Source organism: Pseudonaja textilis, chromosome 7 (assembly GCF_049901715.1).
Source record: "Pseudonaja textilis isolate UNSWEBS1 chromosome 7, rPseTex1.2, whole genome shotgun sequence".
Classification (NCBI taxonomy): domain Eukaryota; kingdom Metazoa; phylum Chordata; class Lepidosauria; order Squamata; family Elapidae; genus Pseudonaja; species Pseudonaja textilis.
This window is the reverse complement of record NC_141996.1, coordinates 53,249,222-53,393,400: the sequence shown is the minus strand read 5'-3', so window position 1 is coordinate 53,393,400 and position 144,179 is coordinate 53,249,222. Positions and strand designations below refer to the sequence as shown.

Sequence of the window (144,179 nt, the reverse complement as noted above, 5' to 3'; positions counted from 1 at the left end):
AGTTTACCCAAAAAGAAAAGATGAAAACATGCACATTCCCAACAAATGGAATATTCTGAGGAGGAAGTAACTATAATGAGCTGACGTCAAAATCATTTCTCCAAAGCAGCTGAAGCGTCAAGGATAGTCTACACCTTCAGTATCTTGTGGGTATTTCCGGCTAAATACAGTACTTTTAGCGGGGGGATTCAGGCTTACAGATGATTCTTAATTAGTAACTTTTTAAATTATCCATTGTTTTCTTACAACAAGAGGCAGGGAATATAATTCCACAAATAAATGTTTTCTCAAAAAATATGTCAAAATTACCTTAAAATGTTTATTCAAATTGAGAAGTGCCAACTTTTTCATTTGCTGATCTCAACCTCAAGGAACTTTGGCAAAATGGAAAAAAGTGATTCAAAAACTTAAAACGTAGTGTGGAGTACTTGTTATGCCCCCCCCCCACTCCAGTTTCCAGGACAGAGGAAACTCTCCATTCAAGAACAAATGATAGCAGCTCAAAATTCAGATGTCTGAGGGAAGGAGGAATTGAAATGAGATCCCTGGGGGGGGGGGAGGGGGGGTTCAGGCAGGATGGTGTTGATAACAAACACAGTCTCCACTGCTTGATGTTTACATACCTATCAAAGAAAAAGAAGAGGAAAGGGTGAAAAAACACCAGCTGTCCCCTAAAGGTTGAAGGTAATGTCTAGCTGACATTTTCATAATGATATTTTCATAATGTACATTGAATATTAAAGGATCCATTTTACCTGTATTGCCCCAAATTGAAATAACATTGTATTTCTTATCTTCAGGTGCCCTGTAGTGTTTATACCAAAAGTTGTAGATCTAGTAGACATTAGAAATAGCAGATATGAATAATTCCTGAATCAAGATGTGGCTATCACTGAATAAAGAAACAACAATAATTTCCAATTAACATTTGGCTACAAAGCAACAAGATGGTTCTACAAGATCATATTAACACATTTGGTACTGAAATTTATTGGAACGATTTGAACTAATCTCTAAGGCATTTGTTAAAGATATATTAATTAAAGTGCTTACAATTGGAATAATTGGAATAAGAATACACTGAAATATTTTGAGTTCTTCTAAATGTCCTCATTCTGTGCTTTTTAATAAATATCTTTGGATTGTTTCTCCATTAGCTTTGTCCCCTGTCAAAGCTTATTAACTGGACATCCTTCTGTCTTGCTGATATTTCCATCCTCATCTGTCAGGCAACATCCCAAAATAATTAATAAAGGGAATATCTGAAATAAGGTAAGATAGAGGTTCCCCCCAGTGCTATGCAAGTTCTGGGCAAAAGGACACTTATTCTAGGTGGACAAAATCCTTGTGATGGATTTTCAACTATTTAGTTTAACCTTAACCCTTGGAGTTCTCTGTAGTTTCCTGTATATTTTCTTGCCATGTTTGAACATGATTAGTTTTTTTTCCAGAATCATCCAAAATTGTTTTTCATGCCTGTGCTGCTTAGTGAAGGAATTGCCAGACCCTATTGCAGTAGTTAGTAAGGACTACCTGCAAATAGTTCAGATAGCCCCAGAGAAGAATACACAATGTCCATCCTCACACAACAGTTTGTTCTTTGCCAAAAAAAAAATTGGACTAGAATATTACACAATAGAGAAGATAGTGCATATGTTCCCCAGTTCAGATTTTAAGAATTCCTTCAAGATGATAAATATCATATAAAATACAAAGTCATATTTTGTCCTTTTTATATATATTGAAGCTTTGTCAATACTCAAGAACATGAAATAATTTGGAGCTGGCCATTATATTATATTCATTTTATAATGCAATATAAGCCATTTTTCATCTTCCTTTAAGTAGGTTACATTGCTTGCCATAAAAATGTGACCTGTCACTTATCACTGGGAAGTACTTGCTAAACCAGTAGTGAGCAAAAAAATATTATGGGTAAAACATGCAACACACTCATAATCACCTGACAAAGCGGAAGTATTGCTCAAAATTTTCATCTGTTAACCTTTCAAGCTCAGTCAACAAGTTCAACTTCTCATTTTCTCATCAGAATGAACAAAATAATCTTTTTAATGTTTAAAACTATTTTTCTTTTGTGGCACTCCTGAAGGAACCAGTAAAGTAATGCTTTCTTGTTTATAGGTGGCTGAGAAATAAAGTAACTTTAAAGCACCTTGCAGAGTGAAAATAATTCTTGCTTCTATAAACGTGGGCAGCAAAGATGTAATGCTTTGTTTTGTAATAACAGTGCATTTCAAAAGGTGAATCAGCACATATTCTTTTCACCTTTTTGTTCTCAAGTTCACCTTTTTCCCAAATAATTTGGGGATAAAAGGCTTTAGAGGGAAGAAAAAAGGTAAAAGGAAGTAGATGGTGCTTAATCCTTCCTTCTCCTTAGTATGTGTGCCTTCTGACCAGTGGTGGGATTCAAAAATTTTTACTACCAGTTCTGAGGGCATGGCTTGGTGGGCATGGCAGAGGAAGGATACTGTAAAATCTCCAGTCAGAAGTGGTATTTGCCAGTTCTCTGAACTACTCAAAATTTCTGCTACCGGTTCTCCAGAACTGGTCAGAACTGCTGAATACCACCTCTGCTTCTGACTACAAGTAGTTCTCAAGTTACAACCATTTGTTCAGCAACCATTCAAAATTATGGCCGTGCCAAATGAAGTGACTTAAGATCTTTAGCTAAAGGTACAGCTGCTGTAGTGCCTGTGTGATCACAATATGATCACAATTCAAGGCTTGCCAATCCACCTCTCTTACAACCGACCACAGGGGTGCTGCGCTGCCCTCACTGCCTATCTTTCCCTCCATCCTGCCCCATTGCTGCTACTTCCCACCCAGCTGGGTCCCCAAGGCCTTGGGCCTGCTTCCCACTCTGTTGAGTCTCCTACCCTTAGGCATCCTCCCTGCCCTATCAAGCCTTGCTCCACTTTTACGCTCTCTCAGAAAAGGTGCAATTCTCTAAATCACAGAGTTTGGAAAATCACCCTCTTCTGAGAGATCTTGCAAATGGTGCCCACCTCCTGAATGCTTTCAGGTGGCCTCCGCAGCAAGGCCTGGTTTCATTTGGGCGCTCTTTTGAAAAGGTGATCTTCAGAAGGGATAAATGGAGCAAGGTGCGATGGGGCAGAAAGAAGTGAAGCCACATGTGAGTTCGTGAGATGCTGCAGTGTGGGCCTGGGCCTATACCAGGCCCCACAGGTCTCCCCCACTCATGGACTCCCATGCTCTGCTTAATGACCCATGCAGTTTCTTAAAACTGCAATGGGGAAAGCTCGGATTGTAACTGTTAAGCAAGATAATCACATGGGTGATTTGCCTAAGAATTGCAACAATTTATGACCATAATTCCAGGCTGAATTGTGGTTGTAAATTGAGGACCACTTGTATTCTTAACTCACTTAGATGTTGTGGCTCCGGGCTTGGATTCAGCTCCTGTGACTGATATGAGTTCAAGTGAGGAGGTCATGGCAGAAAAATATGAGCCGGCCTGGCTTAGTGATTGGACTGATAACCAGGATGAGGAGATGGACGTGACAAAGGACGACAGACCTGATGTATTAGAATTGTCAGGACCTTTGACCTCCTCTGGTTCCTTATCTGATCAACAGCCGGGAATGGCTGACAGGGAAGTTTTGAGAGAGTCTTCTAGTGGAGATGAGAACTTGGAAAATTTGTGGTTATATGTAAAAAATAGAAGACGGTTGAGAAGGCAAAATCAGCTGGAGTGAATGAGGAGAGCGAGTCAGTAAATTAGCACGTTGCCTCAATGAGTATAAAAGGACACAGCTGGGCTGGTACATTTTGCCAGGAACAAAATGACTATTTGAGTGAGGACGTTACAGCAAGAAGCTCTGAGACTGGAGATTTATTGCCAGGACTGGTTTGCCGGACAGAGTAAAGATTTATGCTGTGGTTTCTGCCAGCCGTTATCTTGTAAGACTTCTTTCCGTTTGATTTAATTGTGAAACGGCTGCTTTCTGTTTTGTTCGTTTGAATTTTGAAGGGGAGTCATAACACTTAGACATACCCACAACAACAACCCTATGGTGGGATTCAAATTTTTTTACTAATGTGGGCGTGGCTTGGCAGGCGTGGTGGGCATGGTGTGGCTTAGTGGGCATGGCTTGGTGGGCTTGGCAGGGAAAGGATACTGCAAAATCCCCTTGCCTCCCCACCCCACTAACCTGCTTTCCAGCTCTGTTCTCCTATGCAGGGCAACAAAAGAAGACCCAGCCGATCAGCTGGGACTTGGGAGGCAGAGAATAGGTGAGGGTGGGGACAGTCAGAGGTGGTATTTGACAGTTCTCTGAACTACTCAAAATTTCTGCTACCGGTTCTCCAGAACTGGTCAGAGCCTGCTGAATACCACCTCTGCCTATGAGGTGGGTTGGGCTTAGAGAGAGTGACTGGCCCACAGTCATCCAGCTGCTTTTCATGATTAAGGCAGGACTTGAACTCAAAGTTTCCTAGTTTCTAGCCTGGTACCTTAACCATTAGACCAAAGTGGCTAATTTTACTACATGTTTTATTGGCTTTGACTGTAAATGGGTGCTGATTGCTATTTTTATGAAAAGTTATATCTAGCAATATAGAGCCACTGAAATTGGCACTATAGAAATCATTATGTAAATAAATATATGTTTTTGTATTGTAATGTTGGAGAACATTGTAATGTTGGAGAACACTTTGACTGCAAACACAACTGTGATAAAGTAAAGCCAGATTGCTGTCTGGAAGGATTTTCAATGAAGCTAAATATATTGGACACAAAATGGAAATGCGTGAGTGTTTGAAAAAGTAGAACAGAAGATGAGAATGCTAAGTAATATCACCAATGACATAAGCAAGAGTTACAAGAATTCAAAGAAGCAGTTATTGACAGAAATACTGGCAAAGAGATGCAAACTGGGTCATAAAAGGCCAGATGTGACTGATTAGCAATAACTGTAAATAAATGAATGAAAGATGAAGAAATATATATTGAGTCTGACAACTATGTGGGCTTGAGTATGTTGAGATTTGGAAGCAGCAATACCAAAATAGTTCATGGTTATTTTCTGTCAGAATGTTTTGGTTTTCAATTCACATTTATACCTTGCTGCAATCATACACAGACTCTCTGCAACTCCTAACAATAAACAATAACAACGAAATATTTGAACTAAAAACCAACAGCCCCAAAGAGACAGATTTATACTCCAAAATGCATTTAGCCCCAAACACTCTCTCAAAAAGCACTCACAGATAGTGCTAGGTTAGAGATGCTGAAACAAGTAGCTCTAGCAACTTGGCTGGTGCCAAATATCCTTCTAGTTGTGCATCTCTCACTGGATGCTAAACACATACCAGTATTTGACTCAGTACAAATTCTCTAGGTCTTTTTCAACCTCCTGTCTGAGTCCAGTGGTGAAACAACCACCATTTCTGCTGTTGGTCTCTTTCTCTGATTTGCTAGTTGGGGCAGATACTTGGTGTACTATGTTAAAGGAATAGCAAGGTTGGATAAGAGAATGGGATTGAGAAAGATTGGAAGTTTCAGCTCTCAATTAATAGGGAATTGCAAGAGATGGTGCCATCTTTGTATTACATTGTGGCAACCTGAATCAAGGCACTAAAACTCATGAAAGGTCAAGAGTCTCTACCTCTTACACAAACAAACAAGAGTGTGTACAAACACACAGACACACACACACACACACACACACACACACACACACAAACCCCCTTGTGAGAGGAAAAATAAAGCCATTATGCAAGATTAATTTTTCCAGTGAAAAAATGCTGACAACAACCTATTGAATGAGCTGTGATGGCGCAGTGGTTAGAATGCGGTACTGCAGGCTACTTCTGCTGCCTGCAATTTGGCAGTTCAAGATTGACTCAGCTTTCCCTCCTTCCAAGGTGAGGACCCAAATTGCTGGGGGCAATATGCTGACTCTGTAAAACACTTAGAAAGGGATGTAAAGCACTGTAAAGCTTAATATAAGTGCTATTCCTTATAAAAATGGTAATCCTAAATGCTTTTATAGATTTTTAACAATTTATTTAAAAAGACTGTACACAGCACAAAAAGAAAACATAGTCCAGGATCTAATTTCTTTTTCATTTCAAATCATGCTGTAAAAAAATGTTAGTGTTTTGCTGATGCCCTTACTTATTAAGAACATCAAACTGCCCTTTATTAGATGAATATAAAGGCCAGTTAATTTACCTTAAAATGTCCTAATTAATTCTCAAATGCTTAAAACAGCTCAAGTAGCAAAAGAAAAAAAAAGGTATGCTAAAACTATGTTACAAATTATGGAGGGTTTTGTTTTGAAGAGTTTATGCTGATACTTATTCCTTTCTTAGCCACTAGCTCCTTAACATCTTGAACAAGCAGAGAGAAGTGTTTACACAACAGTTCCCTGCTAGCATAAGAATTTTAGGAACAGCAGTAACAACAATACATTCAAAGTACAGCAAATTGGAGAGATCTACTTCAGCCTCCTCTTAAATTTTTGCATTTTGAAGGATATGGTTGGTGAATTATAGATGCCATTTTTTCTTTTTCTCGGCAAAGGACGGAACAGCACATTTTGTATGGAAAATCATTATTATGAGGAAGCTGGAACACCAGACCACTTCAGGAGAGCCTTTCATCAAGTCCTTCCTTGTCGTACAGTTGTGTTGAAACTATATATATCAGGAGTGAGAGAGGCAATAACTCAAAGGAGGGCATGGTTTGGTAATGGCTCATAGAATTTGTGGTAGCTTGTCTTAGCTTATGGAGATCCATTGCAAATCTATGATTCAAGTTCTCTGTATGAAGAAACTAGGATATGAAACATTCTTCCACCCTTCATTTCCTCAGTTGCACCTCTCAAATCCACTGTTAAATTATTATTTAGTGTATGTGTCCACTTTCATTTGATTTATATCAGCCTAGGGGAATGCTAACATTTCAGCTTTGCCTACATTATATAAAAAAGACATGTAGGAACATACTATCAGATAGAACAATGGGAAAATATGTGTTTAAAAAGTTAAAATTTACATTGTGCTATGATCTCAAAGAAACAAATATATAATAATGTATAATTGATACATAATGCCAGAGAAATTATCTAGAAAAATAACTGAATTTTGATCACATGGCCATGGGGATGCTGCGAAGGTTGTATGTGAAAAAGGGTGATAAGTCACATTTTAGTGCCTTTGTAACTTTGAACGGTCATTAATGAACTAAATGAAGTCAAGGACTATCTATATTTCAATATATCATTACTGCAGGGAAATTATTATATGCAGAGAGGAAAGATTCAGCGCTATCCACCATGGAGACATGGTTGGTAAAGTTGACAAATCTGGATAAATCGACATATTTGATTAGAAAAAAGACATTATCTACATTTATTGGTGACTATTAGTCCTCTTGTGGACTTTTTTTTCATAAAAATGAAAAACGAATTGTGATTTACAATTTTGATGATTAGGCAGGCTAGATTAAAGAAAGAATAAGAGTAAGATGTGACTTTAGGGAGATAGGTTAAAATATGTTTGTACTTATAACTGCTATAAAAAATATCAAAGCCACTTCTTGCTTCCCCCCCTCTTTGTCTTTCTTTTCTTCTTTTATATTATTTTGTTATCTTTTATATACAAAAAGTAACATGCTATTTTTGATAACGTCCATACTGCCCATTTTCCCAAATGGTAAAAAGCTAGCGATACTGGTTTTGGTTTTCTTAGGCAGCAGAGATTAGAGAACACATAGACCAACTTAATATAAAAATTAAAAATGTGTTTCACTGAATGTTACTTGGGTTGTTAATAATATTAAAATTAATGAGTTGCCTCACATATTATAGTAAATTTAAATAGGGAAGATATAGTAATTTTCCCACCTTGTAATGTCCTTTTGAGAAATGAATGAATGCCAATACAATCAGGACCCCACTAAAGTGGGAGCAGAATTTATCAACATCCCAAATAATGCATTACCTGGAGAAATGAAGCAGGGGGTAAGACAGCCACAGAAGCTATAAAAGGGCAATTGAAATGTTAATTAGAATGGACAATGAAGATATTAAAGTGAAAGCTTCTGCCTTTTAGGATCAGTAAAGAAACAAGCCCTCAGGTAATACGCTGCAGACTAGCACTTGATTCAGCAGCCATAAAAACCTTGGAAAAGATATTTAAATGCCCTGACATATCTGTATCTACAAAGATCACAATCATGCAAACTATGATAGTCTCTATGAAAGTTGAAATTTAAAGAAGCAGGAAAAGCATTGACACTTTTGACTTTTGATATTGGAGTGGAATATCTGAGAATATCATGGACAGCCAAGAAAACAAACAAGTGGATCACTGAACCCAAAGTTCTTACTCAGGGCACAAATGACCCAACTGAAATTTGGATACATTATGCAGAGACCCAGCAGTCTGGAAAAGTCTCTAATGCTGGAAAAGACAGAAGGAAACAGAGGAAGAGGATGACCAGCAGCAAGATGAAAGGGTCTCAGAGTGGCAATAAATGCACCATTAGGAATACATCGTCATGAAGAAAATCTATCTATGCGGTCATCAAGAATCAAAAACAATTTGATGGCACATAATCAATCAATCAATCGAAATGTAAATATGTGTTAGGAGAAGAAGTTGTACCTTGCATTGCTATGTTTCATCTATATATTGATTTTTATGCAAGATTTTGACAGAAGGTACCAAATAGGAGATCTCTCAGTGTTATGTTGATGTAGCTTAGCATTATCAATGCGGATTGGCACAGGAAAAAAATAAAACACAATGTAAATGAGAAATGCCATTTAAAAAAAATAATCTTTTGGCAATAATTTTAAAATTTCAGCTGTCATAGCTGGCCTAGTTAGACCTACTGTCCATGCCATGCCACTATGGTGTAGTTGTCAGAAACTCACGTCTTTCTATCTCCCTTATGCCTGCACCCTACTACCTACACACCAGAAAACATAATTGCAGAAATGAATTTTCTCTTATGTTAACAGCTCCACTCTATGATTCAGGTCAGGAGTCTCCAACCTTGGTAACTTTAAGACTTGTAGACTTCAACTCCCAGAGTTCCTTAGCAAAGCTGGCTGAGGAACTCTGGGAGTTGAAGTCCACAAGTCTTAAAGTTGCCAAGGTTGGAGACTTCTGATTGAGATGATCCTCATTGCTAGAAGGTCCTTTTTCTTAACTGTTGTTTAAGTTAATTTCCATAATAATGAGAACAAGATTGGCAGAGCAACTTAGACTGACATATACATACCTCAGGGATTGATTGCCATAAGTAAAAAAGATATTCAAGAAAATATATATGGAATAAGCATAATTGAAATTAAAGAGACCAGAAAGATCTGAAGAAAGGCGTAAGTATGAAAGTATCAATAAAGATCAATAGTATTTTGGAATGTTCTTTGAAAATGTAACTGATACTCTCTGTAATTTCCATCTTTGCTTTTTTTGCGCTGGTCTCACTATTTGCAATCTTACTCCAAGTCATCTGATTGACCTAATCACCTAATAATGCTGATAGTTGCTTCTGATGTCATGATACATCTAGTAAGTGATGAAAGTGCTCTTACTTGATATTTTGTTAGTTTTATGTCAGAGATGCATTCCCTACCACTTGTCAATTTTGTTCGCTAATCTCTGCTGGATATAAACCACCCCATAATTGTTATGAATTACTGAGGATCCCAAACCCTCATTGGCACAATCTTCTCGGCAGAGTATTTTACTGAGCTGAACTATAATGATCTTCATTAAAATGTAAGAAGAGAAGAGAATAGTTTCTAGAATAGAATAGAATAGTTTATTCATTGATTGGTCTTGCAATCTTATCAATAAGATAAAAATAATAAAATAAAACAATAAAATAAAATAACATAGTCTGGTTCCAGAATAAAAGAAAGGGAAGGTAAAATACAGTAATATAATACATATGTGATACAATACATGTGTGATTCAAATAAGTGGATTTCCCTTGTAGGGTAGCCCAACTTGTTCGATGTATCAGGTTCTTAGCTCAACTATTTGAATTCAGGATCTGGCACTTCTGCCTACAATATGTACATTAGAGCCCAGGAGTAAATAAACTAATCTGTAATTCAGTTCCCAGTGGACTATTTTTTTTGCAGTCAGGAATTTAAGTGTCTAAGCCTATAGCTGATAGTTGAACAAAACATGAGCAATATCTCCACTGACTGGGCAACTGTATATAAACGTCCTCTTGATATGGCACGTAGTAGAAGTGCCCATATTTGGCTATGGAATCCAACAACTCAAATATTGCACTAGAATAGGCCCTTCTTGAGAATTATGTGAAAATTGTTGACAGGTATTTTTCAAATTGGAAAATTTAAGAGTAGAAATTGATCTTAGCACTAAGCAAATGAAAAGCAAACTAAGAAATATTTTCAGGTCTATGCCTTGATGCCTTTGAATTGATCATGAAAGTTGTAGAATTGTTGGGATCAGATATATTAAAAATGTTTAACTATTTCTGCTCTGCCTTAGAGGAAGGGTGTGTTAGCATACTGGCTACTGCACTCCTATTATTTAAAAAAAACGTTCCAAAAACACATTTGCTAAACATAGGTAGTTTGTGCTGGCTGCTTTTTTTTTCTTTTAAATCATGTCCAATTCTAAGCGACTGTCTGGACAAGTTCTTGAGTTTTCTTGGCAAGGTTTTTTAAAACAGGTTTGTCATTACCTCCTTCCTAGAGCTGAGCAAGTAACTGGTACAAAGTCACCCAGCTAGCTTTCTGTCTAGGGCAGGACTAGAACCCATGATCTCCCAGTTTCTACCATGATGCCTTAACCACTACCCCAAACTGGCTTTCCCTGGCTGTTTATATAAAGTTAAATAGAAAAACGATTATAGCAATATATTTTCAAGGCCAACATTACGTTTACAAAACCATGTACAGGCTTTTGAATTTGCAAAAGGTCTTCATTGAACAAAAACATGCACATAAACATATGTAATTTTTAGTGTGTTTAGAGAAGTATGATTCCTAATAAATGTGTTTAGATTTGCAACTCTAAAGAACAGTCCCATAAAAGTTATTGAGAAATAAATCCTGTAAAACACGCATATATTTTCCTGTAAAATACATAGATAATTTACAGTAATTATTAAATGTCTGGTTCCCCAGAATGTGAGAACAGTTTTTCTTGTAAATATCATGGAGTTCCACGGGGCTTATTTCCTACACAAATATGATGTGATGTGTTTTGTATCTGGTGTGACTCATTTCCATGCTAGTTGTCAACTCTACTAAAGAAAAATGTAGAAAAATGGGAGGTGTATCACATTCTTAAATAATAAAGCTTTAAGTTATGCTAACCATCAACCTAATTATTCAGAAGCACTCACACAAGGTATACAAAGCATTTCTATGGACATCTACTGGGATATAATGCTTATTAAATATGTTCTTTTCTTTCACTTATTTATATATTGCCACTCATCACCATGTCAGTGGGTAGCACATAATAATTTTTATTGAACTAATAAAAATAAGCATAAGCTGGACAAAATATATAGTAGGCTAAGGCATCAGATGTGAGAGCCTTCCTTAGACATCTTTTTTTTTAAAAAGATTTATTGCAGTTTAGTGCTTTGGGCAAATAGAAATATTAGTTAAGATTGTAGAAATCACCTCAGTGGATAAACAGTGTTGAAGAATGGCAATTTAGAAAGGTCTTGTTTCCAGTGATCTGTGAGATAACATTCTCATCTAGAAGGGATATGTAGAGAATTAACTTTATTTAACCTGATCAGAAAATCAGATGAACAAAGGAGTGGAGTAAAAATATTTCCTTTTTGCTGTTCAAATTATCTCTGTGTAGGCTCAAACATCAGCTTTTAGTTGAGACAGGTCTTCCTCCACAATGCTCTAGCCATCTCCCCTGCTGCTTCAACTTCCTGAGCTTCTCAATAGACCACTGAATCAATAATGAATCTGCAAGAAGGGAAAAGCCACTCTAGCGCAATTCAGTCAAGAGCTCTAGTTGCTCCTTTATTCCAATGGGTGGCTAGAGTGTCAACTGAGAAGAACACCAGATCCTTGGGAAATTCCTCACGCATCCTCTGAAAACCCATTGGATCTCCTAAGTACTTGGAACAGACTGATCTAATAAATCCTGACCAAATGGAAGGGAAGAGCCATACTGCAAAATCCCATAACGATCAGAGATTGATCACGGAAGAAGATTGATCAGTCCATGAAAAGGGTCAAACAAATTCCTCTTACTTTCAGACCATATCATGAGGAAAAATGGTCTATGTGACCTCTCATTATATTGAGTCAGACGATTAGGTTGAGTAGACCTTGGATGTTGCTGCTGTGCATTCTGGAAAGTGATACATAGGCACAATCTTAGCTGCTCCCTTGGGTTTAACCATACAAACAAGGACTCACATCTGCTAACCTGCAGAAAAGCATTTCTTGATGCCATAGAATCTTATTCAGGACAATCCAACCTCCAGGATTGCAGCTAATGCCAACATTGAAATTGATTAGTGGCTCATTACAATAGTAACTCCCTATTCTTTTCCACACTGCTTTTGGTAACAAAAAAGTACCATAGCTTGAGAAACTGACACCAAATTACCAAAGATGTTTATGGTTGAATGGAGATTTCAAAGTGAGTTTCTCTAAATGCTCATCCAATACTCAATTACTTTACTATATTAGCTCCAAGCAATCAAAAACCTAGTTTGTGTGAAATTACAAGCCCCAAGAGCATCTTCTCTGCTGAAGATAATGTTGGAATGGATGAATCTTTTCCCATAGTACAGAACAGTCCTAATTGGACTGCCTCTATCCTTGTGTCAGCCTTTGAAGTATGCCAGACTGGAAACAAGACCCCACAAAGACTGTTGGAATTCTATTTTATTGTTGTGGGTTACCGCATAATCTGGAAAACTTGCAGACTTTTCTACAGTTCTCCCATGTATCATGCAAAATCAAGGCAGGGTTATTTCATTCTCTTTCTTTTGCTTACTTATTTTCTTGAGGTAAAATTTTGTTACAGTTTTGTCAGTTGGTGATAAATCTCTGCCTCCCTTGCATTCTGTGGTTTTTTTTAACTGTAAAAATTGTGTTTTTAACTGTGTGGGTTTAGATCGTAAAAGTCACTACCTCAAATATAGTTTGTCCCTTTGTAGATAAATTGGCAGTGATTATTGAATTAGGGAGAGTGAGACATATAAGAAATTAGCTCACTCCTTTTTTCCATGAAAGTAAATACAGTCCTTAAACCAGTCAAGCATTTGATCTCTTCTTGTGAATTCTAAGAGTAGAATAAAAATGGAAAACAATAAGGTGAGCAATTTTTAAAACCTTCTCAGGTTCTCTTCTTTACCACTCCCAAAATTTTGTGACTGAGCCAGTCGGATTTGGTGGCAGATCTCCCAACCATTGAATCTAGTATTCCCTTCCCTTCTCCTTCCCCCCTCCCAATAAAGCATTTTAGAAGAAACGAAGCACCAACAATTAATATTTTATGAGATACAAACCTTCATGGCAAATCCCTTTTTCCCCATTATTGATTGCTGCTCTGTGCTGCCATTTTGTCCTGGGGCATTGAGCTGTTGGCCTCTTTTCCAAAGGGCCTTCTCATGTAAACCCTGACCATGCCCTGGGCACACAATTTGTTTGTTTGTTTGTTTGTTTATCAAATTTATCTGCTGCTCATCTCATGGTTCAGGCAACTCTGAGCAGTTCAGGCAATAGTGGTTCCTAACAGAGGATTAATTGCTGGACTTTTTCATATACAGACTGACAGAGCCACAAAATGGTGGAATGGATAAAAACAGCATTACCCCTTTCCCAAGTCCTGAAATACTGAGATAAAATTGATAAGAATTCTATCAGTCTCCTTTTCTTGCCCAGATTACAGCAGGAGTGGGCAAAACTCTCCATAGCTTTCTGCAAGATTGTAAAATCTTTATTTAAAACAGGTGGCGATGTTTGGAAATGATTGTTAAATATTAAATATATGATCTCAACATGCTCTCTAGAAGGAACATAATTGCTGCTTCTTTACTAGCATGAATAGTAACTATTAAATAAATAGTAACTAATAAATAGCAACTGTTTACTATTCATAAATAGTAACTATGAGATGAATAGTAACTAGTAACAAGTAACCATTTATTATTCATAAATAGTAACTATGAACTAAATAGTATATAGTAATTAGTAACTGTTTATTATTCATGCTAGTAAAGGAAGCAGAAGTTATGTTCCTTCTGGGGGGCATGTTTTGAGATCATATATTTCATACTTTAAAATGTTTTCCCTACATACCCTCCTGTTTTAAGTAGATTTATCAATCTTGCAGAAAGCTATGGACATTTTTGTCCATTCCTGCTGATAAGAATGGCAAGAAGGAGCAACTGATAGAATTCTTGGTAATTGGGCCCTTGTAATATGGTCTGGACAGAATATTTAGTTGGCATAATAACAATGCTATAGAAGTGGTTGAATTCTAGGCAGCAATTTTTATTGGCTTTATTTCCCTGTTGGATTCAGCCTGAGAAACAAGTAAATTAAGGCTGCTGAATGGATGAACCTTTCATTTACATACTTTCCCTCACAAGCTGCAACAGCCTATTAAATATTAGTAAAAAGCAAACATGACAAACATATGACATCTTTGACGGCCTGTTACTAGTTCCAATAAAGTCAATTAGCATAAAATGTGATCAATCTTGAAAGGAAATCAGTGGGTTTACTTCACAGTAAATATATCTTGCAAGAACTTCCATGAACACTTATTCTCTGAAATATTTTATTTGATCAGAAGTCAGTTTACTTTATTGTTTTAAATGACCCATGAAACTGAATTTTCCACTATTATTTCACATTTTGATTCAAATCTAGTAAACTATATCAGTGACATCAATGCCGAATCTTGATTAAATTTCCTATACAGTAGAGTTAAATGATCATTTGAATCTTATAGACTGCTTTTGTATAACTGAAGTTTTTATTATACTGGCAGCGTTAGTAATGCCAACAAAATGCACACAATGAATTCATTTTAACAAAAATAGTAAGCTGAACTATTCTTGGTTTCAACTGAAAATAATTACAAATAAGTTTTAGAAAAGAACAGATAGATCTGTAATTCAGTAAGGTTTTTTAAAATCCCATGACTTCAAAAATTACAATCATGCTGTTTTGTAAGAAAGTTTAATAATTTTATTTATTTTCTAAAGTGTGTATACTTTGTTCTTATGAAGGTGTTTATTGTGCCACAGAACACAGAGTAAATGTTTGCTTTTCCTTATAAACTATTGCATTCAAATATAATTACAATCCACTTCATAAGCAGCTTCACAATTCACACATTGCACAAAAACAATGCTTTGCAAATGCATGGTGTCTAATGTTACACAATGTCCTGAATCACAAATAAACAAAACACATCATAGCTAAGCATGCTACATAAACATAAGCATTATGACTTAGTGTATCCATAGAAAACTGAGCTCTTTGCCTCAAAATCACAACTTATAGGTCTCAGGACCTTCTTTAATTACAAGCATTAAATATTTCTTGATGCAAGAACAGACAAAAATTACAGGGTAAGGCTTAGAAAAGACTAAGCATAGTTTAATTCTCATCCACAAGTCAAACTTCCCTTCCCAAACATCCAGAAGCCATCAAATCCTATCTTAGCTGAAGTGTGTCACAAATTATTCACTTTGTGTCATTATCCCACACATAGCAATCTCCACTATTAAGCGTTAGGAGCATTCTGACTAAGAAACAATTGTTTACTTTTGGAAAAGCACAATATATGAATCCATGGATAAGAGAATTAAACATGGCATGCTATGTTCAACCCCACTCAGTAGGAAATCATCTGCACAGGAAAGCCAAGACTACTTCTATTTAAATTAACAGAATCTTGCAAGTCTTCCCTTTTGTAATCCAGTGAATTACAGAAGTGTCTGCCTGATCCACTTCTATATATTATCTCACTCTTCTAGACCTAAAAATGCTTGGTCCTTTTGCCTAGATAACAGTTCCTACATATTTCCATGAAGGCCATCTGGTTTACCTTCCACACCATGAATTATGAATGATGATGAACCAAAGACAACCATAGTTTCCTAGCTGCCATTTCTGGATGAGGTTTCCTAATTTGTTTTTCTGTTGGTTTTGTTAGAAAAGAAACAACCATGGCCCAACTTTGCATGGGAGAGATAAGACCAAATCTTTGACACTTGCTTTTGTCCCTGTTTTGCCAGCTACAAAAAAAAAAAAATGGAAGTGAAAATAGAGCTGGAAGCAGTCGAGATGCCATGACTGGAAACAATCCATTTTATTATACTTCTGTCCCAACAACTATACCTGAATGGTGGACCTGGAAGTCATACAGCCTGTTCCCAGGTCTGGAAGATACATAGTGCCTTAATTAAGTAAAGTCTTAGGTTGAGTTCATAGTCACACTGTGCTACCTTAAACATAATTAATCTATAGCCATATGAACCAGATCAGGAAACTATTTATAGTTGTACCTGTAATTCTAGAGCAATAGTTGATAAATAAAAACGCTTTATAATGGGGAAAAGTGGCATATAAATACTATTTATAAATAAAATGTACATATATGAATGTAATACAGCCCTATCATTACATTTTCATTGACTTAATACTTGAATAAATATTTTGGGCAAGTCCAAACAGGGAGAACATGTATCATTAAAGATGCGAAGAAAAAAAATAACCAGAGGGAGAGATTAGAAATACATTATATATATTAGCATATCTAATTATTTTTCTCTAGGATTATTGCACTATCTTTTAAACTTTCTCTATAAATGAATGAACAAGAAAACAAAGATCTCTATCTTCTTGAATAAAAAGTTTAATTCTGCAATTCTGAATAGATAGAATATTTCCTTGAAATTACACTATAATCAAATATAGGTTACACTAACCTGGGTATAGTATGGTTTATTTTGCCTTAATTAATATGAAAACAGGCTAATATGGTTTGCTTGGTAAACTATAGTTTGAAAAGCAAGGGTTAATTACAGTATATGTGTTCACTGGAATGTAATTTTTAATAAGCGTAATTAGAATTTTATTGTTGTCCCTGTCTTGTAATTTGACCAAGGAATTACTCATTTTAGGGGCCTCTCCCCTTTTACTCTATTTTTTTAATAAGTTGTAATACCAGAATTTGGAATTATTCAATAAAACAGATTGATAAGGGTTTTGGGACAGATAAAATTCATTACACAAAAGATGATGCAGGAAATCTGCCACTATAACTAGGAAATTTAACATTAATCAAACACAATGAATATAAAATAAACAAAGCAATAATAAAAATGAAAACTTATGAATTAAACATCAGTATGTGTTCAATGTAATGAGATTATACAAATATACATTTTGATATTATTGGAAGAAAAATCTGGTCCAGTTCCAAGCCAAGAGAAAGGCACTGGAAAGAAAATGGAGGCTGACTGGTTGCAAAGAAAGGTTAATTTATGAGCAGAACCAACAAACAGCGTATAGTTCTGGGAAAGCTGACAAACTGGTTTGATGAATACATGGATTTTTATAGGGTTCTGAGATGCTGCCAGGTGATTATGCAATGTAGTGAGCCTTGTGATTTTATTGGTGGTGGGTTAATTCTATTATGTCCTGTCCTTCTTAATCCCATCAGCTGGAACTGAAGGTGTTTTATTTGTGAATAGATTGGCACAGTCTTTCTTTCTTTCTTTTTTAATAATTTTTTATTGAACAAAAAGAAACCATTTAAAAACAGTGAACATGATGTAATCATCCCGACACACTTAATTATCTTACATAGCTATTTCGGATGATAAATAATACATATTTACATAGTATATACATCAATATCAGCAATTCTTTATACTTCTAGTCTGTTTTCTTAACATCCTTATCTCATTTGAATTTAGATTTTAAGTCCTTCCTTTTTCCCAACCAGTGGTAAAACTTTTCCCATACTTTATAATATTCAGATTCATCTTTATTTTTTAATTCCAATGTTAATTTATCCATTTCTGCACATGTCCATATCTTTTTAATTATCTCTGCTTCATCTGGAATTTCCTTAAGTTTCCAATTTTGAGCATAGACTAGTCTTGCAGGTGTAATCATGTGTATTATTAGGTACATCATATCTTTATTATACCTCTCTATATTAATTCCCAATAAAAAAGTTCCGGTTTACATTCAAGTTTGATTTCACCCATTTCCTCTAGCCATCTCTGAATTTTATGCCAGAAATCCTGGGCTTTCCTACAAGTCCACCATACACGATAGTACGATCCATTGTCCTTTTCATTGTGGCCCAGTCTTTCTTAATGGGCACAAAATATCTATCCGTAAAGACTTCAGGCATCTGCTGGAGGCTGTTGAGATTGCTTTCTGTCTTTGTTAAGATTTTTCTCCATTTCTCTTTTGGGGAAATATAATATCCTGCCTCTTTTAATATCCCACAAAATATTTCACTCTTGGGGGGAGGGGCTTCCTACAATATAGTGGTTAAGGCCCCAGGCTAGAAACTGGGAGACCATGACATCTATTCCCACCTTTGGCACAAAGATAGCTGGTGACCTTGGGCTAGTCACTCTCTTGACAAGAAAACTTCAGACATTGTCCAGGCAGTTACCAAGAATTAACAATGAGTCAAACACACAAAACTTAAAAAATGCCCAAAACCTTCAAAGACCTATGCAAGGATTTTAATCACCTTCCATTATGATTTCAGGGTAAATGCCAGACAAATCTCTGAAAAGTGGGAGGCCTCCATGTAAAAATAGCCATTTGAGGCATTTTAAGCATATAGTTCAGGGAATGAATATAAATGTTAACATGAAATGCCAGAATAAATCATTTGGGGGCATGGATCAGGAATGAAATAATTCTGTATAACTGATCATGTTGGGGCCACATCAAATAACCAGCCAGAACACTGAACAATTTTTGGTTTAATATCCCTTCTCCAAAAAGGAAATTATTGATAAGAAGACATATAGATCCAGGAGTGCTCTTGTCTATGGGCATTTTTGAAGAATGTGGAAATCATTATAAAAGGAAATAATGGTGGTTTGGCAGGACATAAAGTAGAATCTATTTGTCTTTTGTGATACCAAATTCTGTTCCTTATTTAAAAATTGCAAAGCAGATAGCAGGATGACTAAATTGATGCTGATAGAAAAAAAATCTAGAAGCCTAGCTTTATTACTTATTGCAACATTCCAGAGAGTGTGTGATATTTTAAACTTTAACATATGTGATAACAATTTTCTTTGTTCTTTCATGACACTGAGCATATCACATCAGTCTATGTGTATGTGGGGGAAACTTCACCTGCTAGATTTCTTCATGAAACTACAGAACATTTTTTCCACTTGATTTCAAAGAGAATAAAGGCTGTAGTTTTATGCTTCAATGATCAAAATGAGTTTAACAAATGAAGCAGAAAATATCTCAGGCAGCAAAAATAGAGCACTACCAAATTAAGTAACTACTAGCTCTCCATCTGCATATCTATTTCAGGTTCTGGAAGACAGTGCATTCTGTTTTTTTAATAGTATAGATTGCCCGTTTCTGAATTAATATATATATATATATATAGGATTAGATGGAAGTTGTATTATGATACAATCACTTTATTTCATGTTTTGCAGATTTCCTTGGCTGTGATCCTTTCAACTCGCAATGAGATTGTCCTTATCCCATTTCAATCTGGCATTCTAGGCCATTTAACTTAAACATATTCAAATTTCTTATAGAAAGATATGCAGAGTTAGTTAAGTGCTTGTTTATTACTTTGAAGTTACAATGTCATGAGAGTATTCTGAATGACACCAATGTATGTCTCCTCTTGGACATTTTTGCTTGGATATTTTTAAGGTGACCTCATCACTTAATTCCTGTTTAGAAACAAGAGTATGAAGCCATTAACATCATCTTCCACTCCCAGACACGTGAGGACATTAGGTATATGTTCTAGGTTGGGTAAACTAGTTTAAACAATGTCACTTTAAAATACTTAATGTGAATAATACTTTACCAATCCTGTTAATTATTAATTGCTGAACAAAGTGAAAAGAAAACTCCTGAGTAACATCAAAAAGGATTTAGCTGGGGCATTTAAATGTTTAATTAAATACAGAATAGAACAGAATTCTTTATTGGCCAAGTGTGATTGGATACACAAGGAAATTGTCTTTGGTCCATATGTTCTCAAGTGTACATAAAGAAAAAATAAAATACATTCATCAAGAATCATAAGATATAACACTTAGTGATAGTTACTAATATCTTAAGTGATCTATCACTTAGTGATAGGTTACTAATAAGCAATCAAATCATACTCGGGAACAATAAAACAATATAAATTGTAAAGATACAAGCAACTCGGTTATAGTCATAAGTTAGAAGAGATAGGTAATAGGAAGGATGAGAAGAATAATAGTAATACAGTCTTACTAAATAGTTTAACAGTGTTATGGGAATTAATTGTTTAGCAGAGTGATGGCATTCGGGGGAAAAAACTGTCCTTGTGTCTAGCTGTTCTAGTGTGCAATGCCCTACAGTGTCGTTTTGAGGGTAGAAGTTGAAACAATTTATGTCCAGGATGTGAGGGGTCTGTAGATATTTTCACAGCCCTCCTTTTGACTCGTACAGTATACATGTCCTCAGTGGAAGGCAGGTTGATAGCAATTATTTTTTATGCAGTTATAATTATCCGTTGAAGTCTGTGTCTGTCCTGTTGGGTTGCAGAGCCAAACCAGACAGTTATAAAGGTGCAGATGACAGACTCAATAATTCCTCTGCAGAACTGAATCAGTAGCTCTTTGGGCAATTTGACCTTTCTGAGTTGGTGCAGAAAGAACATTCTTTGTTGTGCTTTATTGATGACGTTTTTGATGTTAGGTGTCCATTTTAGGCCTTGAGATATGATAGAACCTAGAAACTTGAAGGTCTCAACTGTTGATACCGTGTTGTCTAGTATTGTAAGAGGTGGTAGTATGGAGGGTTTTTTCTGAAGTCTACCACCATTTCTACAGTTTTGAGTGTATTTAGTTCAAGATTGTTCTGTTTGTACCACAAGACTAATCGTTCAACCTCCCATCTGTATGCAGATTCATTGTTGTCTCAAATGAGACTAATCACTGTTGCAAACTTCAGTATTTTAACAGAGAGATCCTTTGAGATGCAGTCACTGGTATATAGAGAGAAGAAAAATGGAGAGAGTACATAGCCCTGGGGGCTCCTGTGCTAATTGTACAGGTATCTGATGTGATTTTGCCTAGCTTTACCTGCTGCTTCCTGCCTGTTACGAAGCTTATAATCCATTTCCAAGTGTGGTCAGGTACAAATATCAATAATCCTTTTTACCAATTATGCCAGTTATTGTATTGTGCAATCCAACCCTATTACAGGTAGTACTTGATTTACAACTCTTCATTTAGTGACCATTCAAAGTTAAACGGCACTGAAAAAAGTGACTTATGAGCATTTTTCAAGGTACAACCTTTGTAGCATCCCCATGATTTTGTAATCAAAATTCAAATGCTTGGCAACTGGTTCATACTTATGACCGTTGCTGTGTCCCAAGGTCATGTGATCACTTTTTGCAACCTTCTGACAAGCAAAGTCAATGGGGAAGCCAGATTCACTTAACAACTGTGTTACTAACTTATCAACTGCAGTGATTCACTCAACAACTGTGGCAAGAAAAGTCATAAAATGGGGCAAAACTCACTTAATAAATGTCTCACATGACAACAGAAATTTGGGGCTCAATTATGGTTGTAGGTCGAGGTCTACCTGCACATGGTTCTTTAGAAGTAAATTCCACAGATTTTCTAAGTGTATTTATTAGTAAGAGTGCATAGGATGCATGGTTTCCTCTGAGGTTCGCCAGATCTGCAGAACATATCACACTACTTGGAGATAACTAATATCTCATCCAACATGTTGCTAAACTACAGTATAATTCTCAGCTTCCCCACCATTGCTAAATGGGCTGAGTTTACTCATAACTGTGGTTCAGCAATACCTGACTTCCAGTTTGTTCCTCGTCGGTGTCAGTACAGAATCCGCGATTGTGTGCGGTTTCACCCAAACTCATTTGCTGGAGAGTCCCTATCGAGACCAGAGCCACCCTGGTGGAGTGGTGAAGAAGGGGGGAAATTGCGTGGTGGGTCGAGGGGAGCCACAACTCCCCTCCCTGACAGGAGAATTCCTCCAAAAGACAAGCTGTAATGGTGGTCTTAAAATAGCCACCACAAAGACGAAGAACATTCCGGGAAACTAAGTTTTGTGCTGGAGAGAGAAGTAGAGAGCAGAGTGTCAAAGGACATCGCTTTTGAGGTACCCCGGTATCAAATTAAAGGGCTATTTTTGAGGAAAGTGTGTGGAAGCGGCGACCAGAGAAAGTGAGAAAGAAAATGGGTTTTTTTAATTTGGATTTGATTATTCTATTGGACTAATCTGGAGGAGAAATTTAAAGGAAAATACATTAACATAGCAATACCTGAAAGTTCATACATTTACTAGTTCTGACATAAATAAATATCCATACAAGGATAAAGTGTTTGCCTAGTAATTTTCCCACACTGACTCCAGGGAGGAAATTTTTATGTAAGCAATAGCATTTTTTAATTCAATTGATTGCTGTTTAGGAACATTTATTTATTGAATGTTTTACATAAAATGATAGGCATGATCTGGGGCATCAAAATGGGATTACAGTATAACTAGCATATACAATCGTATGTATATTTGCGTGGGATTTCCTAAGGAGCTTCCAAAGTCATATTAATATTCTTAAAATATCTGGGCTAGATTGAACCTGGGATCATTGTAAAACAAAGAGGAAAGTAATTTTGGAATCATATAGAAATAATTGCTGGACATACACTTAATGGTAACACAGAATTTTTGGCTAAGTGCCTTTCCTAGATACAAATAGGGCACTCATGCATATATTGTAGTAGTTCTTTTTTCTAACATAAATAGGTAACCAAATTAGGTATTGTTAGATGCATGTTACATCCAAACTCAGAACTTTAGCTGTTGTGCCTAATAAGCCCAGATGTCAAGCCAAGCACCAAGACATCTGTTGTTTTGTGATTATTAATTTATTTGGAAGCAATGAACCAGGTTTCTAGTTCAGAACATAACATGCAGTTATAGTTTCCCACTTCATTAACCTAGTCATGAAAGATCAGGCATAAATGGGCTTCATGAATAAAAAAAAGCAGCTTATTTACATTAGCTCAGGAAGAGGAAAGTATCTTGCTTAAAAACACACCTGACTATGAATATTACCTGTTTATTCAAAGATACTTCCTCAGAATTACTCTTTTCATATTTCATTATACTCAAAGTGCCCTTTGAACTTAGCTAAGGTCCTGGTGATTATATGAATACATTTACATGGGTTTTTTTTTTAATCTTCAGCTTTCTACTTCAGCGATTGCCTAGTAGATTGTCATCTAAATATTAAATAGATATAACTTTTTTTAGCTTTTCAAGACAATCCAGAGTTGGGTATTGCCATGTGCTATTACTATCTTTAAGAAAGAGCTGAAAGTACTTTACAAATTCTTATGCCTCAGCAGGTTATTCAACCGAATAAAATGCTTTTTTTTAAAAAAAGAAATGCTTTTCATTCATTATCTTCTATCTTTCATTCAAGAGCTCAAGAGGTCCATTCTGCCCTCCAGTTCCTCTCTCTGACCAACAATAACCTGTTTTTCAGTTGAGAGATAGTAATTCACCCCAAAACAACAAGTGAGATTACATGGCTGATTTTGATCTCCCAGTCTAACATCTTGCCTGCTACAGGCATCCTTGGCTATAACTGCGTTCTGCTTTGCAGAAACTGCATCAAGCAGGGAATTGATGATCTTGAACCATCACAATTTTTACAAATTAATTTGCTTTAGCATTGATTGGAATTAGAGAGCAATAATGTCTCAGAGATTGAACTTGCCTAGAAATCAACATCATACCCTTCTGTCTCAAAGATATGATTGCAGGTTATAAAAACCTGATTGCCCGAAGGAAAATTCCCTTTCTGACATGCATCTTTTTTCATTCAAACCACACACAATATACTAACTCTGATTAATGAAACCATTCATCAGTTAATTCAATTTCCTGGGTTTGTATGAATTATAAAGCAATAATGGGAGCTGAGTTCATGCACCATGTTAAATTAATGCACGATCACTTTATAGTTTAGGGCAGTGGTCACCAACCAGTGGGCCGGGGACTACTGGTGGTCCGCAAGAACATTTTGGTGGTCCGCAGATAAAATTTTCTCCAAAGCATTCCCCCCAAAGCAATCAATCCAGGCTGTGCGGGAACACAAGGCTGTGCCGCCTACATGGCCTGCCCCCACCCTTCGGCCAAGCGCAAACCTTACCTTGAGTAGAGCCATACGAGCTGGAACTGGAAGATAAGACCAACGGTGGGGGAGGGAAATCCGCCCCGGGGTGGCTTGCTGACATTGGTGGGAAAGTTGGTCCCATATTCCAGAGCTGCAGTAGTCACAGGACTGGCCCTCATCCCAGAGCAGCTGCTCCTCCACCCGGGTACACCAGCCTGCCATGGACTGGAGGAGCTGCTCCAGGATGACCAAAGGGCCAGTCCTATGACTACTACAGCTCTGGAATATGGGACTGACTTTCCCACCAACATCAGCAAACCACCATCAGTCAAAATTCATATTAGTGGTCCGCGGGATTTAAAATGGAGTTTGGTGGTCCCTGAGGTCCAAAAGCTTGGCAACCCCTGGTTTAGGGTATTGTGGGGAAGACAGCTTCTTTACAAAGAAAGATCCTGTGTATGTGCTGCACCTCAATGTTTGGCAAACACAATTAGGATTTCTATCTAAGGGAAGAAAATCTTGATTTTGATCAACTGTGCAACAGGCAGAGTTAACAGCTGAAGGTTCCCCAGCATTTTTGACTTTTTCAGCTTCTGAAAAATTTTTCTCTGCCACTCATAAAGTTAGAAAAACTCAATGTCAGTTAGAGCTTGTGGACTTCCACAAAGCACCTTAAAAATTAGCTTTGTGGTTTGAGTTAGGACCACCATAGAGCCCAACATTTATGTTGCTAGGGGAAACGGTTAAATGAGTTTGCCCCATTTTACAATTGCCACCGTTGTTAAGTGAATCATTGCATTTGTTAAGTGATTCTGGATTCCCCCTTGACTTTGCTTGTCAGAAGGTCGCAAAAGGTGTTCACATGACCTCAGGACACTGCAACTGTCATAAATATGAACCAGTTGCCAAGCGTCTGAATTTTGATCATGTGACCATACGGACGAAAGAATGAAAAACGGCCATAAGTCACTTTTTCCAGTGCCGTTGTAACCTTGAACGATCAGTAAACGAATTGTAAGTCAAGGGCCACCGGCATTTCTGCACTAGTCGGCTGATTAACAAAGGCGATAAAATGATTTAAGAAGCTGCTGTTCCTGCTTCAGATTCCATAGTCCATAGCAGAAACTACGCTTACTGGAAAGCAAGTCGCGAAGTAGCTAGTTCCGGCACGATGTTTGGTATGTTTACTCAGAAGTAAGCCCTGCCTGCCTACCTATCTTTAACGGAGTTTACTTCCAGGTAAGGCGTGCGTTGGATTGCAGTTTGAAGCTCCGCCCCCGAGTCCTCTGAATCTGCCCAGCGAGCGCTGCGTTCCCGGCACTTCTCCCCTTTTTTCTAAAGGTGAATAGTAGCAGGTTGGGCCTGCCTGGCAGTATGAAGCGTTAAAGGGGAAGGCCTTTTGCACAGCCGCAACACAAGCGCTCCCAAAGCCGTCGCGGAACAACCTGGCGCTCTCTGGTTCCACTCGCCGGCGACTTGCGCGGCGTTTCCTCGCACCTCCGGAAAGGGCGCTATTCGGGGCGGGTGGCGCCCGGGTAGAGCATTCGCTCCCCCCTGGAAGGAAGGAGGGCGTGCGCATCTGCCGGCGCCCGGCTGAAAGTGAGCGACAGGGAAGGTTGGAGACGCGCATCTAAGGCTCCGCGCCGCGCATCCCTTGTTCTTAGGTAAACCTTGGGCTCGCTTTGGGAAAAAGAGGGCCTGCTTGGCTGGAGAGAGAGAGAGGGGTGATGGCGGGCTTGGGTCTGAGCGCTTTTCTCTTCCTTCCCGCGGGGCTTTCATCCCCCTTTCCGGCTTTCCCTTTCCTAGGTGGGGATGCCAAGGCGGTCCAGTCGCTGGCCTCGCTTTTTGTTGTCTTCGGGACACGCACATTTTCAGCCCGCAAACTACTCTTTTTATAAAGGAAAGCCACTGCTTTGTCTAATCGTTCGCTTCTTTCCAAGACTGCAGTTGCCTTGCCAAGAGAAATGAAGTGGCTGGGATGAAGATAAGCACGGGTCGTTTTCTGATTTACTTCATTTAAGGTGGAGGATGCTAGTGTCGGGTTTTTGTTTTTTTTAACCTTGTAATTAAAATTATCCGAGCCCTTCTCTCTCTTCTCTCTATCCCAAGGCACCTGCTGTTTTTCTTTGAATGATTTGGAACCAGCCTTGTATATAATACACAATACTTGTTTGGCAAGAGCTGAAAGTGTGCGGTGGTATTCCCCACTATAGGATAGAGGAAGTGAGCTGGACTAATCTGTTCAAATGTGAACTTCCTTAGTAGTTTCCATTATTCAGTATCTTCACCTGTGGGACGATGATCTCTGTCTTCTTTTGGGGCATTTAGAGCAGTGTACTGGTGATCCCTTAAACAGTACACTAGCCACAGAGATTTACTTTCCACAGCATACCAGGCTAAAAATGTGCTTACATCTTTTTTGGCTCTGCCTATTTCCTGCAAACTTAGCTAGTGACTAGCTAAAGATGAATCCAGGTTCTTTGGGAGCATAGAGCCTTGGTTCCCCTTAATCCTAGCCAGTGAACTGGACTCTGCTGGCGCTAGCATATTTGTTTTCTAACCATAATTCCTTCAAAAAGTTGTGTAAGTTTGATTCTACAAATTATTTGTATTTAAATTAATTTTATGACCCAGCCAGCGGTGGGACACGGATTGAAACTACTGATTTTAAACAATGATCTTTGAGCCACAAAAAAGGTAGGTTTTCAATACAAATACTGATTGAATTTATATGCATATGAACAGAGTCTGAAGACAGGAATATTCATAATATAAATTGTAATTTTTCATTCTTATATGTGGACCAATTTTAAAATTACTTAAAATATCCGAATCTTGGATGCGGTGGGGAAAAAAATCCTCCCTGATTTGTGGAAGTGGGAATTATTCTCAGGGCTGAATTGTATATTGAAACCAAGTTTTGGAGGTTTTTCAGGCTGTATTTTAGTATTTGGTCCAACTTCATTAATCAGCTTGCTCAAAGAAAGTGTCTTTATTCTGGTCAATAGAAAAATCAAAAGGGAAGTCTCTGCTAAGGTCATCCACCTTCCTCTTACTACTGGTAGTACTTTTCAAAAATGCTTGGAAATAAGAGCCCAGTGAGTTTGTGAAAATGTAGTTTTGCATAGATATATGTAATGTTTGAAGAATATACCATTGCTTGTTGATATGTGCTTGAAATTCCCCTGAATGTGGACAACTGCTTCTTGGTTGTTAGAACTAGAGAGTGATTTATATCTTTCTGGTTCTCTTTCTACTTTATTGCTCTTTTGTTGTGAATGTGGTACTTCCTTAGCAGTATCATACTTCAGAAGCCAGCTACATTTGATAAAGACCTGCCATTTAAGCTTGCCTGGGTGAAAAGGTTAGGGAACCTTCATTAATTTTAGAAAATAAAAATCCCAACTTGCCATTTCTAAGTAAGTTGGGATTTCCATTTGCGTTTCTGTGCTTGTTCCAGAATCTTCTAAATATACTGCTGAGCAACAGACTGTGACTGCACTATTGTGTCCATACAGTACTTATCAAATATAATAAATAGTACTTTCCCCACTTCCCACCATTCCCATAAGGGCCATGTATTTTACTTGGTTTACTTTAAAGTGACATTGGTATGTGAAGTCTTTCCCAATGCCTGTTATGTAATGCTAGTTTAAGGGGAACAACTATCAAATGTATGCTGATTGAAAGATCTTGTATCTGAGATAAGCAACCACTTTTATCTTATCTCCCTTTGGAGATAATTGTTAAGACTGAACTGGCTTCAGGCTTTGTCTGCTGTGAAAAAAGATTCCAATCTGCTGGAGTTAACTCTATAGATAAATGGAAAGAAGCTATTTGCATTTTCCTATCCTGTCCGCAATGTACCCTTCTTAAAACTGGTTCTGAATGATCAGAAATCAGAAGGAGCCTGACAGTATGGCTGCCAACAAACATTTTTTTCTTGAAAGGTCTAAACTTCATCAACAGCTATAATTGTGAGCAGTTGTTTACAGAAGCTTGGGCTTTTAAAAATGTGTTGGTCAGAAGATGGATTACCAGATCATTTTTGACTATGGTGAAGTAGCTCTTTTCTTAAGACATCTTAAAGATCAGATGATCTGTCTTTCCTTTTTCAAGGAAAGAGGCAAAGGGAATATGAGTGCAGGTCATTATGAAGGCAGTTGATATACTGACGAAGGAGGAAAAAGTCCCATATAAATTTGCCATGTTATCTGAGTATGCTTTATCAGTCTCTAGGTGCGTACAGAATGTGTACGAGTACAAAAATCACTGTGTATAAGTTCAAAGAGAACCTAACTGTGGTATTTTACATTGTTTTACATTGTTTTTTAAAAGCTAAAAAATATAAAAACAAAAACATTGCCCTGTAAACATTTATATTTGCGATAAATATGTCTGCCAATATTATTTATACGGATAAAGCGAAAAGCGAATTTCAGAGTGGACATGTTTCAGTGTAGGTATACATAAAATTAAATTTCAAGTGTCAGTCTTAACTGACACCTGAGGCATGATCTAATGTGCACTTTACACGGGAGTAGCCTATTGCTAAGTAAACATAGTTAAATTATATACAGTAGTATATACTCATTAGGAATGTGCAAGAAGATAGAAGAGGCTAATCCATCTGCTCCAAGAATGGTGGTTTGTGTTTCCAGAAGAATATCTTGTCCTGAAAATGTTCAAATGTTACCCACTGCTCTTGCCTCCCCGAGTTATTCAAATTGGCCCATTCTAGGAAACATTGGAACATGAAAGCATCTTGTTTCTATGTCCCTAGAATCTACTTGGTACTAGGGGGGGAAACTGTGCTATAAGAAAAGGCTGTAAAAACTGGAATATGTTGGATTCTGATGTTAGGCTGAGTGAGATGAGTGTGTAGAGCAGCAATTCCCGGGCAGCAACACCAGAGCTTATATAATGTATACTGTTCATGCAGTTAAACTACTGTGGTTGGCTATAGCAAGACAAGTCCACTGCCAGCGCTGAAGCCAGATTCAGCTGCTTGTCCAATTGACTAGCACATGTTCGTTGCTTATGCGGAAAAATATATTGTGTTTGGTCTAGTCAGAAGTTACTAACTGCCAGGAAAAGGAAGTAAAGAAAAGTGTAGGTTGCATAGTATTGTTTTCCTCAATCCAAATGTCTGAATAAAGTAAAAGGGGAGTATTAACAGGCCTTATGTGCATGCTGGCAGGTGAATGACTCAAAACCAAGTCAGAATGCAATTCACTGCTTTTTTTTTTTTAGAACGTAACTCATCCCTTTTGTTTAGGATGTTTCCATATTTATGATCATCTTTGGACATTCCTTCGTTAGAAATATATCTACTGACTTTCCTCCCCACCCCCCCACCCCCCAAAAAAGGCACTGGCCAATGGTCTGATTATAAATTGTTTACATATAATATCAAATACATATAGATAGCACTTTTTCCAAACATACAACTTTTCTGTTTCTCTGGGGTAGTGTTCAAAAGTATCCTATAATGTAATACTAAAATAGGCAACTTTTCTTCCTAACTTTGCAACTAGAATTACAGCTCAAAAAATAAATAATAGTTTAAAAACTATTTAGCATGGTAGTTTTATAGGCAATTTAATTCTTTTGTGTAACCTTAACATAAAATATAAGAAACTTCTAATTAAGTGGATGTATTAGCAAACAAAGGCTCTTGACTTCTGTGTATCTCTAGACTTGCACATGTGTGTGTGGGGCTAGGAATGGACAGGGACATACCTTTTCAAGTACCTTTAAGGTATGCAAAGAGCAAATGCATTTTTAATGATGCTGACAGTGGGCTACAAAACAGCTTGGCATAAGGGAAGTTCTGAACTCTGACAAAGAACAATGCTCAAAGCATCTGCAACTATTTACATTTTCTTGTTTGATCCTGATGAAAGGGTTCAAACTTCTCCCCCAGTATTACAAAGATGAACTGTATATGACTTCCCAGATTATTGGCTCAAGATATGCATCCCAACAAGCCAGGACTGACTTAAGCAAACACTAAATCCAAAAGTTACTCAACTCATTTGATACTATGCTAATAGTAACTTTAGTAAAAATTGCAGTTACATTTTAAAAAAACAAAAACAAATATAAAGTGAAAAGTAAAAGAATAAAAAGAAAAGAAACAAAATGCAGAATAAAAAATATAAGGAAAAAGAAAATAAATATATAAAGAAATAATTTCTCCCTTCCTCACAAATACTATTGTAGTAGTTTAACACTTTCTCTTAAAATACAATGAAATACAGTAAGTAATCTCTTCTTCCCATATCCCATTATGTATAAACAAATTTGTGAAGCCTTGTTTCAGTCCTGATCACCAAAAGTCCAAAAGGATTACCAGATTACCCTGTCAAGTAAACCAACTTTGTACACTTTCTTTTTTACTTTAAACAATCTTGATCTTTTGTGCTTTCAAATAATGTCCTATAAATTGGGATTTTCTTTTTCATTTTTTGTCTTCTCACAAAAATCTTCAAAGATTAAACAAATCTGATTGAAGTATACTTGCACTGGAAGACAGCAGTTTGCTCTGTCGTATGGCACAATTTTTAATCCTAAACATGATTTTTTTTTTAAGCAGTAAAAGAGAAAAGATGCAGGAGTTTCACCTCTTGAAACAAAGTGAAACACAATGAAAGCCGTTCTGGGCTAGTGAAATATTGCTTTCCCCTTTTCATTTACCCTGAGCCTAAACTTGGAAGAGGCATCGTACCTCTTGGTTCAAATCATATATTTGGATATTGAATATGGAAAGCTATTTTAAAATGTGAAAACGATTTCTATATGGTTTTTTTTTAGGAGGAATGTATGCATTTCACTATGGTACAGGAGCCTGTGTAGTCCAATTTAAATTGGTCCCCATGGCCAAATGAAATATGTGGTTAATATTAAAGAAATTTAGGGATAACTTTGAGAAATAGATAGATGAACCATTGAGAGAAGCAAAAGCACAGTTCAGTCAGGAGCAAATGAGCAGAGAGAAATTCGGATAGGTTTTCAAGATACTGTTATTGCATCCTACAACAATAGATGAGGATTCCTGTAATCCTTGTGTTTGCTTCTTGTCTTGATCTACTGGAAGGGCTGAAAACAGTTTGACCCATTTGAATAATTTATGATATAACACTGTCAGATAAATAAGAGGTAGTGTTGAGATGTCAGAAATTCTTCAAAAATAGCGTTCAATGCTATAGTCTAAGGCTTAGGATAGCATTACTGTAATTAGTGTTATAAAAGGGATTTCTCATTATGTGTTATGGCCTCCTCTGCCCAAATAGAATCCGTTACAGCATGATATCTGTTGTTAGCATTCAGCTCAAAATATGTGTTTGCTCATAATCATCATTTAATCAAATCTAAGAAAAATTGCAGAGCAGCTTTTCTCTGTAGGAAACCTCTATGTTTTGTGTGTATCAAAATAATACGTTGCATCTCTGGCCTTGAAGTGTGTGTGTTAAGACAATGCCAAAATGTACAGACATCAGCAATGATCTTAAAGAAGCAATTGTCATTGGTCATCTGTAGAGGTGGTAAACAGTATTAAGGATCTGTGGGTGCAGATAACTAACAATCTGAACCGGTCTCTCCATGCGTCATCCTTACTGAAGCGTGCAAACCAGCCTCTGCATTTCCTGCATCAGATGAGGAGAGTACAACTTTCTCCTTCTGTCCTGGCCACCTTTTACAGAGGCACAATTGAGAGCGTTTTAAGAAACTGCATCACTGTTTGGTTTGGTGGCTACAGTGCCCCAGAGAGAAAGTCCATACAGAGAGTGGTAAGGACAGCCGAGAAGATTATAGGAAGGTCGCTTCCTGTCATTCAGGATACTGCTTATATGTGCTTAGAGTTCAAAACATTGTTAGAGACTTCGCACACCCACTTCAAGGTCTGTTTCTGTTGCTACCCTCTGGGAGAAGGTTTCAAAATATTTCTAGCAGGACTACTAGATTCGGTAACAGCTTTGTTCCCTATGCCATCCATCTGGCAAACTCGCAAGATTCATTTTTCTCGCCATGTACATGTATACATCCGAACTAGACTGTGTTGTTTCTCTGTGTCATATAATATATGTGGATATATGCATAATTTTGTATTTACTTGTTTATTTTGTCATGTTTATGTGGTGTATATTGGAGATGGAGGGTATTTGAGAGCTGTATGCAACAAAATTTCATTTTAATGTATGCCGATTAGTGTATATTCAGCGTTACAATAAAGTTAGTCTAAGTCAGTGGTGGCTAACCTTTTTCCCATGCCGATAATTGCACACATGCTCACTTACGCTCACTCATGTGCCAACACCTAGAAGGCAATGCCTGCTGCCCCCCCACACCTCCTACGCATGCACGTGCGACCCCCTCACATGCCACACATCTGCGCATGTGTGCACGATTCCCTGTTGTGCGCTACATGTCTGCGCTTGTGCACGCGATCCCTCACGCACCATGCATCTGCATGTGCGTGCAATTCCCCCCTCACATGCCATGCATCTATGTGCATGTGTGCATGTCTCCCTCACATGCTATGTGTCTGTGCATGTGTGCATGATCGCCTCTGCGCATGCGCACCAGATACCTGACAATCAGCTGTCAGGTGGCAGTGGGGCTCTTCTGGGCGACCTCTCGCATGCCGGGGGAAATGGCTCTGTGTGCCACTTCCGGCACGCGTGGCATAGGTTTGCCAACATCGGTTTAAGTCATCAGTCTGAAAAGGGCTGTTAAGTCCAGGTCTCCAACTCCTGGGCTGGGGCCTGTTCTGGACTGGGTCCTTTGGAATGCACACCTGCCACTTGTGCAAATGGCCTGCTGCTTGTGTGGAACCATCCCCGCTTTCCCCGTCACCACCACCAGTTGTAAGGTCCTGCCTCATCAGTCTTCCCAAGAAAGCAGAATTCTTGAAATGATTATCATTCCAAAAGGAACTTTTATTGAAAGACAGTGATAGCAAAAGAAATATAGGCAGGATCTGAAATTTCCCAATCAAAGCATTAAGTTAAACTGCTAGAAGCAAAGCCCCTCCCGATGTCCAGTCCAACATCAAGCCAATCCCGAGATGCAAAGATTTTTTTGAGAATCTTGGATAGAGAAGGTGATAACTGTCAGCTCCCCAAGCGCTTTGGTTTCGCTTTCTCCAGTAGAGATAAAGTAGATGGCTCAAAGTTCATTCCTTTCCCCCTCCCTAAGATGACCCAAGGCACATTCCTTCCACCCTCCCTATTTCCCATAAGGTACATCAAAGCAAAGCAAAGCAAAGCAAAGCAAATGAAACCCTGCACAAAGAATCCCGCCCCCAAGTCTCCCCCTTCTCACCAGAATGGCAGCATCCCAATAGAGATCTATGGGACCTGACATGCTGCCCCTTTAGAAAAAGGAGAAATCCACCTGGAAGTCAGAGAAAATAACAAAGGGGAGAGATAACAACAAATCGGGTTAATTATGTTTTTCAAGATATAACCAGTGGAATTTCTGCAGAAGTTTGGGGCCCTTATATGTTTCTTATGTATCCACTCACTTTGTGACGATGGGAGATGTTTCCAAGTTACTAGTTATTGAGTGGCCCCATGGTATTTTCTAGAATCTAATATGTGTTTTAACTCAAAGGGTTCTTCACTGTCTACCATGGTTGGTTGTGATGAGAGGGAGGCTGTGGGTCTCAATGTGGAGGTGACCTCTGGTTTTAATAGACTGCAATGGAAAATAGGGTGGACTTGTTTCAGTGATTTTGGCAATCGCAGTTCCATTTTCACTCCATTTATGATCCGTGTGATGGGGAAAGGTCCCACAAATCTTGGTCCCAGCTTCTTTGAAGGCTGTAGGGACTGTAAGAAGCTGGTGGAAAGGTAGAGTTTGTCTCCTAATTTAATAGGTTTTGGTTCCACCTTTTTTTTGTCTGCTTGCACTTTGTAAGCTGCTCTGGCTTCATCTAATGCCTTATGTACCACAGGCCAGGTAGTTTTCAATTGATTGATCCACGCTTTTAAGGAGGGGATTGTTGGTTCACTTGTGGGTAGTTCTAGCATTGCATTAAATTCCTGCCCTGTAGCCACCCGAAAAGGTGTGGAATCTGTACTGGTGTGAACTGCGTTATTATATGCAACCTCAGCAAATGGCAAGAGGTTGGTCCAGTTGTCTTGTTGATAATTTATGAAACTTCAGAGATATTGCTCCAGAACTGTTGTGATGATCTGGGGCATGGCACAGAGATAACACAGGCAGCTGGCAGTTCAAATCACCCCTTTATTGCTCCAAATTTCCCCTGTTTCTGGCAAGTCCCAGAGTAAAATGATCACACACACACACACACACACATACACACGCACACACACACACACACACACCTCAAACAGCCTCTGGCTGCAAATAGTTCAGGCCAATGCTGTGAATGTTGGCACTCAACATTCCAGGAATTCAGCATTTGTTCCCAACAAATGTCCCTCCCTACAGCTTCTCCTTAAGTCTGAGTCCCCAGGTGTGCCTTGTGAAGAGGGACAGGGTGCTCTCCTCCCAAGTAGCCAGTTCAGTCTGCACTGTTCTTGCCTTCTCTCCACTTTCCGTGCTTGAGGATCAGGAGAGGATGGTCCTTGCTCATCGTCTGAGTTCTGTATCTCTTGTTCATTGTGTAGCATCTTGGTAATTCTTCTCCCCTTCCTCCCTACCTACAAACCATCTCCTGGCATGACTGGGTCTGCTCTTCCCCATTTTCCTCCAAAGCCAATGAATCTGCCCCCTCGATCTCCATTGGCTCCAGTTCTGGCTCATCCTCCTCTGCAGGTTTAGGCTCCAATGGGGGCAGGACAACCAAATAGCAATAGTATTTAGACTTATATACTGCTTCACAGAGCTTTACAGTCCTCTCTAAGCCGTTTACAGAGTCAGCATATTGCTCACAACAATCTGGGCCCTCATTTTACTGACTAGGAAGAATGGACAGCTGAGTCAACCTTGAGCTGGTGAGACTCGAACTGCCAAATTACTGGCATCCAGTGATCAGTAGAAGTAGCCTGCATTCTAACCACAGCACCACCATGGCTCTTAACTTGTTCTGTGGCCCCATTTGTCTACGGATGGTGACTAGAACTAAGTCCCTGTTCAGTTCCAAAAAGGTCCAGAAAGGCCTTCCAGAATTTAGATGTAAATTTGACTCCTTGATCTGATATAATACATTGTGAGGCACCATGTTAGCAATATATATGCACCAAAAATAGCTTTGTGAGGGCTTTTGCCGTGGGAATCTTCTAACATGGTATGAAATGGACCTGCTTTGAGAACAGGTCCGTAACGACTCAAATTACAGAGTTCCCAGACCTCTCAGGCAGTTCTACAATGAAATCCATGGAGATCTCTCTCCATGGTACTGAAGGGTCTGCAACCAGCTGTAAAAGGCCAGGTGTTTTTCCTTGCCGTCTCTTGACAAGTGGGGCAGCTGGCTACGTACTCTCTACGTCCTTCTTTAAGCAGGGCCACCAAAATTGCCTTTTTAACAAGTGCAATGTTTTCAAGTCACCTGTTAGTTTGGAGTCATGGCAAGCTTGCATGATTTTTAGTCTTTCACATTTATAGTTTATTCCCTACCCAGGGGAGCTCATCTCTTATTGTGCAGGTACTCTTATGGGCAAGATACCACTCATCCTTCTCTAGGACTTGCTTAAATGTCAGAGTGGTGGTATTGTCCAGTGGGTTGAGGTCCCTCTTTCCTTGTGACCTTGGGGTGGTTGCTAATTGTGAAGCTGACAGCCTGGGCTTTACTATTTCTGCTTTAACACTATTATACTGTGGGAGCCTGGATAGGGTGTCTGCTAGGAAATTGCTCCTGCCTGGCAAGTATTGCAGGGTGAAATTGAACCACTGGAAGTATTGTGCCTAACACACTTACTTAGGGGACATATTTCTGGAGGTTTTCAGGGCCTCTAAATTCTTTTTTTAAAAAAATTTATTTATACATTTTTCTTCTTTAAAATATGTAAGTGATTAATAAACAGTGTGTTGTCTGGATCAATTTGTTCATACAAAATATTTATCAACTAGTAGTAAAAGTAATAATTATAATAACATCCATAATTAAAATACCACAATTTACTTCTTAATAATAAAAAATAACTTCATTTATATATATATATTTAAGTAACCTTTTATGCTTTAATTTCTATCCCTTTTATTGATAAAACATATCCCATGTTAAAAAATATTGTGTTTTTTCCTTCTCTTTTAGTATTGTCAATCTATCCATCTCCACACAGTCTAGTATTTTTCTAATTATATGTTCATCTGTAGGTATACCCTCATTTTTCCAATATTGTGCAAACAATTCTCACTGAGGGCTTCTAAATTCTTGTGATCATTCCACATTTGGAAAGGTATTTTATTTCCCTCCCAAAAATTCCTCCAGGTTAAAAGGGACCATCTGACTGCAAAAAGCCTCCTTTTCCCATACCGCCCACCTCTGTTCTGTTTCTGTTAGCTTCTGTTAGGTGTAGGCACATGGCCATAATTTCCCCTTCTCATTTTCTTGAAGCAGGACTGCCCCCACTGCCACATCACTGGCATCGGCCTGGATCACAAAGTGTTTCTCTGGGTCTGGGTGTTTAAGCACTGGCACAACTGAGAACAACCTTTTCAGCTTGGAATTCCATGGTCCACTTTAAGAATTGGCCAGGTTTGGGCTTATCCACCCCTTGGTCTTTAGCAAGTTGGTGATCAGGAGGGGGATCTGAGCGAAGGAGGGGATGACCTGCTGGTAAAAGTTAGTAAACCTTAGAAAGCTCTGTAGCTGTTTCCAGCTTCGAGGGGCCTCCCACTCCAAAACTGCTCTCATTTTTCGAGAGTCCATTTCTGTCCCTCGGTGGGAGATTCAGTAACCCAGGTAATCAATTCTGTCTTGATGGAATTCACACATTTGGCATAGAGCTTGGAAGCCCTGAGTTTTTTTAGGACCTCCTGTACAAACTTTACATGCTCAGCCTTTGTTTTGGTATAGATTAATATGTCACAAGATACACCAGAACACCTTTGTTCAGGTCTTCATGCTGGATAAACACTGCAGGGGCCACTTGGGGTCCAAAGGGCAACACATTGAATTGGAAACACCCCAATGGGCAATTGAAAGCAGTTTTTCCACTTATCCCCCTCCCTGATTCAAATCCAATTTACAAAAAATCCTCCCCTTTGAGAGGTGAGCTAGCATGTCTTTCATCAGGGAAGGGGGTACAGATTCTCCACCCACAAAGCATTCAAATTTCTATAATCAACACATAAGCACAGTGAGCTGTACTTCTCTCGGAACATGACCAGAGTGGCAACTTTAGGTCTAGCAGGTTGGATGAATCCATGCTTTTAAGTTCTTATCTATGAATGCATGCAGTTAATCATGGAGTAGAGTTTTGGTTTTGACAGTTTGGCATCCAGGAGGATCTCAGTGGCACAGTCTGTGGCCTGGTGAGGGGGAAGTTTATCTGAGCCCAATATCAGCATTCCAGAAAACCTCAACTGAACACATCTGCTAGGTCCCAATACTCCTGGGGGATGCCCTGCATCAACTCACATGGGAAGCAGCAGCCATTTCCTTTGGATGCCTCCTGCCCCCCATTCCTCTCCTTTTGGGATTTCCCCCTTGTAGAAAGTCCCCTTAGTCCAGTCCACCCCAGGTTCCACTTTCTTAGCCAAGTTAGTCCCAGAACCAGGGGCCATTCCATAACAGGGGTCACTATAAAAGCAATAGTCTTGGAGTGGTCTTCTGTAGTAAGTTGCAAAAGTTTAGTAGCAAATGTGGCCGGGGTTGCTCCTGCCATGGACCCATCAAGCTGGCAGGAAGATACAGGGTTTTAAAGCTGCCTGAGGCAGATTCCCAGTTCTCCCACTAGTGTTGGGCTGACCAGGCAGTGGGTGCATCCTGAGACCAATAGGCTGTTAGTTTTACTTGCTTCCCCAAGACTGAGGTCAGCAGTTCTATGGGGATGGTGAGGGGGGTGGGTTTGATTGTCCCACTTACCAGAGGTTAATCATAGTTGCTGTCCAACTGGTGCGGACCATCAGCTGGTGGGGTCAGAGTTCCCAGCTCCAGTTGAGGCATGGCTGGGAACTCTACAACCTTGTAACTCTTGAGAGTGGTTCTCTGGAATGTTGTGGTGGTTTTGTTGACCTCCCCCCAGATGACTTCTCCCCCTTTTGGGTTGGGGTCTTCGATGGCATTCCATAGACCAGTGACCTTCCTTTTCATACTTGAAGCAGGCGGTTGAATACGAGGTGTGTGTTGAATAGGGCTTGGATGTTTCCCTCTTTCTTTCTGGCAGAGAATTTCTCCAGGTGCGGCTTGTGTGGTACTGGTTTCGGGCTTGATCAATCTCGGCTTCCTCAGCTAGAATATACCAGTAGTGCAGGCAAGCCAGGGCTTCTTGGGTGACACAGACATTGTAAAGGTCATCATTGAGCCCATCCTTAAATCAGCTCACCAGTATCTCTTCCGGCCAATCCACACGGCATGTCAGTTCTCAGAATTCCATGTTATCCACCTACCAGCTGGTAGCCATGCTTCACATTTCTTATGCAGTCTCTGGCTTTGCTAGTGGCAAGGGGGTCTTCAAACATCTGACTCAAGGCCGTCATAAAGGAGTTGAATTTTCAGAGCTTGGGGGAATCTGCATTATGGAGGGTCACCATCCATTGTGCTGCAGCTCCTTCCAGGGCTAGGTCACAACTCTGACTTGTGCCCCTTCAGTAGGGAGATCCCTCCCATACTCCTGCATGTATGTGAACACACGCATTAGAAAAAATCCCAACTATTGGGGGTCTCTGCCAAACTTGATGCCTGGGGGGGTGCTTTTTGGTCCAGATGGGGAAGCCCCCTTCTGCCAGTCCACAAGCTATGCCCCTGAGTGGGACCCCTCTCCGTTGGGTTCGCTGGGGTGACAGCCGGGTCTCCCATGGTCCCTGCAGCATTCGCAGATGTCCCCGCCATTGGGGACACCCCTCTTTCTTCTGCAGACACCTCTCACGCTGCGTTCTCAACCACTGCACAAGCAGTGTCACTTTGAACTCAAGGGCTTCTCTCATGAGGCTCATGGCTTGCTTCATGAGGTGGTCAGATTGAGCTGGGGCTTCCTCCATCTTATAGTCATCATAGAGGGTTTCCAGCTCGTGCTTCGATCCATGATGCCGACTGTCCTGGGTAAAGGTGATTTTCTTGGCTCTGAATTCCCAGTCCTACTTCTTCCCCATGCTGATGGACCACTGCAGTTTTGCTTGAGGTGATTTCCTCCTCAGACTATGCACTGAGGCTCTCCTTGTGCTGGGTTTTGGTGGAGCCCTCCCCCCAGCATTCAGCTTCCTAATGGTTGCTGCCCTGGGCTGACATTGTAGGCACTGTCATCATGGTAGGGCTGGAGCCTCTCTGGGTTGACCAATTTGGAGATCCTGCCTAATGTAAGGTCCTGCTTTGCTAGTCTTCTCAAGAAAGCAGAACTCTTGAAATGATTATCATTTCAAAAACAATTTTTATTGAAAGACAGTGATAACAAAGGAAATGTAGGTAGGATCTGAAGTTTCCTGCTCAAAGTGTTAGGTTAAACCGCTACAAGCAATGCCCCTCCCAACGTCTAGTTCAACATCAAGCCAATCCCAAGATGTGAAGATGTTTTGAGAATCTTGGATAGAGAAGGTGATAACTGTCAACTCCCCAAGCACTTTGGTTTCTCTTTCTCCAGTAAAGATAAAGTAGATGGCTCAAAGCACATTCCGTTCCCCCTCCCTAAGATGACCTTCGGCACATTCATATCCCCCACTGTTATGTCTCCTCTTGGAAATTCAAACGAACAAACACAAAGCAGCCGTTTCACAATCAAATCAAACTGAAGGAAATAACAAGATAACAGCTGGCAGAAACTGTTAGGACTCCCCTTCAAAATTCAAACAAACAGAGAGCTCTTTGCAGTAACGTCCTCATTCAAAATAGTCATTTTGTTCCTGGCGAAAGGCACCAGCTCAGCTGTGTCCTTTTATACCCATTAAGGCAACGTGCTAATTAACTGGCTTGTCCTTCAGATTAACGTTTCCTGGTTCTGACGTCAATCCACGATCTAACAGTCATCAGATTCAAAACTCCCAACAGGACCGATCCTTCCAATCACAACACTATTCCCCCACCGCAGGGCCCTTCCCCCGAGTCTGATGATTAACTTGACGATGTTTCGTTGACAACCCCACTCTGTCTCCCACAGCCAATGGAGGCATCGCTCGTTCCAATTGTCTCAGGTGGTCTACACATTGGAGACTTGGAAAAGAAATACCGTTCTGCGACCAAGCCACCAACGGATTGTGCAAACGCAACCAGGACATTCCGAGCACCAAAGGGAGATGAAGGTTCGAGGTGATATAAAAACTTATCACCTCCTCATGATCCCCAATGATCATACGCACTGGCTGGGTGGCGAAACGAATGGGCCCAGACTTGAGCTCACACCCATCCATGGTTTCCACCTTAATGGGTGGATGTACAGCAACCAATGGGATCCCATAGTGCGTAGCAAAAGCTCGGTCCATAAAGCTGGTTGTAGCCCCTGAGTCCACCAATGCAACAGCGGGAATTCCCTCCTTCTGTGACTGTAGAAAAATTCGAGTGTCCAAAAGTAAATGCCGAGGAGGGTCAGGATTTACTTCAGCAATTTGAGGTGGGGATGTGAAATGTGTCCGACCTAGGGTTTCCTTGAGATCAGGTCTACCCTGTTTTCCTGACGAGCCAAGAGTGGTTTCGGGTACAGATCTGCGGGTCCCTCTCTGTTTGCAGGAATTAACAAAATGTCCCCGACCCCCGCAATAAAGGCACAAGCCTTCCTGAAACCTTCTCGAACGTTCTCGCGCCGTTAAACGAGGGCGGAGTGCTCCCAACTCCATCGGCTCCTCTGTCTTAACTGTAGCTTGTGAACAAAAAAGAGAAGGTGGTTCCACAACGGGCCGTCTGCTTCCGCGCTGTTGTAAACGGGCTTCAATCCGTAAGCACTGAACTATCAGTGCATCCAAAGTTAAAGCCCTCTCTGCATGGACCAGCTCATCTTTGATGGCATCAGACAAGCCTTTCTGGAATGCAGCCATATGAGCCGGTTCGTTCCAGTTGGAGTCCATACACAGCAAACGAAATTCTGCAACGTATTCCTGCAGGGAACGTTTCCCCAGATTTATGTCCCATAACCGTCTGTCCACAGTTTGTATCTTAATTGGGTTCTCAAACATCACTCTCATTTGTTGAAGAAAACCCTGGAAATCATTCAACAATGGGCTATCTTGAACCAACAAGGGAGTAGCCCAATTAGCAGCCTGCCCGGTTAATAAACTGATCATAAATCCTACTTTAGACCGGTCAGTTGGGAAGTCTTCAGGCCTCAGAGAGATAAACAATTGGCATTGACCCATAAATGCCGGGAACCTGTCCATTTGCCCAGAAAATTTCTCCGGCATGGATACTAGGCTTTTCCTCACAGGAGGGGCAGGGGGAACAGCAGCAGGGCTTGGCAAGCTGGAAACATAATTCAGCAATTGTGTTACCTGATTCTGAAGCGTCACATTGCTTTGCAGTAGCTGATTAATTTGTTGTTGTTGCTGCTCTACCAAACGCTGCAGTTGATTTGAATCCATCTTACTTTAAAGATGGTTTGTTTGGGCCAGGAACAATAATGTTATGTCTCCTCTTGGAAATTCAAACGAACAAACACAAAGCAGCCATTTCACAATCAAATCAAACTGAAGGAAATAACAAGATAACAGCTGGCAGAAACTGTTAGGACTCCCCTTCAAAATTCAAACAAACAGAGAGCTCTTTGCAGTAACGTCCTCATTCAAAATAGTCATTTTGTTCCTGGCGAAAGGCACCAGCTCAGCTGTGTCCTTTTATACCCATTAAGGCAACGTGCTAATTAACTGGCTTGTCCTTCAGATTAACGTTTCCTGGTTCTGACGTCAATCCACAATCTAACAGTCATCAGATTCAAAACTCCCAACAGGACCGATCCTTCCAATCACAACACCCCACCCTGCACAAAGAATCCCCCCAAGCCTCTCCCCTTTCACCAGAATGGCAGCATCCCAATAGAGATCTGTGGGACCTGACACCAGTTCAGAAAGCCGGAAAAGTTGGGAACCACCAGCTTATTTCCAAACAAAAGTCCTTCATTCTACATTGAGGAAGATTGTTCACAAGTGGAGAACAGTTGCCAATCTTCCCAGGAAGGGACATCCCAGCAAGTTTTCCCCAAGGTTAGATTGTATAATGCTTAGAGAAATGACAAAAAATCTAAGAGTTACGTCTCAGACTCTTTAGGTCTCAGTTAGCATGTTAAATGTTAAAGTTCATGACAGCACAATTGGAAAAAGAGTGAAAAAGTATGGATGTTTGGAAGGCTTGCCAAGAGAAAGCCTTCTTCTCTCTAAAAAGAACATGGCAGCATGGCTTAGGTTTGCAAAATTGCATCTGAACAAATCACAGGACTTCTGGAACACTGCCCTTTGGACAGATGAGATCAAAGTGGAGATGTTAGGCCATAATGCACAGTGCCACGTTGGCAAAAACAAAACACAGCATATCAGCACAAACACTTTGCAAGTCATTAAGCTGACCATGAATTCCTCTACACACCAATGTACTATACAGTAGGGATCCCCAACCTTTCAGACCTCAGGGACCACTAAATTCATAATTTTAAATCCTGTGGACCACTAATATGAATCCAGTGCGCCAGTTGCTGAAGCGCCTGTACTCCCAGTGACGGGATGGGGTCCTTCTGGCACTTAGTTTGGCCTCCTGTTTCTGCAGCCTTAAACACTTAAGGAACCATTTGGACCAGTTTCCCACAGAAAACAAAACACTGGGATCTCTCATCTTTCTTTCTCTCTCTCTCCCTCCCTCCCTCATCTTTTTCTCTTTCTCTCATCTCTCTCTCATCTCTCTGTATCTCTCTCATCTCTCTCTCTCATCTCTATATCTTTCTCTCTCATCTCTGTATCTTTTATCTCTCTCTCTTTCATCTTTCTCTCTCATCTCTCTATCTCTCATCTCTCTCATCTCTATATCTCTTTCTCATCTCTTTCTCTCATCTCTGTATCTCTTTCTCTCATCTCTTTCTCTCACCTCTCTCTGTATCTCTCTCATCTGTCAGTATATTTCTCTTGTCTCTTTCTCTCATCTTTCTCTCTCTCTCTCATCTCTCTGTATTTCTCTCTCTGATATCTCTCTCTCTCTCTCTCTCATACACACACACACACACATATCTCTCTCAGCTGGGCCAGCCATTGTTTTGGGGCAAAGTGGAAGTCACATGTCTCCCAGTCGCACAGCACCAACAAGGGCCAGAAGAAACGCCCACGAGACCCAGCAAGAGATGAATCCTCATTCCTGCCTGCAGTATGGAGCAAACCTCCCTTCTCAGGCCAGGCGAGAAGGGAGTAGGAGGGGAGGGCGAGGGGCAGGATCAGCCAGTGGTGGATTCAGCCAACAGGAAGCCACAGCAAGGCGAAGATATATCTATGTGGGTTTCCAACACTCGTTGCTTTGGCCCTCCTGTGCCACAACCCCACCCCTTGCCACAACAACAGCACCATTACCTCGTTCCAGCCAGCAAGGGCTGCGCTGCTCCTTGCACCTCCTGCAAAGTTGCAAGTTGCACGTTCCTCCCTCTACGGCAGAGATTTCCAGCCCCACCACAAGCTACCTGGCCGGTCCCATAATCCAGAGCTCTAGGACTTCCCATTGGTCATCCCGGAGCAGGTCCTCCACGGATCACTGGTTGGGGACCTCTGCTCTAAAGTCAAATGTGAGGCCATCTTTCCACATAAGGTTTGGTTGATTTGGGTCATGCAACATGACAATCATCCCAATCACCCCAGCAAATCTACAGCAAAATGGCTGAAATAGAAAAGAATGTGTTGCAATGGCTCAAAAGTCCAGACCTCAACCCAATTGAAATCTTGTGGCACGACCTCAGAGAGGAGCTGTGCATTAACAAATGCCCAGAAAGTTCAATGAACTGAAGCAATGTTCATTGCTTGTTCAATGAAGCAAGAAATTCCTCCACAATGATATGAGAGACTGATAATGTCATGCAGAAAACAATTACTTCAAATTATTGCTTCTAAAGGTGGTTCTACAAGCTATTGAATCATAGCGTGTACTTACTTTTTCACCTGGGTTTTCCATGTTGTGATGACATGGTGTAATATCTCATGTGTTGTTCATCTGAGGTTATATGTATCTACTTTGAAGAACTGCTAAGGATCAGATGATTTTTACTATGTCCCAATATGTAAAACCATAGAACTCAAAGAGGGTGTACTTTTTCACATGATTGTATGCGCCGAAGACCTGGTTCTGCCAACGGGCCTGTGGAACGCAGAGCCTGTTAAATGGCTCATATGATGTGTTGCAGGGGTGGGGTTATTTTATTTTATTATTAATTTATTACATGATTCTCTCTTTTATTAGTTTTATTGGTTTTTTATATGATGTTTTTATATTGTTGTAAGATGCCTTGAGTTGCCATGTGTGAATAGGCAGCAATATAAATCTAAATAAATAAATACAGGGTGGACTACATATTGTCAGTTCTGAGTCATGCGGCTGATAGCACATGATTGAAAGCCCACCTGCTTTTCCATAGACATGGGTGAAGGAGGTTGGGGAAGACTTTTTTCCTCCACAGTCTTTCAAGGGATATAACCTCTTTTCAGACTTGATCTTTCCTTTGCCAGCTTCTTGTAAAATGTCACATTTAGCTACGTTCTGTTGAATGTTTGGAGCATTACCATGCTGGTAAATGGCAGAGTCCCTTTCCAATATTCCTTTGAGTCAGAAATAATTTTTTAAAAGGTAGGGGGAGAAGTGCCTTAGGGCAAAAGATACGTTGAAGAACACTAGAAAAAAAGCAGTATGTTATGTATTGAAATTACAGACCAGATCAATAAATCTTTACCTGGAATTATCCTAATTGCAATAGTAGCTCTTGGAATCTCTATGGTCAGTGAGTTTCATCACATGACTCTAAAATAATTACCTGAGTAACACTACAGTTGTATTAGGATGTTATTTTGATTTTCCTTCAAATGTGTGCTGCTTGTGTCGATCATTTCACTGTGTTGGTTTTGATTTCTACTTCCTTGTATGCTCTTAACATTCCAGTTATATAGTTAAAGCTGTAAATTACTGACCTGAATACATGTGCCTGACTCAAAAGAAAAGTATCTGAAAAGATCTGGTTTTCAGCATGCACATTATTTGTGAATTAGCAGGACATGGTCTATAGAGATATCACAAGACTCTTGGAAACTCCTATTATACCACTTTGAATTCTGATTCAGAGAAACTTGAGAGAAATGTGTACAATATTGTGTAGAAAATTCATTTACTATATAAGAAAGGAAGACTTCTAGACTTACAAAACATCTTGCTTCTTTTTTATTTACTTTCAGAAAAAGGTAATGTAGTATATATTATATAATCCATTAATGAAGGAATTGTTATTGAGTTCAGTGAGCAAATTAGTCTTGAGCAAATGGAGGTAGGAGCACAAGCTTGTCAGATGAATTTTATTGCAGTTCTTGGATACATTTGAAATTAATCTTATGCATACTTATCTTGAATAAGTTCCATTGAACACTGTAACATTTCTGAATAAACATTCAATATGTCTGTATTTGTCTGAATCAAACTTCTGGATTATTAGATGCGCTATGAGGTTGCAAGTACCATTGAAGGGACTGAGTTGCTCTGTAGTTATTCTTTAATTTTCAACATATTGTAGCAAGCAAAGCTGAATTATATAATTCTTACAAAACCATATATTCTGCCATAGGAGTGTAAAATAAATAAGCCACATTTCCCTGAATACTAATGTTTTCAGTGCTGCACCAGCTCTACATAAGACCATAAGCAGTGTCCTGCTAGATCAGATTTCTACCCATCTAATCTGCAATCTCTTTTATTTGGCCAACCAACTACACAAGGAAGCCCTCTAATCTCCCAAAAGATAGCCTTTTGTTCTCCTTGACTTCCATGAATTGATAAAAAAAAATTTTTTTAAGCCAGACAACCTGATACATCTTGTAGTAAATTCCAAGGTTGAATTATGTGTTATTGAACAGTTTACAATTAGTCCAAGATATATTTGTTCATCAATCACTGTTAAGTTTGATCCCACTACAACTGGCTCATGTCAAGTGGCATCTTCTATTTTTATGTTCACTCTCCTAATGTGCAAAGATCCCGTCTTCAGAATCCCTTACTGTTTTTACCATTCTGATCAATTTAAGTGTCATCAGTATTGACTATTCTACTAGTCATACAAAATTCCAGATCATTCATAAATACATTAAAAACACTGGAATTAGGACACAACCCGGGGGTTACATCCCACCATTACGAGGAATGTTTCCTATTCCTTACTAGTTATTTAGCTGCATGAGAATCTGCCCTTTTATTTCAAGGCCCTTAGGTTTATTATTGCCTTTCTTTAGTGAGGGACTTTATCAAAGGTTTTTTTTTTCCTTTTCAGAATCTAAGTAGACAATGTCTATTAGCTTACCTTTATATGTTTAATTAACATCTTTTAAAAAAACTAATACATTAGTTAGACAGAACCTTCCCTTAGTTAAGCCATGTTGGGTAAGCTTGAGCAAGGTCTTCATTTTTAAATGTTTAGTATTTTTATCTTTAACAGCAGTTTCTACTGTCTTCGCCAGAACAGATATTAAACTGACCAGTTTCCTCATGAATCTTTTCTTAAAACTGGTAGTTACATTGTCTACCTCCCAGTTCTCAGGTATAGAAGCAGAGTGTCGAGAATTAAAGATCCACAATCTTAATTTTAAGTTTGTTAATAACACTTGTGAGATGCTATCAGGGCCTGAAGATTTATGTTCTATTTGTCAATAAGGCCTAGTATTTTTTTCTATATGTTACTACCTGATAACTTGATTCACTGGTCTCTCTTAGCTAGAAGACAAGACCTCCTACTTCCTCCTTTCCTGTCTGTCCTATAAGGTTTGTAACCAGAAAGAACCATGGCCACTGGTTTTCTCTAATCCATCAGGTTTCTGTTACGCCAACTCCATTGATACCATCTTCTAAGATCAAGCATTCCAGTTCTCTCATTTCGGCCCACAGGTTCCTAGCATTCAACACTAGTACACAGCATCTTCTCTCATTTCTTTGGTTTACTGCCATATTTACTTGTTTTATTTGGCTTCGTTGAATCGTCATTACAACTGATTACATTATCCTGTTCTGTTTCCAGTTATTATTTCAAAATATTGTGGTTTACAATTATTGTTTCCAGCAATTATTGTTTCCAAACCTGACACTCCTTAGAGCCCCTACCTTACCCTGAGCTTTGTCTGGAAAGAAAAATGGACCCCCAATATCCAAGATCTAAACCTTTAAACTTAGTCATTTCAGGATGGAGCAATGGCTGGTATTTCTAATTTGTAATATTGAGAAAATGACTGCCTCCTGATTGGTGCTTAAGAAGAGATATGGCTAGCAATCATATAAAGCAGCAATTGTGGTTTAGAATAGATTTGGGCTGCTGCTTATTTGAATATTAAAACGTTCAGGGCATCTGCTTTGAGGAGATTGCTGGCCTTGGGGAATTTTGCTGGCAAACATAACTAATAAAAATAATTTAGATGCACAAGAAAGTATACTCAAATTTCATTAATTACTAATAGGGTTTTGTCATTTTGAAATTGTAGTTGAAGGAACTAAATCAAGCAACATTAAGTTACATTTAACTTGTTAAATGTTTAGAAGTTTACACTCACATAGAGGAGAACTCCCAGGTCAATAAGGAACATTCATACAGAAACCTCTCTGGCTGCGTTTTGGGCTCATAATGTTGCTATTGTTACCAGCTGCATCTGCTTCTTGTGTTGCTTTATTTTTATGGCCTCTTGTTAATATGCAGGTGGTTGGTGTATTTTTTTAGACTTTATGTAATAAACAGAAAAAATGAAAGCACAAAACAAGAGTACAAAAAATAACAATCAGCAACGGATAACATTTACAATTTTATCACCAGATTTTATAAAAGAAGCCAAGTTTTGCCAAATGTTGCTTAGATAAGATACTGACGCTTCAGCTGCTTAATGAAGTTGAACTACAGCTATGAGTAAAAGCTGATGGGACATAAAAAGGGGCCTCCTTCAATTTTAGTGCTTATCCCACAAGATTAAAAAAAAGAGTGTTCACTGCCATCATTGATGCAATTATTCCCAATTTAAAATAGCCATTTCTGTGTTTAGATTAAACACAAAGGCTAATAATAAAACATGCACCTTATGTCTGCTTTTCTGATCAATTTTGCCACTGCCAAATTCTCAAGAATTAATTACATAGTTGCAAGTGTGTGCAGTATTTAATTACACAGTTGTTCCTTGGCAAATTCTCAGAACTCTTTTCCCATGGGGATCTTCCCCAGGGATGCTTACTTGTGTTCTTTTCCTTAATGCTGGCTAATATTTTCCTTTCTCCATTCGTTAAGCTCTTTGCTTTAAACTATTTTTATGTAACTGCTGCATTGCTGTTTTATTGCAATTCAAATGTTTTAATGTTCTGTTAGGCAATCCAACAGCTCTGTACTGAGTGGTATACATGCATATCAGCAAAATAGTAAATGTTCCATTTTTTTTGTTTGTTAACTATGGGAATGAAATCTAATCCAGAGTTTGTGGCAGGTACTTGAGCTTTTATAGAAATAATATTTTTCCAATAACCATGTGTTTGATTACCTTTGTATGTGTCCTAGAATCTGATGAATAGTCTCACTAAAATAAGGACTCGGTAATTTAAAATTTCATTTTGAAATAAAAACAAAAATAGAAAACCTTTTTCTGTTTTCATAGGTTTATAGCAAACTTGCCATAATTCAGTTGTCAAAAATCAAGATGACGTCTAACTTGGTAAGTGAGCGGCCTCAAAAGTATGCTACTGCAGTCCAGTATATGGTGGTTGGTAAAAGTATTCCTGTTTATGGGGAAAGGTTTCTCAAGTATTAATCAATTACCTTGGGAGAAATGCTGTGGTAGCCAAAATTCAGAAGGAATCTGATCTTTTCAGGTGAACACTTTTTATTAAAAGGCATAAACTTTTGCAAGCCACAGCTTGCAGGACTTCTAGTTTTTAGTTTAGAGGTTTTGTTTCATTGTAGAACTGCTGGGTTATAGAAGCTTACAACTGCTTGTTTTCTGTTTGTCTTTCTATTATGATTATTTAGAGGCCAACTCCATATTATGAAAACTATGCATACCAGGCAGAAAATGTTCCTCCAAGATTTGCCAGAGATCATAATATGTATCCACATTACACGCCTACATATTATCCTTCATCAGTGCCTCATTATGTTCCAAGAGTTTCTACTCAACAGTCAATCCCAGTACCAGTTTTACAGACAAAATCTGCAAAATGTACACCAAGTAAGCTTTGCTTCCCATTTATTTTTTAAAAAAGTTTTGATTCAAATTAGGCCCAGCAGAGATTATACTACCTGAGGCTTCTCAGAAAACAACAACTGAATGAGAAACTGTTGGTGACCTTCTACCGCTGCACCATAGAGAGCATTTTAACCTACTGCAGCACTGTATGGTTTGCCAATTGCACAGTGGCAGATAGGAAAGCACTCCAGAGGGTTAATGTCATTGTTCAGAAGATCATTGGTTGCCCTCTCCCCTCTTTGGAAGAGCTTTATAGCTCCCGCTGCCTTAAGAAAGTTCAAAACATTCTCAAAGATCCATCTCATCCTGGGAAACCTTTTTTTGAACTATTACCACCTGGCAGACGGTACAGAATAATAAAAACAAGGACAAATAGGCTGAAAAACAGCTTCTATCCCAGGGCAGTAGCTCTTTTGAATTCTGCTGTATAGTGCAGTGTTGGTGTGGTGTCGGGGGTTTCCGGTTCAATGTGTAGAGGGTGACGGATGTGTTTTTGTGTTTATTTTCATGGTCATGATGTGCATTGGAGATAGTGTTTGATTTCATTGTACGAGGTGCAGTGACAATAAAAGTAAAACTAAAATAAACTAAAACTAAACTAGTAAATTTTTTTGAATCCCACCACTAATTAGCATGCATGCATCATGTTATAGTTATTTCTCCAGAGGTTCAGTGAGAACAGACCAAGGATGAAAATAAGTGTGTTAACAGCTTTGTAATCTGATTTGTTTATTTCTTTATTTATTTAATCTGCTGCCTGTCCCACTAACCAAAGTGACCCTGGATGGCTTATGAAGTCTCCCAGGGTGGCTCACAGAGAGATTGGTAAATGGACATCACTGTTTGTTGGAAAGAAGGCTCAAGTTCATTAGAGATCAGCTAAAAGAGTGCCGTGGTTAATGTAACAAATAGTAATATGGAGGCATATTATATCAAAACATGTTCATATTCTGTTAATAATGGAAATTAAAGCCATTATTAGTCAAACACATTTAGTAAACTGATTGCATGTTTAGAAACAAACTTCCTTTAAAATTATATGGGCACTTTTTTTTTCCTCTTTAACTGCAGGAACCAAAAAGGCATTGTATGTCCTATCAATTATTGTACTAATAGTAGGAGCTGGAATTTCTGCTTTTCTCATCTGGTATTTTGGTAAGAATGCATAAAAGCTTTGATTATACAACATTTTGACATGGCTATTCCTACCACTCTATGTCCTTTTAAAATTATAATTTGCTTAAATTGCATGGCAATGGTGTTGAGTCTTTTATGCCATTATACAGTATTATGCTTTCTTGCTTTATAGATTCTGAAGTTAGAAACAGTTTAATTCTAATGGCACTATAAAAACATTTTTGTGAAATTATTCAACATAAATGTAAATTAATCCTTCCATTTCTGAGAATAACAATGTGTGATTTACAACCATTAAATTTTTCAAAAAATTTCAGATGAAAAAACTTCCTAATCTTTTTTCACTGTGTTAAGATCTCATCTAAAATCCGGTGAAACTGATAACACTAGAATGTGCTTAAGGTACTATTTTTATGATAGTCCTTAAAATAGAACACACGTTTTAAACAGTGCCTCTGCTGATATATTTTTGTGAACTCATTATATTCCTACATTTCTTCATAGTGCTAGATAGTTGTTTTGGCTCCAAGATACAATGTGGTTCACTAAGAGTGTGTGTATTACCATCTCAGTGGTGTGATGGAAAAAACGATTGCCCTAATGGTGAAGATGAAAATCGTTGTGGTAAGAATGAATTTTGAACATTTTCTGACTTTGAAAATTTGCCTTTAAATCTCCCCCCTCTCAAAAAGTCCCATAGTTTTAATCAACCTAATTATATCTAGCAAGTTAATGCTGCAATGAACCTTATCTTGTAGATAGCAGCTACTGAGTCTTTCAAGAAATTTTTCAATAGTAAAGCTTATCTCAACCTGATTTCTCACTCAGGTTGGATTAGCTGCAGGATTAGCTGTGGAAAGCCTATAAACATAGGACAATATAATCTGGCCATATTTTCATTCAGTAATAACCTGATTCCAGTTTCCATCTTTGCATGCTAATTGTATGGATATGTTACATGCTCAAATGACAAGAGATGTCCTGCCCTGAGGTTTGCCAAATTAGCCTTTTTTTATGGAGGGTGTTTCAGCAATTTCCTTGTTCCTCTTTCATTAATAAGTTTAGTATGATTGACAGATGGCAGTGATGCAAAAAAGACAGGTCTGTGTTCATCAAAACCTAATTATAGATGTATATAATTCCTTGAATATGTAGAAACTGTAAATTATTTTGTCCCAAAGGTGCTTTTTCCAAAAGACAACTAGACTTTCTTGTTTTTTCTTTGAAAATGTTTCACTTCTGATCCAAGAAGTTTCTTCAGTTCTTTTTGGATGAGAAGCAAAACATTTTCAAAGGAAAAACTAGAAAAAACCAGTTGCCTTTTGGAAAAAGCACCATGACAATCTCCATAGACATGTCAGTTATTTATATATTGGCTTCCTATGTTCCATCTAAACTTTCAAAAACATCAGCATTGTGGTTTTCATTTTTAACATAACTAATTCATTTTTATTATTGTAGTTCGACTTTATGGACCAGAATTTCTCTTGGAAGTCTATTCACCTGAAAACAAAGATTGGTACTCTATATGCTATGATGATTGGAATAATCAATATGGAAAGACTGCATGTGAAGACTTAGGATATAACTCGTAAGTAACTTACTGGATTTTCTTTACTCTTTTGCAGTAATATATAGGGAATAAATTACTATTGAGAAATATATTGAGGAAATATTTAGCTGAGTATCATTAAATGATTTGCAGTGCATGTTCCCTGCTGCCCAGTTTAAATTATTGTGTTGGTTTAGACTTTTGCACATTGTCTTATTGCTTTCACCTCAAAAAGTCAGGTTCCTATTAGCTTCATCCTATCTTTTAAGCCATGAAAAGTGGCAGACATCCAAGAAGAATCTGGAATAAGGGTTGTACCACTTGCCTCTATATTTGATACTGCTAAGGAACAGAGAAAAAATGGTATCATGGCAGGACTCTGACATTAAAAAATGCTGGCTATTTTTGAAGTACATTATTTTGGGAAAGGATTTCCTTACCATATTTATGAGTATTTTAATGTAAGTGAACTGAGCTTACAAATTTATTTCCAGATATTACAGAGGAAAAAAAATAGTTTTGTTTAGGCACTGTACAAAAAATTGAAGTTCTACACTCAAGCATTGATAGTACTGGCTGAAAGAATAAAAGTTTAATTATACTCAAAATACATCAAATATTTAAAGGAAGTTTACAGTGTTGGATTAAAATGCTGCAAATATATATATTTCTATCACTTTTGCATGTATTGAGGAAGTGTGATTCCAGAAACAGAATGCACAATTATCCAAGCACAGCGGAAGCTCTTCTGTAATAGTTACATATTGGGAAAAATGAAGTGTTAGCAGCACAGTTAATCTAATTTGTGACTTATAAATTGAATGCAGTTTTGCTGAAATTATGTAGAAGTTTGTTAGGATTTGACATATTTCACTGATTGTTATATTTTTGGCAGGAAAACCTATTTCACCAGCATGGCAATCCCTGCTACCACTGGTTCTGCAAAGATTTTGAGGGTTAATACTAGTGCCGAAGACATAGACCTGTATAAGAAATTGTACAACAGGTGTGTGCTTAAAAGTCCACCATTAAAGATAGATTGGCTATGATGGGGTAGCAAAAAGTGATCTGCGGGGAAGTAAGATCTCTAGAATTCCAAAATGTGAGTGAAGCTAAAAGCCTATGATGAAATTAATCCTGATATTCCCCTTTATGTTTACACCTGAGGTATTGGAATCCACATATATATTTGAACTCATGGAATAGGGCTTGAATGAATACAAATCATAGGTGGCCTGATTAGAGCATTTCCATACAATTGGTATCCATACAATTGGTATACAATTGGAAAGAATCTTCTGATTAGTTAGGAAAAATCAATGCATTTATCTACAGGCACCTTTATTAACTATATTCATACACTAATTGACATTGTTCCAAATCTTGTGTTGTTGTTACTGGATGTATTTTGTAGGATGTATTAGTATTTTGATGATTACATCACATGGTTCCCATCCATTGAGGACAAATATGAAAAGCCTAGATGAAAATATATATTCAGTTAGTTTATCTATTCAAATTTCATTTGGTTTCTTTTTGTTACAGCAAGTTGTGTCCATCAAAGCAAGTGGTATCACTGCGATGCATAGGTAAGTACTATAATTGTACTTAAATATTTAAATTATTTATTTTTTACTTGGATAGATGTTGTTTTTGTTATGACTAACTTTAGAAAAATTAGTAGTAAATTATACAGATTTGGATTGAAGTTTAGGCAAAATGTACTCAAACCAATTCACTTTAAGATTGTGAGACTTCATTTTTATAGCTGCCATATGAAGCCATGGTTCCCCTTAAATAAAAATAAACTACCCCGTTTTCTCCAAAATAAGACCGTCTTATAGCTTTTGGGCTCCAAAATAAGCATTAGAGCTTATTTTTGGGGAAACATGATGGCCAGGGTGATCAGCCCAGCTGGGCGCCCCAGTCCCTGGCTCATGCAGAAGAGGTGGCGAGCACGCAGAGGCCAGTGGTGTCTAGCAGTTGCAACTGCTGGCCCTTTGGTTGCACATTTGGGCTGTGCAGCCCATGCAGCACAGGTGAGTTGATTACCTGTCCAAGCAGCAGGTGGAGGCAGAGGCGGGGGAAGGCAGGCGATCTGGACGTGCCACACAGGCTTCAGGAAAGCTAAGAGTCATGAAAATGAACCTCCCATGGGCAGCTGCCCACTCTGTCCCACCATCACGGTTTTTCTACAGCCCACGCAGCGCGTTTAGATCGTGTGCCTTCCCCCACCTCTGCCTCCACCTGCTACATGGACAGGTAATCAACTTACCTGTGTTCTGTGGGCTGTAGCAGCCATCAGTTACTGTTGGCACCCACACCTTCGCCACCTCTGGTGCAGGCCACACCCACCCACTGCCCAGCTGATGACAATGTTAACTGGGGCTTATTTTGTGGGGAAGGGCTTATATAAGGAGCATGGTAAAAACAGGCTAAGGTTTACTTTCTGGTTAGGTCTTATCTTTGCGGAAACATAGTACTGTTCTTCCACACTTCTGAAATGAAAATACCTGTCATTATAATGAACTGAGATAGAAGGCATCTATATGTAATCTAACTACAGGTGCTGTAGCTGTATTTTTAAAATGTTACAATCAATATTCCCTGTATTCTACCAAAAGATAGAATATGAATATTGACACTTTTGTTGATACAAAATAAGATATACGGAAATCAGCAATTAGTACCTGGAAGAAGTCTTGAAGATCATTTGTTCTTAATTATGTTTTACAAGAGTGTGGCATTTCAAATAAACGTATGAGTCCTAGAAACAGAATTGTGGGTGGAAATGCTGCATTACCTGGAGAATGGCCATGGCAAGTCAGCCTTCATATCCAGAGCACTCATCTATGTGGAGGATCTATTATCACCCCTGAATGGATAGTAACAGCAGCTCATTGTGTAGAAGGGTAAGTTCTAAACAGTTTCTCCCAGAACATTTTTTAAAAAATCATTTCAACACCATTCTGCAAAAAGAGAATATAATTTGTGATTTTACACTTTAGCTGCAACTTGTTATAGATGCCATGTTTCCCTGAAAATAAGACCCAACCAGCAAATAAGTCCTAGCATAATTTTTAGACTGCACCTAATAAGCCCTACCTGAAAAAATAAGCCCCAGTTAAGAGTCCACCCACGCTGTCCCACCATCTGGCTACTCATAGCCACAACAAGGTGAGCCACAAGGCAGGGTGAGGCAGGTGGGGGTGGGGGGTGGAGCTTTCCCATGCTCCACACCCGCACACCCCAGGCCACCCATGCTCTGCCACCTGCTTCACCCAGCAGAAGCAGCCCTGCCAGCAGGAGGCAGTGCAGTGTGCTGGTGCCGGCAACACAAGATCAGGCAAGGCAGGTGGGAGTGGAGCTTCCCATATGCCCCGCACCTCAGGACACTACAGCCAGACCACCCATGCTATGCCACTTGCTTCACTTTGTGGTGATGGCACTGGCAGCAGCAGCTCTGTTCAGGAGGAGGCTGTGCAGCACACCAGTGACACCAGCACAAGGTCATGCGAAGCAGGTGAGCGGCAAAGAGCTTCCCCAAATGCACCACACCCACAAACCTCAGGACCCCGCAGCCAGGCCGCCATGCCCTGCCACCTTGTTAACCTCGAGCAACCAGATGGTGATACAGAGTGGGTGGGCGACCATGCAGCCTCCTGCTAAAAGAGGTTGTGGCTGCCTGTGCCGCTGCCATGAGGTGAAGCAGGTGATGGGACGTGGGTAGCCTGGCTGTGGGGGTCCTGAGGTGTGTGTTAAGCTTCCAAGTAAATCCAAGGCATCCATCTTCTTTTAAAAGCTGTTTATTAGGAACATATCAAATTGGCAAGGACTTGGTGTAATTCTGGCTCTGGCAGGATCCGGAATCACACCCAATAAAAACAAAAGTTTGAAAGTTCCCTCTAGAGTCACAATAACCAATCAATTCTCATCCATCAGTCCAATGACTCCAAACTCCACCTTCCTCCAGCTGCAGGCATCTTCTCTGTTCCCACGGGAAAGAATACCACCTAGACATGAAGCCTGAAGTACCGTTAACTTCCTTTACAGCAAACCTAAAGAAAGCTAAGAAAAGAATAGACAAAGGCTTCAATAAATTATGGCTACACATATGTCATCTTCAGGATCAACTGTGCAGGTGCGAGGTACATGGGGCAGCTCCTCTCCCCTCCACCTGCCTCACCTGACCTCATGTCAGCGGCACTGACGTGCCGAGTAGCCTCTTGCTGGATGGGGCTGCTGGTGGTGGTGCCACCACAAGGTGAAGCAGGTGGTGGGACATGGATGGTCTGGCTGCAGTGGTCCTGATAAGATGCCCCCTGAAAATAAGCCCTAATGAGTCTATTGGACTAAAAATAAATATGAGACCCAGTCTTATTTTGAGGAAAACATGGACAGTCCTCATCTTATGACTTATCATTTAACAATAGTAATAGCACTTAGACTTATATACCATTTCACAATGCTTTTCAGCCCTCTCTAAGTGGTTTACAGAGTCAGCATATTGCCCCCAACAATCTGGGTCCTCATTTTACCGACCTCACATTTACATCTGGTGGCAGCATTCCATGGCCATGTGATTGTAATTTGCAACATTCTTCGCCATTTTCTGGCATTTTGTGCCCATTTTCAGGAGAATAAGTTTGGACCTACAACCTGTAACCCACTTAATCATGTCAACAAGGTAATAAAATCAGGTTGTCATACAGATGCCTCAACTTACAATTGTCATAATTTCCAATTGAAATTCCAGTCCCAATTCCAGTAATGGCATTAATATTTTTATAGTCTTCAAATGAAAATGAAATTTCTTTATTATGGTCATCACAAATAAGAAATTGATATAGTAACATAAGACATCTAAGTCAACGTTTTATACAGTTGTACAACTCAGTAAATCCATTTGGCAGCTTGGAATGTGAGTATGAAGAGTTAATATTCCTTAAAAATAACATCTGTATGACGTTGAAATTGGGAAGTAATTGGAGTGAGGAAAGCATACCTCAGGATACAATAAAAGAACAGGTGGGGCAAGAGTTTCTCTCTTCCAGAGTTATAAGGGCGCAGATTTGGATATCTGTCCACCGACAGTGTGGAAGGGAGACCATTAAAATTGGGCTTCAGAAAAACCCACTCTATTTTTTATTCAAGATTAAATTGCAGATTGCAGTAGATAGATTGCATCACCCTAATATTTGACAATAAAATATTATGTGATCATACCAACAATCGAATTCCCTGATTCTTTGCTTTACCATTGATTTGACCTCCACAAGGATTACATGACCTATAAGTTTAGAAAGGCTGAGATTATATTAATTTTCCCCATACAAATTTAAGTACCAACAAGACTGGTAGCTGTCAGCATAGGCAACAGCCTGTGGGATCAAATAAGATTCTGAGTTATGATGTTAAGATCTTGTTCCAAACCTGGGCCATAATGCTTGGAAGATTAGCTTCAAGTCACAAAACTGCATTATGGAAGCATCTCGGAGAACCAAGCAGAATCCAGAGCAATTGAGTGGTTTCTGTGTCCTTAGGTTTGGCTCAAGCTGTATCTATATCATGCATTGGTTCAGCAATCATTTTAGCTGTAAACTATGCTGGTAGAATGTAATTTGCCATTGCTATCTATACAATTTGATTATAGCTGTAGCATTCCTTGGGCAGTAGAAGGGGACAGAAGCTTTGTTTATGTCTGTATGTCTTTAATTTCTGTTTTAATTAATTAATTAAGTGGTATTTAAGTCACCTGAACTTTAATTTCCTAGAAGCCTGAAAGACTATGCCCATATATTTAAAATACTTAACTTCCTTTAGTTCATTAGAGTCAATTTCATTCAGGTTCATTTGTGATTCTGTCTTTTACTAGAGAAAATTAAAAGTTTAGATTGATCATAATTAAAGACTAATTGTTTCTCTATATAGTAGGATGCCAGAATTCTTATAGTCCACTTGGTATCTGCATAGGACAGGGAGAGAAATACTGCATCACTGACATACATTAGAATTGGGAAGTGGCTGTCATTTAGGTTGAATGCATGGTGTTGACTCTTTAGAAAGGTTTAATCATAGTATATTAAAGAGTGGTAGGACTAAAATATATCCTTGTTTCATTTCCTTTAATGTCTAGATGAAATTGTTTTTCAATTTTGAATGAAGGGCATGTACTTGTGTCACCTTATGGGAAAGATGGATAGCATTTAAATTTAATAAATAAATTACTTGCCCAAATCTACTTAAATAGAATTTGTAATGCTTCTTAGAAAATATCCATAAAATCATATCCCCTTTTGTTTAAATATTGCCTCTTGTTATACGCTACTGTCTCCTTTCTTCTGTTCATGGGTTATCCATATTCTCCAAAGGTTTAAAAATTTTAGGAAGTTCAGTGTGGGTTCTTGGTTACCTATATTTCAAATTCTAACCTGGATATGTAGGGTAGTAATATGTTGTGTTTAGAACCTAATTCCTGACCTGCATTCTGTTTTTAGGAAACATTCTGATCCATCCAACTGGAAGGTTTATGCTGGGATTCTGAGACAGCCAGAAATGGTTCTTTCAAAGGGATTTAGTGTTGCCAGGATAATATCTCATCCCAACTATGATACAAATTCCAAAAATAATGATGTTGCTCTTATGAAGCTACAATCTCCTCTAAGTTTTAATGGTATGTACTTATTTCGTTGATGAAAAATTATAAACCACACTATTAGAAACTCAATTATGCTATGGAAGTCAACATAGCTAATAAATCTCTGTTACATTAAATCAATATTACTTTTAAGTAAAACAAGTCAAAGTAACTTGCTTTACTTTGTAAAGTAAAATATGATTTTTTAAAATCCATAGTTAATGTTCATAACAGATTTTAGACTGGATTAGATAGACCTAGTCTGATGAATATGGCATGTTATGATGACATGTCACATGATAATTCAATTTATGTCTGCTAGAAAATTGTTAAAATTCTATTATATAATCTTTATGTCATGGTAAGAATTAACATCTTTGTTCCCATCTTTTGTCATAAATAAATAAATAATGCACTAGATGTTATTTGTTATAAGAGTACTTTCCTCCGTATTCTTATTAAATTAATAAGATTTATCTAGTGCTTTAAAAACGGGCCGCATACAATATTGACAAAATGATGCACATAGATTTCAAATTACTTTCTGTAATAGTTGATAATATTGAGAGTGCACCCAAATTATTTTTATGATTAGTGGGTTTATGACATTTAAGTATGTTATGGTATAACAGATTTATTCCACATTCATTTTAATTAATTGTATGTATAGATAGGTGAGTAGACATTATCAATTGGTCTTTGTGGAAAGTTAAGCTTGATTTTTTTGGATCCCAACCACATAGTCAAAAAGTGATCAGGAAGCTTATAGACTTGACATTCAGTAATTTTAACTATAAAATCCCTTCATTGGTCACTTGTTCTCTGTGCTAGAATCTCAGTTAAAGCACTCCCAACAAATAGTTCTTTAACATCTTACAAATATATAAGAATGCAAGGAGGTTATGATAAGAGGGTATTAATACAAAGAAATATGAAAGTTGTTAAAATTATAATAGTATTAAATTAATTGGAGAGTCACCAATAAAATAGTACTGCTGAGAGCTTGATCCTTTGAAGAAAAAGAGAGCAAATTCCTTATTCCTTTCAGATTGTCGAACCAAGAAAAGGTTGAGGGCTCCCGAATTTAAAGTTTCTGATTTCTACAACCAGCTTAATTGCTAGTTAAACATTTGTTGCCTAGGATTTAATTCTCTATATTAATTATATCTTACTTTTTATTAAATGGAGATCTGTCAGGGAGAAGAGAAGGGGACTTACCTGTCCATCAAGCCAGTCTGTCAATTGGAGGATTGGGAGGTGACAGCAGTCTATAGGCAGGGGTGGGATTCTACCAGTTCACACCTATTCACTAGAACCGGTTGTTAACATTCTAAGGAGATCAGAGAACCGGTTGTTAGAAGAAATTACTGGCCTAATCCTGTAAGGAAGGCAGGAAGGAAACATTCTGGTGTTGCTTATAGAAACTGCCTCTCCGTTAACCCTTATTACAATCTTGGCAGGACTAGGCTTCCTGTCTCAGGAACGTCTGTGGATTTTTCCCCCCTTATTTGCTGGTACTTTGCTTGTGTTGAGTGACCATTCAAAGATATAATGGCACTGAAAAAAGTGACTTCTGACCATTTTTCACACTTACGACTGTTGCAGCATCCCCACAGTCATGAGAGGCCAGGCGAGGAGATGCGTGCCTCGATGTGAGTGATATTGAGTTTGCCACACCCAGCCAATAACATGACCACCGAGCCATGTCCACTCAGTCACATGATCACCAAGCCATGCCCACCACCTAAGCCACACCCACAGAACCGGTTGTTAAAAAATTTGAATCCCACCCCTGTCTATAGGCATTCATCTCACTGACCAGCAGCTTTGTCTTAATGGTCTGCAAATTTTAGAATTTGTTGTTGTTTTGGGATGGCTGCTTTTGGAATTCTGTTAGTATATTGTCCACATCAATGCACAGCTGCCTGTTCTTGAATGAGCCAGGATAATTTCTGACATGCCATTAGATGGCTCTAAAACTCCTTGTCTGTGGGAGCTTTAGTGTATCTGAAAGGCCCAAGCCTGTCCTTTACAATCTTCAGGTTTAGAATTCTAAAAGTTTCCTATCAAGTTATGTTTTCTGTCATAGTTACTGATTAACAGTATGTCCTTGCTTCAAAGATTTTATACGACCTGTTTGTTTGCCCAATACTGGAATGATGTTTGAGACTGACCAACAGTGTTGGATATCTGGATGGGGAGCTAAATACCAAGGAGGTAAAATGAGCTGCTATTAAAACTTCATTGTTAATTATTAGCTGGTATTATGGAACTGATGTTGTATTTCCATTAAAAAATTATTTCACCACTGTGTTCTTGAATTCTTTGAAATACTTTAAGGCAAAGAATTAGCTGAGGGCTCTAAGCATCATAAAATAGTGAGGAGTCCAGGCTGGATATGATATGGGGAATTGAATTGGCTGCCTTTACAAGATCTAAAGCCCCTTGTGCCTGGCAGATTTCATGCTTAGTTCAAGTAAGTGGATGTGTGAGGTATATTAAAAATTAAATATCAGTGTCTGAGGAATTTGTAATCATTTCCAAAACCAAGTTCATGAAACTTTGTACAATCCAATCTCATGTACTTACGTATATTTTCACACATTGGATGAGAGAGAAGAGGGAGGAAAAGTTTAGTTCTTAATGTGGAAAAGTTGGGAATTGTTGATCCAATGGGAATCACATCGAAATCTACTGAAAGATCTATAATCACTGATGATCATTTTCCACATATATCTTTGTGAATGAGCCCACACATATTAAACAATGGGCTAAAAGCGACAACGATAAAATATACAGGAAAAATTAAAACAAGATATGCCTTGCCCAGGAACTTTTCATCATTGTGGATAGTTTTGTGAGAAAATTGAGTATTTGCCTTTTCATGTGTAATTCTTGGGTCTTTCCCCAACTTTAGGTAACACTTCAAAGGACCTGAATGCAGCAGCTGTACCTCTGATAGACTCCTCTATATGTAATGGAAGATATATCTATAATGGAATTATTTTGCCTACCATGATATGTGCTGGCTACTTAAAAGGAATGGTAGATTCTTGTCAGGTAAGTTATGAAATGTGAAGCACTTTAATATTAGTTTGCAAAGGCATACAGTGGGATGCAAGTTAAGACATTTCAAAATAGGTAGTCATTAATAAAAATGGGAAAGTTACAATTCTTAGTCAGAACATTTGGGAAACTTAAAAAACAATCCATGTAACAATTCTCTTACTGCTATTGTCAGTTATTTCTGGGTATCTTACAATTCTTACAGTGATCATATTGAGCTGAGGAAGTAAGGATGCCTTAAGAGTTACAGCTTAATACAATTAAGGGAATGCTTACTTCAAAAATAATATATCATATAATGGATGCTAATATAAAACAGATTTCCTACGTTCTTTATAGCTTTCTGTCTATATCTTGCTTTTTTATTCTAAATTATTTGGAGGCAAGACCTCTTGCAACATGTCATTCAACAAAAGTCAGCAATTTACAGTAGAAATGTTTACTTGGAAGAGAGACTGCAGGCTCACCCACCTCAGATTAGAAACTTGCACCTGATATTCAGTTCTCCCTAATAATCTATAATAATATAGCTTAATTTCATCAATCATTTATTTTGCATTCCATGCAGTCTTTGCCCTAAGCTCAGGAAATGGCCTTTCATTATTCATACGCATTCTCCTTGGATAAATGCTTTTTACTTTGTAACATTTTAGTTGGAGATAGTTTTCAGATTCTTATATCTGAGGAGCTCCTGAGGATAGGCTATTTATTCAATTCATTTGAGCAGAAATACTACAATACATTTATGCCTTATGTTTTGTTTTAGGGTGATAGTGGTGGTCCATTGGTAACCATGAAAAATTTGTTATGGTGGCTAGTGGGTGACACAAGTTGGGGAACAGGCTGTGCTACTCAATATAAACCTGGAGTTTATGGTAACATTACTATGTTCACAGAATGGATTTACCGAAACATGCAGGTAACTTTCTAATACATGGTAGAGCATATAATATGCTTTTCATGGTTCTTAAGTATGACATAATAACCGGAAGATCTGCATCCACATATCTTAAACTTGGTGGTGCAAAACGCTAGTCTAGACCATGATATTTTAAATTCCATGCAATTTGCACAACTGCTTGCCTTGTCCTATTAGCTCTCTCTCCCAGTTTTCTATTCCTTTCCTTTGCTGGTCTTTCTCATTAGAGAAAAAGATCAAGAGAATTATATGCCAACTTTCCCTAACCGAAAATTAGAACTTCCTTAGAACATACCTAGGTCTGGCTATCCTTCTCCAGGCTTTATATCCTCCCATTGTGTTCTTGCATAGTGACCTGTCTCATGCTTTGCCTGCATCTGTAACTTATTTTCTAATTTATTGTGGGAAATATAATAAGTGCTTACATAATAAATACATAAAAATGTTGACATTTTCCTTCCACTCTAGAATTAAATTTATCCGCTTCTGTGACATGTGGCTCTCTTGGCATGTGATTCTTTGACTAAGTTACCAAATAAAACTTGCAATGGAAATTTGCATGATCATAAAGTGGACACAGAATTTTCCTTTCTGTGTGGAGCAGGAACTCTCCACTGCATGTCTCATAGACCCTTTGTTTTGCTGGATGTTCATTGACTTTATTATAATTCTGATTGTCCCCTTGAATATGTCACCAATCCTGAAAATGACTATTTTTGGAATAGAATCTCTTAAATATGCTTCCCTATTTGTTTTTCTTAACAGGCAAACAGATGATACTACTTCCTTTGACTCACTTTAATCAAGGGTGAAACAAATCCTTTGTAAATCATGGTTGTGCTTTCAAAACGACTTCTGGGTCCTTAACACTTCATATGCAGACTGTAATGGGAATGTTTGCAAACTGATCCTCATTTCATATCAAACAGTTGAAGAACCTGATTTCTTGAACCTGGTGTAACAATCAAAGGCAAACACATTCTTTTTACCAACTAGTTATTGGTTTCCTTTATTTCTCTACTGGTTGACATTCATTTTAAAGTTAAAAATAATGTTTGTAAATTATAAATTTTGTTTTTGCTTTTGAAATCAAATGCAGCATCCCAATGTTTTATAAATGATGTTTAATATTTAGGATATTAATGTTGAGTATATCTGGGCTGCTGGATGGCCCAGTTTTTTTAAAGTGAGAAAGAACCACATGAATATTTTGATACAAGGTGTGAAAGATTTTTCTTATGAATATTACTATGCAACTTTTGTATTCAAGTATTCATTATTTTTATTCTCCCATAGGTGTTAATGATTCTGAAAATATATAATTTGAATATATGTATCTTCCAAAATGTGTGGATAGATTCAAGATCAGTTTATTCCAGAAAACAGAAATACTAATTTCTAGGCACATATCTTTAATGCAGAAAGAACAAAATAAGTATTCTAAAATGTCAATAATTCTGCTTCTGCTGTGGTACCTGGATGTGCTAGATAAGCCCTCAGCTGCTAAACCTGAAAACAATAGCAGAGAATAGAAAGTTATTTTGTGAAGGTGCATTATGTACTGAATTGAATGTCAGTTCTACCTCATTTTGTAAAACTAACAAAATTGGAATGGGTTAGGAAAATGTATCGGTCTGTTTTGTTTTGTTTTCCTTAAAAATCCTATTTGCAGAAGCAACATTTTTAAATTTAAAAAATTGATTAATATAATCACAGATCATTGGCATGTTAGCAGGATATCAAGTTAAGAAAGGCTGCTCTTGCAGCAGTAAAATTTTAATTCTATGAGTCCTATGATTTGGACATAACTAATTATGCTGCTATTGAAATGCACTTTTTAAAATATACCTGTTGGTGAGAAAATTCACTTCAAGTTTGGGGGGTGCAATACTTTTATACAATGAAGTGCCATTGAAATAGTTATTGAAAACATTAAATGTATTTCAGTGAAGTGAAATCAATGTAAATCATGCATAATTATTACTAATCACCACAAATTCAGTTAGTAAATATTTGGGTTTTTAAGTTTCAAGAATGAAACACACCATTCTTTGTCTCATCTACAAAGAATTTGGAAAATAAATGTTTTACAAATACAATATTGACTTTGTAGTCCTTCCTTCCTTCCTTCCTTCCTTCCTTCCTTCCTTCCTTCCTTCCTTCCTTCCTTCCTTCCTTCCTTCCTTCCTTCCTTCCTTCTTTCTTATCAGATATAGTGCAGATATTCCCTGAAATGAGTGAGAAATAGGGCAGGGAGAGTGAATAAAGACGAATAAACAAAATATATGCATAAAAATTTCAGCAGAAAAATTGTGCATTTTAAATGAAATTAAGAAGAGGGGCAAAAATATGCCTCATCCCACATTTGTCACTTCTGTTCCAACATCAACGATGACTTGCTGACAGTGATGACTGTCACTGTCTCCAGCATAAAGATCCAGGGATAGGGATGGTCTTGCCTCCCATATTTCCTGTGTCAATCATGCTTTCCCAGACATGGGAATAGGAGGGGAGACTCCAGACAATGTGTCTAGAAGAGCTCTCATCTGCAAATACAGCAATTGCTGGCAGTACCAAATCTAAGTGCTCTCAGTCCCAGCTTTTTGCCTGGATAAAAGTGATGTCCTTTCTTCAGTTCAAGTAACATGTTTCAACATAGTACTTAACAATGTTTTTAAACAAAAAACAAATCCTAAATTAAAATTACTGAAAATTTGATATACTTACATACCAAATGCACGTACACATACAATATTTCAATAGGCTTTTGTGGATTTCAACTCTTGTGAAACCCTTCCTGATCAGAAAGGCAACTAGTGATGTTGCCTGAGATGAATAATGGGATGTTGCTGTTCAAACTTCTAGAGGGTTCAAAGCCCTACACAAACTCTTATTTCTAGCTATTCTTATACTGGAGGGATTGCCTTTGTCCAAGAATCTCTAGCTGTTCAACCAGATTGAGCAGAGTGGACATGCTGCAGATCCCACCAGCCAAAAAGTGTCAGCTGGCAGAGATCAGAAGATAAGCTTTTTCCTCAGTAGCTCCTGCTCTATGCAACATCCTCCCTTGGGAGATTACAATGGCCCCGATCCTGTTAGCTTTTCATTAGGTCTTTAAAAACCTGACTCTGTTTTCATGCTTGAAGTGCTGAATGTGTTAAAGCTCCCGTTTCATGGCTGATCTTGCTCCTTTGTACTGTATATTTAATCTGAATGTTTTTACTATTTTTTTGTTTTAAAATGTTTTTAGTAATTTTAGTCTATCACCTATCCTATCTATCGTCTGTCTGTCTGTCTGATTCATGTAGAGTGCCTTGCATTAGTCAAGATGGGAGGTGACTAGGCATAGGTGACTGCAAACAGGGTTTTTTGTCCAGGAATGGCCTCCAGACAATGACAAAGTGTTTAGTAAGTTATGTGAACTTACCTAAGTGGTTTACTCAGCAAGTCATGCTTCAATAAATCATAGCTAAGAACATTGAGTAAACCCACCTACAATCAATCAGTCTATCTATCTACCTACCTACCTACCTACCTATCTATCCATGTTTCCCTGAAAATAAGACCAGTTCTTATTTTCTTTTGGGTCCCAAAATAAGCATGAGGGCTTATTTCAGGGGGTGTCTGGTTTTTTTCCATATATGGTAGGCCTACTTCTGTTTTTTTGCGGTGTGGCAGGAGGTGCATGTGCCAGTGCTGCCACTGCGAGGCAGGGGGGCGGAGCTGCCCTACATGCCCTGCACCACCTTACCTCAGGGCCCCCGCAGCCAGGCCATCCATGCCCTGTCATCAGTCTCACGGCCACAGCACTAACGTACTGCTCAACCTCCTACTCCATTGCAGCCATGAGCAAGCAGGAGTGGGCTGGGAGCCATGTGGACTCCTGCTGCACATGTCTACTGGTGCTGCCAGTACGTGAGGCAGGTGTCAGGGCATGGGTGCTCTGAAGTAAACCAGTGCGTAAGGTATGGGGCAGCTTCATCCTACCCACCTTGTCTCATGGGCAGGGCACCATGAGCGACCAGAAGGAAAAGGCAGCCAGCCAGCTGCACAGCTCTTAAGTAGGGGTTATTTTGGGGGGGGGGGTAGGGCTTATATTAGGTTCATGTATAAAATATGCTTTGGTAGGTCTTATTTTCAGGGAAACAGTATCATCTATCCTTTGTCTATCTTCATCTTCATTATAATTACAACAATTAAAATAATTTTAAGCCATCCAGAGTCATTGGCTGAAATTGATGGCTATACAAAACGAATGAATGAATAGAATGAATGAATATTTGAAACCGCTTGCTATTCTATTGTTTAAAAAAACCTGAGTATGATTTATACTTGATACTCACATAAACAAAGGTTTTAAAAATTGATATTGTAGTTAAATGGGGTAAAAATTATATCAAACCAGAATTCACAATAAAGATAGCATCCTTTATTCCTTCAATAAATGTTCTGACCTTCTGCCTTGGAAAGATAAAAACATCTTAATTACCGAGTGAGGATGTTCTGTGACTCTACAGCTTCATTAAAGAAAATTCTTCTCCCTGGTTGCCACTTAAAATTCCCTGGTTGCCATTTCCTTAGTCAGTGTTATTATTCTCAGGTTGCAGATTTGGATAGGGTGGGATGGTTGAGAGGAAATGGCTTAGTTAAGGCTAATTACAAGGCAGCTGCAGTGCTTTTAGCCACTGTGCAGCTTCAATTTACAAGCCCTGTCAAGTCCACAAATTCATACTGGCCACAAGAATTTGCAATTCTTTTTCTCTTTTAATTGTGTTCTTTGCTTGATGGGTTGATACATATAACATGTATTTCCTACTATCCAATTCCCCACTTTCAGCTGGGAGATTTGAAGGAAAATTGTGGATATTCCCAGTTGGCCAAAAGCCTGGGTAATTAGGCGAATCCGTTGTGAAAAAGTCAGTGTCCACACAAGATTGAGAAAAGACAAAACTTTATTTCTATATTGAAAACAGAAGAGGGAGAAACCTCTAGGTTTCACACCCAACGAACACACCAGAAGTCGGGCAGAGCTACTTTTATACAATTTACTACAGGAAACAAAAAGAATTGCTGGCTGGTTACAAAGTTACATGACAGTTACACATGCATAAAAGCAAAGCCATTCCCATTATACCATTAATTATTTAATTCTGCTTTATTGGCTAAAATTGACTACCTGGCTGTATTTTACTATGTTAATGATAAACTATATACAACAAATGGTTCTCAACCTTTTCACCATGGACCCCCAAGATTTAAATCATAACATTTTTCTCAAGCCTTTGGACCTCCTGTGATGACATCATGCCCCCCAGGGGTTCGCAGACCACAGGTTGAGACCACATGCACTAATTTGCACAATGTTCAGGATTGCCAAGCATATTACAAAGTCTCCACAATTTCAACATAGTGTATTCTACTTTTGTTCTCCTAAATGTAACCTTAAAAGATGAATGTACAGGTTTTTATTTCTTACTGCAAAAACACATTTCATGCAATAAATTGTTTAATTTCAGGTAATATTTTTGGTGGAAATACTGTATGTTGCAGATCTTACTGGAATGTTCATTAGAATAACTGAATTCAAATTACAAAGATTGCTCTGGAATATTCATATTATGTTTCTATGCACATTTCTCAGATGTAATGTCAATCTGTGATTTTTGTTACTGAATTCTGCTTAATGTTTTATCCTGTATGAATTTTCATTACCAATCTGAAGACAGTAATGAAGTTTACATGTTCCTTATAGTAAATTTTTGCACTAAGGAGATATCAGAGGTGCAAAGTGGTACTAAGGGCTAGGGTGACATACAATACAAGCAACCTCAAGAAGGCACTGAAAACATTGAGATTTTTTATTATTTTGGCAATCTACAGTATTGCACAGAAAAAAAGTTGGAAGTCATTTCTTTGATCTCTTCTTACTTTTCTTTTTCTAATGTTTGTTCCTTCTATATTTTGATCTTCTAATGAAACTTAATAAAATTTAGTAAATAGAAATGTAATTATATTGTTGCTGATCTGCTAATCAAATATAACTTAAACTCCTACACGTGAGTACTGATAGGATCCACTGAAATCAATAGGACTCCTCAGAGAAGCAAGTAGAGAACTGCAGTATTCTATTTCACCTGAACCCTGTTGATCTGCTTAGCCTACATTTTAAAAGATTAAATTAGTTATACTGATATACAGGTATAGTACTTTGATTTAACTTTTTAAAACACTTTTGCCCTGGATAATTGAGTCTCCATTGACATTTAGCCTATATATTTACTTCCCAGGCTATATGCTAAAAAAAATTAGATCCTGAAGATTAAGAAAATGTAATAATGTACCATACTTCCCATTTAGAAATAAGAATATGCATTGTGACAGATAACACAACCATGTGGGTGTATCTACTATGAAGAAATAAAAACTTATGGCCCTTCTCCAGTGGTCCTACCATGATAAATGCATGCCTCAGCAGTGTGTTTTCTCCTTATGATACTGGTTTCAATTAGCCCCAACACCATGAGTGAGTCAGTGTTAAGACATTCTTAGCTATTCCAGTGTTAACATAGCATTTTCTCCCAGGGTGCATAACATGTTATGGTTCACAAGTCATTATGCAGAGATGAGCAGTGGCAGATTGTACCACAGAGATACTAACTGCCCTTTCAGGTAATAGACACACCAACTTCTCTTCAGTCTCAGGTCAGCATTACCTGTTGCCCTTCTGCTACTCTGTCCTAAAATAGTAGAACACAGTGGCTCATGAAATAATCCATTTTCCAGAACTTGATAAATGTGAAATGATATTGAGGTTAACTAGCATAACAATTTAAATGGCTGGGTTGTTTATTTATTTAAACTACTTGTATGGCCAACTGCCTTACATAGTGATCCTAGGTGGCTCACATTAAAGCAGAATAAAATGAAACAAACCTTTTTTTACTAGACAGCATATCAACCAGCTATCAACCTCCTTGCTGAACCACCTCCTTAACTCAATGCTAGGGGAAGAGCCAGATCTTCACGGCCTTCAGGAATGCTAAAAAGATGAGGGCCCTTTGATTTTGAAGTGGGAGGCTGTTCCAATGTTGAATGATAGAACCAATACCTTTCCCCATCCCACCTCACCTCTCATTTACATGAAGGAGCTTATCAATATTTGTTGCGTATACAGTGAAAAAGGAAGAGAAACCCTAAATAGTTTATGATTTGGTTCTCTTTCTATCTTTTAACCTTTCTTCAGCTTGGGTTACAATACAATGTATATAGACTACACACAAAAAGGAGTGTAAAAATGATGGAAGTGTGCTGAAGATAGATTTATTCCTCTTACAACCTTGGAACTGGGGGAAGAAGGTTATTTCTGCTGTTTTGAACATAATGCACTGGGGACAGCAGACATTATGCTAATATAGTTGTAGCACATGGACAGATAGCATATTGGCTCAATAGCATGGAAAGGTCCATAGTAACTAACAGTGATTTATAATGTGAATGTAATATAGGCAAATACAAATTCCAATTATCTTCAGTTTTCTTTGCCAATTGTGGTTCTAAATGCACTATTGAAGCTCAGCAACATCACTGAATAATATTACAAATGTTAAACATAAGTTACAAATACCCTTAATACACCCATCTAACCGAAACAGAGCTGCTACCAGAACTTTTTATTTAGAAATATTTATATACAAATATTAGAACTTTTTCAAAAGTTTTTGAGCTTTATGAAGTCGTTCAATTCTTTCTTTAAAATAATTCCTTCTGTTGACAATATCCTCTTCCTCATGAAAGAGATCTTCCAACTGATCTCCGTTTTGCAAAAGCTGCAACATTGCTTTCTGTAACCTCTCAGCAAAATCCTTGAACATGTATAACTGTATGATCAAAGGAATCTGAGTACCAAGCCGGACTTTTACACTCTGAAAGCAAAGTTAAGGGGGAAAAATTATACCAGGGTAATATAAATGGCTGGGGACATATGATATTCCATAATCTCTCCCTACCAGGATGTTAAGGTTTACATCAAAGCCTTGTCTCCTGTGAATCTGTACCCCATCACAAAATGAAAATCAAGCGGTTTCTGTTGGGAGATCCCTACTATCCCCACCACACACACCTGCCAGAAGATACAGGCAGTCCTCAATTTACAGCCATTTGTTTAGTGACCATTCAACGTTACAAGAGCACTCAAAAAAAATCCTCACACCACCAACCCAGCATCCCCAGTCATGTGATCAAAATTTGGGTGCTTGGCAATCAGCTTGTATTTACAACAACTCTAATGTCCTAGGGTCATTTAATCACCATTTGTGATGTTTGGCAAGCAAAGTCAATAGGGAAAGCTGGATTCACTCAATGACTGCATGAATCACTTAACTGCAATGATTTGCTTAACAAACATGACAAAAAAGATCATAAAACTGGGTGTGAGTCACTTAACAACACCCTCACTTAACAACATAAATTGTCACAGTTGTGGTCATAAGTCAAGGACTACCTGTACTGTCCCATAGTCGACTCCACAAAAAAATTATAAATCCTATAAGTAACCATTTTTACAGAAGCTGCAATTCTGTTTACATGGACCTTCATGAAGTGGATGAACACAGCAAATTGGTGCCAATAAACTAATCTGAATTGTCCTCACAATATCATAGATGTAAAAAGACTGTAGACCGGGGTGGGCAAACTTTTTGGCTCGGGGGCCTCATTGACTTTTAAAATTTGACAGACGGGCCGGGTCAGCACAAGAGTTTTGGGAAATCGCTCCCCCCTCCCCACCTTCTTCTCCTTCCCCTCCCCTCGGAGGCCCCGAGTCAGGAGTTGCTACCGCCGGCACAGTCCCAGTCCCGCGTTGCCTCGGGAAGGGAAAGGCAAAAAGGAAGAGCCGCGGCGGTGCTTTGCAACGGCAGCAGCGGCACCGGAAGCTCAGGCTCAGTGGCTCCTGGTTTTTCCTTTCCCTTCCCAAGGCAACGCGGGACTGGAGCCGTGCGGAGCTGCGCTGGCGGTAGCAACTCCTGACAGCCCCAGCCGGACACCTGAGTGGAGCCCGGGCAGAACTGCCTGTTGCTGCTGGGGGCGCTGCTGCGGGCGTCTGGCTGCCCAAGTAAAGAACCGCACCAGCTCAGGGCAACTGTGAGGAGCAAGAGGGGAAGCCAAGGTGCTCATTTCATAGCAGTCAACTTCGTTCTCTTTTGCTCCAGTTAGGTGCTCCCGGCATGCACAAGGAGCATGAAGGGAGGCAAACACCACACGGATGCGTTTTAAAAGTCAGAGAACTTTGCCCAAGACTTCTCGTGTATTCAGGGTCTACAACTCTCCCAATGATGAGTTGGTGGCGATCTAACAAAACGTCTTCCAGCTCTTAAAGATTGACTTTATGAGCACCCCCATGGAAGAAGCAAAGAACGAGAACAAAAGTAGAGGTGGCGGAGGCAACAAGGGCATGTGATGGGTCCCTCCACGGTCCCCTCCCAGGTGACAGCCAGGGCTTTGGCACCTACTTTTTTCCTGAGAGGTGCGGTGTCTGCCTCCCTTCATATTCCTTGTGGAGGGACACACATGCCCCGTCACCCCTGCCGCCACTACGTTTGCTCGGCTTCTTCCATGGGGGCACTCTTAAAGTTGACCTTTAAGTGGTCCCGGAACATCCGCCAACCTGCCCGGCACCCGCCCTCCTGGAGCACGCTTTCTTCCTTCTGGAGAACGTGCCTCTTCCAGCCCGGCCTGGCCAGCCAGCCAGCAGGTGACCACATGTCCTGGGGCTTGTCGCGAGATGCCTGCAGCATGCTCTGTTCTATGTGTCAGGCCCAGCAAGTCCAAGCAGCCGGCGCATAGAACAGGATGGTGCCGGACCATTGGAGAAGCGGAGCAAAGCTGGAGATTAGCAGCTGCCTCTTTCGGTGCAGAAAGCTTCCCCCAACCAGCTGGCTGGTCTCCTCCTCCTCGGCCACACAGAACAAACAGGCAAAGAAGGAGGAGAGCAGCTGGCCAGTTGGGGGAGGCTTCTTGTGCTGCGAAAGAGGCAGTTAATGATCTCTGGCTCTGCTCTGCTTCTCCAACATCCGGCGCCACCCTGTTCTATGTGTCAGACCCAGCAAGTCCGAGCAGCCGGCGCATAGAACAGGGTGGTGCCGGACCATTGGAGAAGCGGAGCAAAGCTGGAGATTAGTAGCTGCCTCTTTCCGCGCAGAAAGCTTCCCCCAAGCAGCCAGCTGGTCTCCTCCTTCTCTGCCAGTTTGTTCTGTATGGCCAAGGAGGAGACCAGCCGAGAAGCGCGCTGCCAGGCGGGGGCCACACGGTGCAGGGCAACACGCCACCGCCTGGCCCTGGTGAGGGAAAGCAGTGGGCGTTTCCCAGGTGGCGGCCTTGGTCCCGCCACCAGGGAAGCGGCTGCCCAGCTCTGTGTTGTGTGTGTGATTTTTTAGTGCGTGGCGCAGAGTCTCTTTTGGCCAGCCCCGATTTTTTTTTCAGAGGGGAATATTTTTTTTTCCAGAGGCAGGCCGTATTAAAATGACCAACGGGCCGGATGTGGCCTGCGGGCTGTAGTTTGCCCACTCCTGCTGTAGACTTTCTCTTCAAATGAACTCTTAAAGATTATTTCATTTTCCTTCATTCTTTTCTGTTGGCTAAACATACTCAAATATCATTTGATATTCCTTGCAGAGTTCTGTTTTCAGACACCTCAATGTATCAATAGATCCTTCTGACCTTGCTTTAATTTATCATGGTCTTTTTTTGAACTCTGGTATCCAGCACTGACATAGCCTTCAAAGTAGAATCTCAACTGAGTAGAGGGGAAGAATTATTTAATAAAATAATTACTAAATAATTCTACTCTTCACATATACATTCTGCATTTTAGTATCTTGAAAAATTATGGCATAAAATTTAATTTAACCTGAAGAGAACCTCAAAGCTGAAATCTTGTGTCTTTGCAGCATTCCACCCATATCAGGAGGCCCCAAGCAAAGCAGTTCTTGGTTAATGCTACACTATGTCAATATGTATATGTCATGGCCCTGTCGGAGCCTGGGTCTGAGGAGGAGGAAACAGAGCCAGGGCTGGCAGAGGAGGATGGTGCAGCCTCTGTTGCCTCAGAGGAGCAGGACACGACAGTCCCAGTCCCTTTGGCCTTGGAGATGTGGCCAGAGATGGAGAGAGGGTGCAGGACAACTGAGGGAAGGAGGAGGATGGAAAGAGTAGGTAGCTGCAGAGAGGAGCAATTGCCTCTCCTGCCCCATCCTCAAGCATGGAGGGTGGAGAAAAGGCAGGATCAGCGCAGGGTAAACCAATGGCTGGGGGGGGGAGAGGGCACCGACCCCTCACCACAAGGCTCACCTGGGGAATAAGATTTAAAGATGCCGTGGGGAGGGGCACTTGTTGGGAACAAGTGTTGCCTTTTTTTCAGCCCTGCTTGCAAGTCACTGACATCCTGTCACCTTCTCTTACTGTGCTTAGCCTTGCTTTGCCTGGGTTCAACTTGCCTTGCTGTGGGCAAGTACTCAGTGACGCAGCTCTTCTTTGTGTTGTGGTGCAGCTCCAGCAACCCCTCCATGCGACGAGAGGCCTCCCTGGAACCATGTTTCCTGAACTGTGTTTGTTCTCAGAAACTGGCTGCTTCTCTGGACTCACAGCAGCCAGGAACTAATGTGTGCGTGTTTGGAGCATTGATCTTGGACTTACACTGAACTGTGGGAAGTTTGGGGAGAAAAATTGGAACAATAAAAGGAAGTTAAACCTACACTCCAGCTGTGTTGCTTTTGTGCCCAGCCCCAGGTCATTACAGTATACATGTGTTTCTGTGCAAAGGCCAACATATTTCTACATCTGCAGGCTGTCATATGATTCATATGGACCTGTTAAGCTGATATTTACTAGCCCTACTTAGACCTGTGCTAATGATTTCATCATGCAAACACTGCACGCTAATTACTTTTATGAAACCTTTGCGGTTTCATTCATTTAAACCTGTAAAAGAAGGATATCTTAATAAAAGTAAAAAGATACTTGTTACTTCAGTGAAATATTTAATTGTAAGTACTGAATGTTTGACACCCAAAGATATATCCTCAGGGAAGTCAATATGTTTTAAAAACTACTAAATTACGTCTATTAATGGCTAAATAAATGAAACACACAAAAGGGATTTAAAAATAGAGATAAATAACTCACAAACTATTGAACTTACTTTAAAGTAGGCAGCCACATGGTAAAGCATTTCCTCCACTGAGCACTCTTTTGCAGAATCATTTTCATCAGAATCATTTTCATCAGAATCATTTTCATTAGAAGAGATTTTTTTCGCTCTTACAGTTCCAAAATCTTCACGATAAATAGTGTCCTGGCAGTATACTATATTTTCCAGTTCAAATTGAGTGCGTATCATATTTTCTGCTTTCTCTTCTTGTGTGCTCTTTAATTCCTCAATTTTGCCCTGCATAACAAAAAACAGTGTGCCATATTTGTGGGGATGAAACAATTATACGGTTCCTTAGGTATTGTATTATGGTTTTTCTTCTTCTTTTTGCTTGACTTAAAGATATTTTATTATAGGTTTTTGTGGATCATTATTAGTCATCCAGAATTTATACGTGTTTCTCCAACCCCAACTTTTACTTAAATATGTTAAATTTCCCCAGCACAATGCTTTTCAGGAGGTTTGAGAATTACAAGAATATCAATCCTATCCTTGATGGCTTATTTAAAGTGTACGGAGTTAGAGCACAATCTGAGTTTAGTAGAAATACAGATTGGCGGAAGGAGGTTCCCCACAGATCACAGTGGAATCTAGACTGTAGTTCTGCTCTGCCTTCAAAACAGAAAGTAAGTCTGATTGGAGAGCAGATAACTCAAAATGGTGAACCAGTTCAAGTCACACTATCCATCATGTCACCAATGCAATTAACTGTGCTAGGACATAAATATAGATTTATTCTTAGTCAAACATGCACATATACATCTGAAGTGAACAGTGATCCATAAAATCTTCCAAAATAATGAATTTGTTTATTATAATGCTTTATTGTTTTCACTTTAAACCACATGGCTGTGCTTTTGGAAATTCATTGCAGGTATGGCTAATAATTACCTGAGCAGATCTGCAGAGAGCATAGAAACTACTGAAGTGTTGGATAGCAAGTTTCAAAAATGCATTCCGCACAAGTTCTAGAAAAAAGAGGGAGCAATAACAATAGAGGGAGCAATTTAATGACAGGAGCAAGTAAAATTCTAGGCAGATCCAGGGGTGGGATTCTACCTGTTTGGACCAATTCTACAGGACCGGTTGTTACGATTCTGCGCAGTTTGGAGAACTGGAAAATTGCGCCACTGGCTGGCCCTGTCCCACCCCGCTTGCCCTGCCCCACCACTCCTTATCTCGCATACGCACCATCCAGCTTGCCTGCATTGTGCCTTCATCTAATTTTGGTAAGTTGTTTTTCTTTTCCCGCCCGGCGATCAGCTATTTTGACTATCAGCTGTGCCGCCATTTAGATTAGCTAGAAAGCAGGAAGCTGTCAGATTTCTTGCTTTCTAGCTAATCTAAATTGCTGTTGCACTGCTTTGCCTTCACCCAAGAGGCTTCCCTGAGGCCCAGTCAGGGGTGGTATTCGGGGGGGGGGGGGAGAAATGGCCTGAGAGCAGAGTTGAACCTTCCTTAGGACTGAAGCTTCTATTTTTCAGTGCAGACTCAGGCAACAGATTGCAGAAAAGTAGATCTGTGAGTGAATCTGTGATTCTTCAAGCAACTCAATCTGCCTGCCTGCTTTGCCTGATTTTGGGTAAAAGTTGTTCTTTTTTTAGTAAAAAAATTCAATATTTACATAAATATTTACAATGTTTATATACAAGCCACGCCCAGTCAGTTACATGACCACCAAGCCACACCCACAAATTAGGCCACGCCCACATAACAGGTTAAGAAATTTGAATCCTATCCCTGGGCAGATCCCAATCTGGACATTCAGCACTTGGATATTGAGATTAAATCCTTTACACCTCCTTTGATCTACCTAAATATGTATGTTAAAATCAGAAGTGTGGGATATAAGGCACGAAAGTTTTTTCTACAGGTTTCTGTTTACATCCAATATACTATAAAGCATGTGTGTATTTCAGAGCGGAATCCTGGAAATATCTGAACAATTTTGTACAACATAGTTTTAATGTAAAATTATTAACTATATATCTTACATTTTAAGTTAAAAATGGAGTTGTGCCAGTGTTCCAATGAAATCACCAAGAACTCTTCATATTAAGCTATTGAGAGACCATATCTGGTACAAAATCTTGCAGGGTCAGAGATGGGATTTAGCTGGTTTGGCCCAGTTCAGCCGAACTGGTTGTTAATTTTGTGTGCAGTTTAGAGAACCAGCTGATCCCACCACTGGCTGGCCTCACCCCTCTCTTCCCCACACTCCTTGCTTTGGCCGGCCTCTCCTGAGGCCATTTTGGTATCTCAGTGCTCCTTCATGGGTGGTTGCCTGCAGGTGGGAGTGGGCCCTCTGTCCCTCCGTGCGCCCGGCCCAGTGCCCTTCCTCCTCCTCCTCCTCCAAGCTAATGCACCCGAGCAAGGCTGCCCTCCTGGCCTGCATCTACCACCTGAGTGTGTTCTACATCTGCCTGCACAAGTTCATTGAGTAGTTCACCAACCACACCCTGCCACCACCTGCCGCAGGTGCACCCTTCCCAGCCTGCATGGTGGACTGTGGCATCAGGTGATCCCAGAGACACAGAGAGAAAGAGGTATGAATGGGTGACTGGGTGTGTGGCTGACACTTGGCTATGCAAGAATAATAATAAACAGCTAGGTGTTTGTTTTTTTAAGGGCTTCCGGTTTGAGCTTCTTCAGTGACAGACCGAAATCTGCGATCATGCGCAGTTTCGATCTGTGCTTGCAGCTGGAGTGCCCCGAGCCATCTGGTTTCGGGGCTAAGCCACCCCGTAGAGGTGGTGAAGAGGGGGGAGACTGCTCTCCTCCCCAGCTGGCCATTACTCCCTTTCCCGAAGGCGATTGCAGCGGTGGTCAGAAATGGCCACCTCAAAGAAGAACTCGACCAGAAAAGAATGTGCAGGAGGAAGAGAAAGTTTTGGCTGATTGGGTCGAACTGAAAAAGCAACATTATAAGGTACCCTGGAATTTGAATTATAAAGAACAACATTGTTCCCAAAGAAGACTTTGAAGCGGTGAATGAGAGAGAGAAGGGAAAGGATTTGGTTTTTTTTTCCTTTTCTTCCCTATATTGACAACTAAGAGATTTGAGCAAGAAACCGGCAAAAATCCACTTTGACATTAACAGGTATTTAACCTGAAAATAAAATGTCAAAGGGATAATAAAGATTTCTGGATTCACAAAAACTTTTTAAAAAAGGAAAAAAACAAAAGGGTGGGATCCGGAAAAATGGAGAAGACCACCTGGAAGTGAAAGGAATTAACAGTGAAACTTTAACAAGATTCCTAAAAGATACATTTCAATTGAAACTTTGTAACAAGATAAGAGAACCAAAGGAAGAGAAAGTGGGAAAAAGAAGCAAGAAGAAACAGCTTTGGATTATTTGGATTACTTGGTGATTTTTGGATTTTTGGCTATTGGATCTAAAGGACTAAAATTAATCAGGTGATTATTTAAACGTTTTTAAAATGGTATCACTCTTGGAAGAATTGAGAATGGAATTTAAAAAACAGAAAGAAAATGCACAAGAAGGAAGAGATCCTTTTGGCTTCATAGTTCAATTTTTAGAAATGGAGATCCTGAACTATGAGAAACAACAAGAAATGCCTGTAGAACAAGAAGGGTGGAACAAAGGAGAAGCCATCTTCAATGATCAAGTATTTCTATGTGGGGAAAAGAAAAGAAAGGAGGGAAAGAGAGTGAAAAATTTAAGATTTGAAAAAACAACCCCCAAAAAGAATAGTTTGAAAAGTAATTACAACATTAGGAAAAAACAGAAGAGAGAATTACAAAAGAGAGAATTAGAGAGACAAGGGGTCAAAAAGGGGAGGGAGAAGAAGAGGGGGAAGAGGGAAAGGAAAAGAAGTTATAAAGGACAGAAATAGGACATAGAGAAACAGGGAAAACGTACAAGGATTAAAGGTATAAGCCGATTTAGAAGACACAGAGATAATGGGTGAAAACTTAATTGAAAGGGGGATTCTGCAAGGGTACATAAGATTGTTATATTAGAAATAAAAATGAACTTTGAAAATATGAAACAAGTGTGATTAAAATGATAGATAAATACTCATTGTAATGTAATGGAATGTTTAATAAATAAATGAAATAAAGAGAATGAGAGAATGAAATTAGGAAAGGAGGGGAACATTTTAATTATTATAAAGGTGTTATAAAAATTTAAGTGAAGAGGAATATGAAAGAAACATGAAAAAATTATGGAAACATTATAAATGTTCCTAGAAGTATGATAATACCCTATTGAAAAGAAATGTTAAAGATGTCGAAGATTATAACTAACATTAATGATAGAGCTGAATTGGAATAGAATAAGTATTTTACTTATTATTGTTATATATATATATATATATATATATATATATATATATATATATATATATATATATATATTATATTTTTTCTCTTTAAGAACTTAGTGCATATTTTAAGAATGTACCAAGCAGAATTTGACTGGAAGTTATGTGTTATATTGAATGTTATCATTGTAAAGGCATAAATTGAAGTTTAAATAAGAGTTGAATGGATATAAATTAAAAGATACAAAGATGTCATACACCAATTAGTAACTACAGGGAAAAATTTTGTTCAATGAGAAAAGAAAATATGAAATTGAAACAGGACAGACAAAAGTATAAATATAATGACTAGAAAGATATTGAAACTTAGAAAAAGAGATATATAATTGAATTTAGGAAGGAATGAGATAATTAAAAGTAAGATTGAGAAAACTAAGGGAAGGGAAAAATTATTGATAAAATGTTAAAATAGTAATAAGGTATGGAATAGAACAAAAAGATGAATATGAAATTTAATTTGTGTCTGTATGGAGAAGTGATAACCCGGGACCATGCTATTCTCAAAAAAAGAAACTTTACTTATATTATGTTTTGTGAAAACCCAAATAAAATTTTTATAAAGAAAACAATAAACAGCTAGGCTTTTTTGATTATTTGTCAGTTTCCCCTTACTGGACAGTTTAAATTATTGTCCATCCCATCTCAACCCCAGTGCTAAGTAAGAGAGATGACTGCCCAGGACTTAGTCACCTTCTCTATCTATATACCACAAGACAGAATTAAACACACTATTGTAGGATTGGTATAGTTTTAAACTATGCTGAATAAAGACTTCTGCTTTTGTACAGTTTCAGTGGAAACTTCCAGCGTTGTCGGAACAGTCTTTTCATCAGTGCAACAGGGAGACCTAACATAGCAGGCAGAGCCCATACAACTGCCAATTCAAGAACACAAAAGCCCTTTATAACATTATACATTTTTCTAAGACTTTGCATCACCATATTCCATGGTACTTATTTAAACCCTGTATTTTTGTATTAAACAATACACACCAAAAATTCTGCCTACTGGGCAAATATTCTTAAAGAGTCAGGCACAAAAGTACTTCATGAAAATGAGAACATGAAAATTAGAACTTACCTGCAACTTCCTTCAACACTGCATTTGCTGGACATTCTAGTTGTTGAATTTGCTTTCTTATAGCGATCTCAAAGGTTTTGAAATTGACAAACCCTGGAAGTTCTCTACCACGGATATATTCAATATTCCCAGTTCCTCTGTGCTTAAAATGATTTACTGCAAAATAGTTTTTTTACTTTATATTACAAACATCTGTATCACTCAACAAGAACAATTCTAGAATCTAAAATATCAGCGTAAAACATATCTAAATAATACTCAACATCTCACAAATTCAACTCAAAAGATCCAATTATAAAAAGTAAAGCATATCCCACAGCAACTTTTCCATCTCTGATTATCAAATACTAATGAAAAAGAAGACTCTGTTGCTTTATAGAATATCAGCAGCAAAGGAATTAGGCAAGTCTCTGGACCAAAACCTTCCAGATTTCGGACGGCCCCAGAAAAGACTGTATCCTAGCCCATGACTCACAGTTTATCTGACGAAACAAGCAGAATAATTCTGAAGTGCCTAATTTAACACAGCTGTATCATTATTATAGGCTTTATAAATGACCTGTACTTTCAATTGGGCTTAGAAGGTTATTGGCAATAATATCAGGCATGGCAAAAATTGGTGTTATAATAGCTGGATTCATGTGACAGCAATCTGGCCACAGCATTCTGTACCCCAGCAATCTTTGGCAATTGTCTTGGAGAAGATTCTGGATGTTAATGTTCTGGATAGTTCTGGCCATAATATGCAGAGCAGGATTTTAAAATTTCTTCCTTGTTTCTCTTATAGGCCATACCTCATCTATGACTAGAAGAGAATGGCCCTTTTTGCTTTTATTTGTTTATTTATGTCTTATGATGTAACACAGGCCTGTCAAACTGGTGGCCCACAGATGCATCACACATAGGCCACACCCTCTACAAAGGCAAAAAAGTCACAGTACATCATGATACATCATGTGACATGATTAACAGAATACAGCATTAATGTATTTTGTTGTATATGCTGTATACAACAAAAAATGTATATGCTGTTGTGAATATTTTGTAATATTCACAAAACAGCATACAAAATGTGTATCAAAATATAAAATACCTCAATAGTGAAATACAGTAGTGCCTCAGTACCTATTGGTAATTCTTCCCGGAAGATGCAACGAATGCTAAAACTGACAGGTACCAAGAAAACCACATGACTTACCATGTGACCCTCTATTTATGCTGGAAAAAATAGTGAGTCACAGGGTGCTGACATCAGCAAGTTCTTCGTTGTGCATTCACTACTGGGAGAAAGACAACTGCTGGGACAAGATTTCTGCTTCAAAATGTGCCAAACACTGAATTCGATGAATTTTGAAGCAGTTGAGTGCCAAAGTCTGGCTGTATTTTAAAAATGCATAATTCAAATGATGAATAAAATTAAACTATGTATGAGAAGTTACTAAAGCGGCTAAGCCCATGCCTGGATAATTAGATCATTTAGCTATTGTACAGCAGTGTCCTCAAGATGACGTAGTTTTTGCAGGGATCCATGGAACTTTCTGAGGGGGCAATATACATTGCAACATGATTTGTGGGACATTCCCACAGTCACAGTTAGAACAGCCACCCCCCAAATATGTATTTCCAATATTGGTACCTGCTATGCTTTTTTTGAATCCGGTTGAATACAGTCCAGTTTTCTGTGGAAGACTAAAGACAGTGGTGGGTTGTTCTTGATCAAACACTAAATAGATTTGGGTTAGAAGTTGCCCATTCCCTTGCATCATACTATCTCAATGTCAAAGTCTTCTCTGCCTAATTTGTTTCCATGGCAGTTTCCAAGAATTGACCCTCATTATTTGATCTTCACAATTTTCGTGCATAGGTAAAAATCAGATTGCCTCACATTTCTGCCACTCCTTTTTTCAAGGCTGATTGTCTTCTAAGTTGTGAATGAGGTATGTTAGATAGTACCAGTAGCCATTTGGAAGGTGTTAATTTAATATTTCCTGATATTAGTCTTATGGTATGATGAAGCTGGGTGTCCACTGCTTGTCTCTGAGCAGTATTTAACCATACGGGGCTGCAATATTCAGCCGTCAAACATACCAAAACAAGAACTGATGTCCTAAGTGCTGTAGCACTTGTTCCCCAGCTAGTGCCAGAAAGTTTATGTAGACTATTGTTCCTGGATTTTATTTTATTCATTTCTTAAGTTCCCAGAAGGAATCACACACTTCATAGTTCCAACTTCTCAGCTTTGGAAGAAACTTAATCCAGTTGAGTAATACTCTGTACCTGAAGAACCAATTCACCTGTCTGAAAGTATATCTTCCCTTTATTGAACAGTATAGCCTACTACAGGTAAAAAAAGGTAGTGACTTGACTCATGCGCAATTCCTAATTTGTACACGAACACTTCCATATAGTTTTCTTGGCATCTGTATAGAAATGGTTTTCCTTCCAGGTTGTTTCTGACCTCTTTTTCTAGTGTGTATCCTGGAGTCTCCCATTCCAAAACAAACTAATCCGACCTGGTTTGGCTCAATCCTGAGATAAAATTGGCTATATACCACTATTTTTTTTTAAAGATATAACTATAAAATCAGTCTCTTTTTCATGCCTTACCCACTTACACATTTAACAGTTCTTTAAGCTCAAGGCTGTGTATTCTTTTATATAATTTTGGTTGTTCCTAATAAAGGTTTGAGCTGTGAATTTTTTCCCCATGGATCAACAAGGATACAGTATAATTTATTTATGGTTTGGTCTCTGTAGACAAAAACATCATCACAGTGGATTTTGTAAAAAAAATATTATTGAAAGTTGTGTTCTGTTTTCAGTAGCTATTGGATTTATATCAATTATGACCGCTTGCGAACATTTTAAGACTGAGTAGAAGATAAACATATAGGTATCACTATCAAAATAACGAAATTAAAACATGTAATGAAGCTAAGAAAGAAATGATAACATGGGACAAACTATATCTGTCATTGCTGAGGAAAATTTCTATAATAAAAATTAATGTCTTGCCTAAAATGGTATTGTTGTTTCTCACAATACCTGTTTGATTACTGAGGCACAGTTTAAACAGTAGAAGGACATGCCTAAATTTATGTGGCAGGGAAAAACACATAAAATAGAAGGTGTTAAAAGATGCAAAGGAAAGAGGATTGGGACAATTTTCCTTCTTATAGATTTTCAATGAAACTTATACAAAAGTTATATATAGAGCCTCTCAACACTAACAAACTTACCTGAACGTGTAACAATAAAAGCACATCCAGAATTCAAGCTTCTACACCCAGTAACAGAAAAACACATAATTGAATTGAGTTTACCTTCATTATTTTCATTAATTGTATCTTGCCATTCATTAAATGCCTTTCGAATATCTGTAATTGTTCTCTTGGTTAAATGTTTTACATCCTCTTCTCCATGTACAATTTTTAAGAGGTCTTCATTAAAAGCGTTGATTTTCTGGGGGAAAAATGCAAAGTAACATAATTTTAAAAATAAGATTACCAACTAAACCTGAGAGATCAATCCTGAAGGAATTAGAATAGCTCGGGAAGTCCCAGACGCTTTGCTATAAGGCTGGCAAGCAATTAAGTGGTTGCTGGTGGTTGTGGTTTGTGAGAATTGCTGAGGCTGGGGTTGGTTTTTTGTTTTTTTGCATTTTTAAGCACTATCTTTTATATTTATGATTTCATTAAGTCTCAAAAATACAAATAAAAGGAAACAAGCAAGAAAAAAGAAAGTAGACAGAAGAAGAATCAGGTAGCAAGCAAAATAACCTGGAAAAAAAGAAAGAAAAAATGGCTTCCAACTTTTTCATAAGATATACAGTAGATAAAAAAACATACCCAATTTATATACCCAAAACTAATCATGTCTACATTACTTTTATAATTCCATATAATTATAATCATCAAATCCCAAAATCAAATTGCATTTGATTTTCTCACTAAAAAGTCAAAAAGTGGCTTCGTTAACAATTCATCACTGCCTCTTACAATGCGACCAGATACTTCTTCATCACTTCATCACTCAACTCATCAGCTGATTGGGGGAAACTCTGTTTCCATAATATGCTCAATACTCATGAATGACAGTCCAGAGGACAGATGGATTGATTTCATGCTTCATCCTTAAATCTGGAAGAAGAAGAATAGCCACCCCACCAACAATTTATTGCTTCTAGTGAGAAAAATGGTGATTTAACCATCAGCAAAGGAAGGCAGTGTCCAGCACTTTTAGCTTACCCTTTGATTTCCTTTTTTCCGTTCCTTACTCTATATAAGTATTAGTTTTTACTTTTGTTTTTAAAACTCACTCTCTCTATGTTTGTGTGTATAAAGATAAGTCCACAAAGTGATACTTTTTATTATTTGAATGGATTCAAAGATGTTTTTTATGGACAATTAATGTCAAAGTTTATGAAATTTTTCAGAAAAGACTAATATAGAAAATAAAAAAGAGTAAATTGAGATGGACAAGAATAAGTAGCCATTTTGCAGTTCTTTAATTGTGATTTGGTCTTGTTTCCTGGTACTCATCCATCAATAATTCCTTAAATTCCATGTGCCCATTGCCCTCCCTCCCCGAAATTCATATCACTCTTCAAAGCCAAGAACAAACCAATAACAGAAAATAAATATGCAAGTATTTCAGTTTGCCCAACATTGTGACAAGCTCCTGATGATACAGTTGGGTATTTTGGCTATTTTATACACATAACACAACAGTAAGTGCCTAGCAACAATACTTACTGATTAACAAGGGTACAATTTGCTTCATATATATAATTAATCTTACTTCTACAAAAAAATATTTCTTTTCCTCCAAGGATTCAGGAACACTTTCACCATACTGCTTAAGGTTTTGATAAGTTTCTTCAAGGCTGGTTACTATTTGCTGTTCTAAAGTTGGCAGTGTTTTCTGCAACAACAACAAAATTAGCTAAAGGAAATGTGTAAAACTATAATCCTTTTGCAAGTTCAGAAATTTTAAATATTGACAGAACCATTCATCTGACATCTTGCAGTAGAAACCTACCAATTTTAGCAGCTGCCAAGTGATATAACAATATTCACACACATGCACACACACACGCACAAATACACACACAAAATCCTAGGAATCCCTCTTACACTATGAATCAGATGCCTAAGGATAGAAATATGCATATGTTGCCATTATGTATTGTCTTAGCAGTGCAGCTTAAGTAAGATGCAAATTTGCCCACCAAATGCTTCATCCTTTCTACAAAAAGAGCTAATTGGGATTCTGATGATGCATCTCAACACAGTCCAATCAAAACCATGGCGTGAAATTGCACATGTAACAGAATATCTTTCATCTTCAACCTGAAATGAATGGAGAGTTCCTTACCTGAATGTGTTTAGTGAGCTCTTGTGTAAGTCTTTCTGCCAGAAATGGGATGGTAGCTCTGCCTTCTTTCAAAAGACGGCTGGGGAGGATCAGAGTGAATAAAATTCAAGAACTCAGTAATATTGAAATTATCATTTGTATCATCTCAGTGTTCCTCAGTGTCTTTCAGATGGTCTGGGATTATATGCTCTGTAGTTAAACTATGAGGTCAAATAATTTGGTGATAATTTGAAACAAAGTGGGGAGTAAGCATCAGTCACTAACTAGAAGTGCTAAAGCACATGACACATGAAACTTCACCAGTCTTTAGTTTGTATAGAGGCATATTCATAGAGATACACACAAGCTATGATGTATAAAGGAGCACATTTTGCAAAACCATGCTCAGGAATTATTTTCTAAATCCTACCTGAAAAACTTGTGCTCTTCAAAAAATTCTCTCTCTTTCTTGACTGCATCTTCCAAGCTCAGTTTATTAGTGAGGTCACTCTGCCCACGACATTTAACAATCATGTATCCCTTTTTCAGAGGCACTCTTTGATTCCGGACAATATCAACGGTCTCGTTCTCAGTTCCTTCATCAATCAAATCAGGCTTGGTTAGAATACCTGTGAAATCATTGATGGAAAAGACAGACATGCTCATTTAGGCTGAAAGGCTGGGGCTTAATCTAATGAAGACCGCTTCATTCCTGAACCACATTCAGTCTGAAAAAATTACTGTCCTAAACACGCACACCACCAGGTAGCTATTTATTTTCCCTTCACTGCTGGCTTTGAAGAATTGGGCTTTCAAGTAGCTTTACTGGCTGTAAAGCACCATTTCCGAGGCCATTGTAACTTTGGTCATTAAATGAACAGCTGTAAGTCAAATATTGAAAATTATAAAGGGTTCACAAACTTTTAAGCACCACAGTAGCTTTTTCCCTCTAGAAATATCTGCTGTTATCCTTTTCCAACTCAAAAGGTAAATTTTGAATAATTCATTATTTTTAAAAAACAAATTCCCAAATATTTGATCTTTATAATAATATTAAACACTTTTTTTTTTACTATGCTTATTAAGGGAATTTGGTTTCCCCCATTGACTTTGCATGTCGGAAGCTGGCTGGGATGGTTGCAAATACTGATCATATGATCCCCCAAGACCCTGTAAACAGATGCCAGTTGACAAAGGTCTGGATCACATGACCATGGACCCTAAAATAGTCATAAATGTGAGAACTGGACATAAATCCTTCTTTTCAATGCTGTCGTTAAGTTTTTGCAGTACTCAGAAAATAACTACCCCTGTGGCAGCACACACCGTAATTTGGGGGTGGGGGGGGGAGGCTAGGTTTGTTCACATAATACCTTAGTTCTGTGGCCTGTTTTGACTTCCATTTTCTTTCCAGATGCAATTCAAGCTGCTGGTCATTACCATTAGCACCATGTACGGCACAAAGCCAGGTTATCTGCAGGGCCACCTTTCCTTAATGATATCTACCTGTACTACCAGGTCAAATAGGGTAGGCACATTCCTAGTCCCTTCCCATAAATATTGCCATCTTGTGGGAGCTCAGAAGTGTGCCTTTTCCATGGCAGCCTATGGAACATTCTGCCTCCTGAAGTACAGCAGACTTTGATCTTCCTAGCTTTTGGTAAATCTCTGAAGCCCTAGCTGTGCTGTCCAGACAGTATATAGGTAATGGGAATTGAGATAGTTAAGTTGGAACTGGGAGCTGTCCCCTTAAGGGAATGCCTCATGGTAAATGTAGTTAATGCATCCTGAGAAATGTAGATCATGTCATGTGGTCACATCTGTAATCCTGATTGGTCACTGAATTGACCCTTGGTTGGGTTGGGTGAGGTTCCTTCACTCTTGCCTGGACCCCAGCAGTGTGCTGGTGTCTCACCCATTCTGCTCCATCGTTATGGGATGAAAGATCACTATGCTTTTACACTATGAAGTCAGCTATGCAAAGAATTGGACATTAGATGAATCTCGACGTAACCATGAGTTATATCTGAGCATGCCTTGTGATCCAATAAAGAAACTTTGTATGGAAGCCTTTGTAGAGTTGTCTGTCTGTCTTTATATTCAGCCAGTAATTAAAAGAAAGAACAGTAAAAGAATAGTGCAATTTGAATTCCTGTGAACAGTAAAAGCATAGTTATATCTGAATTCCTGTGAAAAATAAAGGCATAGTGTTTATCTGAATTCCTGGAAGAGTAAAAGTATATTGAAATCGGAACTCCCAAAGTGAAAGCATATTGTTAAAGGATAAGTTCCATCTCCTCTTAAGCTCAGTGTTCTGATACCCTAGGAAAGTAAAGAGGAAGAATTTAAAACCTGAACTCTCTCTTTCTCTGCGCATCTGAAGTTACCAAAGCCTGTTTGAATTACTGGGAGGGGCCAGGAATCCCCTTTTTCGCAAGAGACAAACAAGTAGCATCCTGCTGGCTCTCTTTGAATTTTTGGTTTGCCTCTGCTGAATCAATGACTGCTTGCAAACTGTTGGGTATAACATTGATACACCAACTAAGTTTGGGTGAATAAATATATAAAACCAAGGTTTGGGTGTTTGTAACTTGTAGCTTTAAGCACCAAACTGCTTGTAATTAACTAATTAAGGGTGCGGTTACAAACGGCAATAAAAGGCAGTAAGAGAAATGTAACTCTCTCTCTGCTTGTTTTGTCTGCTTGCTACTGTTTGTTTGCTACTGTTTGCTACAACTGTTTGAATACCTGAACGAAAGGACTATTTCATTGATGTGCTGATATCCTGTGAATACTCAGCGTTGTCTTCAAAAGGAAAGGTATCAGAGGAGAAGATATCTTTACAAGCAGATAAGGATATAGAACTGACTAGTGAATGGACTAAGTTACTGAATGGATATATTTGTGAATGACATATGGACTGATTGACAATGTTTAAACTCTAATTGGATTAAACAACTATTTAAACTACAAAAACAGTGTTTGTCATCAGTGTGTGTAAACTCTAGGGCCCTTCCTCTCTCATTTGGCTGCCTGGCTTGACTGCTGCTGCACATTCTGTTTGGGGGTTTGTCCCCAATCACTAACATTGGTTATGGGCCCAGTGCGCACAGTCTAACTAACGAGGATATAGCAGTGAGAGTTGGTGTGAGTTGCACATTACTGTAAAAACAAACTGTTTTTTTTTTCAGTAGTTTTTAAATAGCTACATATCTGAAGAGCAATGGCACAAGTAAATTTGCCAAATTTGTCCATGATATCCAGACTAGATGGAACGAACTATGTTTCATGGTCAATGAAATGTAGTTTACTTCTACGAAGAGAAGGTTTGTGGGACATAATAACAAACCCACCAGATGTGACTAACTTAGATCCTAATGTTGAAGAGGATGACAAAAAGATACAAGACTATAAACGAAAGAATGAGCAGGCTTTATGCATCATAGGACTGACTCTCTCTGACCAGCAACTTATCCATATCCGTGGAGAGGAAAATGCTGCAAACTGCTGGGAGAACCTCAGGAAGATATATGTTCGGGACAGTGTAGGAGCTCATATATATCTTACACGCAAACTATTTCGAACACATCTTCAGAAGAATGGAGACATGTTAACTCATTTAAATTGTATGAAGAGCATTTTTCAGGAATTACAAGAAAAAGAGCTTATATTTAATGAGTTGCAACAAGTATACATCATACTGTCTTCATTAGATCAAAGCTATGATGATTATGTGACTGCTTTAGAAGTATTGCCAAAAGATAGTTTATCATTAACCGAGATTACCGGCAGGCTATTAGAAGAAGCCAGAAGAAGGTGTGAACGTGACCAGCTGAGAGAAGATAAACCTAATAAAGAAGAGAAATTATCTTCAAAGCTTGAAAGAAACCAACTAAGTAAATTAAAGCACCCGGAAGAAGAGAATTTATCTTTGACGGCATACACAATTAAAAAGTGTTTTAATTGTGGAGGCAGAGGACATTTGGCAAGATTCTGCAGAAAAGAAAAAACCAGAATGTAAAAAAGCCAAAGAAATCTTTTGAACTAGCCACGTTTAGCAACTGTGATGTGAAGAATGATTTATGGGTGGTGGACAGTGGTGCATCCCACTGCATCACGAGAGATAAGACAAAATTTATAAAACTGTCTACAAGCTCTCAACATATATCACTTGCTAATGGCTGGAACCTCAAGGCCAAGGGAGAAGGTATTGCATACTGTCCATGCTTAAACCAGGATATAAAAATGTTGTATGTACCACAGTTAAAGGTGAACTTGCTTTCTGTAAGGGTATTAGACAAACTAGGTTATGTAATTACATTTAAGGATAATAATTGCATAATTGAGAAAGATAACAAAAGGGTAACTGCAGCTTTAAATGGAACATTGTATGTATTACATGATAGTAAGAAAGGGGAGGCACAGACTGTATTTAACAATATAAAGCCTCATAATGAATGTATCCATTTATTGCATAGGCGTTTGGGGCATGTAAATTTTAAAATGCTAAAACGTACAGTAGAGTTATCTGTTGGAATAAGGTTAAAACCTTGTGATAAATATTTGCATTGTAATGTCTGCTGTGAAGATAAGAGTAAAATATTGCCTGCAAATAGGCTAAATGGTTTCAAAACTAAAGAACCTTTAGAAGTAGTATTTGCAGATATTATAGGTCCAAAGAAACCCAGTATGGGGGGTGCTCAATATATACTGAGCATTATGGACCATTATTCTAGATATGGGTTTTGCTACCTAATGAAAAGCAAAACTGAAACATATCAACATTTCTTCAACTGGTTAAAATTTGCAGAAAGAAAAACTAAACGGCAACTGATAACCCTGGTGACAGATAATGGTACAGAATTTGTTAACAGCAAATTCCAGAATAGATTAAAGGTAGCTGGAATAGAGCACAAGAAATCTGCACCATACAGACCACAACACAACGCATTTATTGAGAGAAGAGGCCAAACACTACAGGCAATGGTTAGAACAATGTTAACTGATTCTGGATTACCTGATTCTTTGTGGGGGGAGGCCACAATGTGTGCTAATAACATATTGAACAACGTTGTTAATACAACTACTGGTGAAATACCATTCACCATGTGGCATGGCAGGAAGCCTGATCTGAGTTACCAGCACACATTTGGTGCACCAGCATGGGTGCATATCCCTACACAACTCAGGCGTAAAGGGCAACACAGAGCTAAACAATTATTCTTCGTTGGTTACCAAGCTAACCATAGGGCATATAGATTTTGGGAGAAAGGCACATCTAAGTTGTTATGTAGTGCCAATGCCCAATTTCTAGAGCACGTAGGATGGGATAAGTTAGAACAGGATAACAATAAAGAAGTAATTATCGAATCCTATAGAAATCCCATTAATTATCCCTGTAACTTTAAGAATAAAGTAAAGAGAAAAATACAGGCAGAGATAGAGCCCATAAAGGAAGAAATAGTACCAATAGCTGAGCAAGCTGAGGAACATGAACAGGTAGTAATTCAAAAAAGTCCTCAAACAAGCCCTGCAATTCCCAGAAGAACTACACGAATATCTAGACCGCCTGATAGATACCAGGCTAACACAGTGTGCCAGATTAATAAAGTTCCATATACTGTAGATGAAATAAACATGTATCCTACTAAAGATAAGGAAAGTTGGTATGCAGCAATGAATAAGGAATTAAAATCCTTAAAGGATATGAAAGTATATGAAAATGCGAGATTACCTGTTGATATAAAACCCATTGGCTGCAAATGGATTTTTAAGATAAAAACTGAAAAAGATGGTAATATAATCCATAAGGCACGATTAGTAGCCCAAGGTTTTAGACAAAATGCCAATGACTATGATGAGGTATTTGCACCTAGCCTTAAAGCAGCAACATTAAGGGCAGCTTTAGTGTGGGCAGCAAGTAAGAAATATATAGTCAACCATCTACTTGCACGCTCCACTAAGACATACTGTATACATGAAAAAACCTATTGGATTTAAAGGTGAAAATAATAATGATTATTGGTTGTTAAAAAAGAGCCTCTATGGTCTTAAACAATCAGGCTATGAATGGAACCAGTATATTGTAAAGGAACTAAACAATATAGGGTTTAAAGCTGGTTTAGCCGATCCATGTCTATTTAAAAGGGAGACAAATGGGAAAATATCATTATTACTATTATTCACAGATGATATTGCTTTGATTACAGAAACTAATGATGAAGCCAATAAAATAATAGCATCATTAGCTAAGAAAATAAAAATCAAGCAATTAGGGGAGATAAAGAAATATCTAGGTGTGAATATACTGAAAACACAGAAAGGTTTTAAGATATCTCAGGAGGATAAGATATCTAAATTGCTAATAGATTATAAGATGGAACTTTGTAAGACTGCAAAGACTCCAATGAGTCAGGATATTTGCAAAATGGATACTCAAAGTCCCAAGTTTGATAAGGTAATATATCAATCTTTGATTGGTAGCTTATCATACATTAGCAATTGGTCAAGGCCAGATATTGCTTATGGTGTTAATCAACTGGCACGACATAATAATGATCCACTTCAATGTCATTGGAAAGCATTAAAGAGAATTTTAAGGTATCTTAAAGGAACATTACACCATGCACTGTATCTAGAACCAAAAGGTGATCTAATACTGAGTGCTTATGCAGATGCTAGTTTTGCATCAGAAAGAGACACAAGAAAGTCGACTTCAGGAACAGCCATAATGCTGGGTAAGACATTAATAGGTTGGAAGTCAATAAGACAACAGCATATAAGTTTGTCTACTATGGAAGCAGAATTCTCCTGTTTGTCGTTATTATGTACTGAATTAATCATGTATAAGCAGATGATGAATGACATGGGATTAACTGTAAATTATCCTATAATTGTACATGAAGATAATCAGGCAGCAATTCAAATGGCCACAAATATTGCAGTAAAAACTAGGAGCAAGCATACAGATTTAAGGTACTTAAACGTTAGACAATCTGTAAAGAGTAAAATGATACAGCTGGAGTACTGCATGTCGGAGGACAATATAGCTGATAACTTTACTAAAGCCCAAGGTGCCATTAAGCACCAAGAGAGTTGTGTAAAGTATGGTTTTAGATTGTAAGGGTATTGTATATTTATATCACCCAAAAGGGGAGAATGTTGGGTATAACATTGATACACCAACTAAGTTTGGGTGAATAAATATATAAAACCAAGGTTTGGGTGTTTGTAACTTGTAGCTTTAAGCACCAAACTGCTTGTAATTAACTAATTAAGGGTGCGGTTACAAACGGCAATAAAAGGCAGTAAGAGAAACGTAACTCTCTCTCTGCTTGTTTTGTCTGCTTGCTACTGTTTGTTTGCTACTGTTTGCTACAACTGTTTGAATACCTGAACGAAAGGACTATTTCATTGATGTGCTGATATCCTGTGAATACTCAGCGTTGTCTTCAAAAGGAAAGGTATCAGAGGAGAAGATATCTTTACAAGCAGATAAGGATATAGAACTGACTAGTGAATGGACTAAGTTACTGAATGGATATATTTGTGAATGACATATGGACTGATTGACAATGTTTAAACTCTAATTGGATTAAACAACTATTTAAACTACAAAAACAGTGTTTGTCATCAGTGTGTGTAAACTCTAGGGCCCTTCCTCTCTCATTTGGCTGCCTGGCTTGACTGCTGCTGCACATTCTGTTTGGGGGTTTGTCCCCAATCACTAACACAAACAAGAGAGGGAATTTGGGCAGGAATCTGTGATATTTCCTGAATCTTCAGCCACAAAGAAAAAACAAAATTTGATTCCCCAGGTCAACCCAATGGAAGAGGGTCATAAAGAGGCCCTTCTATCCAAGTTTATGATGGTGGTCTCCAAGCAACAGGGTTGTAAATTATTTAGTGCTGAGCCATTTCCATAGAAACGGGCCATATACCCCCCCACACACACACACAAAGGAGAAACCAAATCCAGCCAGCAATTTAAACAAAGGAATACAGCTTGTCATTTCTCTTTGCTGGCAGAGCCAAGAAAGATTTTTTTCCTTTTACTGGAATTAAAGGCAATCTCTAATCAAAAGACACAAGCCTATATTGCTCAACCAAAGGAGATCACCTGATCATAGTTTGCCCAAGCAATTAGTATAAATTATAGGATCATTTGATGACTACTCTTCATAGAATAACTGCCTGTATTTCAGCTACTAACTCATAGCACCACCTTGTGGTCAAGCAATGAATTTCACAGAAGTTTTCTAAATTCAGCTACCGGCCTGCAGCGCCATCTATTTGGTCAAGTACTGAATTTCACAGAAGCTTTCTAAATTCAGCTACCCACCTACAGCGTACCCTAGTGGGAAAAGGAGAATTGCACGGAAAACCACTAAATTTTCCAAAATTCACCTTTTAACAATTTGAAGCAAGGCGGCATCTTCAGCCATGACAGATGTCTCTGATGCACCAGAGGACTTGAACCCCCTACCCACCCGTGAAGTGAATGTGGAGCCTGGTTCCCAAAACCCAGATTTGGATGTCCAAACTTCCGAAGAAGCAAAGATACCTCAGAAAGCCTATGACCTCAGACAGCATAGGAAGCTTACTGATCCTATGGAGTTATGCTTGAGGGAGGATTGGAACTGGTAGTATCGACACTATGCAAACTCATGGTCGCAGCTGCTGGAGATCTGCGATACCCCCAAACGTGAGCTGTCCCTTAAGAGAATCCGCACATTGCAGAAAGACCTAGATGACCTTCTCGCTAGGTGGAGACAGCAAAAGTAAACTCAAGTCCATCCAGTCAAAGCTCGGTGACTCAAAGCTCCAAGAACACATTCAATGCTTCGAGGAGGTAAACAAGGAACGCGAAGACTGTGTTTGGGAAGGCAAATATTCCCTCCAGGCAGCACTCCACAACACTCTATGGCTAGAAGAAATGTTGGAGAGGGCCACATCCGACATAGCCCCTCGATCACATGTGGCTTCCTCCCACTATTAGAAAAGAGCCTCCTCCCTCCATCCCAAGCCAGCCAGATCTTGAGCAGTTTCCAGCGTCTGACAGTAATTCTCTGCTTCTAGCTCTTCCCATCCTTCCAGAGCATCCTCCCATCGCAGCGACACATCTAAGGCCTCCAAAGCAGCAAGTGATGCTGAATGAGCTGCAGAAGCTCAAATAGAAGCTGTAGTAGCAGATGCAGATCTACGTGCAACAAAGGAGGTGACACAGCAGAAAGAGGCAGTAGCAGCTCAAGCAGAAGCCCAGGCCAACCAACAGGCAGAAATGGTCAAAGCTCAGGCCAGCCAATAGGCAGAAATGGCCAAAGCTCAGGCCAAATTGGAGTTGGTCAAATGACAAAGGCAGTTGGCAACAAAGACAGCACAGGCTGCAGCATTACGGAAGGTAGCCGACAATGCTTCCCTCAACTTCAACCCTGGAGAGTTGGAAAGAGAGAGCCCAGATAAACGGGTCAAGGCCTACATGGATGAGCAGTACTCGCTACGAAACAAACAGGTGGAACCGGCACACTTAGTTAGCAGTCTCCCAGAACCAAGGAATCGAAGGGAAGAATCTCAACCACAGGATCTAAACACTTGACATTGTAAGGCCTAAGACTTGAGACTCCTTTTCCAAAAGCAGCAAACCTACTCCAATGTCTCACGGCCTGCTGGGAAAGCAACTTAGCCCACCAGTTACTACAAAGATTTCTCAACAGGTAGGCATGCAAGCAGCCACAATGGCCACACTCAATCCACAGGCAAGAGTTCCTGCCACACCCTCCAGACAACTCTAATGCAGATATATGGCAAGACGAAGGTGGTACCCACACCCGGCAGCAAGAGAGACTACCTTCGTATGTGTTAACGGCTCATGACCTCCTCATAAAGTACTCTGAGGAGAACCACGAACTGTCTACAACACATGCCCTCGAGCCAGAACGCCATGCCTACAAGGACGCTATACTAAGAGATGATCTGCCATCACAGAGAAGAAACAGAGAATCGTTACTACGATGGGGAAAGCTGGACTTAGCAGCTAACAGTGTGTATAAATTTAATGACAAGCCAGGCAGAGAATACCTACTGTGGAAGCGTGTTTTCACAAGTACCATTCAACAAGAAAGGCCGCATCCTGGCAAAAACTTAAATTCCTGTTGGCATGGCTGGGACCACGGTCTGTTGAAATAGGGAAAGACATTTACTCAGCCATACTGAATGACCCAAGCACCGCCCTGAAATGAGTATGGGATACTCTGGACCGAAAGTATGGTGATACCACACTGATGGAATAGTCGCTATTAGAACGACTTGACGGTTTCCTGTGTATTGCCATCAATGAAACCCGAATGCTGGAGGAATTTTCCACCATGCTTACGCAGCTGTGAACAGCCAAAGAATGTTCTGACTTACCAGGACTTGCTTGCCTTGATCAGTTCATAACCAAAGAAGCAATCATTACCAAACTACCAAAAGAGATACTGGAACAATGGATTGTTTTGTCTGATGCCTTTTTGGCCGTGAACCAAAACAGAGAACCACCCTTTGCCCTTCTCCAAGAATTTGTTGCCCACCAAACAATGTCCTGCAACAGCTTTCGAAACCTCCACCTAAGAAACAGCTATCTCCCAACTGACAAAGAACACAACTGACTCTCTACACCTCTCAGAAGTATAGTGCAAATCACTAGAGAACACAACCTCATGACAACAAATAAAACCGAGGTCAAGACCTCAGCCATAAAGAGTTCAGGTGAAAGCCCACTGGACACAACCCAATTTAAACCTCCAATAACAAAGAGAGTCCAGTTTTGCCCATTACACAACTCTCGGCACCTGCTGAACAGGTGCCAAGCATGTGCACAGAAACCTCTGCGCCTAAGGAAGGCTTTGTTAAGGGAGTACAGATTCTGCCAGAAGTGTTGCGAATCTAAACACTCGGCTAAAGACCGCACAGCCAAGGTGCAATGTCATCTATGCAACAGCAACAAGCACTCAGCCGCTCTGCCTCCAGACTCTGAGCTACCACAGCAGACAACACATAACCCTCCCTCAGCCAAGGAGCCTCAGCATGATATAGAAGAACACCCAGAGCCAGCGGTGAGTGTCAACTGCACGGCAGTGTGCGATAACACACTGTCTCCTTGCTCATGTCATCAGATTTGCTTAGCCAATGTCTATCCCAATGGACGCCTAGAAGAAGCAGTGAAGATGTATGTAATAGTGGATAATCAGAGTAATCGCTCACTGGCCAAGCCCACATTCTTCAACCTCTTTGCTGTTCAAAAGGAAAAAGTGCATTTTATGATATCAACGTGCAGCGTACCACAAAGAATGGCGGGGAGGAGAGCTACTGGACTCTGTATAGACTCATTAGATGGGACTTGCTGGTTCCCACTGCCACCTGTGTTTGAATGGGATGGGATACCAAGTGACCGCAGCCAGATCGCAACACCAGAGGTAGCAAGCAACATACCTCACTTGAAGTACATGGCTCATCATTTTCCCGCTCTAGATCCGGAGGCAGAGATTCTACTCTTGCTGGGAGTAGATGCCCCTTATGCTTTAGCTTGCCTGGAAGTAGTCAGAGGCCCGAGAGGCTCCCCATTTGCCTTCAAAACAGAACTAGGATGGGGAATCTCAGGAATAGTCTGTGGTGTTTGGTTGCAGGCCCCAACCCAGGCAGATGTCTTCACAACATCCATTCCAACAGCTTGCCAACACCCTTTGGAACTGTTGGAACCAAGAGTACCTGTCTACCCTACAAGGCCGCCATAAGCGACCAGCAGACTTTCACCAAGATGCTATACACCAGACCAGTCACCAACCTAGTGTTGCTGCAGAGAAAGGCTGAACTTGAAGATTGAACCTCAAGCTTTGCATGCTTTGCTTTGTTTGATGCTATATTACTGTTTACTGTTTATCGTAGTTATATAGTTAATTGATAGTTAGTTAGTAGTGGAATTTATAATTCCAGGTGGGGAGTGTGCTGTCCAGACAGTATATAGGTAATGGGAATTGAGATAGTTAAGTTAGAATTGGGAGCTGTCCCCTTAAGGGAATGCCTCATGGTAAATGTAGTTAATGCATCCTGAGAAATGTAGATCATGTCATGTGGTCACATCTGTAATCCTGATTGGTCACTGAATTGACCCTTGGTTGGGTTGGGTGAGGTCCCTTCACTCTTGCCTGGACCTTAGCAGCGTGCTGGTGTCTCACCCTCTCTGCTCCATCGTTATGGGATGAAAGATCACTATGCTTTTACACTATGAAGTCAGCTATGCAAAGAATTGGACATTAGATGAATCTCAAGGTAACCATGAGTTATATCTAAGGATGCCTTGTGATCCAATAAAGAAACTTTGTATGGAAGCCTTTGTAGAGTTTAATCTGACTGTCTTTATATTCAGCCAGCAGTCTAAGTGCTGTTTTTAGTTTTTATCATTTTAATATGCTTTTATGCTCTTTTAATCCTTAATTGGGAGGCAGCCAGAACTGGCTATAAGAAGGTAGCTATATAAATGTTTAAATAAATAAAAATAAACTTCAAACATTCACTAAACAAATGGTTGTAATTTCAGGATAATCTGTATGAGCATATTTGAAATATACAACTGTCAACATCCAGAGCTTGAGGATCCCAAAAAAAGTCCAGGATCATTTCGTGTCTGAAAAGCTCATTGTTTATTGATAACAATAAACAATGAGCTTTTGATAATGGCGAGGTAAAAATAATTCTGAAATTCTCAGGCACCAGTTCACAGTATTGAACAATGAATTTCCCTGCCCAAATCCCATGCTTCCACGTAGACCATGTAAACAAGTTCTCTTTATTATAGGAACCATCTGCCTTCTTCTTCACACCTGTTAAGACATCCTTGAAAACTTTCCAGACAGTCACAAATTTCAGTGGAACGGTAGAAGTTTTGTTTCTCCAACTAACCCATGTAATCAACATCTCCCAACTCTAATGACAAGTTGAAATGAAGAGACACATTGCTGCCAATGTTTCATTCTTGACGATTGCATCGATAACCAGAAATTTACTAAAATCAGACTTCCAATAACTGTTTAAAAAGTTAAAAAAACCCAAAACCTTAATTTCTAATATATTTTTTTACAGTAGTATCCTACAGTATTTCATGAGTAGAAAAAATATTTTAATGATCTCGTTAACTTACCAAGTGTTCTCTCTCCTTCGGGATCTACTATTTGAGCCATTTTCAATGCCTCTGTAGTAGCAATATCAACATTACTTGGAATCACAACCAAATTGATGGTTTCTTGTTTGGTAATATATCTCTTAATTAATGTCATGATCTGTAATTAAATTGCATTTTATGTCAGGCATAGGTAGAAGATAAAATTATTTTCAATAAAGCTGGAAAGAAGAAATAATTTATTCTATCAAGGCTACCATAACTATGCATAAATTTATTATGTATAATGAAAGTATTATGTAATGTATAGTATATAACCTGCAACTTACTTTAACCCCCACCGGCCAAATTTTGTTTCACAGATGCTGCTTCTATGTAGAGCATTCAATATCTGTGGGGGAGCCACAATTTGCCTGTCCACTTTATCCAGATATTGAGTAGCCTCTGTCCAGAGGCTTATAGATCAAGAGCAGGAAGCCTAAGCAGGGGAACACTATGAAGTTCCACACATCTGGATATCATGATTACTAGGTAGGGAATATTATTCAGTTCCACTGGCATTCCAAGACGCATTAAATACACTGCGTAAACTCAACATAATTTCTGGAATCCATTCATTGACTACAGATCAACTAAAGGGAAGATAAATTCTATAGATAGTCCTCGCTTAGGGACCACAACTGGGACAGGCAACTTGGTCATTAAGCACCACCATCACTAAGCAGAAACTCATGTGATCACAAACACTTTAAAACCTTGATTCTGATTTGGTCTGTCTGAACAGTCACTAAGTGAAACATCACATGAACAGAATTGTTTTACTTCTATGTCTCTATTAACTCTGCTTGTCATAAGCTAGTTGCAAAGCACACAAATAGTGATCACGTAGCTGCAGGATGCTGCCATAAATGCATCTGTAGCAAAGCTATAGGTTTTACACCATCGTAACTTCAAATGGCCACTTATTGAGGGAATCAGTAACGGAGGACTACCTGTACATCTCATTTCTGAAACGTGTAAAGATCTTTCCTAGCAGAAATTAGCAGTAAACAATGCTGTCATATCTTCATGCCCCCAGTTCAATTGATAATCAGATACCTATCACTACAAAATCTTTTTTACTTTACCTGTTTGCCGATGTCTGGTGGTTGAGTGCCTACTGCCACTCTTGTAATTCCTGGAAGATCAATTAACGTGAGATCTGGAACATCTGGAGAACTAATTTCCAGGGTAATTAATTTGTCGCTAACATCCAGTCCTTCACCAGCTATTGCATTCTGGGCTATATTGTGTGAGGCAAAACAAAGCAGCAAACTCAGTTATGGGAAACTCTTTATACAGAGTAGTTTTATCAAACCACCATTTGTTTTAAAAGACCTCTGAAGAAAACAGACTAGCATATACTGTATTTTTCAACAGGTTTTCTGTACTTCTGTGTACTCAAATGTAAATATTTTGAGACAGCATGCTAAAATCATTTCATAACACATATCTTTTAAATTTTACAATGTGATACATAGATAATACAATACTATATTTTTAAAAGCCAAGCTGGAAAGCTGTGCAAGTATTTAATAAATATTAGTAGAGGGATTTCCTTACCGAGCTAACATTTTCTGCAGTATTATTTCTGTTTTCATAGCTATAATGAGATGATCTACACAGAATAACGGGAAAGCAATACTAGCTAGCATTTATTGTATCATGATTCATAGCAAGGTTGAAACACACTGTATGCTTAATTTATTGTTAAAAACCAGGATATTAGTGCCAGGCCAGTGAAAAAGCAGAATCAAAAATAAAGGATAATTGTGCTACAATTAAAAGGAATTACACAAGGAAAGTTACGAGAGAAAAAATATCTTCTAACATGGATAGAACATCAAAATATTCCATTCTAAACTATTTATCAATCAAATGTATACCCTCTCACAATCTAAACATGCTTTTGGCAGCTTGATTAAACTTTACTCTAGTCCTTTCAATGTCAATCTTGGAATAATCTCTCATTTTACATTTTTAAATTTCATAGAATAGAATCTGTTATTTCCTAGCCCAATTCCCCCCACTCCACCGCAAAAAAAAATATAGAAAATGTTTTCAAGGGAAAAATGATTGTAGCACCAGGCAACCTGCTTGATTTAGTAAGAACTTCTGAAAATCTAAGAATGTGCATGGCTATTTATGCAAAAGAGTTGCCACAGTGGGCACAACTAGTTTTCAAATACTGCAAATTATTATTTTTTTAAAAAACCATAGATTTCAAGGGCAGACTGAAGAATATTTCCTATCACCCCCACTGCTTTCCATAATACTTTCTAATCCAAAGTGGTCTTTGCACCTTTTTTTTTTTTAAAAATGACCATTTCCAAACCAAAGCTGGATGGCACCCATCTCCAGTTTTGAAAATAAAATAAAATACTTATGTGGAGCCATAGATGTTTCTGGAAATAAAAAACAAAACAAAACAAAAGTGGAGATACTTTGCTTTATAGCACAGCAACTTTGCCCCGAATGTACATAAAAATAAAAGAACCTTGAAAAAATGAAGTTAGGGAAAAGAGGAACTCAGTATTCACTAAGGTGGTTATATAGATAATTTGTGGCATGTTCAACCATAGAAATATGGTTGTCTGTCATAAATTGAGAACTATTTGTACTCTCATGGCTATGAAGCAGAATTTGTTTATGGAATGTACAACATGAATCTGAGAGTAGAAAAGAAATATATACCCCCCCTTTCTTTTCTCAGTAAACATTTTAAAGTAAGATTGTGAAAATATAATACCATTTGAAATTTCTAACAGCAGCAAACATGATTATATATTTAGATTAAAAGTCAATGGAATTAAAATCAAATATCAAATACAAGCAGAAATATGTTTAGAAGTGAAACCACTGTAAGCTACTAGTGTAAACCTTCATTCTACTTCTATCCTTCACTACCATTAAAGAACTATTGTAAGCTAAAATTCTATATATATTGATTGTTTTAAGGAAAAGAAAAGCCATTCTATTGTTACTGAATATTACCTCTCCTAACTGCATCTTCCACCTCTGATGAATCTTCCAGTTTCACCTCTGTTTCTAGATACATAATTTTCCCCTTCCATTTTTGTTTATTATTTTTTTTCATCTTGAGCTCCAAAGGGCATCTGGTAACAATCCCTGCAAAGTTAAATGTTTTTCTTAATTTTACAGATATCATCTATTTTATTAGATACTAGCTGATAACCTGGTGTTGCCCGGGTATCTATTTATCCCAATCCTGTATTAGACAGGAAAATCCTGTAGTAGGGATTGACACTGTTGTATTCTCACACCGCATCGCAGTTCTTCTATTCTTCCACAAGAGGGAGCCCTGTGAAGCCATTACCATAGCAGAAGCCACATCCAGGCATAGGATTCAATTTTTTTAACAACCGGTTCTGTGGGTGTGGCTTAGTTGATTAGTGTGGCTTGATAGTCATGTGACCAGGTGGATGTGGTTTGGTGGTCATGTTATTGGCCAACTCAATATCATTCACACTGAGGCACGCATCTCTTCGCCTGGCCTCTCGTGACTGTGGGGATGCTGCAACAGTCATAAGTATGAAAAATGGTCATAAGTCACTTTTTTCAGCGCCATTGTAACTTTGAGTGGTCACTCCACACAAGCAAAGTACCAGCAAAGGACGGGAAAAAAACTCCAGATAAGTTCCTGAGACAGGAAGTCTAGTCCTGCCAAGAATGTAATAAGGGTTAACGAAGAGCCAGTTTCTGTAAGCAACACCAGAATGTTTCCTTCCTGCCTTCCTTACAGGATTAGGCCAATAATTTCTTCTAACAACTGGTTCTCCGAACTGCTTAGAATGTTAACAACCGGTTCTAGCAAATAAGTGCGAACTGATAGAAACCCACCCCTGCAAACACGCCCCCCCCCGAGAGATATTACCCCCAGTGTTTTTTGTTTCCAAAGGGTAAGCCATCTGTTTACCAAGTTTGGTTGAAATTGCTTGAGGCTTTCAGAGTTATGCTGGAACATACATACAGCCCTTTTAAAATAATATATAATAAAGACTAAAGAATAGAATAGATAGATAGAAGATTTAACAACATAATCAAGAAAAGAAGCAGAAAGAAAAATAACAACTAAATACTGTACTGTCCATGTCTTGGTTTCTGGTTTTTGTTTTGCATAGTTTTAAAAAAATTAATTTACCTAGTTTTTACTTTAAAATTTAAATAATTTTAAAAAAATTTAAACCTATTCTGAATGCCATTCAACTAAGTGCTGGGTAGTAACTGTCTTTGGATATGAATACAGGGGTTTTTTTTTATACACACAGAAGCCCTCTGGTTTGGAAAATTAGGACAAACTGATTTTGATTCAGTTGAAGCTAATATAAAAATAAGAAGGAAAATAAGTAGAGAATGGCCTGATTTACATGTTCTGATTAAAAAAATATGGAAGTTCACATTTGTTCTAGGCTCCTGAAGTTCACAAAGCTAATTGAACATCTCTCAAAAGCTTCATTCCAACTGAAAACCTGTCTACAGCAGCTGGTTCTCAAGATGAATATAAACTCCATTCCCCCAGGAATGGAGGTATAGCAATAAGACTTGTAGGCCAACATATCGGAATAGTACCAGCTAGGGAAGTCTAAGAAAAGCTTTGGGAAAATTCTCACCACTGCCTTTAGGAAGGGCAACTCCCGACAAGGCCTCTAGAACTGAACTTTTTCCAGAGCTCTGATCTCCAATCACAGCAATTGCTGGCAACGCCAAGTCCTTTTCCACACCAAGGGCTCTCAGTGAATCAATGAGGTCAATACAGGGACGGATCTTCTGTTCATACTGGCTGCACAGATAATTTTCTGCCTCCTAAGGAAATAAAACAAAATTTAAAGTTGCCTCCTCTACTGACCTTGGAATTTAATCTTTAATTTGGAAATCTTGCTCTGCATATTAATATTTGGATGGCATAAAGCAGACAGATCAACTCCACAAAGCATCCATACAAAGTCTTTTTTATTGGTTCATCAGGCATTCTTATCAACTCACAGTTATGACAAGGTTCTTCTTAATGTCCAATCCTTTGCATATCTGCATTGTGGTGTAGAAAGATAATAAAGTCTCAACCCCATGATGATTGAAGCAACTACATCGTATGGTGGATTCAGGCAAGAGTGAGGGAGCCTCCCCCAACCCAACAAGGGTCAATTTAGTGACCAATCAGGATTACATATGTGACCACATGACATGGACTACATTTCCCAGGAAACCTTAACTACATTTAGCATGATGCATTCCCTTAAGGGCAGTGGCCCCCAACCTTTTTTGTGCCACGGCCCGGTACCGGCATCACAAAATGATCTGCGGCCCGGTACCGGCATCAGCACGCATGGCAAGGCGAGCTGAGCAACCGGCCAGCCAGCTGTCCCCCACTTCTCCCCGCCACCTTCAACTCCTCCTTTGTACCTTTGTCGATGGGCTTTGGGACGGCTTTGGGACGGTCGCTCAGCTCGCCTTGCCTTGGGTGCTGAAAGAATCCTCCCAACCTTAGTTTTGTTCGAAGCCACACACACCCCTGATGAAACTAAGGCGTGAGGATTCCTCCAGGACCCAAACGCCACTTTCCAACCAGAAAAGCTCACCAGAAGCACTTTCTCATCAAAACAAGAGGGTGGTGCCCAGCAAACCGGCAGCCCAGTAGAAAATGTTCCACGGACCGGTACCGGTCCGGGGCCCGGTGGTTGGGGACCCCTGCTTAAGGGGACAGCTCTCAAATCCTAACTAACTATCCCAAATCCCATTAACTCTAAACTGTCTGGACAGCACAATTTCCTCCCAAAAGAGCTGGAACTGTACTTCCCATGAAAAGAATTACTAATACAGAAAAGGTAATGAACATTAAAAAAACCCTGCAAGATTGCACCTTAGCTTCCTTTTGCCTCATAAAAATAACTCTTGTCAATTCAGTTGATGTACAGATGCCTAAACACTGTTTAGGAAGTTAAGCTGATGCCTGAGAAGAAAAGTACAGATAGTCCTTGTGTTCTGACTAACTTGGGCAGCAACTGTTCAAAGTTACGGCAATGGAAAAAAGAACACAACTTTGGGACCATTTTTTACATCTAAATCACTGCAGCACCTCATGGTGATGTAATTGCCATATGTATGCTTTGCAACTGGTCTGTGACAAGCAGAGTGAATAGTGAACATATAAATAAAATCATGTCATGGTCATGTGACTTTTTGCTTAACAACCAGAGCCCTTCACTTAATCACCCAAGGGGAAATAAATCTATCATGGTCATGTGATTTTCCACTTAGTGCCAAGTTTTCAGTCCCAGTTGTGGTTGCTAAACTTTGACTACAGATATAGCTTTGCTGTCTTCAGTGTTTTAGGGTTGTTTGTTTTTTCCAAATATGATTTTATTTATATACATATGTATATGTATATGTATATGAATATATATATGTGTGTGTGTATGTGTGTGCATGCGTGTGTGTGTGTGTATACACACACACACACATGACACAACAAAAGAACTTGCAAGCCCATCACACAACCCATTACCCAAGCTGTTAAAACACAAGAGGCTAATGGAAAAAAGATCACTAAAAAACAAACACCCAGGAGATTACAGCACAAGATCCAGGATATCTCCACAAAAAAACTCACAAGGTCATCACACAGCCCATTATACCAACATCAACTCCATCAACCAATCAAGAGGCAGAAGTGCAGCCAACCAGCCCAGCACACCAGCCCCCACCACCAGTATTTATAGAGAGACGGCAGCTCCAATCACACACTGCTTGCACTGGCACGAAGCCGAAAGCATGAGGATGGAGAATGGGACCTCGCCAAAACGTCGCCAAGATACTCTTAATCTTACATGGGAAAAGATCCAAACACACCTAGACCGACATACCTGTACCCGTGAAAATCTACGAAAACAAATATCGTACCTCTACAGGGAGGAAACCTTCCAGCTAACCAGGACCTACGAGAAACTTGAAGTCCGAAGAGCCACCATCTTATGTGACCTCACATTCCTACGCAATTGCTGAGACAAAAATGTGATCCCCACATGCTTCCAACTCAAATTCCATTCCAAAATTTCAGCCACTGAAAGGATCCTGAAAAGAATGGAATTAGCTGTAATCAGAAACGAACTCCACAAGAAAAGATTACTACTAGACCAAACCAACAGAGACCTACTCGCACTCCATCTCAAACTCAGCAACAAAATCCACCCAGTACTCTGGGACAAATCTAAACAACTAGCCTTCTGGAGAGCCGAAACAGAAACCTCCCACAAGACACACACACATACCAGGAAACTCCACAGACTAGAGAAATGCCAGAAACCCAACCCTTCCCCACAACAACAAATGAAACAAACAGCACACAACACATCAACACATCACCATAACAGAAACCAATGTCCTTTCCAAAGGATTCAACTTTGCAGTCGCCCCCAAACGCATCCCCACTGAAAACATTATATGAGGAGTTGAAGCTAGCCTAACCAAAATCAACCCAGATGCAGCCAACAAAATCAGACTTGAAGTCACCAACGTCATCTGCTCCAGCAACCCACCCAGAAGCAACCTAAGCAGAGAAGAACAAAAAGCACTCACCAACCCGAGGAAAGACAGCAACGTAGTCATTCTCCCAGCAGAAAAAGGCAACACCAGTTGTAATGAACACATCGGACTACTGTTCCAAACTATCCAATCTACTCCAAGATCCCACTTACAAACCTCTAAATACTGACCCCACCACCTACCTAGAAAAAACCACCAAATCCAGAATAAAAGTGTCTCCCATCAGTGAAGAGATCCAGCAGAGAATCATCCCCAGAGAAAAATCATCCAGATGCCCTAAGCTCTATGGCCTCCCCAAGATACACAAAGAAGGAATACCACTCAGCTCCATAGGCTCACCTCTACAGAATCTTGCCAATTTGTCGCCAAACAACTCCAGCCCTACACAGAATCCATCACCTCAAACGTACAAAACTCCTTCCACTTCATAGAAGCAATAAAGAAACAAAACCTACAACCCAGCGACCTACTCATGAGCTTCGATGTCATATCTCTCTTCACTCAAGTACCCATCAAAGAAGCCTTGACAGCCATCCAAAACAAATACAACCCCCCCAAACACATCCTAGATCTGATCAACCACTGCCTAACCAACACATACTTCATCCACAATGGACTAAGATACAAACTGATAGAAGGAGCACCCATGGGATCACCCCTCTCACCCGTCATCGCTAACCTATACATGGAACACTTTGAAACCAATGCTCTAGACAAATCCAAACACAAACCCAAGCTCTGGCTCAGATATGTAGATGACACCTTCGTAATTTGGCCACACGGGAAAGAAAAACTGGACAACTTCCACATGCATCTCAACAACCTAAAACCCAAAATACAATTCACCATGGAAACAGAAACCAACAACCAACTTCCCTTCCTGGACGTCCTAACACACCATCTACACACCAACCACTACCTAAATGCACAATCCCATCAACTCCGTAGCCAAAACCCTCATCTCCAGAACCAAACGCCTAGCTGACAAAGACCACCTGAGAACAGAACTAACCAAGACACAGAACAAGACAACAGTATCGCACTCCTCCCCTACATCAAAGGCACCACAGACAAAATCAGCAAAATTTTCCACAAACTCAATATCAGGACAGCCTTCAGCACTGACCAAAAAATAGCCAACATCCTAAGAAACCCCAAAGACAAGATCCAGCTAGAAAACCAAGGAGTTTATGAAATACCATGCAACAATTGCCCAGCCACATACATTGGACAAACCAACAAGAGAACAAATGCACGCTTCGCAGAACACAAAAAAACAGTCAGAAGAGAAGAAAATACTTCCTCCCTCTTCCAGCACCTTAAAGCCACAGGACATGAAATTAATTTCGAAGGAACCAAATTAATATCCAACACTGAACACTCCAGCAAGAGAATAATTAGGGAAGCCATCGAAATAGAGAGAAACACCCCCATAACATGAATAAACGGGACGATACCTCCCGCCTACCAGACATCTGGAAACTAGCCCTCATCAACAAATGAGTCCCAGCCACGAAAACCAACACCAGACCCAAAGCAACACAGAACATCACCGCCAATCCCCCTCATCAGACCCAAACCCAAACCCATCCTATAAACAAAGGACAACCACCATCCAGAAACCAGACCACGGCTGCTTTGCCAGCTGCAGGCATGATATTCCCCTCCGAAAAAAAAAATCTGAAAAGTAGCCAGGGGTGCCTTTTCCTTCTGACCCCACCCTCCTCCCCAAATCTAATCATCCCTCTCTACCGCCAACAGGACCCTGGAGGCACCAGATCCTAATTATCAATGGTGGGAAGGGAGTAAAAAAAGAAAGGGAAAAAAATTCAGAATTGTTAATCAAGGGAGCTCCGGTTCCAGTCGCTGTTCCAAGCTCTTTTTCTTTTCCTCCACGCAACTTCCCGCAGGGCAATTTTCCAGTAAATGAACATTGCTTTCACTCTCTGGAAGGAGCTGCAGCCGTCTGGCTCTTTCCACACCTTCGCATCCCTGGGAAACCTCTCCCCCCTGCCCCATGCCACCCCCGTCTTCTTCCCTTCTCCTGCCTTCCCCTGCCTCACAAGGTAAGTAGCCAAGCCGCTGTTCAGCTCATCTGCTTTCCTAACCCCGGACAGAAGCACCATCATCGCTTCCCACCAGAGGAGCGCGAGGTCCTGAGCTCTCGCCTCCTTGTAGCGTTTATCTCCCGAAGCCAAAAGGCGCCGGGTAATCCAGCGCCTCCTGCCCAGTTGCATAAATCTTGAGGGATAAACGCGGAGATCCAGAGGGAATGTCCAGGGGGAAAGAATGAGGATTGGGTGGCAACATACAGTCATCCTTGCACCTTAGCTGAATAGCTCTGACCATTCACAACGAAGTCACACTATCTTGGGGGGGTTGGGGGGGAGAGACACACTCCATTAGAAGAAAAAGAAAGGGAAAGAGGCAAAACTTTGCAATGAGGATCACTTCCTTCCCGCATTCGTTCCCGCATCTCCACCGCCTGCCCCGTGCGTGCTCTTTCAGGGCCGGCCAAAAGAGACCACGCACCAAGAAATCGCACACACAACACCAACACATACACACCCTTCCTTTCCAGCTGGTGGTGTGGATCAGCTCCAGAGCTGGGCAGCCGCTTCCCTGCTCCTGACTCAGGAGGCTTCCGAGGGGAGGGGAAGGAGGAGAAGAAGGGGGGGGGAAGGAGGGGGCGATGAAAAATCGGAGTTCTGATTTTAGTCAGAAAAATATCATGTATGCAGTTGTCGCACCCCCCAATCCCAAAACCAAACAAGCTGACACACGCCAAGAACACAGACCCAGACCCCAAACTCGAAGCCAGACCAAAACCCAGAATGCTACATCACAGCCACCCGCTCAGGATATCACATCAGGAAATTATACCACAAGAACTCAGGAAGTTGCAACACAGCAAATGACCCAGGAAATCACAGCACAAAACCAAGGATACCACAGCAATATATCTCACAAGGTCATCACACAACCCATTACCCAAGCTGTTAAAACATGAGAGGCTAATGGAAAAAATCACTACAAAACAAATGACCCAGGAGATTACTGCACAAAATCCAGGATATCTCCACAACAAAACTCACACAGCCCATTATACCAACATCAACTCCATCAACCAATCAAGAGGCAGAAGTGCAGCCAACCAGCCCAGCACACCAGCCCCCACCACCAGTATTTATAGAGAGACAGCAGCTCCGATCACACACTGCTTGCACTGGCACGAAGCTGAAATCACCAGCCTGAGGATGACGAGTGGGACCTCCCCGAAACATCGCCAAGATACTCTTAATTTTACATGGAAAAAGACCTGAACACACCTAGACCTACATACATACATACATATATATGTCTGTCTCTGTGTGTGTGTGTGGTATTCACCTTTGTTTGGATATTTTCCCACGTCATTATAGTTGTGCTTTTAAAGTTGTAGCAACGTTTTGGCAGAATCTCATCTGCTATCATCAGGCTTCTGTATAGTGTTCGTTGACGGACATGGGAAAATACCCGAACAAAGCTGAATACCGTACATGTAAGTACCCGTGAAAACTTTATACACACACACACATATATAGGGGAGAGAGAGAGAGAGAGAATGTAGTATGCAGACCTAATGCTCTCATCTCCAATTTCCCCATTACAGCAACCCTGTGAATGTTGAATGAGAGCAACTGCCCCCAAAATCACCCACCCAGCCTTGCCTAATTGGCAACATATATTATAATCTGTACATATGCCATAGCAGTACCTTTTTGAACTCAGTATTTCTGGATTTCTTCATGGCAGACTTTGTAGTGTCTATGCAGCAAAATATGTTCTGGAATAAAAACACTGTTAGTTCATAAAGATGCTGCCATAATATCAGTAACATTCTCACCTGATCCAATGGGTGGACATAAAAGTGATGTCCACTTTTAACTGCTTTTATCAACAGCTAATGATAATTTAGAAAGTATGCTAGCAGAGTAAATGCATAATCAAAGCATTACATAAACACCTGTCAATAATTTGGCATAAATTGTGCATTGCCTCAAACAAACAAACAAACAGTCTGGTGCTGACCTGTTAAAAACTGGATTCTCTTCAGAAAAAGCTTCGTTGTTAAAATAAGCAGCTACAAACCATAACAAAGTCTCTAAAGATTGTTTTTGGGTGTGCTAAAAGGCACCTCCAAACCATTGGTCTTACTGACAGCCTCCCCTTCTTACATTCAGATACAATCAGAGTTGGAAGGGACCTTATAGGTCATCTAGTCCAACCCCCCACCCAAGCGGGAGACCCTACACCATTTCTGACAGATGGGAGTCCAATCTCTTCTTGAAAGTCTCAGGTGATGGCGCTCTCACAACTTCCGAGGGCAAGCTGTTCCATTGGTTGATTATTCTCACTGTCAGAAATTCAATTAAATGCCATTTGAGGGCCGACAAGTATCCTCAGACATGCAATTTTTATGTGATTATACAACTTGTTTTCAAAGGGCTTGAACCCCTGCCTTCCTGCTAAATTAATTTTATTTACTCCCACCCCCACCACTCCTCCAAATGTTCATTTGCTGCTTTCAAGATCAAGCAGAAATTCTTAAACACTGCAAGAACGTTCGCACATTTAACTCTAAGTAAGCTCCATTGCTGTGATTTATGATCTACGGTTCTACCTTAGCTTCTTTTGTGAAATCAAGTACTGTGGCTTATTAAGCAAACCACGGTTTTACCAACCCACGTAGCCTGCACAGGTGTCCTTTCTACAATCTGCAAAGCCAGTGATTAGTTGGGAATTCAGTTTCTGATGCTCAAAGGATCTCTGCGCTCCTCAGTAGGGAAAACCCAGCAACTTCGGGACTCTCCGTCTTTTCTTGTTATTCCAACGCTTCCGAGGCATATTCCGTCGGACCCCCTTCCCTCGCCCCCAAACTACCTCGATCATTAAGATCTTCCAGCAGTCTTATTTAATTCCCTCCGCTGAAACGAACTGCATTCCGCCAGGAAGGAGCGTGCAATTTGAAATCCTTTCCATACTGTAGACTCCTACCTTTCAGGCTCGGAGCTGGGAGCGTCGGAGGAGAAGACGATGCTTTCTCGGCGCAGGTCGGGAGAAGACTAAGTGACCCTCACCGCAGAACGGACTCCTTCCCATTCAGTTTCTCGGTGAAGAGAAATCGAAACTTACCCCGGCAACGAAAAAAAATCGGCAATACCGGGAACTTTCTGTTTCCCGAGAAACAGCGCTCGCTCCCTGCAAGAGCGAGTTTCATTTCTCACCGCTAATGTGAATCATTTTCCCAGATCTTGCGGAGAAGGAAAAGAAACGAAACCCTCAAACCACTTCTCCCCGCCCCCATCCAGACCTCAACTCCAATGATAAATCACTTTTTCTCAAAAGGATTAGCAGTAAATGAGCCCATTCTTTTGCTTTCCGCGTAGTACTTTTAAAAGTATTTTAAAAGCTGATTAAATGAAAGTAATTGTTGGAAGAAATATCCTTCTGGGTTCAGTTCCAAGTGGGGAAGAAAGACACTGGAAACACGGAGGCTGTTTGGAGAGATGGTTTAATGGTGGACAGGACCACATGGCTTGGAGCTCCAAAGTGAAAAGGGCAATCACATGCTTCAAGATGTTGGGTGAGGAAAAAGAAGGGGCAAGATGCTGAGAGACCCTTGGGTTTTATGCCTTCTGTTGGGATTTGAATTTCAGCTCATATTCTGATTGGTTGTCAGACTCCCATGGGGCCATGCAGGGGCAACTCAGTGTAGGCTGTGCTGAGTGCCAGGCTTGGTTGAGCCTTGCCGGATGATGATGTAATGAAAGGGCTTTGGACAATTCCTATGATAGCTCTACCTGGAGTAGATCTTTGTTATGTAAAATAGACTGGCCCAGGCCAGAGTAACGGCCCATTAGCAAAGGTGTGGGGCTGAGTTTCTGCCTCTGAGTTTCTACTTTTCTTTTTAGGGGAAATATTCTGCCTTTTTAGCATATCTTAAAATATTTCATTTTCCTAGGAGATGGGTGGGTTTTAACTTCCAACATAATAAAGTAGCAGTTTGTGATGTGCTGGCTGCAGAGGTGACATTCAGCAGGTTCCGACCAGTTCTGGAGAACTGGTAGCGGAAATTTTGAGTAGTTTGGAGAACCGCAAATACCACTGGTCCCGCCCCCATCTATTCTCTGTCTCCTGAGTCCCAGCTGATTGACTAGGTCTTCTTTTGTTGCCCTGCACAGGAGAACGGAGCTGGAAAGTAGGTTAATGGGGTGGGGAGGGAATGGGGTTTTGCAGGATCCTTCCCCTAAAACTCCCACCAAGCCACGCCCACAGTACCAGTGGTAAAAAATGTTGAATCCCACTACTGGGTTGCTGCTAGAACAAAGCAAGGTTATGGCATGCACTTGAAAAGAGACCTGGAAGTTTGTAATTGTGGAGTCTGTTTGGCAAGAACAAAGAATGCTTATTCATGGCCATCTAGTCCAACCCCACCCCACCAAGGCAGGAGACCCTACACCATTTCTGACAGATGGCAGTTCTTGATTACCAACTGCTCATCCAGAGACCAAAGTTATGATGCAAATGAGAAAGTAGGTTTACAACTGGTCCTCAAACCTGCACCCATCCCAGTATCCCACAGCATGTGTGATCACCATCTGAGCACTTTGCAATCAGCATGCATTTATGATGGCTGCTGTGTCCACACACTCACAAGATTTGTAAGCTTCACTGATAGCTGAATGCAAGAAAAATCAATGAGGAAGCTGGCAGTAATTTGCAAGTTGTGATCATACTTAGTGCTTCACAATCTATTGTGTTTTGCTTAACAACTGCAGCTGAACTTACATCATGGCCTTGTGATGTTTCACTTAATAACTGTGTAGTTTATTGAAGGAGTTTCTGGTTCCAATTACAGTTATTAAGTGATGACTCCATGTATTCTCCTGTTGCCAGCTCTGACTTTTCCAAAAGAAATTCTGGCAAGAACTGGCACAAAGGAGAAATAATTGCAATCAGTCAAATTTATTCTGATTTAGCAATCTAAAAGCCATTCAAATGAATTGTTTTCTTGTCACTCCTATAACCCATTTATGACTAATGTCATTAGTCATAATAACTACATTAGTAGTTATTTCTGCTGTGTAGCCAAAGTCTAGGAATTAATCCCACCAAATCCCACCAAGCCGAAGAATACCACAAAGATCCTGAGGTCATTCTGCCACTTCTTCAAATACTGTTAGCATCAATTGTATATGGTAGTCCCAAATAAGTGTATGACAACATAGAGTTAAAACATGAACAGTTTATTGTTCTTACCATATTTAAAGCAATTTTATTTGGTCTTTTAATGAGCCCATAATCCCTTGTATTGGGGTGGAATTGGGGCAACTGAATGCAACTGTTTATTGGCCGGATGCCCTTCCTGTCACCAATGCAGAGTTCGCAGTAGATATATTCTCATTGTGCCAAGAGAGAGAGAAATTTCTGCCTCTAGCTAGGATCAAACTCACAGCCTCCTGATTGTGAGGCAATAGCTCCACCTCCAGGCCACTGCACCACTCTTTAACATACTTAAAGCAATGCATGTATTAAATATTGTAGCATACTGTGAGGTTATGAAAGGTTCTTCTAACTAGGCAGGACTGTCTTAACACATGGACCTGATGGGCACATGCCCATGGGCCCCACGAGCATAGGGCCCCCATACTAATCTGTATGTTAACCCTTCAATGCACCTTGTATAATATAAATTCAGCAACATATTTATTACATTTCACTGCATTTTAATTAATACTAACATGCAAATATATGTTTAATTTTATTGGCTAATTACATTTTTATTCCTGTGACTTGTCATCGTAGGACCCCCATACACTGCTTTGCCTGGGGCCCATAATGCTGTTCAGACAGCCCTGTAACTAGGCGTGAGAATAGGACACTAAAGCAAAATGATTTTTTTTCAGTTGAATTTTAAACTAGCTTCATTGTTGATTTGATTGTTGATTGCTAAATTGGGGACACATCCACATGTCTTAAGGTTATTTATTGCTTATTATACCATATGATTTGGCCTTGTCTCCTTCCTACCTCATCACTGAGGTGTCCTCACTGCATATTCATCTGATATGAGTGATGTTTCCCATCTTCTCCCTACACAATCCTTGCTACCATGGCTTAGTGCGCTTTGGCAGCAACCATGATGTTGACATAGTCATAGCTGGAATCTGTCCAGCTCCTCCCGGCTGCTTACTGCTGCAGTATACAAATCCATACTTTTCTGCCCTGGCAACTGCCTCTGAAATTTTCAAGAGTAAGTAGGGATTCCCTTGGCAAAAGTTGTTAAATTATTCCTTTAAAAATATTTACATGAATTTGGAATAATGCAAGTCCAATATTTTTCAAAGTGACCAGGGCTACCATTTTTACTGCATTAGGGTCAAGGAGCAAAAGGGAAATCAAGCTAAGAGAAATGGGGGGGAAGAGTCTACCTGTCACTATTTATCAGCAGGCCAGCTATCAGCTATTTTTAGATAGAGTAACAGAGATAGTGAGAAAGAGAACAAGCAAAAGAGCAAATGAGCAAGAGAGTGAGGCAAAGCAATAGAGCAAGTGGTAAATGAGACCCAGAGGGCATTCACAGAGTTTTTCCATCAAATGACAAAAGCAGCGTTGCACTATTGCAAAATAAACTCTACATATTCTATATGTGCATGCAATCTCACAGTGCACATCAAAAGGGCAGAGCTTGCATGCAATGGCACAACCCTGCTTTTATTATTTATTATTTGCCTCCCTTTGAGCTCCTTTGACAGATGCCTGTGTTGCTTCTGACAGAGTACCAGAGTGAAAGAATATGAAAGAAACAGCGGAATCCAAACAGTGAGAGAAAGAGCAAAAGACACAGTTTTTTTTTCCTTTTCCAGGAAGAAAACCAAAAGAGCAAAGAGTTTTAGCACAAACCAAGAGAGAGAAAGGTAGTTTGTTGGATGGGATGGAATGCTTCATGACCTCATCAATGAAACTAGTAATGATTTGGGGGTAAATCAGGAAAGCCCCCCCCCCCCAAAGCCTCCACCTACCCTGCAGACCAGATTTTGACAGATGGCTAAACCAGAGGTCTAATGATCTGTTAAAAATGCCCTCCCTCCCCAGATCTGCTTATGCTGGGAGAGCAGTTGGTGAATATTTTCCCCGCCATTGGGAAATCCACCAAGAATTTTTTTTTTGCACTATAGGAAAGTTGTCAAGAAAGTACCATCCCCTTGTCTTTTTCATGGTAAAGTAGAGATCTGGTAATTGGGACAGGGCAAATTACATGGGCATACTTTTGTGCCATCTCACAAGGCACTTAAACTGGGTGCATGGATGAGCCCCTTTTAGCTCTGGTGAGCTTTCTGACATATATACACACACAGAGAGAGCAATTTTACAAATGCACATTTGTAGGGCACCTCTGCTTTCAATACATTGCTTTTCTAAGGGACAACATAAAACATCAATAGGAAAATACTTTTCTTTTTCACCTTTTCCAAGCCTGATGTGGGTCAGATGACTATTAATTTTCAAAATTCCAGCTCTATTTGGCTTTGTGGTGGCTGGAAATGATAAGTGTTGCAACCCAGCATCCTGAAAGGAGAAGATGGAGCAGGTGTGGGGGAAGGAGACATGTCTCTAATGATTTACTATTCATGATAAAAATAAATTCTGCAATTGAATCCAGTGTTTCAAATTGATTTTATCTAGAATTGTTTTGGTCCACAGCTTTAGACAGCCAGCTTTTTGGAGAAAATAGTTCCATATAAATATATATGCAGTGTGCCATTTTGCAAACGTTAGAATTCAGCTCGTTAGGTTTCTCGGAATACAGCCTTCAATCTGGATTTCAGCGGGCCATCCATTGTATCGATTCTTACGATTGTCAGAATGAATTATCTGTTTAAAAAGATATATACAAATTGTAAATCAATGTATGGCTTTGTAATACAGTAAGAAAGGAAATATTTCTGTTACTTGCAAAACAAAGGATGCAGAAGGGCTTTAAATCACACCACAAAATATATCTTTCTGACAAATATATTGAACCAAATACCTAATTTAACTGTTTGGGGAGACAGAGTCTTAGCATAGGACAGGTTTTTCCACACAGATTTTTCAGTTAGTGATTTGTTCAAAACAAAACAAATCCTGCTCTTCTAAAGAATATCATTGTTAATCCCAGCCATGGAGGCAAAAAGAGAATACTTGTAAGCAGGGCCTAAGTGTTGGATGGAATAATCTGGCCCTCAGAGCTGCTGGGAGTTTATCATTCTGTTTTACAGCCTGATCTAAATAAAACTCAATGGCAGTTAAGCAAACAGGCACAGTTTCATTAAAAATCATCTTTTCATGTTACTGGCTCATCTATTGTTAAGTCTGGGCGGTGGGTCCCAAGGAGAGACGAGACTCGAAATAGTGACAACAGCTCTTTATTAGGAAACCAGATACTGAGACAAGACTCCCAGCCGAGGCAGCTCCTTTTATAGAGCTGGCTGCGGCTAGGCAGCCTATGACATGCTTTTGAGCTTGCTGCGCTTGGTTTTACCCAATCGCGGCAGCCGAATAAGAACCAATCAGAATGCTTAGTTTTGTCCAATCACGGCCCGGCTTTTCTGGACCAATAGGAATGCAGGCCTACAAGCCTGCTAGTATGGAACATCTATCACATGCAAAAACCACAGGATTGTACTCTTATTTGGGGGTTATTAGTTTAAATAATTCTTACCTTTTCCTTTTGTATATGTTCTGGTAGTTTAAAACCTTTGGCAGCTAAAAACACCCAGCCTGACCTAAACTTCAAATTCCATATTTCCTTACTTCCCAATTCTGCTATTACTTTTTTACTGTCCTCTTTTAACCTGGAAGAAATAAGAGAATAACTTGAATGTAGTCCTTTTGTGATTCAAAAGGAAAATCATGACCTATTATGACCTATTGTATATTCCTTCTTATACATAAGACAGAGCCACTTTCTGATTATCTAGGGCCAGAAAGAAGTTGTAGGATAGCTTTCTCAAAACTGGCTCCCTCTGGATGTGGTCATTATAGTTGAGAATTGTTAGTGTCATGGTATCAACAAGTATGGAGGAAACCCAGCTTGAAAACCCTGATCAAATATTAGAATTTATAATCCAGGATCAGATCTACCAGAGACTTTCAGATTCAAGAAATAAGAAGTCATGAAACTCAAGTACTTCACTCTTTTTACTCTCTCCTTCAAACTTGTGCAGATAAGCAAATTTATAAAGGATAAAACAAAAATATGCAAGAAATGATTTGGAATATTAACATTTTACATAATAAAATAACATTAATAACATTGCCCAATTAAAATTCTGCAGTTAGTAACCTTGTAGTGAATGGAGATGGAGTATATGTATTAGCAAATATCTCTGTGGAATTTACCATGTAATGTCAGTACTATTCAAAAATGGGAAGTCTTAGATATCCATTTGAAGCAATGGCTTTGGAGGAAAAGGCAGTGTTTAAAAGATTACCTAATTGTGTCATAGAAACAAGCTTCTAATTATGACAGAAAATCCATTGCAATGCATATTTGGCAAAACTGGAGAGTAAAACTGATCATAAATTGATAATTTTTGTCTATTTGTAAATTTGTAAGACGGAATAGAAGTCTAATTCTGTTTACTTACTTTGTACTTCCTTCATCATGGGTCACCATAAAGATTAGAGATTTCTGTGGAGCTTTGTTAATAAAATCAATCATTGGTCTAGAGAATTCTGTTGGTGGGGGAAAAAATCCCTTAGAGAAATATATTATAAATGAAACATTTTCCTATCAAAGCCTCAATTGTATTTCTTTCTGAGAAGTGAGATCCAAGACACCACATTTCAATTTCCACAGGTGGGAGAGCAATCTCTCCTTTCTCTTCCATACTCTCTTATTCCTTTTCCAGATAATTTGGAGACTCTCTAAATCAGGGATGGGTGAGAGGCCTTGATTTCATATATTTTCAATACAAACAATAACAAAAGAAGACAAAAGGTGTATAATTATGGCTTAATGTAACCCCTAGCATTTCCTATTTATATCCCAATGTTGGACCTAATTCCATGACTCACAAATTTGTGATGGGACATCACAATCCATTTTTTTGTCATTGCTTCTCCCTTTCCTCTCCCAAAATGCTTACATTAATTTATCATTTATTTAGAAATCATTTTTATATGGTCACCCATCACAGAGAATGTGATTCTGGGCAATATACATAAAACAATAAAATATCAATATTAAAATGCAATAACATTAAGAATATTGATATTATTTTAAAAGGCTAAGCAAGAACATTGAATAGGAGCTACCTCAGATGATCACTTTTACCTTGAAAACCCCCTATTGTGAGCTGACAAATACATCAACTTTGTATTGTACTGTAAGCCATAAAATAGGCATCTTACAGTTTTAAAACCCACGTAAATCTGATGTTTCTCAGACCCTCAGCCATGTCCATGTGTCATACTGTTCCAGCCTCACTCTGAAATATTCAGTTAACCCAAAATGGGTGCCTTCAGGGAATAAAAATTGAAGATGATGGGCAGAATTGAATCCTTGCTCTTTTTATCATGTTTGCACATACGAGGACAGAGTTTTGACCATGGCGTCATATCCCTTGACTTATTTTATCTTTTTCACACACACACACACACACACGTGGACACCCTTGGCCACCAAAATGTAAAACTGTAGGCAATTTAAAATAACATTAACATTGTTAGAGAGATTCCATTCCATGAAAAAATAGGAACATTTCATCAAATTCTTTTCCACTGAAGGCAAAGGAGTAACAGAGGAAATTCTTTCTAAAATAGAATTTTAGTTAAACATCCAAACAACTACAGAAAATTTAGAATAGTTTAAATAGTCTGCTCAAAATCATTGCAATATTCTGTTCTTCCTGTTCCTCACTTCTCTCTCTTTCAACATTTTGAGACTGATATGGGCTCCTATTCAAATATGCAGAAATGAATGGTGAGTACCCTTCTCTTTTCCTCCTCAGAGCTCTTTAATGGAGATGACAATAGCACTGAAAGTACACCTAGGAAAAGAATGCCAGGAAAATTTGCTCACCTCAATCATCTGTTCTACTGTGCCTCAGTAATGAGGCCAGATAAGCAACTGGTAGTTTTCCCAACGCTGGGCGGCAATCTACTAATCTCTTTCCTATAACAGTTAACAAGTAAATGATGATGATGAAATGATGTCCCATAAGTGAGGCAGGTTAGTTATATGGTCAGGAAACACTCCAAATCAAATATCCATGATGATGACCAAAAGTGCATGGTGGCAGATGTAATACATGTTACATGTATCATTCAGATATACTTCATCACAGAGATACCTTCTCATAAACTGGTGCTAAACATAAGCTAAGCTTCTTACCTCCTTCCCACATGTCAAAATAATTTGTAGCAGCAACTTTTCCAGTCTTATCTAAAAGAAACAACACACACATATATATATATTGAAAACTGGTGAGAAATACATAGAATAGAAAACTATTTTAGTGTTACGTCCAAAACGCTGCAAACTACATATTTAGTTTCTTTATAAGAGCTGGTAGGCAGCCTTAATAAGATGTTAAATTCCTGTGTTTGCAAAGTATAGATTTTGCTCATCTCCCCTTGGCTTTAACAATGAAAAAAATCCACTGATATATACAGTCTGACCAGAATACACTTGGTACTGTTGTTATTTATAAAATATAAGTCCTTTGATGAACAAACCTTTAAGCATGTAAAATGACAAAATGTGCTTCATGGTGTTACAATGATCTATTCAACTTTTTGTACTTATGTCATAATGTCACAACAAGTATATAAGGGGTAGAGTTTGCACTATGATATATATTTTGTCATGTGTTCCCTGTCCCTGGTCTCCCTTATTTTTATATGGATCCCAGTATTATAGAGCACATATCTGTCAGGACTCAACAACCAAGAAAAACACATAGAATTACTTCTGAACAGTTTCCTTTCTTGCTCCTCACCTATAGACAGAAATTGTGCCAAACTAAAACAACTATTTGCATTACTGTAGATATACATAGAGAATTGCTAGAAAGGAGCCTTCTTTTAATTTAACATTTTTATTAGGTTATAAGATAAAATACAAAAGTAAATAGGAAGATATAGTGGGGGGAAAGGGGGAGAGAAATGTGAGGAGAAGCTGAGGAAAAGAAAAGAAGAAATGTTGACTTTGACTCCTTCTGCTACAGTAAAAAAAAGCATTATCAAACCACAACTTTTTGTTTTTCCATAATAATATAAACTAGCCATTTCTATAGAAACATATGAATCTAACCGGTAAAACCCAAAATCAAAATTTCACTTTTTTTCACCTCAAGCACAAACTTCAGAAGCTATCTTCAGGTGGAAACAAAGGTACTTATATTCTTTCCTTTAACCAAAACAATCAATTTAAGCCATTTCTGCCAACTTCATCAACTTCTGTAGCCATCCATCCATAGTGGGAATCAAAGTATCCTTCCATTTTTGTGCCTATAATAGTCTTGTTTCTGTCAACATGCATAAGATCAAAGTTCCGTTTTTTTTTTTCTCCAAGTCTTTTTCCATTAAACCCAAAAGAAAAGTTTCTGGTTTCAGTTTTATTTTCGTTAGAAGAATTTTCTGTATTATAATATGAATCTTACTCCAAAACTTCTTCGCTTTATCACATGTCCACCAGCTAAGGAGGAGTCCTCTTAACTCGCTTTCTCCTGATGAAGCTATCTTTGCTTTTTTTTTTTTTTTGCCTTCTGGAATGCAGCCCCTTCCTCCTGGGAATCAGACTACATTCTACCACAGTATCTTATTTGAATCTTGGTCAAATAAAACAATTATTATTCTTCCTTTTACTTCTAACAGGCCTAATATTTTGTTCATTCTAATATTTAGGATTTGATTTCTCCTCCATTTCTTATTTGTCCCATTGCAAAATGTTCTTCCAAGCCTTAACAAGCCCTTTTTGTAAATCCAGTAGAAAAAGTGTGCAGGTCATTCTCTTAGTGTGTCTTTTGTATTTTCTTTTAAAATTTTAAACCTCAGCCGGTATTTTTATAGATCTAATAAACTATCTTTTTCTAAATAATTGTCTTGGCCTGTCAGTTGTGAATCATCTTTTAATACAATCTCTATCTTATCAGAAAAAGATTATTCTACAAAGGATATTTCTTCAATAACATCTTTTGGACAAAGTCTATCCATAGAAGCAGACATTATTACTGACATTGTTACTATCATGGCTACTATTTTCTCATTTCATTCTTCAAAAGTCTCCATCAATATTTTTATTGTTACAATGTTTTGCATTAATTTATGGATTTGTATATCTTTCTTCTACTAAAATCTTTAGTTCCCTCTTGGATCCTGGTTTTAAAACCATGAAACTATTTATATATGCTGTGACTTGTAAAAACCATAACATAATCTATTTCTCACAAAAAGCTGTTGTACTTTAAATTAAGTCCAATGTCAAAAAAGTTTCAATATTCCAAGTTTACATGGACCCTTAGTTCATTTATAATTTTCCAAGATCAAAACTTATTTTTTTATTTATTTTTTTCTGTTTATTTCAGATTCTTTAAATTCTTATGCTTATAATTGAAGCTTTCTTTCATTCATGATTAAAGGCTCTCAGTGTTTTCAAACTTATCATTCCAAAAAGCCTCTAATACCTTAGAAGTAATTAATGAGCAATTTTTGAAAGAGATTACAAAGTGAAATTTGCAAATTTAGTGTCTTTTTAAAGTTTCTGCCACAGTTGTGAACAACATTGCTGATCCTGTTGCCTCCCAAATCACTCAAATCCACAGAAAACTCTTATTCTACAGCCGTGATGGTGAACCTATGGCATGCATGCCAGAAGAGACATGCAGAGCCATTGCTGCTAACATGCAAGCCATCTCCTGGAACAGATTCACTGCACATGCGTGTGCCTCCCGACAGCCAGCTGATTGTGGGGTATCTGCCACGCATGTGCAGGGGGCGGGGCATGCGCAGGAGATGAATGCGCAGAGGTGTGTGGCATGTGCAAGGGTCATGTGCGCATGCGCAGAAGGCAGGGGGTGCACACATTGCATTATGGGTGCAGGCGTGCATGCACGCACTTTCGGCACACGGCGATGAAAAAGTTAGCCATCACTGACCTACAGTCTCCTCTCAGGGAACAACTGTCCAAGATCACATATGAATGATCTCCCATCCTCTATCCAGAAAAGTGCCAAGGAACTGGTTTCTTGGTTTTTGCTGTAATCTTTGGCTCTGCTTTTGCAGAACTGTCATCAAATCAACATACCTCCCCAAGAAGCCCTAGCTTTTTAAAAAAGAAAGATATAGATGCTTATTTAATGGTATCTGTCAATGAAATATATTTCTCTTCTGAAATTCCTTTGTACATCTCACATCTTCTTAGAAAGTCAGATGTTTGGAAAGTGAAGAAAACATATGCTAATGAAAGCTTGCATGAAATTAGTTATAGTTCCTAGGTTATAGGTTTTTACTTACAGTCTACAATAGCAATATTTATTCCTCTTCCAGCATTTCCTTCTTGTTCACTTATGATTCTGAAATTGAAATAAATAGGCAGTATCAATATAGGATAGGCCTTTTCCTATAGTATCAATTATAGCAAGTTAATTGTTGTGTGACTTCATATTTTAGATAATTATTTTAATAGCATGATGGAAGCTTCAGAACACATGAATTTAAAGAAAGGCTTTGCCTTAAAAGGCTTGGCTAGGTGAATGTTTAAAGCTATGGTTTAAAGCTATGGTTTAATCATCATTGGTGAGTTATAGGAATCATAAAACTCTACCTCCGATCTCCTCCATTCTAGAGAGCTGGGGTTTTATCTTCCAGAATTTATAGTGAGAATAACTATTGAATGTCAAATTATCTTAGTTATTTGGAATGTCAACATGGCCTTAACTACTTACAATTTATCTTCAAAACAGATTTTGGGAAATCTCTCCTTCCCACCTCCACTGAGCATGCGGTAAGCATAAGTCCCAGGCAAACATGGAGACCAGTGGTCACATTTCTGTCTTTTGGGGGCTGGCACTATAATAGAGAACAGAGAAGTAATCTTTGAGGCTACACATTTGCAACTGAATCTTAATAGCTATAAACAGGAAATTAATTTGTTTGAGCAATATCTGTTCATTTTATTTTCATTATTGTAGATCTTTTAGAAAAGCTGCAATGGTCAAGATCTTGACACTATAATTATGTTTAAAAGGCTATTGGTGTAATATAACAACTAAAACTTAGTATACCAATGATTGAACAGTAAAAAAAATCAGATTGATTCTAAACATAAAGAAGAAATAGACTTTTTTAAAAAAATTAAAAACATAAATAAAGTAGAGATGTCATATATTAAGGAACCTCTGGTAACAGAAGATGAAATTGGACCATCACTGTTGGAAGGCTGTAGGAAATGATAGAAATATATTTACAGAAATATAGCAAGCAGTAGGTTTAAACCAAACAGTGCTAGAAAATTTGGAAAACAACACAATTTTTAACAGGATAAAAATTCGTATCCAGTACATAATGTATCATATTTTGGATACATTATGTTCAACCAGGCAAGGGACAACAAAGGAAACAGAGGAAATAACAGAACGATCAGAAGAAAAAACAGACCAGATAAAGCAACAAGAAGAAGCAAGGAAAGAGAAGACAAGAAAGACTTATGAAGCAAATCAGGAACAATATAGATTAAGAGACCAAAAAAGGGGGAAATGAATAAAAAGAAATACATTTTTAAAGAGAAGATAGGGGCTTGGTCAGACCCCCTGGAGAGATGGCAGCAAAAGATAGTAGTGATTTTTACATAATAAAATAACATTATTACTAACATTGCCTGGTGATTTGTATTCATCAAGATCAGGCAGGTGTTCTCTTATCATTTTTTTTGCTTATTTTAACTTTTATTTCTAGTCTGCCTTTTAAAATTATGTTTTTGATAGGTTGGGCTATAGTTTCTTTTTGCCTGAAGACCGGTGCAAAAAATGAGTCTGCTTTCTCTCTGTTGCCTATTACTTCCTTGCTGTTTTCTCTTTTTAGTGGACTGACTGCTTCCTTGATGTTTTTTCTAGATATTTATATGTTGGAAGAAATTTGTTTATTATCTTTGATTTTTGTTGCAACTCTTTGTGCATTTTGAGCCTTTGCTTTCCTGACTTCGTCTTCGCAGGTTGTGGCTATCTGCTGATATTCTGCCTTAGTTATGTGTCCTTCTTTCAGTTTTTTTGTACTTGTCCTTTTTCTCTGTCAGTTAGTTTATTAGAGAGATCTTTGTACAGCCATACTGGTTTCTTCTTGTATTTCTTGTTTTTCTTTCTCATTGGTATTGTGCTGGATTGGACTTTTATGATCATATTTTTCAGAATTTCCCAAGCTTCTTGGGTTGTTTTCATCTTTAGGGTTTCATCCAAGGAATCTTTCCCAAGTTTTCTCTGAGTTTGTTAAAATCAGCTCTTTTAAAATCTAGGATTCTGGTATTATGTTCTATTACTTGTGTTTGCATTTTGTTGAATTCTAGTACGACATGATCACTCTCACCCAAGATTCCTGCAGTTCCAACTCTCTCTATCACTTCTTCTTTGTTTTTAAGAATTAAGTCCAGTATGGCTGTCCCTCTAGTTCCCTCCTCTACCTTTTAGACAACAAAGTTGTCAGCGAGGTTGGTCAGGAACCTATTCAATTTCTCACTTGGTGTGGAATTAGTCTTTCAATTGATGTCAGGGTAATTGAAGTCCCCCATTACTATTGTAGTGTGTTTCCTACATACATTTGTTAGTTGGTTGGCAAAAAGTATATCTATTTTTTCTGCTTGGTTGGGTGGCCTGTAGTATACACCTATGGCAATGTCATTCTTTTTTTTTTTTTTATATTGACTCATATGCATTCTAGGAAGTTTTGTCTTATTATTCACAGTGTTAATTTTGAATATCTAACATTGCTATCTGATGGTGTGCCACAAGTTTTTATTTTATTTTAGGTTTTCTTGAACATTTTCAACTGATCTTTTTCTTTTTCTGATCTGTATCTTTTTCAACAGTTAATGTTTGTATTTGTCTATTGGCATTTTTAAAAATAATTTTTCAATTTAACTTTTTGGATACAATTGTGTTTATTTCCTTAGTTTATCTTTTTATCTTCCCAGGAAAACAATGTATTCCTCCTAACCGCGATTTACTCTTCTTTTCCTAAACATTCATGCTGTAACCCAACTGCAAAAATCCAGATGGCTACAGTACAAAATTGGAGCTTTAACTGCACTGTTTCAGCTGTCTTAATTTTTCACTCTTTGGAGTTGGGTCAATATTTGCATTGCAAGCTGAGTTTACTAAGAAGTATAAGTGTCTCTTTAGCAAAACAAAGCACTACCTGACAAATCAAAAACTAGCAAGAATATAAATGATATAGTGCTATTAAGCTGCAACATCTGTAAATATGTACTTCCTGCCTTCATCTTCCATTTCCTGCTACGTCTTGTCCTTGAAAAGATGCAGCTAATGAAATGTAGTGAAGGTGGGTAGGGCTATGTCAATACATCTGCTTGCTTTAACTAAACATGAATTGCATATGTGGGCAGACAATGCTCAAAGATTTCAGAAACCAAAGGAGACAATGAACCTACATTAATCCATAGTCTCGTCATCTAAATCTGGGATAGCATAAAAGGACACAGTCATTTTTTGGCAAATACAAAAATGAAAACTGAGTGCATATTAAACATATATATTGGAAATGTGATCACTTACTGGAAATTTTTGGCTTTTCTGGAAGCAACTGGTTAAATGTGGATACTAATGGATCTTGAGGTACGAGATATGCCAATACTGTCCCCAAATACCAAGCGCAGACAGATGCAAAGATAAAACCTCCAAATTTTATAAAATCTGAAAAAATATAACAAAACAGGTTAAAATAATTAAATAAGGCAAGAAGAAAAAATGGCAATGAATTGATGCATGAATATATTGAATGATATATTCTCAGTAGAATTATTATTGGTATGCTAATTCATAAGCAGAGAATGCATAAAATAGCTTAAATTAACATGATGTTTAATTGATGCAGCTTAATTAAATATAGCTGTATCTAGCCTCTGAGCAACCCAATTAGAAACGTATTGTGATGACCCAGGGCATGACAGAAAAATAACAAAGTCACGAAAGTAGAATAAATTCCCTTTAATGCCTCCAACTTGGCCCCAATGTCCAATTATCCTCGGCTGGATAACAAACTCTTCAAAAAACAGTCTACGAAAGGCAGAAATGCAGTCCGAATCCAAAGTAAAGATAATTAGAAATTTAAAAAAAAACCAACACAAACCACACTGAGGATGTGATCAACACAGCAGGCCAGGATGATAAATTGCAGACTTTCAAAGGATAATGCAGCACCCACAGTTGGGAGGATGCCAAAACCCAGATAAGGCTTGACCAAGATAATGCACGCTTTGCTTCTAGCAAGAAGCTGTGTGCAAACACCCCATTTATATGCTGTTCTCCCAGCTGCAACCAATGAAAGGGATCAGGGCCTTCTTCTCTCTCACAAGCCACGTTGCTCCATTCTCCGTCCCTCCCTGCATGCCCTAGGATGAAGAGGGGATGGCCCTGGGTCTTCCTCTGAATCCCCAGCCGGACTGTGCCTTTCCCCCATTTCCTCCACAGCCACTGGAGCCACATTTCCACTCCCTATCAGCTGCTCAATTTTCCTGTTCAGAATCAGGCTCCAACAAGGGCATGACAGGTATTGATTTTATTAATTTTTTCTTCAGTGAATATATGAATCTAGACCAAGTCCAAAAACTTCAGCAAAATATCCTTTTGTATATAGGGTTGCACTCTTGCTCCTGTATAAAATACTTAGAATGCTAGTTTTAGTTAATAAAAAAAGAAAATGCCCATTGTTAATAAGGCCTTTTAAAACCAATGTTTCCAAGCAGCTGAAATATAAAGTCTGGAATTGAGCAAGTAGAGCTGGTATCATCTCAGTTAAAACAGACTTAAAATTAAACAGGGCTGTGACAATAATCAAAAATTTTAAGGTCAGCTAGGTGTAAAAAGCAGTAAATTATTTATATTTTTGAGACCAATCACAACAAGGAATAATGTAGGGATCAACAAGGCTTTTTTTTTTTGTAAAAATTTTATTTGGGTTTTCACAAAACATAATATAAATAAAATATCTTTTTTTGAGAATAGCATGGTTCCGGGTTATCACTTCTCCATACAGACAAAAAGTCAATTTCATATTCATCTTTGTGTTCTATTCCATATCTTATTACTATTTTTACATTTTCTCAATAATTTTTCCCTTCCCTTAGTTTTCTCAACCTTGCTTTTAATTATCTCATTCCTTTCTAAATTCAATTATATATCTCTTTTTCTATGTTTCAATATCTTTCTAATCATTATGTTTATACTGTTGTCTGTCCTGTTTCAATTTCATATTTTCTTTTCTCATTAAACAATATTTTCCCCTGTAGTTACTGATTGGAGTATAACACCTTTGTATCTTTTAATTTTTGTCCATTCAACTCTTAAACTTCAATTTATGCCTTTACAATGATAACATTCAATATAACACATAACTAACTTCCAGTCGAATTCTGCTTGGTACATTCTTAAAATACACACTAGGTTCTTAAAGAGAAAGTATGTATGTATGTATGTATGTATGTATGTATGTATATATATATATATATATATATATATATATATATATATATATATATATATATATATATATAACAATAATAAATAGAATACTTATTCTATTCCAATTCAGCTCTATCATTAACGTTACTTATAATCTTTAACATCTTTAACATTTCTTTTCAATGGGGTATCATACTTCCTTAGGAACACTTATAACATTTCCATAATTTTTCCATATTTCTTTCATATTCTTCACTTACATTTTTATAATAATTAAAATGTTCCCATCCTTTCCTAATTTCATTCTCTTATTGTCTTTAATTTATTAACAAACATTCCATTATATTACAATGAGTATTTTTAACATTTTAATCACACTTGTTTCATATTTTCTAAGTTAATTTCTATTTCTAATATAACAATACTATCTTATGTACCCTTGAAGAATCCCTCTTTCAATTAAATTTTCACCCATTATCTCTATGTCTTCTAAATAGGTTTATACCTTTAATCCTTGTATGTTTTCCCTGTTTCTCTATGTCCTGTTTCTGTCCTTTATAACTTCTTTTCCTTTCCCTCTTCCCCCTCTTCTTCTCCCTCCCCTTTTTGACCCCTTGTCTCTCTAATTCTAATTCTCTCTTCTGTAATCCTCTCTTCTGTTTCTTCCTAATGTTGTAATTACTTTTCAAACTATTCTCTTTTTTGGGTTGTTTTTTCAGATCTTAAATTTTCCACTCTCTTTCCTCCCTTTCCTTTTCTTTCCCCACATAGAATTACTTGGTCATTGAAGATGGCTTCTTTGTCCCCCCCCCCCCCTTGTTGTTCTAGGGGCATTTCTTGTTGTTTCTCATAGTTCAGGATCTCCATTTCTAAAAATTGAAATACAAAGCCAAAAAACCCTCTTCCTTCCTGAGCATCTCCTTTCTGTTTTTTTGGGACTTCCGGTTTGAGCTTCTTCGGTGACAGACTGAGATCCGCAATGGTGCGTGGTTTTGAACTGTGCTTGCCGCTGGAGCACCTCGAGCCGTCTGGTTTTGGGGCTAAGCCACCCCATAGAGGTGGTGAAGAGGGGGGAGACCACCAGCAGGGTCAAGGAGAGCTGCATCTCTCCTCCCCAGCTGGCCACTACTCCCTTTCCTGAAGGTGGTTGCAGCGGTGATCAGAAATGGCCACTTCAAAGAAGAACTCGACCGGAAAAGAATGTGCAGGAGGAAGATAAGAAAAGAAAGTTTTGGCTGACTGGGTCGAACAGAAAAAGCAACAACATAAGGTACCCTGGAATTTGAACTATAAAGAATAACATTGCTCCCAAAGAAGATTTTGAAGTGGTGAATGAGAGAGGGAAGGGAAAGGATTTGTTTTTGTTTTTTTCTTTCCTTCCCCATATTGACAACTAAGTGATTTAAGTAAGAAACTGACAAAAATCCACTTTGACATTAACAGGCTGAAAATAAAATGTCAAAGGGATAATAAAGACTTCTGGATTTTCAAAAAACCTTTAAAAGAAGGAAAGGAGAGAAAAGGAAAAAACAAAAGGGTGGGCTCTGGAAAAATGGAGGAGACCACCTGGAAGTAAAAGGAATTAACAATGAAACTTTAACAAGATTCCTAAAAGATACATTCCAACTGAAACTTTGTAACAAGATAATAGAACCCCAGGAAGACAAAGTGGAAAAAAGAAACAAGAAGAAACAGCTTTGGATTATTTGGATTACTTGGTGATTTTTGGATTTTTGGTTATTGGATCTAAAGGACTAAAATCAATCGGGTGGTTGTTTAAAAGTTTTTAAAATGGTATCACTCTTGGAAGAACTGGGGATCAACAAAGCTTATAGTATAATAAATGTGTGAATCAGCAAGGTCTTTGTTGTTTATTCTGAAAAATCAGAAAAAATAAATTATCAGGCTTTATGATGCTATCAAAATCAACGCCTGAAAAATCAACACACACACAAAGCTGTTAGTGAAACAGCAAGCTATTTTCAGGCACAGTCCAAGATTGACATAAAACAATCCAGCCAAAGTTCAGTTCTTTATTTGCTCAGACCATATATATAAAATCTTGCCAGAATAAATCTATACCACAGGTGTCAAACCCACAGCCTGTAGGCTGAATGTGCCACACACTGGGTACACCCATCCCCGGTTTAGCAAAGAGCATAAAAGTCATGATACGTCATGTGACAACAATGCGATATCACAAGCTTGACATCTGTGACCTATACCAGTGGTTGTCAACTGGTGGGCCCTGGCCCACTGGTGGTCCATGAGAAAATTTTGGTGGTCTGCAGGGAAATGTCACCCCAGAGCATCCCCCAAAGCAATTAATCAAGGCTGCGTGGGAGCAAGGTTGCACCACCCATATGGCCTGCAGGAACACAAGGCTTGCATCACTTGCATTGGGAATATCACAAGGTAGTGAGGGGAAGGGGGAAAGGGTGGGGGCGGGGGAACTTGCCTGGCCACAGGGCTGATTCTTTCCACTTCTTTCTTCTTCTACTTTTGGCTACATGCAAGGAAAGCAGCAAAAGTCTTTCTCTCCCCCAAATTCCACCCGGAGAGAAAGAAATACTTCTGCTGCTTCTGCTGCTTTCCTCTCTCTCCCCCTCTCTGAAAACTGAGCTGGAAACAGTATCCTGCGATCCCAAATAAAGAACGATTGATCAGTAAGAAAACAGGGTGGGGAATTTTCCTGCAGACTTTTTTTGGGATTTTCCCAGTGTTTCTGTCTGCAGACAGAGGCCCTGGGAAAATCCCCCCAAAAGGCTGCAGAAAAATCTCTCACCCCATTTTCCTACTGATCACAGAATACCACCACCCCCTCTTCCTGAGAACTAGTGGTCCGTGGGTTTTAAAATTATGAGTTTGGTGGTCCGTGAGGTCTAAAAGGTTGGCGACCCCGACCCATACTATTCTACCCTTGGATGATTCTAGGGAATATATATATAGAGAGAATATATATATTCTGAGAAGCACAGAGCCAAAGACACAAGCCGGAAGATGATGAATGAGACTTCATCTAAACGTTGCCTAGATACTTCCAATTTTACGTGGGAGAAAACCCAAATAACCAAAGATCCACATATAAATACCCGCAAGAACCTCAGAAAACAAATATAAATATATGTGTGTGTGTGTGTGTTTGTGTGTGTGTGTCTATATATATATAGAGACACACACACACACACACACATATATATATATATACACACACACACACACACACACACACACACACATAAATGGATCTTTGGTTATTTGGGTTTTCTCCCACGTAAAATTGGAAGTATCTAGGCGACGTTTTGATGAAGTCTCATTCATCATCTTCAGGCTTGTGTCTTTACTCTGAGAAGCGCAAAGCCGAAGACATATATATATATATATATATATATATATATATATATATATATATATATATATATATATATATATATATATATATATATATATATATATGGTATTCAGCTTTGTTTGGGTATTTTCCCACATCATTATAGTTGTGCTTTTAAAGTTGTAGCAACGTTTCAGCAGAATCTCATCTGCCATCATCAGGCTTCTGTATTGTCTTCGTCTGTGAGTCAGACTTTCACAGCCGTTTCAGTTTTAAATTTGGGGCTAGCCTACTGCTGTGCCAGAATGTTTTTTTCTTAATCCTGATTGGTTGGGAGTCTTGGTCTGTGTTTATTGGTCTTGGACTTTGCTGTGTTCTGCTTGATTGGTGTTTCTAATATCTCCTGTCTGTTTTGTGGCTTTTTTTGTCTTGATTGGCTGGCAACATTGTGTTCCTGTATTGGAGGCTTTTAATGCAACTTGGCTCTGAGTAAATGGACGGCTATCATTTATTAGGAAGCTAGATTTCATCTGGGTGTCTGGTTGGGGTGTGTTTGAGCTGGAGGTATCAGGTGGGATCTGTTTGTGCCCAGGTGTTTGCCTGGCTTGTGGTGTGGAGATTTTTTTGTTTGAGAGTGCAGGCTTCCAGATAATTTGACAATCTGGTGGAATCATCTCTTCTATTCATGCTTTCAGGTCTTTTTTCAATCTCTATGGCTTCTCTGATAATTTTGTGGCTGGGGTTTTCTATAGTGGCTAGGGTTTTGGTGCCATTGAAGTCGATGCTATGACCTGTTGCTTTCATGTGTTGGACTAGTGAGGAAGTGTGTTCCAGCTTTTTGACTGCATTTTTCTGTTCATCCAGGCGGGTACTTATTCTTCTAAGCCATAGAGACTGAAGAAAGACCTCAAAAACTTAAGAAAACATATATATATACACATATATATACACATATATACATATACATATACACATATACATATACACATACATACATACATACATACATACATGAATTACCATCTCAGATCTTTGGTTTGATGAAGCTTGATGCTCATTGTAAGGTTTCTTTGTTTCCAAGGATTTGAGATTTAATGGTATAGCAAATCTGTACACAAAGCTTTATTGTGGCATATATCTTTCCCATAAACAGACTATTGGTCTTGATTCCGTCCTCCATACAACTTCTACCTTCCTCCAAAAGTTCTTGTACTGACCGGGATGAAATGTTGCCTCAGTGTGGTTGCTCTTTTTTGTTTGTTTGTTCATTTCCAAACTCTGCAATTAAGCAGTGTTGTTTCTGAGCATTCTAAAAGCTTAAGGTCTAGGCAGTTGACTGATAGTCATGTTGCCTATATTAGCTTTCAGTCTTAACAAATTGCCTCCATTTTCTGATTGCCATTTTCTTATCTTCTATAAACCCATCCACAATCTTAGCTTTTTCTTTTGTAGACTGGGGTGAGGCTACCTCTTGACATCAGCACATTCCTGGAAATGCCAGGTTATAGTTCAATTTATCAGGCAGCTAGAATGCTGCCATGACTGCTTGCATGTAATTGTGAATGAATGTACGAATGAATGAGCCCATTTCTTAAGTTTCTGGGTCCTTTGGCAAAAAGCATGAGCTATGATACTGAGCCTTAGGAAAGTGGAAGGCTTTCTGGCTGCAGCTGCTTTTTCCAAACATAGACTCCAACTCTATCTTCATTCCCTCGCACCTATGGATATGGAAATAATAGCACCAAGTGTGGGTAGATCATATATTGGGTGCATGTACATATCAATATCTTTCTCTTAGATGAGTATATTTCAACTTATTAAGAGTGTGGCAGGTGAAAAAACCTGAAGGGGCTACATAGCAGCTTGAGACTTCAGAGCTGTTTTCTCCTATGTCTCTGGCATTCTATCTTCTATTCTTTTGAGTGTACAAACATTATTCCCTACACATTTCCCCACAACTATCCCTTGAACACGATTAGCAGTCATTCTTTAAATACAGCGCTGTGTCATAGCATTTGCCTCATCCCTAGCAGACAGTTCATTTGCATTTGCCTAATGTTAAAATGGTATTCTCCATCATCTCCTGACAAAAGTTTTGTTTTATGCCTGATTTCTGATGCTTCCATAACTATGATATAGTTAGGAAGTGAGTTCTTTCTAGTTCCTATTGGCTGCTTGTGGCAGCTACAAGTACCTAGTCTCCACCTCCTACCACCCTTAGTTCCTGGAAACAACAACCTTGATAAGTTATATTGCAGGAGAATATTATATTGCATTTTGTGTAACAGACTTTGGATAAATTGTATATAATATTACAAGCCCTACCTTTCCTTTCTGACTCACTCTCCTTTTAATCTCTTTTGTTAAAACATATTCTATTAAGCCATTAATTTAGCATTCAACATTTTACAACAGCTTTCATGACAAAGCACCTTCCTTGAACTACAGATCCTACCACTCACAGCTAATATGCTCAAACCACAGAGTATATACTCAGCACCCTCAAATGTGATTGTATATTACACCCATCTCTACGAAGGGACTGCAATTATTTTCAATTTACTCTGCACTGTACTCATCCAAGATCCATCCAAACAGGATTCATTGGCTTAAAATATTTTGTTCTGCTGTGGAGGAATAGTAGATGTTGACAGCAGGAGTTATTAAGCAACCAGATATCTGAATACATTTCCGGATGTAAAATAAGGCACTATTATGTTTTCTGGACTGTGTTCGGTGTTATTAAATCAAGCATATGAAGTAAAAGTACTATATTTTGTTAGACATAAGAAACATAGTAGGTAGGAACTGATTTCTATAGTACTGAAAAATACTATTTTGAGGTAGGGAACAATCCCTTTCCTTTCTTACAAAATTTGCCATGATAAAAATCAGATAATCTGTTTGAAGGAGGAATGTTCTATAATTATAAACAAAATACATCACAGGATATATTAGAACTGTTTCTCTGTCATGCATATAAGACTTAATGCATTCAGAGATAGGTTATCCTTTCTGAACTAGAGAAATGATCAGACTGCCCCTAAGTTCTTGGCTGAGCTGTAGCTGCTATGAATTGAGAAACAAAAGTTTGGTGCCTACTCCAGCACATGGGAGCCATTTTACTTTATATTAATCTAATATATTTGATATATTAGTAAACATGGAGGGAAAGGCCAAGTAAAGCTCTGTTATATAAAAAAAAATCCCCAAACAAACAGCAAAAAAAGTCAGCTCTCTTAGGAATGCTGCTTGGAGCAACAAGAAAAGGAGAAAAAGACAAGTTTTGATATAGGGCAAAAAAGGTTTGTAAAGAATACTCACTCTTGCAGTTGGTTCGCATCAGCATCATTTTTGTAAACTCATAGGGCTCTTCAAAACTCTCTTTGGCCAGCTGCAAATCTTGGTAGCAATTTCAGCCTACTGCAGAATATTGCTTTTTTCTCTCTTAGCTGGAGGGGAAAAGCTGGGAACATATTACTGCTGCACCTGGCCACTTCCTAATCACACCCTGTTACAACTGAAGGTAAGCAAACGGAGGGCCGTCCTCCAAAGTGGTGAAGAAAGAAGGCTGATTGATGGAAAAATGAACTGCCTGAATGTTGCATAATGTTGCTGGGGACTTTTAACCTTTCCCATCAACCAAGCTGTTCTACCTGGAGAACAAGTTCTAAAATAAACTTAGCAAATAAAGGGAAATCGTTACACTTTAATCATTTGGAAAGAAGTGCCAGCTGGTATGATAAGCCTTGTGGTCTTCAGATTACAATGCAAGTATAAATGCTGGCTTGTGGCTTGCTTCTTGGTAAATGTTCAGAAGCATTTTTTTTTCATCCTGTTAATTAAAAAAAACTTGCTATGTATAAACTCATACGAAGTTAACTAATGATTTCTCTGACTTCTCTACTACTGCACATTTTCTTTGAAGGAATTGGACTATGTATTTTTCTTCTCTCAACAAATAATTTTAAATCCAGAGTATAGCACAAATATAAGACAGGATGGTTAATGGTTTTATAAAACTCAGCTAATTTATTATATCCTTTATATTGTATTGATGCTATTTGTATCTTACTTTGAGACTAAGTCCATTTTTAGGACATGAAATTATGCCTGCCATTTCTATTTTAAAATTGATTGAATTAGCAAAGATGGCAAAATTAACTGCTCTGATTAAAGACAATGGATTAGACAAGTTTATAAGAGACTAGAAGCTGTAGATTTTCTACTTGTTAAATACAATGACAGAAGACTAACAGAGGGATTTGAAGGTTAGTTTTAACTCTGGGGTAACCTGTTGACTGTTTACACATGCACATGTGCACATGCACTCACACAAACACAAAATCGTTGGGTCAATATGGTTATTAGATCAGTGGATTTCCACATCAGGAATATTTGTTTATATAATAGAGCATCTTTGTTAAATACAGATGGGCAAGTTGATAACTACCATGTTTCTTCAACAATACGACCTCTCCCAATAGGAAGACCCAGCATGTTTTCTAGGCATAAAATGAAATTAAGCCCCTCCCCCAAATTTAAGCCTATTTTAAAATATGCAAAATGGGAAGGGCGGGGGGGGGACTTGCCTTTAGGAGCGCCCTGCGGGCAGCAATTCCTCACCACCAGCTGCTCCTAATGGGTGATCACGGCAGAGTGTGGAGAGCTCCCTACCCCTGACAAGCACCTTTGCGGCAGACCCAAGACCTTCAATGTCCACCGCTGTTGATTTCCCTTCTGCCCATGCCGCCACTGCATTTGGAGCTGCCACTTCCATGTTTGGAACGCCACTGCTGTTTGGAGCACCGCTGCCATTTGGAGCCGCCGCTTCAGCATTTGGAGCTGCCGCTGTGTTTGAAGCTGCCGCTTCCACGTTTGGAGCGCTGCCGCTGTTTGGAGCACTGCTGTTTGGAGTTGCCATGTCTGCATTTGGAGCTGCCGCTGCGTTTGGAGCTGCCACTTCTGCGTTTGGAGCACTGCCACTGTTTGGAGCACCATCGCCATTTGGAGCGCCACTGCCACTGCAAACACGGCGGCAGCTCCAAATGCAGAAGTGGCAGCTCCAAACATGATGGCAGTGCTCCAAATGGTGGCAGCACTCCAAATGGCAGCGGCACTCCAAACACGGAAGCAGCAGCTCCAAACGTGGCGGTGGTGCTCCAAATGGTGGCGGCACTCCAAATGGCAGTGGCACTCCAAACACGGAAGCGGCAGCTCCAAACGTGGCAGTGGTGCTCCAAATGGCGGCAGCACTGCAAATGGTAGCGGCACTCCAAACACAGAAATGGCAGCTCCAAACATGGCGGCGGAATGGGCAGAAGGGAAAGCAACAGCAGTGGGTGCCAAAGGTCTTGGGTCTGTACCAAAGGTGTTTGGTGGGAGTAGGGAGCTCTCTGCACTTCGCCATGATCACCCGTTAGGAGCTGCTGATGGCGAGGCTGCTCGCGGGGCGCTCTAGATGAGGATGCAAGGGGGGGAATTAAGTCACCCCCCCAAAAGACGGCCTAGCCATTTTTTCGGGGCTCAAAAAATATAAGAGCCTTATTTTATGAGAAACATGGTATTTGTAGACCCATTATGTAGGAGGAGGGGAATATGTTAGATTTTTTATGTATCTTTCAGCACTCAGCCAAGTTGGATTTTTTTTAAAATGTTTAATGTTAAATGTATTTGGTATTTGGCTTTTTTTTCTTTTTTTGTACACATTTTTCTTTCTTTGTTGTTGTTAGCGTTGGGTATTTGTTAGTCTTTTTTCTTTGTTTTTTAATTTATCTTTGGAGATAAAAGAAAAAACATGTTTGAAAAAGAAATTAGGCCTGCAGTTCCTGTAAAGAAAAAAAGCAGAAAAGTAGCCATTAAATTAAATAAACATAAATTGTTAACTAATATCCAACAGCCTTTTTAATATTATACTTCTTAGATTGAATTCTCTGTTTTGGCTCCTGAGAGTATCCTAGGACTGTTTCCTCTATCTTGGCAATAGTATCACAACAAAGTAAGTTCCTTAACTACATTGATATGATATCTCAGTTATGCCATTAACCAGTATACTGTCTATGCTAAGAGAAATCCCATTGTTGGTGTTCTGACCCAAACCTGGTTCCAAGAGACAAACACAAGACAAAAGGCAGCAGCACAACCTTTTAATGTTTCATCTATGAATCCTGTTTCTTCACAGATAAAAGGCTGCTTCCAACTAATTAGTTCCGACAAGAAAGAGCCTTGCCAAGTGTTTGCAAGGCTGCCAAAAAAGAACAGATAGGAAATATTTTACAACACAAGAGTCTTCAAATACCAACTGTAATGTCCTCGAGGCTGAGTTCCAAAACATCTTTGCTTCCTGCAAAGAACGTTCACTTCACAGCTGGCTTTTATCTTCTTGAAGAAGGGACCATTACCTTGCAGCCTTACTCCCAAGTCACCCTTGCTGTTGCAGCTGCTCTTTCCTGTGAGCAATCCTGCATGCACGCACACTTGGCACAGGCTCCCTGGGAACCTCTTCATCGCTGCTGCTAGCCCCCACAATCTCTCAAGGCAGCAGTCCACTCCCTAATGGTCCTGGCCCCTCATCTAAGTCCTCACTCTCCTCAGCCATCTGCCCCTGCTGCCGGCTAACCACAACAGTTGGTATGTATGTGTGTGTGTGATTCCTTATCTCTCCCAATTCTTGTTATCCTTTTTTGACTAAAGACCTTCCAGTCTCTAAACTACTCTGTTCATCCAGACATGCAGTTCTTTATTGTTGGAACTACCGTGTTTCTCATATAATAAGGCCGGGTCTTATTCTTTTTTGAGCCCCGAAAAAATGGCTAGGCCGTCTTTTTGGGGGGTGACTTAATTCCCCCCCTTGCATCTTCGGGTGGGCGGGCGGCAATGGCTTGGATGTTGACCTTGGCATTGGTGGGCCACTTCGTATCGGGGTCAATGCAGACAGCACCATATCCAGGTGTGCAACAAAAGTACTTCCTAACGGCAAGCCCCCCGCACCATTCCCCCCATTTCTCATGTTTTAATATAGGCCTTAATTTGGGGGGAGAGGCTTAATTTCATTTCATGCCTATAAAACATGCTGGTACTTCCTATTGGGGGAGGCCATATTGTTGGAGAAACAGGGTATTTATTTAAAAACATGATGTCAGACACTTCCCTGTCCCATTTTTTTAAAAAAATATTTCCTATAATAAAAACCATGCAAAAAGTACCTGACATGGTTCAGTCAAGCCCCAGTCTGTAACATGTTTATTTGGAGTATTAGAATTTGGGTCTCATACCAATGACACTGGAGATTTTCACTTTCATCAAAATATCAAAAGCAACACAGTGCCATTATATGATAAGATCCGCCTATTTTATACATGTGCATGACATCATTATGCATGTACAAAGGGGCAGGGTCTGTTATGGACTGGGCTGGTTCCTCATTTTGGCAAGCAGCCATTCTGTAAATAGAAAATTTCTTATGGTAGTTATATTGTATATTCATCATATGCGCATTCAGAATGTGCTCCTAGTCCCCAAGATTACCTACCTCTGCATGTAGTATTGCCTTTTAAACAAAAAGAGCTATTTTCCTCTGATGTATTCCAGAACTGATTATGTGCCATCAAATCATTTTCACCTAGTGAGCATATAGTTTTTCTCCGTGACAATCTATCCCTAACCATGTCTTTCAGGTCTTCTAACAGTGTTCTCCTTGCCACTGTAACTGAATCCATCCATTTTGCCATTGGTTGTCCATTTCACATATGCCAGCTGGTTTTTCTTTTTTTCCGAACTCCCCCTTTTCATGGCTTGTAATAATCATACAAAATTTCAGATGATCATTGGAGGGCAGAAAAGAACTTTGATTTCAGTGCAGCTCAAATCTCTTAGTAGCAATCAGACTCAACATAAGTATAAAAGTACTTAAGTTGTTTGCTCGCATTTTGCCTTCAAATTCCTCATCATTTTTAGTGGTAAATTTGGAGGAGTATGGACTTGCACATGTAACAGGTTCCTGACAAACCTAGCAAACAACTTTGTTTCCCAAAAAGTAGAGAAGGGAACAAGGGGATCAGCCATATTGGAGTTAATTCTCACCAAGAGATGAAATGATAGAAGGTGTTGAAGCTACAGGAACCTTAGGGGGGAAGTGATCATGCAATATTGGAATTCAACATGATGCAAGCACAAGCAATAGAACAAAGTCAAACTAGAGACTCGGACTTTAAGAGAGCTAATTTCAATAACTGTTAATCTATTAATTATTTTAATTAATTAAAAGTTAATTTATTAACTTAAAGTTAATTTATTTTAGTTAATTTATGCTAATTTCAATAAATAAATGAGCTTGGGAAGGATTCCATGGATGAGAACCCTCAAGGGGAAAACAACTCAAGAAGCCTGAGAAATTTTGAATAGTGAGATTATAAAAGCCCAATCCAGCACAATATCAATGAAGAAAAATAACAGCTCTCAAAAGAAACCAGCATGGCTGCATAAGGAACTCTCTGACAAATTGAAAGACAGAAAGAACAAGTATAAAAAGTGGAAAGAGGGGCACACAACTAAGGCAGAATTCCAGCAAATAGTCCGAGTCTGCAAAGAAGTGAGGAAAGCTAAGGCTCACAAGAACAAAGGCTTGTGACAAAAGTAAAAAAATAACAAAAAAGCCTCTTTCAACATGTTAAGAATAAGAAAAAAGTCAAGGAAACAATTGGTCCATTGCTGGGACAAAGTGGCAAGAAGGTGACAAGCAACAGGAAGAAAGCAGAACTACTTAACTCGCTTTTTTGCATCTGTCCTTACACAAAGGGGAAAAAAACAGTCCAACCTATCAAAAACAGCATCACAGATTAGGAACACAAGTTAAAATTGGGAAGAAAATGGTAAGTGAGCACCTGTCTACCCTAGATGAGTTCAAATCACCAGAACCAGATGGATTACACCCCAAGGTTCTGAAGGAACTGGCAGATGAGATCCTAGAACCACTGAATTATATCTTTCAAAGATCCTGGAGCACTGGGAAACTGACAGAGGACTGGAAAAGAGCTGATATAGTTCCCATCTTCAAAAAACGGAAAAAAATAGATCCAGGAAACTACAGAGCTAACAGCCTGACCTCAATACCAGGGAAGATTCTGGAAAAGATAATCAAGCAGTGAATCAGTGAACACTTAGAAGCAAACAAAGTAATAACCAAAAGCCAATATAGGTTTGTCAAAAACAGATCATGCCAGACTAATCTTATTGCATTCTCTGACAAAATGAGTGGACCAAATGAATGCTGTCAATATAATTTATTTGGACTTCAGTAAGGCATTTGATAATGTGGATCATAACCTACTACTTGATAAAACAGAAAAATGTGGGTTAGATATTATCACGACCAGAGTGTAGAGAAGAGCAACAAAGATGATTAGGGGACTGGAGTCTGAAACATATGTAGAACAGTTGCAGGAACTGAGCATAGCTAGTCTTATGAAAACAAGGACTAGGGGAGACATAATAGCAGTGTTCCAATATGTCAGGGGCTGCCACAAAGAAGAATGAGTCAAGCTATTCTCCAAAGCATCTGAGGGCAGGACAAGAAGCAATGGGTGGAAAGGAGAGAAGCTACTTAGAAACACTGGAAGTTTTTAAGAAGAGATTGGATAACCGTTTGTCTGAAGTGGTGTAGGGTTTCCTGCTAAGCAGGAGGTTGGACTAGAAGACCTCCAAGGTCCCTTCCAACTCTGTAATTCTATTTCTATTCTAACATAGTGTCATATCTCCTTAAGTATTAGGTATATGGCATGATGTGGATTAAGCACAAATACATACATTGAAAACCTAAATTCATAAACCACTTTAGAGAAAAATGCTTTAGCGTATGGTGTATGTATGAAAGCAAATTACCTTAGAAAGGTTTTTAATGAAACACCAAGAGTTCAAAAATCTAATGACTGACATGTATTTTCACAACTTACCTTACAACGGTAGTTCATAATTTTGACAAGTTTCATGGTTTTATTTATCGGTTATAGTGCACCTACATTATTCTAACTATTGTACAAAGATTGAAAAGTAGAGGCATTCCTGCTGGCCAGTTCAACATATGAGAATAACAAATGGTAACAAAATTAGGAGGGAAGATGAAAGCAAGCAAATATAGATGTTACAGAATCTTGGCAATTTTAGTGCTCTCTGAGCTTGGTTGTTTTCTTGCGAACAATTCATTACCTAAACTAGGTAATAAAATGTCTGCAAGAAAACAGCCAAGCTTAAAGAGCACCAAGAATCCCTCATTTCAACCTTGAACTACAAATATTCATTTCTCTTGGCATTTTATTACATCCATGCATGGGGGCCTGTTTTCAGCAATACTTCAGCAAGATAATCCTCTGCTGGCTGATATCGGCATATCGTCTATCCAATTCTTCAGTCCCAAGGCACAAGATCTTTGTATATAGTCATATAGTCACTGCACAAACTTCTAAAAAAAAAAACCCTGAAATTCACTTTGTACAGGTTAACTGTCGTTGCCAAGGTTGGACAACCCTGGTCTAGGCAATAGTTGTGAACAATTTTATGTGTAAGATACTTCCACAAAAACTCTTCTCCTTTAGAGTTCATTCCTATTCTTACTATTATACAATTGACTGCATATTCCTTAAAACGAAAGGGACACTTGTTAAGGCTGTTTAATAGTTAACATATCCATCCCACCTCACTGCAGAAGCAACAATAACTGATTATCATTGGATGATCCTGTCAACAGACTTATCTTTGTTCAATTTGACTTTTAGAAAAAGTCAAATTTATTTCCATATTGTACTGCAGACTAAGTATTATTTACTAGCCTAATAATAAATTTTATTTACTAATAAAATTCTTTTATTTTAACCATGCTAATTTGATGATTTGCCTGGAGGAACTAGAAGTAATCATAAGAGCTTCTAAGATCTATTTTTAATATAGTCTTTCTTCATTCTTTATTATGGTCAAGGGAAACCCTTCTTGAAAGATCTGTGTTTTCATTATCACTAGTAAACACTAGCTGCATAATCAGAATTTTATTTCAGTAACTAGTCTTTTTTTAGAACATTAGTCTTGAAATTATACTGTTTGTATTCAGCTATTTTCTTCTCTCTTTTTTTAAGATGAAAAGTTTGAATCTTATATGAAGTTATGCACAATGAGTAATGCAGTAGATATCACATAAAACAGATAGTCACATATTCTTTAGAGTAGCCAATTTTGGTCACAGAAATGTCTTCCTTCATCAGATAGTTTTAATAAAGCAGTATTGTGGATAAGCAAGAACTCAAAGTTCATACTGCCAATACTTCACAAAAAGAAATGGTGTAAAAGAAACAAATATATAAATTCCACCGATAATCGCTCTTCCGGTTTGCAGGGCTTTGGCAGCAGGCAGGAATCCACGATCGTGCACGGTTTCTGCCTGGGCTCACTGCTGGAGCATCCTGAGCCATTTGGCTTTGAGGCTAAGCCACCCCATAGAGGTGGTGAAGAGGGGGGAGATCCCAGCAGGGTCGAGGGAAGCCACATCTTTCCTCCCCAGCTGGCTAAACTCCCTTTCCCTAAGGCGGTAAGAGCGGTGGTCAGAAATGGCTGCCTCAAAGAAGCACTCATCCAGAAAAGAAAGTGCAGGAGGAAGTTAAGAAGTGAAAGTTTTGGCTGACCAGGATAAGAAGCAACAACTAAGGTATCCTGGAATCTAAATTTTTTTATAAAGATACATTGCTTCCAAAGAAGATTCAGAAGCAGCGAATGAAAGTGAAAAGGGAAAGGTTTTTTTTTCACTCTCCTTCCTTACGTTGACAGCGAACAAAGATGAATGAGAAATCGGAAAAAACCACTTTGGCATCAAAAGGTAATTAAACAGGATAATTAAATGTCAAGGGGACAATAAGGATTTCTGAACACTAAACCCCCCCCCCTTTTTTTTCTCACTGTAAGTGGGAAGGGAGAGGAAAAGAATAAGAGCAGGATTTGGAAGGAGGAGACTGCCTGGAATTTAAAAGAATCTGATTTAAATCTTTAACAAGACTTCTAAAAGATACTTTTTAACTGGAACTTTGTAACTAAACAGTAACCCCAGGAAGAGAAAGTGAAAAAAGAAGAAAGTGTTAAAAGAAACAGCTTGTATGTATTTGGATTGCTTGGTGACTTTGGGACTTTTGGAAATTA

The 144,179-nt window shown here is 38.9% G+C and overlaps 3 protein-coding genes across 6 annotated transcripts; 1 reads left to right on the top strand and 2 right to left on the bottom strand.

The window, feature by feature from the left end:
• The first annotated feature begins 25,537 nt into the window (after positions 1–25,537).
• Positions 25,538–65,315, top strand: TMPRSS2 (transmembrane serine protease 2). Of its 3 annotated transcripts, XM_087937648.1 has the most exons (15): positions 25,749–26,093; positions 27,064–27,126; positions 49,318–49,374; positions 49,689–49,887; positions 50,977–51,060; positions 51,547–51,666; positions 52,504–52,633; positions 53,490–53,600; positions 54,140–54,183; positions 55,332–55,506; positions 59,092–59,267; positions 61,353–61,448; positions 62,149–62,291; positions 63,064–63,216; positions 63,982–65,315. In XM_087937648.1, the coding sequence occupies exons 3-15, from the start codon at positions 49,360–49,362 to the stop codon at positions 63,991–63,993; spliced, it is 1,458 nt and encodes a 485-aa protein (XP_087793774.1). In that variant the 5' UTR covers positions 25,749–26,093; positions 27,064–27,126; positions 49,318–49,359; the 3' UTR covers positions 63,994–65,315. The 3 variants fall into 3 exon arrangements, with proteins under 3 accessions (XP_087793775.1, XP_026569441.1, XP_087793774.1); XM_087937649.1 differs by lacking the exons at positions 25,749–26,093; positions 27,064–27,126 and adding an exon at positions 25,538–25,668; XM_026713656.2 differs by lacking the exon at positions 27,064–27,126 and having other exon boundaries at positions 25,709–26,093.
• A 2,835-nt stretch (positions 65,316–68,150) lies between these two features.
• On the bottom strand, positions 68,151–112,123 carry LOC113444751 (interferon-induced GTP-binding protein Mx2-like). Of its 2 annotated transcripts, XM_087937646.1 has the most exons (14): positions 111,993–112,123; positions 110,713–110,781; positions 104,027–104,219; positions 102,390–102,524; positions 100,484–100,638; positions 99,378–99,516; positions 86,634–86,832; positions 86,225–86,303; positions 85,649–85,771; positions 84,172–84,310; positions 80,849–81,004; positions 76,310–76,386; positions 75,410–75,655; positions 68,151–71,138 (listed from the first exon to the last, which is right to left on the bottom strand). In XM_087937646.1, exons 2-14 carry the CDS (start codon positions 110,743–110,745, stop codon positions 70,914–70,916), a joined length of 1,899 nt encoding a protein of 632 aa, XP_087793772.1. In that variant the 5' UTR covers positions 110,746–110,781; positions 111,993–112,123; the 3' UTR covers positions 68,151–70,913. The 2 variants fall into 2 exon arrangements, with proteins under 2 accessions (XP_087793772.1, XP_087793773.1); XM_087937647.1 differs by lacking the exon at positions 85,649–85,771.
• Positions 112,124–115,408: 3,285 nt separating this feature from the next.
• Positions 115,409–135,664, bottom strand: FAM3B (FAM3 metabolism regulating signaling molecule B). Its single transcript, XM_026713675.2, has 8 exons — positions 135,330–135,664; positions 126,770–126,907; positions 123,932–124,055; positions 123,501–123,559; positions 120,379–120,429; positions 118,631–118,718; positions 117,703–117,835; positions 115,409–116,873 (listed from the first exon to the last, which is right to left on the bottom strand). The coding sequence occupies exons 1-8, from the start codon at positions 135,355–135,357 to the stop codon at positions 116,781–116,783; spliced, it is 714 nt and encodes a 237-aa protein (XP_026569460.1). The 5' UTR covers positions 135,358–135,664; the 3' UTR covers positions 115,409–116,780.
• Between the last annotated feature and the right edge of the window lie 8,515 nt (positions 135,665–144,179).

What these genes read in the sequence shown, in the direction of transcription:
- FAM3B (XM_026713675.2), bottom strand. Translation starts at nt 135,357, where the DNA reads ATGATGCTGATGCGAACCAACTGCAAGA. An exon ending in GATGCGAACCAACTGCAAGA is followed by an intron (nt 126,908 to 135,329) that starts GTGAGTATTCTT and finishes ATATTTTTTCAG; the next exon opens with ATTTTATAAAATTTGGAGGT. An exon ending in AACATATACAAAAGGAAAAG is followed by an intron (nt 116,874 to 117,702) that starts GTAAGAATTATT and finishes CTTTTTAAACAG; the next exon opens with ATAATTCATTCTGACAATCG.
- LOC113444751 (XM_087937646.1), bottom strand. Translation starts at nt 110,745, where the DNA reads ATGAAGAAATCCAGAAATACTGAGTTCAAAAAG. An exon ending in CACCAGACATCGGCAAACAG is followed by an intron (nt 99,517 to 100,483) that starts GTAAAGTAAAAA and finishes ATTTAATTACAG; the next exon opens with ATCATGACATTAATTAAGAG. An exon ending in CGAAGGAGAGAGAACACTTG is followed by an intron (nt 86,833 to 99,377) that starts GTAAGTTAACGA and finishes ATGATTTCACAG; the next exon opens with GTATTCTAACCAAGCCTGAT.
- TMPRSS2 (XM_087937649.1), top strand. An exon ending in GGTATCACTGCGATGCATAG is followed by an intron (nt 54,184 to 55,331) that starts GTAAGTACTATA and finishes ATGTTTTACAAG; the next exon opens with AGTGTGGCATTTCAAATAAA. An exon ending in GAATGGTAGATTCTTGTCAG is followed by an intron (nt 62,292 to 63,063) that starts GTAAGTTATGAA and finishes GTTTTGTTTTAG; the next exon opens with GGTGATAGTGGTGGTCCATT.